Consider the following 144,179-nt stretch of genomic DNA (forward strand, 5'->3'; position numbering starts at 1 on the left):
AATGTAAATCGCCGCGGGAATGGCACTTGGAGAGCTCAGTTTTCCGAAGTTTCCTTCCGCATGAATTCGAAATTCGACCTTTGATAAATGGGCCTGTAGGTGTTTTATTGCATGTAGGTTTAGAAGTGTTTTTAATGCTTTCAATGCATGGTAGTGCTGAAAGTGTATTTCTAGAAGTTTGAAACTGTTAAAGGACCAGTAACATAAAAATTCATTTCTACTTTTCTACTGAAAAAAACAAACACCAAAACACTTTTAACTTTAAATTTGCAAAGTCTTTATATAGTGAATAAAGTACCCCCTCTTGTAAAATATAAGGATATTATAAGTTACCGAGGAGTTTCACCATATAAAAGTACAAGGCCGAAGGCCGAGTGTTTTTATACAGGTCATGGAACTCCGAGGTAACTTTTAATATCCTCATATTTTGCAACTGGGGGTACTTTATTTATTATAATACACAAGTTTCAGTGAGTCATGTGACAGTAATGACATCAGAACTCACCGTTTATAACTGATGACATCAGAACTCACCATTTATAAGGATATAATTTACAAGATATTTATGGCTTTTGTGTATTATATAGTGAATAAAGTACCCCCTCTTGTAAAATATAAGGATATTATAAGTTACCGAGGAGTTTCATGACCATATAAAAACACGAGGCCGAAGGCCGAGTGTTTTTATACAGTTCATGGAACTCCGAGGTAACTTCTAATATCCTCATATTTTACAACTGGGGGTACTTTATAAATTATAATACACAAATTTTAGTGAGTCATGTGACAGAAATTACATCACTACTCACCGTTTATAACTGATGACATCAGAACTCACCGTTTATAAGGATATCATTTACAAGATATTCACGGCTTTTGTGTATTATAAAGAAATAACATTGATTCTCCTCTTGTGCTACTCTTCATATACGGGCGACGATCCATCCTGCGGCGCTCAATTTCTCCTCCCTGGCTATCTCCTTTAGAAGGCAGGGAGGAGAAATTGAGTGCCGCACAATGGATCATCGCCCTGTCGCCGTTTCTGAAGAGGAGCGCAAGCGGAGAATCGGTAAGTTATTTCTTAATAAAGACTTTGCAAATTTAAAGTTAAAAGTGTCTTGGTGTTTTTTTTCTGTTATGTAGAAACTAATTTTTTTATGTTACTGGTCCTTTAAGGGGGAGGGGGGCAGGGTGGAGAAATGAGTGTCTTGTACATACATTGTGCACAACTGCTAAGGTTAAAAGGCTTGCATACAATACCGTAGGTAAATCATTCGACATTCCACAGTTTAATTTTTACATTAAAGCTAGCATTGATTAAAACAGTCTCTAGCCGACAAAATGCTTAGTAAGGAGAAAGTGGGAAATCGATGCTGAAATGTAACTTAACATTTTAGTCCATAAAAAAAAAACAAAACAGCCCCCACAAAACTGTGCGATACAAAACAAAATGATATATACCATTCCTTCCTAATATATGAGACTGAAAATACAAATTCCAGCATTTATCCCGTTAAAAAAAAAAAAGTACCTATATTTTAACATGCCCTGATAGTTCAAACAACAAACCGAGGTTCATTAAAGGGATCTTGTCATGGGTTCAAAACGCATCAGTTAATAGTGCTGCTCCAGCAGAATTCTGCACTGAAATCCATTTCTCAAAAGAGCAAACAGATTTTTTTATATTCAATTTTGAAATCTGACATGGGGCTAGACATATTGTCAATTTCCCAGCTGCCCCAAGTCATGTGTCTTTAGGATGGAACTTCTTTCTGGCAGACTGTTATTTCTCCTACTTAATGTAACTGAATCAGTCTCAGTGGGACTTGGCTTTTACTATTGAGTGTTGTTCTTAGATCTACCAGGCAGCTGTTATCTTGTGTTAGGGAGCTGTTATCTGGTTACCTTCCCATTGTTCTTTTGTTAGGCTGGGGGGGGAGGTAGGTGTTGATATTACTCCAACTTGCAGTACAGCAGTAAAGAGTGACTGAAGTTTATCAGGGCACAGGTCGCATGACTGGGGGCAGCTGGGAAATTGACAACATGTCTAGCCCCATTTCAGATTTCAAAATGAAATATAAAAAAATCTGTTTGCTGTTTTGAGAAATAGATTTCGGTGCAGAATTCTCCTGGAGCAGCACTATTAACTGGTGCGTTTTGAGAAAAAACAATTTCCCATGACAGTATCCCTTGTAAGTCGTGTTCCCTTTCATACCCATAATTCAGAAAAGGGTAAGAGTTCACAAAAAAAAAAAAAGCAGTGCTGTCTTCCAAAACCCAACATTCTAAATATATCATACCTAAGTGGATGAACAAAGGCAGTTCGCTATCAAAAATGTATGGAATTTCTCCAATTATAAATCTTGCATGTCTTCGTCCATTTGAACATTCTGAAGCTTGGCTAGATCCTTTTTGTCTGTGTCAAGTTCTTCGCAGCCACTGCTGACCATATTGCTGACCACATACTTTGATTTTGTGTCTAACAACATGACACTCCCGCTTATTGTGCTGTTGTGAGATATGAGCGAGTAATTCTCTTTTGTGTCATTCAGAGGCTGCAGAACCAGGTTGTGATGGCTACTGAAATCCTGATGGACTTGAGAAGCAGGGAGGCCGCTATTACTGCTGGTTGAAAGAACTGGCAAGCCAAGGGTTGGTTGTGCAGAAGAGACAGACAGGAGGTCTTGGGTGGAAATGTAGTGACAATTCTGTAACGGTGTAAAGTTAGTGTTACTAGTGGCAGTCACACTAGTTGTGGTAGTTGCAGGTGCTGAAATGGATTGGTTTACCGAATGAGAAGCAAGATGTGCAGAAGTAGTTATCAAGGTAGATGGAGGAAGTGAAAAATGTTGTGCATGACCTCCATTTACCAACGATGCTGCAACAGACTGTAGAGTGTCATCTGAAGGCATGCTAATGTTCACTTGTGCTGCGCTTTGATTGACGGGCATTAACGGAGAAAAAACAAGGCTTCGTTCCAGTCCATCCTGTTTTATAGAATGCGGAACTGTGTATACGACGGTGCTGTGCGGAAGTGAGCTGAGAAATACTTTCCCTTGGTCTCCACTTGAAGCGGTATCAGTTGGAAACGCTCCCCCGTCAGATGCACCAGGAGTGACCGAAAGATTACCTGAAAATAAACATAAAGATGAGAAAAAATGAATGGATAAACAGAAAATGATACAGCTATTACAGGGATCGTATATACTCAAGTATAAGCCGAGTTTTTCAGCATCCAAAATGTGCTGAAAAAGTCTACCTCGGCTTATACTCGGGTCAGCGGGCAGTAGCCGAGATTGCAGTGACTTTTAATCATTCCTATACCAACAGTTCACTTGGGGAGAGACTGCAATATCCCACAATGCCCTCTGTTGGTTTTATGAAAGAATAACAGTGCGCCCCCTGTTGGTTATATCAAAGAATAACAGTGACTGCAATATCACACAGCGCCATCTGTTGGTTGTATCAAAGAATAACAGTGACTGCAATATCACACAGCGCCATCTGTTGGTTATATCAAAGAATAACAGTAACTGCAATATCACACAGCGCCATCTGTTGGTTGTATCAAAGAATAACAGTGACTGCAATATCACACAGCGCCATCTGTTGGTTGTATCAAAGAATAACAGTGACTGCAATATCACACAGCGCCATCTGTTGGTTGAATAAAGGATTAACAGTGATGGCAATATCACACAGCGCCATCTGTTGGTTATACGAAAGATCAGTGATGGTTTTATGACACACAGCACTCTCTGCACAATTCTCTGTCACCATCAACTTTGCAAAGAAGTCCGGTCGATCGCTGGGGGAGTCTCTTTGGCGGAAGGTGCGCTGCTGGGAGACAGGGCTGTAGTTGTGTCTAGGCTTATACTAGAGTCAATACGTTTTCCCAGTTTTCGTAGGTAAAATTAGGTACCTCGGCTTATACTCGGATCGGCTTATACTCGAGTATATACGGTAAGCAACAACATATATATAGGGGGTATATTTATCAGAGTGAAGTTAGAAATCACCAAAGCCCTTTAGAGTGAAATTCCACCACTCTCCATTCATTTCTATGGGATTTTGAAAAGCGTATTTATCAAAGGATGAACTTTCACTTTCACCCATTGATAAATACTCTTTTAAAAATCCCATAGAAATGAATGGAGAGTGGCGGAATTTCACTCTAAAGGGCTGTGGAGATCTCTAACTTCACTCTTTGATAAATATACCCCATAGTCTCAGATACTTAAAAAGGTACAATAGAAATAACTAGGGAAATTACATTTTCAAAAAACTTGCTACTCAGCTGCTGCAATCTATACAGGCCTGTCAAAAAAGGGCCAAAAATGCTGGAATATAGCCCCCAACTCCAAAGGGCACCCAAATCAAAACTTCAAAAATATATCCCCAGTCAATACTCTCAAAGTTAAAAAGTCACTCTTTATTTTTCATAAATATTAAAAAGTAGGCATACAGACCAATTGATGCTCCGCCTTACGCGTTTCGCACCCACAGGCACTTATTCATAGGCATGAAAAATTACATTTTCACCCCTGTGTAAAGTGTCAGATTCCTCAAACAGAATCACAATATTTTTTATCTAACCCATTTCACCACAACTCTGAATCAGCTTACAATATTCAGAATATATACACTGACCTAGTGCAATAACACACAAACTCTCTCTCTCAAAAAAAAAAATATATATATACTTATTACATAGAAGGTCCGCACTCTCAGGACTTATAAAAATCATTATATTTATTATAAATGACTAACGTTTCGGCTAGGTCCCTAGCCTTTTCCCTTTGCCTAATTTTGTAGGCAATTATAAGTAATATTCAGTGTTGCTTTTACATAGTGCTAAAAATTAATATCTTTAAAAATAGCCCCTTTATTGGAGCTCCCTATAGATGTTCACTGGCTCCTGTTTCAAATGAGAGGTGGGCGTGTCTTAACTGTCCCTGTCAGAAGCACAGTAGGAGGGGACAGCCAATCACAGCCCTGCAGTCACACAAGCACAGACAGGCTTCAGTTCCCTGTCAGATCCTGCTAGCTGCTGATTGGTTCCTGTTCTAGAGTGCAGTAAGCTGAGAGCTGCCGGCCCCTGCACAACCTGGGAATTCATGAAGCAGGAAGTGGAAGAAAAGGCAGGGATTATAAGTGTTTTTCAATAAAATAGCCTAAAAACACTACTTTTTTTAAGCACAATTCTTCTATATCTAAATGAGTATAATGCACTGGTACGTTCTTATTTTTTTTTTTTTTTTTACACAAAATGTCTCCTTTAAGCTAACGTAAACAGCCTGTATTTACCTTTTAAACAGGCATCTCTGGAAAATGACATTTTCACCCCTATCTGAGCTGCTGTGCCTTCCAGTTTCGTAGAAATGATCCCATTATTTCTGCCCTTCCCTCTGACTATTGCTCTGATTTAGCATTGAATATGAAGCTTGACTAGACAAATAAATATGGCCGAATTCTCTACTCCATGCAATGGAGTAAAATTGCAGACCTAGTCATTTGGACACAACTAGTCAAACGAAATTCACACATTGTTTGTAATGAAACCCATTACAGTTTTATTTCCTCTCCTATTGCTGAATTTGCTACTGATCAAATTTATAATTGCTCACACAGCTACTATATAAAAGCTACAGGGTGCAGAACTCCTTGGGATAAAAATGGGTCAGGGAACAGTATTAAAAACAGATCCTACCCTCCCCCTCGCAAAATGAGGTATGTAAAGTACCATTATATTAAAAGGTTTGTTCACCTTTAATTTAACTTTTAGTATGATGAAGAGAATGATATTCTGAGACAATTTGCAATTGGTTTTCATTTTTTTATTATTTGTGGTTTTTGACTCATTTAGCTTTTTATTCAGCTGCTCTCCAGGTTGCAATATCAGCAGTCTGGTTGCTAGGGTCCATATTACCCTAATGAAAAACCAGGCAGTAAGTTTTGACCTGGGCAGACCTTCAAATTACCGGGCTGGGCTGTCCGTGTCAAAACCGGACAGGTGTCAACCCTAATTTGAAGCCTTACAGATACAGAGCATTTGTTTTTAGATGGGTTCACTGACCCCCATTTGAAAGCTGGGAAGATATAGAAGAAGGCGGCAAATAATTCAAAAACTATATAAAAAAATAAAGACCAGTTGAAAAGTTGCTTAGAATTGGCCATTCTATAACCTACTAAAAGTTAACTTAAAGGTGAACCACCCCTTTAATTTTCTGAACATTGTACTCCAGACTGTTTATTGCCTTTTACCAATGACAACAAAGAATTCGTAACTTTTCAGCTCCTGCAAAGCGACACTTTTCAGCATACAGGTGTGCAGGTTTACAGACTTCAGGTTGTTCCATTTTACAGTAGAATTAAAAATACTACATGCGATTAAATGCTACACGTGTCCCCAACTCTATAATTGTCATATATAAAGTACATCGCAAAGAAATCTGCATTCAGTTGCCAAATATTCACTTTAGGAGGAGATTATTATTATATAAAGTGTAATGTATAAAATAGAAATGCAGTGGTTCTAAATCATTCCATTCCTTTTGTATAGTGACTACAGTGGGAAAGAGTTTGTTCTGTATATAAATAATGATAGCAAATAAAATTGCCAAGCATGGATTCGCAGCGAATTTCTGCGTTTCACCGCCCACAAATAAATTTGCAAAACATCAGACAAAAATTCACTTTGCAAAAAATTCGCTGCCAACAAAAAAAAAATTTCTAATATTTTGGAGAAGCGAAACGGGACAGATTCGTCCATCACTATATATAAACCATTCGTCGTGTTTCTGTAGCCTGTGGAATCTAATAACTGTGTTCAGAATAATAGCAGTCCGACATCACTAACCTGATCAATCACTATTTTTGGTAGAAATGCTATTTCTACATGGCAAATAATTCACTAGTAAATGTAGTAGAGTAATCGAAAACCAACAGACCCAACAGTCATGACCTGCTGCTGATTCTGTGTCATTGAATCATTAAATAATAGCAGTGTTCAAATGAATAATAGCTTGTGTGGAATTTAATTAGTGAGGTCACACATTCTGTGCAAAAAAAAGGTGTCAATTACGGCTTTTATGGAGTAAAAAACTGAGTAAAATGGTTCGTTCCAGACATTGTTCAGAAGGACGGTGTATTTTAATTAAAAAGTTGATTGGAGAGGGGAAACATATAAAGAAGTGCAGAAAATGATAGGCAGCTCAGCTAAAATGATCTCAAATGCATGAAAATGGCAAGCAAAGCCTGAAAGACATAGAACAAAAAACTACCATTCGACTACCATTGGATAGAAGAATAGCAAAAATGGCAAAGATGATCAGCTCCAGGAAGATCAAAGAAGGTGTAAAGTTACCCGTGATACTGTTACAATTAGAAGACGCCTATGTGAAGCCAAACTATCAGCAAAAAGACCCAAATTTTGAAAAAAAGAAGTGCTTTAGAGCTTACAATTTAGCAAAGAACACATTGACTGGCCTAAAGAGAAATGGAGCAACATTTTGTGGACTGATGAAAGCAAGATTGTTCTTTTTGGGTCTAGGGGCTACAGACAGTTTGTCAGACGACCCCCCAAACACTGAATTCAAGCCACAGTACAGTGTAAAGGCAGTGAAGCCGGGGGCACAAGCATCATGATATGGGGAGGTTTCTTAGGGCATCAACCCTTACCCCAAGTCTACTACAAAATCATGTAAACATTAAATAAACCAAATAGTCTGGTTTTGCTTCCAATAAGCATCATTATTATTATTAAAAAGTATATGTTATGAACATGTATTTGCAGAGCGCCAACATATTTCGTAGTGATGTAGTTATATCTTAGTTTGGATTAAGAACAAGGCGCTGTTTTATAACAGAGAAAAGGAAATCGTTTATAAAAATATGGATTATTTGGATAAAATGGAGTCTATGGGAGATGGCCCTTCCATAATTTTTTAAGGTTTGGGTTGAATTCTCCTAAATAAGCCCCTTTGTAGCAAGTAAAATCTGTTGCTCTAGTTCTAAAAAACATGAAGGGATCCTTAGCCTAGGCAATGAATATGAATTTTATTTATTTATTTTTAAACAATTACATGCATACATCATTTTTTGATGTACCAAATCTTTCTAACCTTCCCCCTACACACACACAAATGGCAAATAAATATTTTCCGTATATAAAATGTATTCAGATTCTGATATAGTTCAGAGATGGTGCTGCTCCATGTTAAAGCTGAAATATTCACAGATTTTTTTTTATTGGTCAAAATCTAAAAAAAAACCCCACTCGTTTCAGAGGCTGCTACAACTGGATTTGGAACCCTCACCCATGCGCTGAGCTGTTCTGACATTGTTAAAGTACAGTATATAGTACAGCACATGTGCAAAGTCTAAAGATTCCATTGTTCTCATCAACAGACGTAACACCAGTATGATCTCAACCCCTAAATAAACAAGATTAATTTTTTCCTACTTAACTCTGTACTGCAATATTGTATTTTCTCCTACCATTCGCGTTAGACTAGGCCCACAAGTGATGTTAGCAGAATCCAACTTATATACTGATGCAATAGATATTTCTCCCTAAAGGCCAACTTATTTTACATCTTACCTGCATCTTATTGTAGATATTTGATCGTATATAAATTATGGTGCGTCACACTCTCTCACACACACAGAGACGTCATTTAATGTTGCATTTCATTCCTTTCTGTCCGGAAGTCAATCTTTTTCTTGCTTTAAAGCACCCTGTACACTGAAACATATAGCCCTGGGTCCCTCGGCCCTCTCCATTTCCAGTGCAGTAATGATATACCAGTCAACCTAGCTGGAGATGACTTTGTGCTCCTATGCATGTGACTACTGCGACTAAAGGTGGTCATACACGTAGAGACACGCTCGGCAAACAAGCCGATCTCTCCCTGATATGCCCACATTGAGATGGGCAATATCGGGCTGATCCGATTGTGGTCCCTAGGGCCCAATGATCGGATCATAATGCTGCCAATATGGGCAATCAGATCGCGGGACCGCATCTACAGATGCAATCCGGTGGGATTTTTAACCCTGCCCAATAGACATCTGGCCGACTTTCGGCCAGATATCAATCGGGGAAGCCCGTCAGAGAGCCCCACACACACACGGAAAAAATAAGCTGCCAACTGGTTCTGTCAGCAACTGTTATTGGCCCGTGTATGGCCACCTTAACAAAGTGTCTGCCCACTAGGGACAGTGCAGAAGCCCACTAGAAAATGTATGGCTTCACTTTACCCCCAAAATCAATATTAAAGCAACAGATTTAGTTTATATCAAATTAAGCAGCATATTAAAGAATTTTACCAAACTGGAGTATATATTTAAAGGAGAAAAACACCCTGGGCGCAAAAACCCTCCCCCCTCCCCTGTGTTGCTCCCCCTCCCTCCCCCCCCTGGCCTACCTGTCCCGCTGGGCAAATGCCCCTAACTTGTTACTTACCCTTCTGCGCAGGTCCAGTCCACGGAGTTCACAGACACCATCTTCTTCCACGCGATCTTCTTCCTGCTTTGACTGGCGTTTTTGGCGCAGGCGCAGTAGGAGCATTTCGCCGGTACGTATCTACTGCACATGCACCAAAAGTCACGAAGTTTTCCAATTTCACTTTGTGACTTTTGGCGCATGCGCAGTAGATCGTACCGGCGAAATGCTCCTACTGCGCATGCGCCGGTCAAAGCAAGAAGGCGTCTGAACTCCGTAGACTGGACCTGCGCAGAGGGGTAAGTAACAAGTTAGGGGCATTAGGCCAGGGGGGAGGAGGGAGGGGGAGCAACACAGGGGAGGGTTTTTGCGCCCAGGGGGTTTCCTTCTCTTTTAAGTAAATATTGCCCTTTTACATCTCTTGCCTTGAACCACCACTTCGTGATGGTCTGTGTGCTGCCTCAGAGATCACCTGACCAGAAATACTGCAGCTCTAACTGTAACAGGATGAAGTGTGGAAGCAAAATACAGAACTCTGTCTGTTAATTGGCTCATGTGATCTAACATGTATGGTTTGTTTGTGTGCACCGTGAATCCTACGATCCCAGGGGGGCGGCCCCTATTCTTTAAAATGGCAGTTTTCTATTTAGGATTTTCACACTATAGATTCCTCGCTAGCAGCGCCGGCCATTCAACGGAAGGAATACCACTGTTTAATATCATTCGGCTTTATTATTACACACAGTGCGGAGTTACAATTTCAGTGGGTGTGCTTTGCACAGCACACCCACTGAAATTGTAACTCCGCACTGTGTGTAATAATAAAGCCGAATGATATTAAACAGTGGTATTCCTTCCGTTGAATGGCCGGCGCTGCTAGCGAGGAATCTATAGTGTGAAGATTGGAGTATCTGTGGCTAATACCCGAGGTCTCGCGATAGCTGCGACCAGGAAGGGAGCGCTGAACGCCGAGGTGAGCTCCGCCATAACCGCTTCTTTAATCGTTTTATTCTATTTAGGATTACCCAATGGCACATACTACTTAAAAAGTATATTATTATGAAAATGGTTTATTTACATGAAGCAGGGTTTTACATATGAGCTGTTTTATGCAATATCTTTTTATAGAGACCTACATTGTTCGGGGGTATAGTTTTCCTTTAACCTATCTAATGAATTCAGTTGCAAACTTTTCTATAATACTGCAACAGAATAGCACCAAAACAGAAAATATAGAAAATATACGATGCACTTTCAAGCTCTTTTTCAAAATGGATTAACAAAGACAGAAAAGAAAAAACTATTAGCACAGCCTACCTCACATAGAACTGGGAAATGTTTCAGTAAGAACATTTTGGAGTTGCTGCTACTCATCCCTTCATACTGTATGGATCAAAACATTTTTTTCTACACACTTAGCTAGTCTTCATGCATTACTACTTTTATGTTCAAGCTGTAGTGGAAGCCTACAATCTCCTGTTGCTGGTTTAGTGCAAATGGAGGAGCATACGGTACATATGGTTGCCGTTAAAGTGCATTAATGGAGGTGATTTCATTTTTTCCCCCACTACATAGCAAAATATATGCTCAACTTGCCTTTAATTCTGTATATTTGCTTTGTTGGTAACAGCATTAAAAAAAAATGCTAGACGGATAATGTTTAATAATGCATATGTCCAACTCTATTAATAGTACTGGGCATAATGGCTGTACACTGTAAAAATGACATTTGCAAATTATGCTATGAAATACCTTATGACTAAACTTTATGCACATGTCCAGGTAAATGCTGCAAAATTAAACTATGGTTTTAGCATTGGGGCAGCCTGCATTTACAAGCATATCTTGTAATTTCAATATCATGTTAAATGTTCTATCAGTATCTGGCATATAGTGAAATGTTATACGGTGAAACCTCGATTTTAAAGGAGAATCCAACCCTAAACTTAAAAAAACCCTACCCCACTACCCTACATGTACCCCCTCCCCCCAGCCTAAGTGTTACCCCGGGCAAATGCCACTAACTTTTTACTTACCCCTCGGTGCAGATTTAGGCATCGGAGTTCACGGGTGCCATCTTCAGCCGCTTCGGTAGTTTTGTAATGAGACCGGGTCTTCTGCAATTTTCGTGTGTTTCGGTGCATGCGCAGTCGCCGATCTCATTCAGAAGAGAAGAAGATGGCGCCCGTGAACTCCGATGCTTCAATCTGCACAGATGGGTAAAGAAAACATTAGGGGCATTTGCCCGGGTAACACTTAGTATGGGGGAAGGAGGGTCTATGTAGGGGTTTTTTAAGTTTAGGGTTAAATTCACCTTTAAGTACCCTGATTTTAAGTCTTCCCGCATTTTACATTTTTTATTTGTGGTCCCACCAATTTATAATGCATTTAAATGGGTGCATTTCCCTAATATTAAGTAATGTTTTCCAGGATTTTACATCAAAATTTTGTCCTGATGTTCCCAAAAACTGCTTTTTTCCCCTCTATGAATGTTATTATTTGTGAAATAGAGGTTTAAAATACTAACCAGATGTATATTTTGCTATGGCTCTGCCTGCAAATGGTCAATTCCAATTAGTCCCAGTCCTGCACATGCCCCCATAGTGTAACATTACCACTGCAACGTTTAACCCTCGAAGTAAATATTGTATCTCAAATTAAAACTGAGTCCTGTGCTTATATTTTTTCAGTACTTGAAGAGAGTTATTTTAACACATTTCCTTGATTTTACAAAATTTTTTACTGGTGGCCTGAAAAACGTAAAAAATGGGGGTTCAAGTGTACTTTCTTACATTTTCTGCTATGGCTCTGCCTACCCGGGATGCAGCCAATAAAACTGAACACATGCTGACAGACAAGATTTACACATCACCATTCAGGAAAAAAAAGAATGAACAGCAAACTACACTAATGAAAGTTATCCGTTTTAAGTGGTTACCTTGTGAAACAGCAACAGAAGGCAGCTGGAGTGTGGAAAATCCAATACTTCCATTGATCAGTTGACCATTTGCTCCTGAATTCGGGATCTGAACGATGCCATATGGGTTTATTTGGATGGGGGTTGTGAAAGTGACTACAGTTCCTCCATCTTGAGAACTTACAGGCTGAAGAGTCTCAGTTTTGACTTCTGTAGCAGGTATTAATCCGGGGAAGGATTGTGCTAAATTTGCACTGTAACTTGTGTTGGAATCTGTCAGGCCACTCTGAGGAACTTTGAAGTCCTTTACTTCTTCTGTGGAAGCCACCAAGACATCTCCATTTGTTGCCCCATTGCTCACAACTGTTGAGGCCAATTTAGGTGTATTCAAGGTCAAAGTCTGTGAATTTGCTACATTTAAACCATTAAGGAATACTCCATTAGGTCCCTGGATAAATGAGCTGCCATTTAAGAAGACAGATGAAGTATTTGTAGGTACCAAGCTACCATTTAACAACACACCAGAAGAACTTAAGGATATTTTATTTCCAATGTGCTGCATGTATACGGCATCAGCAGGACCTAAAGGATTTAAGTTGGAAACACCATCTGAGGAGTTGGAAAGAGGATGAGGAGACATGTCATCTTGGCCTTTGCTCGATTCATCTTCAGTGCTGTGGTTTCCATCCGATTCACTAGAGATAAAAAAAAGATATTAAACAAATTAAAAATAAAGTGTTTAATCCATGCCAGAAAACATGTTTTCAAAGTCAAAAGAAATGTGTATTATACAAGAGCCATGAATATCCTGTAAATTATATCCTTATAAATGGTGCTTAGGAATGTTATCAGATCTAATTAGATCAAGTAAAGTCATTTCTGTCACATAACTCCCTGAAGCTTGTGTATTATAATAAAGTATCCCCTGTTGAAAAATGACGATGAGATTAGAAGTCACCTTGGACTTCCAAGACCTGTTCCATATGGACATAGATTGGAGGTGTAGATTTTTTTTACATAGACACTATGTAAAAATTATTTTCACTATTTTTTGCCTCAATTTTATAAACCTCCAGTTCAGTCAAGCACATTATGAATAAACTTGTATTTCCCCGGGTCATACATAGAGTATGCCGCAAAAAACAGCCTTCAGTACAAAAATGGACACGGGATTTATCAGCCAACAGAATAATAAATACCATTAAGGGCAGACACACACATGGAGATTTGGGGAGATTAGTCGCCCGGCGACAAGTCACCTCTTCTTCGGGCGACTAATCTCCCCAAACTGCCTTCCCGCCGGCCAGAATCTAAATTGCCAGCGGGATGGCACTCGGAGCAATTCATTTTATGAAGTTGCCCGAAGTTTCCTCGTGCTGCAACTTCAGAAAACGAATCGCTCAGAGTGCAATCCTGCCGGCGATTTCGATTCTAGCCGGTAGGAAGGGGAGATTTGTTGCCTGAAGAAGAGGCGTATTTGTCGCCGGGCGACTGAATCTCCCCGAATCTCCACGTGTGTCTCTGCCTTAAAGGTGGCCATAGATGTAGAGATCTGCTCATTTCACGATATCGCCAAAGAAGCGGATCTCTCCCAGATATGCCCACGTTGAAGTTGGAGGTATTGGGCTGATCCAATCGTGGGCCCTAGGGCTGAATGATCGGATCAGAATGGATACGATACGGGTGGTGGGATCACGGGACCGCATAGATGCACAGATGCGGCCATAATACGACAGGCTTTTTTTAACCCGCCGGATAAAGATCTGGCTGACTTTCGGCCTTAAATCAATCGACAAAGGCTTTTGTGTAACGGCTACAAAGTTAACTATTTAGCAAATTCTGGCTTAATTTGGAACTTCCTGAACTGACAAGCTTACAATTCACAGGAAGATTTGGAAAAGGATGGAATGTCCCAAAGGTGTGAATGTGAAGGGGGAGGCAGTCTATGCAGTAGGGGGAGGGTGTGTGTAGACTGGGAAGAAGTTGCAAGAAAAACTGAAGAATTTTACCTGTCATTCTACCCATTCATCAAAGCCGCCCACCCATCCCCACTCCAGTAGTCTTGAAAACAGTAAACATCCAGATCACAATCTGCCCATTAAGCCCCATTCAGATGTATGTGAAAAGCTTAGAATGTTGCATAAAGCAACATTTTAATCAGAGCCTAGCATTATGATGGGACAGTTATTCACATGGACTTTCTTTCTATGGAATAATTTCTCAAAAGTCTCACGCCCACCACATTTAATACCCATGAATATTTCAAAAGGTAATATTGCCCAATCCTTCCCAGACATAAGCACACCACCATCTTTATATATGTGCAAGAAAATGTATGACTCGGCAGAAGCACACAAAGCAACATTCATACAGATGTAAAATATTTCTGATTTCAAACGTAATTTAATATTATGGCTGTAAATATCTGCCTGCCAGGATTTTAGATTATTATATAGGGGTTTTAACAATTTTATAATATTCAAATAAGGAGTGTGTTAAATTGAATATTTTAAGAATTAATGTGGGAGTCTCAACATAATATTTTCGCAATATCCTGACTGCTCACTAAAAGGAACCAAAGTTAAATGAGCTTTTGTTGTCTAAGATCAAACTTATCTATGCAAATCCATTACTAGGACAAAGTAAACATCCTCGCCTTATTTTTTCAGATGTTGGGACTGTACGTTTGCTCAGTAAATACCGGTTCAGCAAAATCGCACCTTTCAAGAAAAGAAAAAATGCCGGAGGGCTAGCTCCCTTAATAAATGCTGCAATGAGAGGGGGAAAAAATGCAGAAAGAAATGGAGAAAGGGTTGGGCCTAAGTTCAAAGAGGTCACCTCCATCTGGCACGTCAAACTGTCCAGGGACTAAACATGTGAAAAGATAACAAGCTCTAGCTATTTAGCAAACAACAAAAAATAAGAAGTAAAAGTGAACTGAGCATTGTGACCCTAAAGGTGGCCATAGACGTAACAATTGCAATCTTTCTTGGAAAAGATGTTTCCAAGAAAGATTGTTCGTTTCAATACACACGTTTAGAGCTGAAACGTCAGATATACAGTTAAGGTGGCCATAGACGCACAGATTCTATCGTACAAAACAAATTTTCTTACGATATTCAGTGTGTGTACGGTGGGAAAAGAGCCGACCGATATTGGCAGAAGACTTGGATATCGGTCGGCTTGTCGATTGGGCTGGACGTAAAATTTTGATTGGGTGCCTTTGAAGGGACCCAAACATCGGCCATTGTTAGTGCAGATACAGGTAGAATTCTATTGTTTCTCACTGTATATCTGCTGATTCAGCTCTACACGTGTGTATTAAAACGATTGATCTTTCTTGGAAACATCTTTTCCAAGTAAGAACGTAATTGTTACGTCTATGGCCACCTTTAGAAACAATAGAATTCTACCTGTATCTGACCATTCAGCACTAACAATTGCCGATGTTTGGGTCTCTTCAAAATTCTCCGTCCAGCCCAACCAACTGATATCCAAGTCTTCTGCCAATATTGGTCGGCACTTTTCCAACTATACACGCACCAAATATCGTACGAAAATTTGTTTCGTACAATATTATCTGTGCATCTATGGCCACCTCAAACCTCACGGAGCTTTAAATAAAGGAGGTGTGTGTTTGGGCAGAAAAGGTATCCATTACACAAACACGGACTTTACCGTTTCATTGTGATTTACCCTTATCATACACAAGTTAACAGCTTTCCATACATCAGAGCCAAACATAGCATTTTCTTGCCCTGCAAGTTGTAGCACATTCCAACACAGAGTAAATTGTAGGAAAAACTGCCTGTAACCGAAATCAGCAAAATAAATAGAAGGTTGGGGTGGGGGGGGGGGGGGTCTCTCTAAAGTGTCAGTTTCAGACTGGACTTTTTTTTCCCAAAGAAAAATAAACTGTCCCAGTAAGACTGGCAATTCAGACTAACAAAGTCACATCTGTTCTTGCACTCAAGGATCGAGAGAAACTGCAATCATCCCCTCCCCTCTGGCTACAAATGGGGCACCACTACAAATGAAGCCCAACTCTCCTCACCTTTTACAAGAAGAATTCCTAGTTTCACTGGAGGCAGCTCCAGGATCATAAACATAAAAAAATAAACCCCCAAATAAAGTAGCAAAGCTAAATATTTAAGTATCAGTGATTAAGAACAAGCTAAAAAATAAAGAAAATCAAAGGCGCCCTGGATTCTCCGTAATGGAGTTGCACGACTTCAAGCCGAGGAGGAATGGGTCATGCAAAGCCGATCGGAAAGCACAGGCAACACAGGAGTCATCTTCTATCTAGGATTTCAATGAAATCTGACCCGAAACCAATTCAGAATCAGATTTCAAAACACTAACTGCCATGTGCCATGCTCCTCCGGTGCAGTAAATTGGCCAATCATTTACTCTGTCAAAATTAAGAAAAGAACCAAAAAGTGAATGTATTTTTCTAAAATCAGTCCCAAAGAGTCTGCGCTCTCAAATATATTTTCACCTCTGCAAGGATATATACATATTTTTAAAGAAATGTACTTTACGCTGGCCAAATGCTTAGGAATATTACATGATATATGTAAGCAACTCATAGTTTTAATGCAATAAGCCATTTTGCACATCTCATATATAAAGATACAGGCTGTGGGCCTTCAGCTGCTCTTGAACCACAATTTTCCTAGCAATCTTGGGGACTTCTGAGGGTTATAGTTCTACAGTCAGGGACTGTGAGAATAAGAGTGGGGCATGGAATACTGTTACACGGGATGTAATAGATCATTTACACAAAGGAGAAAGGAAATGTAGAAATGTAGAACAATTCGTTAGTGGGCGCTGCTGTTACTAGTCTGCCCATGTTATGTCCTGGGCAACAATCTGAAGTAGAGGGTAATTCAGGTATGTGCAGCTTGTGTTGAACTACAACTCAAATTGCACTTCCCGACTTATAGTGAAATACATGGAACAAATGGTACATTCTTTCCATTAAAGGGATAGTCCACCTTCAAGTTAACTTTTAGTATGTTATAGAATGGAAAATTCTAAGCAACGTTTCAATTGGTCATCATTATTTATAGTTTATGAAGTATTAGCCATCTTCTTCTAACTCTTTGCAGCATTCAAATTTCCAAACAAATGCTCTGTAAGGCTACAAATCTCACAGAGCTTTTGTTTTTGTTTTTTTTGCTACTTTTTATTATACATCTTTCTATTCAGGCCCTCTCCTATTCATATCCCAGTCTCTTATTCAGATCAGTGAATGGTTGCTATGGTAATTTGTACCTTAGCAACCAGATTGCTGAAACTGCAAACTGGAGAGCTGCTGAATAAAAAGCAAAATAACGTAAAAACGGCAAATAATAAAAAATGGAGACCAATTGCAAATTGTCTCAGAATATCCCTCTCTACATCTAGATTCTAACAGAACAACCCCTTTAAGGGCCAGGACAAATGTAGTGGCTCTAGGCAGCTGTGGATCCTGGGGCAGTGCAGCCAGGAAAGTTTTCCTGAGAGAGAGATATAGATATAGAAAGGAAAGTGAGAGAGAAAGAAAGGAGAGAGAGAGAAAGTAAAGAAAGAAAATTAAAGAGAGAAAAGGAGAGAGAGAGAGAAAAAAGGAGAGAGAGGGGGGAGAAAGATAGAGAAGAAAGAAAATTAAAAAGAGAAAATGTGAGAGAGAGAGAGAGAGAGAGAGAGAAGGAAAGAGGGGGGAAAGGAAAGAGAAGAAAGAAAGAAGAACATTAAAAAGAGAAAATGTGAGAGAGAGAGAGAGGGAAAGGAAAGAAGAAAGAAAATGTGAGAGAGAGAGAGAGATAGAGAGAGAGAGAAGGGAAAGAGAGAGAGAAGGAAAGAGAGTGAGAGAGGGAAAGGAAAGAAAAAAGAAAGAAGAACATTAAAGTGAGAGAGAGAGAGAGAGAGAGAGAGAGAGAGAGAGAGAGAGAGAGAGAGAGAGAGATGGAAAGGAAAGAGAAGAAAGAAAATGTGAGAGAGAGAGAGAGAGAGAGAGAGAGAAGGAAAGAGAGTGAGAGAGGGAAAGGAAAGAGAAAAAAGAAAAATAGAGACCATTAAAAAGAGAGAATATGTGAGAGAGAGAGAGAGGAGGAAATTAAAAAGAGAGAGAAAAAGTCAGAGTCAGAGAGAGAGAAGGAAAGAGAGGGAAAGAGGGGGGGAAGGAAAGAGAAGAAAGAAGTTAATTAAAAAGAGAAAATGTGAGAGAGAGAGGGGAAAGAGAGAGAGAAGGAAAGAGTGAGAGAGGGAAAGGAAAGAGAAAAAAGAAAGAAAGATAGAGGAGACAATTAAAAAGAGAGAAAATGTGAGTGAGAGAGAGAGGAGGAAATTAAAAAGAGAGAAAAAGTCAGAGTCAGAGAGAGAAGGAAAGAGAGAGGGTGCGCGCCATGTTGCTGCTCCCGGGAGGAGCTTCGGTTCCTCTGGTCTCACCTCTTGGACTGAGCCTCGGAAGGGTTGCGGTCGCGCTGGCGTCTGTTCTTGAACCAGTTGCTGACCTGAGTGAGGGACAGGCCGGTGACCTTGGCGAGGTTCCTCTTGGCGGCGGGGGACGGGTAGCGGTTGTGCTTGTAAAGCTCTTTCAGCGCGTTGCGGGACTTCTCCTTAAAGCAGTAGACGGTCTCCTCTCCGTCCCAGATAGTGCGGGGCAGGGGGAACTTCCTTCTCAGCCGGTATTTGTCCACCGCCCCCAGCGCTCTCCCCCGGGCCTTCTCCGCCTCGATATATCGCGCCTTGTACCAGAGCTCCTGCAGCGCGGCGTGGTGGGACGGCTGGAAGTTGTGGCTCTCCAGCAGCAGGAAGAGCTCGGAGAACATTCCCTGGTGGAAAGCGACCAGCGCCCGGGCTCTCAGGATACTCTCGTTGCCACGTAGCAGCTCGCTGTGCGGGAGAGAACACAGGAAGCGGGCGAGTCTGTCCAGGTCCCCACCTTGCTGCAGAGCCTCACACACGCACGCGACGTGCTCCGGGGAGAATGACAGGGTATACGGGGCGCCGGGTAAAAGTTCGCTCTTGATCTCGGTCTCCACTTGGCCCACATGCTCCATAGAGAAAGACTGTAACGCGCTCAGCTCCGCCGCCACCTCATTCTCGCCGCTCTCCAGGGCATTTTCCTGCTTGATCTCGATCGCGTTCCCTATCCCGTTGGAAGTAGGGGAAGACATTTTTTGCTCCCCCCTTTTCTTAAAAGATGAAGTCCTCCCCTTCTCCGTGGGACGATCAGGTTTCCAGCGGCCGCGCAGAAATCATAGTAAATACAGGGGGGTGATTGTTGTTGTTTTCTCTTACCCCCCCTCAAACTGTAAACGGATAGTCTCGTCCCAACGTGATTCCTCCACAACTGCAAACTCCGGCAGGAACGTCCTGGGCCGCAGCTGCGAACACCATTGGCCGGTGCAGGGACAGGGGAGGAGTCTTTGCATTGGTTAGACTGGCCGTCCCCGTGGAGACCGTCAATCAATGTCCCCCTCCGGCAGCGAACGGACGTTAATGCAGTTACACCTGGACACTTGCAAAGCCTGGGTTGCCAGGTTGGCGGGTTTGTAGCCAAATTAATTGGGCTACTAATGTAAAATCAAGGCGGGGTTTTGAAAGTACAAACTAGCCAAGGTACAGATTTGGCCTACTTTTTGGGCCTTTAGCTGATTTGTACTTTGGAAACCAGCTAAAGTTTTTTTTCTTGCCCTGATGTGCCTGTGTCTCCCAGTGCATGTTGGGTAATGTCGTTTTTGTTTAAAGGGATAGGCATGGGAAAACATGGTTTTTTTTGTTTGTTTTTTCAAAACGCATCAGTTAATAGTGCTGCTCCAGCAGAATTCTGCACTGAAATCCATTTTTCAAAAGAGCAAACATATTTTTTTATATTCAATTTTGAAATCTGACATGGGGCTAGACATTTTGTCAGTTTCCCAGCTGCCCCAAGTCATGTGACTCTGATAAACTTCAGTCAGGGGCGATCCTGGCCCCTCCATAGCCTGAGGCAGCAGCAGTTGCTGCCGTCCCCCTTCCCCGTGTGCTTACCAGAGAGGGCCAGTACTCTAGCGCAGAGAGCCTAAAACCGGAAATTTGCCTCTTAAAGTACCAGGGGCAGCATTGTGGCGCTGCTGCCTGAGGCGACGGCCTCAACTCATCTCACTAGCGAAGCGCCCCTGACTTCAGTGACTCTTTACTGCTGTACTGCAAGTTGGAGTGATATCACCCCCTCCCTTTTCCCCCCCAGCAGCCAAACAAAAGAACAATGGGAAGGTAACCAGATAACAGCTCCCTAACACAAGATAACAACTGCCTGGTAGATCTAAGAACAACACTCAATAGTAAAAGCCAAGTCCCACTGAGACTGATTCAGTTACATTAAAGGGATCCTGTCATCGGAAAATATGTTTTTTTCAAAATGAATCAGTTAATAGAGCTACTCCAGCAGAATTCTGCACTGAAATCCATTTCTCAAAAGAGCAAACAGATTTTTTTATATTCAATTTTGAAATCTGACATGGGGCTAGACATTTTGTCAATTTCCCAGCTGCCCCCAGTCATGTGATTTGTGCCTGCACTTTAGGAGAGAAATGCTTTCTGGCAGGCTGATGTTTTTCCTTCTCAAATGTAACTGAATGTGTCTCAGTGGGACATGGGTTTTTACTATTGAGTGTTGTTCTTAGATCTACCAGGCAGCTGTTATCTTGTGTTAGGGAGCTGTTATCTGGTTACCTTCCCATTGTTCTTTTGTTTGGCTGCTGGGGTGAAAAAGGGAGGGGGGTGATATCACTAACTTGCAGTACAGCAGTAAAGAGTGATTGAAGTTCACATGATTTTGGGCAGCTGGGAAATTGACAATATGTCTAGCCTATGTTATATTTCAAAATTGAATATAAAAAAATCTGTTTGCTCTTTTGAGAAATGGATTTCAGTGCAGAATTCTGCTGGAGCAGCACTATTAACGGATTCATTTTGAATTTTTTTTTTCCCATGACAGTATCCCTTTAAGTAGGAGAAATAACAGTCTGCCAGAAAGTAGTTCCATCCTAAAGTGCAGGCACAAGTCACATGACTGGGGCAGCTGGGAAACTGACAATATGTCCAGCCCCATGTCAGATTTCAAAATTGAATATAAAAAAATCTGTTTGCTCTTTTGAGAAATGGATTTCAGTGCAGAATTCTACTGGAGCAGCACTATTAACTGATGTGTTATGGAAAAAACATATTTTCCCATGACAGTATCCAGGGTCAGACCGGGGAGCTTGGGGCCCACTGGGGCTACTGGCCTCCCCTGCTGCTCCAGGCTCCGCCTGCTGTTCCAACGCGCCGCATTTCTGAGTATGCGCACAGCGCTGGGTATGTGGGTGCGCACGCACGCTGTGCCGGGTTTGTGTGCACACGTTGGCTCGTGTTTTTTTTTTTTACTTGCCGCCATTAAGAAACAGATCTGGGCCGGCGAGGCCCACAAGAGCCCTGGCCAGTTACATCAAAAAACATTGTGTGCGCGCACGCGTGGCACCGACGGTGCAGCGGGGGGGGGCTGTTATAGCAACCAATCTGCCGCTGGCCCCCAACATAACCAGAGGCAGGATCGGCCCAGATGCGCACCCTGGTTTTCTTATTGCCGCGAGTGGTGCTGACTTGTGGTAACGCACGCTGACGCGCATGTGCACATGCGGTGGTCGGGTTTCCAGACACGAGGCCCTGAGGCAGCAGCCCCCAGGGTCCGGAGGGGGAGCCCTGAGGCACAAGCCCCGGTGGGCCCGGGGCCCTCCAGTTCAACCCTGACCAGAGGTTGTCCTTTTATTACAAATATATATATATATATATATATATATGTTGAAATTGCTCATTATTTAGGGCCTCATGGGGCCCCTATACCTCCTTGGCCCCCTGCAGCCACAGGGTCTGCTTCCTCTGTAGTTACGCCCCTGACTTACAGTTTGTGATCTGTAGGTTTCATATACACACTCTTCTACTGTACAGCACTGAGGAAATGTTGGCACATCATAAATACTTGGTTACAACAATACTAGCCAGTGTCTGCTTGGGGGTTCAGGGGCCCACTAGGGTTCTACATCAGGGGCCCTGCACAGCTCCCAGCCACAGATTCCCTTCCCCCATGTGCACCACATACCTCCTTGTAGCTGAGATTGGTGCCGGGGGAGATCAGGAGCCCAGAGGTCTGGGTTGATGGGCCCACCAGGTTTTTTCCCAGTGACCCACCAGCCCAGTTTTGCCCTGATACTAGCAATTCTACTACCAGTATTCCTGTTAGCCATGTTGTGCTGTGTGATGCACCACTTTTTCTGGCAATAAATACCAGCCTTCCAATATATTTGCTTTTCTTCTCTATTAATGACACAGGGAACATTAGTTCAAGCCAGGCTGGTAAAATACAGTATACAAAATTCGAGGGTTGTGGAAGCACTCTGAAGGCTAAATGAAAGTATATTTCAGTATAATGGAAGTGCTACTTACAATACACTTCCTTGGTCCCCTGTCTCATAAGTAATACAGTATAAAAGCAAGTGCATGTGTTTACAAAACAGGGGTTTTTAGTTACAAAATTATGATCATAAAGTTGAAAATACACCATTCCACGTCAAGGAAGTGCATTGTAAGGGGATCGATGTCTTTTTCAAGAAATTAGAAAATACAAAGTTATTAATTATCAATTGGTATAGCACAGTGTTCAATATGAGTTGCCCCAATAATGCTTGTTTGAAAATACTTTCTGCCGATAGTTATGAGAGTAAGTTTAATAATAGATACAAACATTAGAGGATATTGGAGCAAACTGAAAAGCAGCCAACATTAAAATATTAGTGGACTTGTTTTTATGTCTGTAGATAGATAAATACATTTGTGTTTTAGATAAAATAAAGTTGTTTTCAAGAGCTCTCTTTTCTAGTTCTATAGAAACACGACTATGGCTTATTGATCACTCTTGCAGCTGTTATGAACATGTGACTTCATTAATTAGGGAAGTTCTCACTTCCACCCCAGCAACTGTTGACTTTCAAACTGTACTTCCGCACCAAATGCATCAGTGTCTGAAGTGACACTTGTATCAGGGAGGCCTAAACGACGCTTTAAACCCCTTTAGAGGCAACATTTCCTTCAAACGCCTCTGTTGTTTATTTATAGAATACTATTTTAAGGGGTTGTTTATTTTTAAAGAATTCTAGCAAAATAGCCCTTATAAATCATCCAACTAGTCACAAAGCTGGTGACTAGAAAAGCCATTCCTAAAGTTTTGTTCTTTTATTGTCTGGACATGGCAAAGCTGGGCTCATTGCCTAATGGTAAACACTAGAAGAGGGAGGCTGAGTTTAGTACCAGCTAAATGGGAAACTTGGCAAAACTCCTAGGGGGCCGATTCATCAAGCTCGAGTGAAGGATTCGAAGTAAAAAAACTTCGAATTTCGAAGTAAAAAAACTTCGAATTTCGAAGTAAAAAAACTTCGAATTTCGAAGTAAAAAAACTTCGAATTTCGAAGTAAAAAAACGTCGAATTTCGAAGTAAAAAAACTTCGAATTTCGAAGTGTTTTTTGGGCTACTTCGACCATCGAATGGGCTACTTCGACTACGACTTCGACTTCGAATCGAAGGATTCAAACTAAAAATCGTTCGACTATTCGACCATTCGATAGTCGAAGTACTGCCTCTTTAAAAAAAACTTCGACCCCCTACTTCGGCAGCTAAAAGCTACCGAAGTCAATGTTAGCCTATGGGGAAGGTCCCCATAGGCTTGCCTAAGTTTTTTTGATCGAAGGATATTCCTTCGATCGTTGGATTAAAATCCTTCGAATCGTTCGATTCGAAGGATTTAATCGTTCGATCGAAGGAATAATCCTTCGATCGTTCGATCAAATTTTCTGCGCTAAATCCTTCGACTTCGATATTCGAAGTCGAAGGATTTTAGTTCCTAGTCGAATATCGAGGGTTAATTAACCCTCGATATTCGACTCTTGATGAATCGGCCCCTTAGACTTCATAACCCTGTATATTTATAGGGAGGTGCCCATATAGGAAAAAAAAAAAAAATATATATATATATATATATATATACACAGAATTAATGTAGCACAGAATATATGCACTTTATGTTTTACTTCGTTTTTTTTAATGAAAATAAATTAAATATTTATAGTAAAACTCTGTATAGACATGTTTAAAATAAGATTATGGGTCAGATTTGCTAAAGGGCGAAGTGACGCCATTCAGGCACTTCGCCGACTTACTAACGGGCGCAGGCGTAACTTGGCTAGTGAAAGAGACAGGCGCTATCGATCATTCACACTCTTTCGCCAGGCAAATTTTCGCTCTGGCGAATGGATGTAACTCCACAATTTCAGTAAGATGCGGATTTTACTGAACGTTATCTCTTTCGCCAGACTTGCCTTCACCACCTCAGACCAGGCGAAGTGCAATGGACTGCATAGGACTTCCTAAATTTCCTAAAGTTTTTTCCCAAAAAACGCTGGCACCTTTTCCTTTTTTTTTAAAAGTGATAGCCTGCAAACATAAACATTAACTATACAGTGGGCTCATGTGTAGGGCAATATAACAACTCTATTGTCTTTATTAAGGTTCCCTGGACTTGTGTAATGTAATGTATTTGCTGCAACATATACGTCCATCTAACTTTATCATTTCCCACAGTATGCAAATTAGGCAACGCCTTTTTCAACAGCGTTCGACACCCTGGATGCAACTTCGCATTTTAGTGAATTAATGTTGTCCTAGCGAATTTACACCTGGTGAAGTGTTGCGATGGCACCAAAGCCGTTGCTAGCGAATTTTCGCCGGTTAGGGAATTTGTCTCTCTTTGCTTTCAGCTAAGTTTGAATACAGGGTAACATGTATAGAGAAAGCTGACAATGCAAAAAAAATAAAAACCGTGGGCCCCGAATTCTGACCTTAGCAAAGGAAAAAAAAAAAAAGCATTTACAATTCTTATGAGCACACTGCAAATGATACTCAACAGTGGAAGCACCATGGTGATGTTCTTCTTTCTTTATGTGGGTGCACTCAGCAGTAACGTGAAAGGCCAAACTTAAAGCAAACAGCCAGCTTTTTGACTCTGCTGTGCATGTGCTGGCCTGGTGCCACTGAACAATAAAGAAGTGGATGATCAATCTGTGGTGATCCTACCGAAGTGCCACAGGCCAGTGCAGTTTTCAGCAAACAGGAGCACCAGCTTGGGGTATCAGGTAAGTGATTATAATCACTCGGGTGCCGAAGAGTCAGTCCGACTAATTAGTCAAACACATCCACCGTGGTTGCCATGTTCTGGTTAAGTCACTAAGTGGGGCTGCAAAAACAATAGTTAACACCACTGGTCAGAAGAAACTTGGTAATTAATTCATGTTTAACCAGCATTGTTTTAAAAAGGCTGTTCACCTTTGACTTAATTTTTTTTATAGTTTTAGAATTGCTTGTATTTTTCATCTGTCTCTTTCCAGCTGTTAGAAGGGGGTCACTGACCCTGGCAGACATAAACTATTGCTCTTCCTTTTGCAGCCTCTCTCCTATGTATCTTTCAGTCTCTCATTTACACCACAGAATTAAATGGACCCTAGCAACCAGATACAAAATGAAAATCAATTGCAAAGTGTCTAGAGTACATACCTCCCAACTGTCCCTTTTTCGGAGGGACAGTCCCTCTTTTGACAGCTCAACCCGCTGTCCCTCATTTGTACTGGAAAGTCCCTCTTTTCTCTACACTGAACAGCCAGAAAAAGAAACAAAGTTTCTCATTTAATTGGCTTTTAGCAGAGAGCCCAGAACAGCTAACAGGTGCAAATAAGATACTTTGTAACAATTTTGAGACACAAAAACACAGTTAAGATAAGGAGAAATATTTTCAAACTTTCATAACCTGCCAAATTTTGTAAAACAAACATGGTAATTAGGGGGTGTGGCCACAGAAAGGGGTGTGGTCAAACAATTGCTGCGCTACGTGTGGAAAAAGAATTTTTGTCCCTCTTTTTACTTCCAAAATGTTGGGAGGTATGCAGAGTATGAATATAAATGTCATACTAAAATAATTAATTCAAAAACTAAAAAGAATAAAACATGAAGACCAGTTGGACAGTTGCTAAGAACTCTCTCTGAAAGATAAGTTAAAGGGATTCTGTCATGATTTTTATGGTGTAGTTTTTATTTCTAAATTACACTGTTTACAATGCACATTATTCACTCCATGTAAAATTTCATTCCTGAACCAGCAAGTGTATTTTTTTTAATTTACAATATTGGTGTGTAGCCAGCCATCTCAGGTCATTTTGCCTGGTCATGTGCTTTCAGAGCCAGCACTTTAGGATGGAACTGCTTTGTGACAGGCTGTTGTTTCAACTCAATGTAACTGAATGTGTCTCAGTGGGACATGGGTTTTTACTATTGAGTGTTGTTCTTAGATCTACCAGGCAGCTGTTATCTTGTGTTAGGGAGCTGCTATCTGGTTACCTTCCCATTGTTCTTTTGTTAGGCTATTGCGGGGGGGGAAAGGGAGGGGGTGATATCACTCCAACTTTCAGTACAGCAATAAAAAGTGACGGTTTATCAGAGCACAAGTCATATGACTGGGGGCACCAGGGAAACTGACAATATGTCTATCCCCATGTCAGGTTTCAAAATTAAATATAAAAAAATCTGTTTGCTCTTTTGAGAAATGGATTTCAGTGCAGAATTCTGCTGGAGCAGCACTATTAATTGGTGCATTTTGGAAAAAATAAATATATTTTTTTCCCATGACAGTATCCCTTTAACAGTAAACTACCCCTTTAAAGTAGAAGTTCTGGTTTTCATTGAATTGTTTGCTGTCAGCTCTGCTGTGTTTATCTGTCTTTTATCTGTTGTGTAAACAAAGCCTTGCCCGGTCTGTTATGTTATATGGAGCCTTTAATTACGCGTATTTACCTCCTCCAAAGCCCCAAAAAAGATGCAGTATTTTTTGAAAGGGCAGACTTATGGCATTACTATGGCATTACGGAGCCCATATACAGATATAGATGCTAAATTGCACAATTGCAGGTGCCAGTAGCCATCAATAAGAAATTAGTTTTGAACTGTCTACAAGTTAGAAATTCAGAGTAAAGTCTGATTAGTTGCTATTGGTACCATCATTTGTTCAATTTAGTACCTATATTATATTTTAAATCAGACCCTATGTTTAAATGGTTTTTGGGTATTATGTCCTAGTTTGAAACGGTGCTCTTCTTCTTGGGATCTATACTACTGTTCAGTTCGGGGCAGGACAATGCAACACTGGTACAAATAAAAAAACATGAATTAGTCATTATAGTAGTTACAATTTTTACTGACTCATTCATAGTACTTATGCTCCCTCATATGTCTCAGTACAGGTATGGGATCTGTTATACAGAATGCTCAGGGCCTGGGGTTTTCTGGATAACGAATCTTTCCGTAATTTGGATCTTCATACCTTAAGTCTACTAGAAAATCATATAAAAATTAAATAAACCAATAGGCTGGTTTTGTTTCCAATAAGGAATAGTTTGGATCAAGTACAAGGTACTGTTTTATTATTTTAAAATGTGGATTATTTGGATAAAATTGAGTCTATGGGAGAAGGCCATTCCATAATTCACAGCTTTCTGGATAACAGGTTTCTGGATAACGGATCCCACACCTGTACTTGTTACAAACCTCAGTGCTGAACTGAAATCTAAGGACTGAAAGTCTTACTCATGTTAGTTTACATTCTACAGTACAAAGCAGGACTGACTGGCTATAGCAAAAGAAAAAAATAATCCACTGATATTTGTTCATCTTTTCTGTTTGAACAGCAGTCTAAACAAACACTTTTTCAGCTACAGTTCAGGAACTGGGAAGTAAAAACAGGAGTCCAGTTTAGATAAATAGTAGCACTATACACATTTATATAACTGTTTGGCTACATCTTACATATATATGTCGATGATTTGATATTGGAGGGCTATGTGATCATGCCCATTTGGGTCTTCTGTAATTACTATTATACATTACATACAGTATACTCTATCTTTACATTGCTACAATTGTAGTTCCATGTTTTAAAGGGATAATGTCATGATTTTTATGGTGACGTTTTTATGTCTAAATTACATTGTTTACACTGCAAATAATTCACACTACCATATAACATTTTATTCCTGAACAAGTGTATTTTTTAGTTGTAATATTTGTATACAGGCAGCCATCTCCGGTCATTTTGCCTGATCCTGTGCTTTCAGAAGCCAGGCTTTTGTTTCTCCATCTCTATATAACTGAAGGAGACGCAGTGGGACCTGGATTTTTACTATGAATGCTATTCTCATATGTACCAAGGAACTGTTATCTTGTGTCAGGGAGCTGCTATCTGGTTACTTCCCATTGTTCTGTTCAGTGGCAGAACTACCGGGGGAGCAGGGGGTGCGAGCGGGCCAGGGCCCGCACCCCCTCAGGGCCCCCCGGCAGTCCGTTCGCCATTGAAAACTCGGCCAAATGCGGCCGTACGGAGGGGGGCGGGGCCCGGCTGCGCGTCACGCACCAGGGCCCGCCCCCCTCAACGAACGCTACTAGTTCTGTTGCTAGGCTCCTTGGGAGAAAGGAAGGGGTGATATCAATCTAACTTGCAGTGCAGCAGTAAAGACTGACTGAAGTTTTTCAGAGCACAATACATTTATAAACAATAAATAAGGGATTTATTTTAAGATCTTTATGTTGGTGTTTTGGGGGTCTTGAAGATGTTTAAAAGGGTGTACTAACATTCCTATAATATATAGGAACCTGTCAATATTTCTAAAAATGAAGAACTGTAGTGTTTATTTTTTCTTTTCTGTAAACAGTACTAATGAAGGATTGCAACTACCTTAGGTAAGCAAAAGTGACAAAACCAGATCTCCTTGCTTAGCCAACTATCCTGATTGAAGTATAGGAAGATGTAGGTATCAACAGGATGGGGAGGCTTAGAGGCAGTTTAAAAAAGAAAAGATAAGAGTATTGCCCTTTATTACTAGTATTAGTGGTATGTTCTTATCAAGATTGGAAAGAATCAGTACTACTATAACAAATGGGAGTTTTTGCTTACATTTTTTTTCAGTGGGACCTGGATTTTTTACTATTGAGTGCTATTCTCATATGTACCAAGGAACTGTTATCTTGTGTCAGGGAGCTGCTATCTGGTTACCTTCCCATTGTTCTGTTGCTAGGCTCCTTGGGAGAAAGGAAGGGGTGATATCACTCTAACTTGCAGTGCAGCAGTAAAGACTGACTAAAGTTTTTCAGAGCACAAGTCACATGATTGGGGGTACCTAGGAAACAGACAATATGCCTATCCCCAAGTCAGATTTCAAAATGAAATATTAAAAAGTATGCTCCTTTGAAAAACTGATTGCAGTGCAAATTTCTGCTGGACCAGCACTTTTAACTGGTATTTTGAAAAAAAAAAAAACATATTGTCCCATGACAGAATCCCTTTAAAGTAGGTTTTAATATATGCCTACTTTGCATATCTACCGTACGCTTCTGCAGCTCTTCTTCCTTTCCTTTCTCTTTCATTGACTAACTTGATTCTTATTTTTCTATATTTGTTTTCATTCTTCTTACTTTGTGCTGATATCCTTTTCCAAAGTTTTCCTCTCATGTTCCTTCCTACCCCTTTATAATATTTTTTATTGAATAAGTAATGTAAATTAAAAAATGTGTTACCCCTTTAAAAAACTTCAGTGCTTCCAGAGCCAATGGCCAAAGCTGCCCTTGAACCATTTGAAAGGAATACTAAACTTAGTCCCTGGCACTCTTTCTTGGTAGCAAATAAATTTTATGTCATCTGCAGATGAATAGTTAAAACCAAAAACATAAGTGACATCATCACAACTGGGTAGGGGTGAAAAAAAAAAAAGATAGTAAAACTTGCTTATATTGTGCAATAAACAATAACATTGGGCTTCCATACATCCCAGTTTTCACCCCCTTTTCAACTCAGCATCCTGATATACCAATAGTTTTCAACAGTTTTCCAACTTAGTTTTACTCAGTTTACAATAGTTTACTTTACATTTATAAATAATAAATAAGGGATTTATTTTAAGATCTCTATGTTGGTGTTTTGGGGGTCTTGAAGATGTTTAAAAGGATACTGATATTCCTATAATATATAGGAACCTGTCAATATTTCTAAAAATGAAGAAATGCAGTGTTTCTTTTTTCTTTTCTTTAAACAGTACTAATGAAGGATTGCAACTACCTTAGGTAAATAAAAGTGACAAAACCAGATCTCCTTGCTTAGCCAACTATCCTGATTGAAGTATAGGAAGATGTAGGTATCGACAGGATGGGGAGGCTTAGAGGCAGTTTAAAAGAGTAAAAATAAGAGTAATGCCCTTTATTACTAGTATTAGTGATACAGTATGTTCTAATCTAGATTGGAAAGAATCAGTACTACTATAACAAATGGGAGTTTTTGCTTACATTTTTAGGAGTCATATATATTTTCCATTTCTGATTTTCCTCTACCGCACTTTTTATTTGTTTACTTCAAAATGATAACTACTGGGTTGATACTTGCTCATTTTGTTTTATACAGTGAAAGTGAAGAGTTGCTAGTTTCATTATATTTAAAGGGTTGTTCACATAAAATTAACTTTTAGTAAGATGTAGAGATGTAGAGAGTGATATTCTGAGACAATTTGCAATTGATTTTAATTTTGTATTATTTGTGTTTTTTTGAGTTACTTTTTATCAGAAGTTTGCAGTTTCAGAAATCTGGTTGCTAGGGTCCAATTTGCAGCCTTACCGAGAATTTGTTTTTAGATGTCAGTGACCCTCATTTGAAAGCTGGAAAGATTCAGAAGAAAAAGGCAAATAAATAAAAAACTATAAACATTAAAGAGTGAAGACCAATTGAAAAGTTTCTTAGACTTGCCATTATATAACATGCTAAACGTTTACTTAAAGGTGAACCACTTCTTTAAAAGAGTTAATCAAATATCTTGGGGAGGGAAAGAGAAATATTTAAAAGAATACAGCCAGCAAAAAACATTAATGCACGATAATGTACCATTGGATAATAGGTCAGTCTGAAATATGTTCACTGTTAACACTTCCATAGAGTTGTAATACAACATTATTAAAACTTAATAATTTTTGTGCAAACATGTATATTGAATTATTAATTTATAGCAAGGAAAAAGGGCCAGTTTTGGTATAATTATGTCTGTCAGCTGCAAGACTAATGCCAGCTGGTACCAAGTCTAATGACCCAAAGTGACAAATCATGCAGACCAGCAAATCTCTACATGCAACCTGAGAACTGTATTAGAACTGGAGTGCTAAATCATTATTCTAACTTAAATCATTATTCTAACTTAAATTTAACTTTGGCCCTGTGTTGGTCTTTGTATGTTTCAATCATGTCTGGACTAAGATTTAAAATCAGCTCTGGCATTTCAGATTTATAAAGGCCCACACATGGTCAGTACACTGCACTGGTCTGTAGCAGTTTATAGTAGCCCATTTCCAGATTGCCAAGATCTGTTCTCAATAGATAGATATGCAAACTGAATTATGTATTTAATTTTGCCTTCTGTGGAGCATAATGGAACATCTAAAAACCCCTATGTGGAGTGGCTCAACCATAAGGGACCTGCAAATGTAAAGCAAGGAGGCTCTATAAAAACCAGTTCTCGCATGTGTCCTGCAATTCCCATTTTCTCCAGCACAACATTTACACAGATCACTGCTGCACTAAAGGTTACACGGGTGAGGCCCATGGGTGTGGGTGTATGGGCGGGAGATGTCAATAAAACCTTAAACCAAACTCTGAGGGTGATAATGATCCAGGCATGGATTTATTTAAGCCTAAATTCTTCTTCACACTTCACACCTCTTCACATGAAATGGGCTTGATTTACATCTCTGGTGGCAGCTCTTGGAATCACTTGGAACTAGCAATGCATGGGTCAGCTAGAAACCGGCGGGTTTATGCCAAGATCAGTTGCTCACAGAAGTGGAATGTGGGCTGCCAACAACCCATGCCCTTATGGCTCACGCTCATATATACTTGCACTTGTCTTGTTCCGTCCCCTTAGACCAGTGATCCCCAACCAGTGGCTTTTGAGCAACATGTTGTTGCCTCAAAGCAGGTGCTTATTTTTTTAATTCCTGGCTTGTAGGCAAGTTTTGGTTGCATAAAAACCAGGTGTACTACCAAAATGGGCCTCCTGTAGGCTGCCAGTCCATATAAGGGCTACCAAATGGCCAATCACAGCCCTTGTTTGACACCGCCCGGAGCATTGTTGTATCTATTGTATGTTGCTCACAAGTAACAAAGGTTGGGGACCCCTGCTTTAGACCATGTCAGAGTGTGGACAAGTTGCTATATAAATTGGTGTAGAGCAGGGTTCCCCAACTTTTTTTTTTCCCGTGGGCTACATTAAAAAATAAAAAGAGTTGGGGAGCAACACAAGCATGCAAAAAGTTGTTGGGGTGCCAAATGAGGGCTGTGATTGGCTATTTGGTAGCCTCCTATGTGGACTGGCAGCCTACAGGAGACTCTATTTGGCAGTGCATCTGGTTTTTATGCAACCAAAACTTGCCTCCAAGCCTGGAATCCAAAAATAAGCCCCTGCTTTGAGGCCACTGGAAGCAACATCCAAGGGATTGGGGAGCAACATGTTACTCGAGAGCTACTGGTTGGGAATCACTGGTGTAGAGGGCTTTGTGTTGGGTTAGTAGGGGTTGGGTCTGGCACAGGTAGGGTTGCCACCTTTTCTGGAAAAAAATACTGGCCTTGCTATATATTTATCTTTTTCCCCTATTAATAACATTGGGTTCAACCATCATTTTTACCTGCCAGGTGGCAACCCTAGGCACAGGTCAAATATTCTTTACCCTCACGTCACTACTAAGTATACCTTTGCCCACCCCATGTGTGAATTTTATTAACAAAGAGAAGAGTTAACTCTTAAAATATTAAAATACCCAGGCTCTCCAGACACTCAAGGAGTATTTACCTAAATTTTTAAAAGAAGAAAGAAAGAAAGAAAGAGGTTTATTTCTTTGTTCTTTCACCCCATGTGTGAGGCAATAACATGATATAATATAAGTTCATAGTTTCCTAGCAGTTGAGACATCCGTCCAGCATTAAATTCAGCTCTTGCCTCAATGAAATACTAACTGTACAGTGCATGCACACTCCCCAGAGCTTACAACTCACTGTGTATAAACTAAACAATATCCGCGACAATAAGGAAAGCAGCAAGAACACAAAACTTATCATGAGAAAAAAAATAACTAGCTTTATATCCTTTTTCTTGCCACATGGCCATGAATGTCAGAGCACGGCAGCACTTGCGCTGTTTATAAACTTCGAGGAAAGCGGAACTATAGTGAAGCGTATCAGGTTCCTACCCAGGACAATAACACAGGCGGACACTGGACGTAGGCGGTCTGGATGAAATTGTTCTGTGCAGGCAGGTGAGCAGAATGGAAGACCAATGTTGCCCGAGGTGTAAAACTACAAAGTACAGGAACCCTTCTCTGAAATTGATGGTGAATGTGTGCGGACATACGCTGTAAGTCTCTAACGGTTCCTCGTTTCACTCCAGCCTGTTTTTTTCACATTAGTATTTGTTCCCATGTCTATATAGAGGAAACTTTATAGGGGGACACCTCTAACCCATGGTTCTCCAGCTGTTTCTGTGTTAAAGGGGAAGGAAACCTAGTCGGCGCAAACCCCCCACCCCCCTCCCGTTTGTTGCCCACCCTCCCTCCTCCCCCCTCCCCCTGGCCTACCCGTCCCGCTGGGCAAATGCCCCTAACTTGTTACTTACCCTTCTGCTCAGGTCCAGTCCAGGGAGTTCACAGACGACATCTTCTTCCACGCGATCTTCTTCCTGCTGTGAACGGCGCATGCGCAGTAGGATCATTTCGTCGGTACGATCTACTGTGCATGCGCGTGTCTTTTGGCGCATGCGCAGTAGATCCGTACCGGCGAAATGATCCTACTGCGCATGCGCCAAAACCCCGTTCACAGCAAGAAGAAGATCGTTTGGAAGAAGATGTCGTCTGTGAACTCCGTGGACTGGACCTGCGCAGAAGGGTAAGTAACAAGTTAGGGGCATTTGCCCAGCGGGACGGGTAGGCCAGGGGGGGGAGGGAGGGTGGGCAACAAACGGGAGGGGGGGTGGGAGGTTTCCTGATTGTTTCCTTCCCCTTTAATGGTTAGATGACATTAGCTCTGGAAATGGGGTTTGCTTTTATATTTGTCAGCTTAAAGGGGTTGTTCACCTTTGAGTTAATGTTTGGTATGATACAGAGAGTGATATTCTGAGACAACTTGTAATTGGTTTTCATTTTTTATTATTTGTGGTTTTCTAGTTATTTAGCTTTTTATTCAGCAGCTCTCCAGTTTGCAATGATAGAAATCTGGTTGCTAGGAGACAAATTCCCCCTAGCAACCATACACTGATTTGAATAAGAGACTGGAATATGAATAGGAGAGGCCTGAATAGAAAGATCAGTAATAAAAACTAGAAATAACAATACATTTGTAGCCTTATAGAACATTTGTTTTTTAGATGGGGTCAGTGACTAGTGATGGGCGAATTTTTCCACTTTCGCTTTGCTGAAAATGTTGACATGGAAACGCAAACTTTGACGTCAATTTTGACGCCAGCATTAAAGTCAATGGGTGTCAGAATAATGTCGATGTGCAACGGTTTTGACGCGAGAGACATTTCTGACGCGCCTGCCGAATTTATTCGCCCATCGATCAGTGACCCCCATTTAAAAGCTGGAAAGAATGAGACGAAGGCAAATTAATTTTAATGAAGACTAATTAAAAAGGTGCTTAGTACTGGCAATACTATAAGATACTGAAAGTAAACTTAAAGCATTCATAGCCCTTTTAAACATCTCAGCTGTCAATCAAATATTGTCTGCCCCTCCTCTATGCCATGGGCATTGAGGCGGGGCAGGCAATTACTTTCACTTTCCATTCAGCACTTCCTACATGTCACTGCTCTCCCCACATTCCCCCGTTCTCTTTAACATTTAATTGTGTAGCCAGTGCATGGGGATGGACATCAGGTCCCCCATTCTGGTGCACAAACAAGATTCTGAGATGATACAAGGCTTTCCTTAAAAACAGTGTCCACAAAATGGCTGCTGCCTGCTTGCTATCATTTTGAATTCCCAGACTGAAGGAAACAAGATTCAAATAATTTATATAGTGTAATTAAAGTTAATTTTACTTGACTAATGTGAAAAAATAGAATTTTGAATAATTTCTTTGGGTGACGGGTCCCCTTTAAAGGTGAAACATCCACTAGGATACAAGTCGGATACTGTGCTCCGTCTGTGTACATTCGTTTTTAAAGGTGGTGTAAACTGGAATGAAAATGTTATTTTCAGTTTATGTCGTTTGCATACTTAGGGCAGAGATACACGCTCAGATTCGGGGAGATTAGTCGCTTAGCGACAAACCTCCTCTCCTTCAGGGTGACTGATGTCCCCGAACTGCCTCCCGCCAGCTAGAATGTAAATCGCCGATGGGATGGCAATCAATGTGCTTAGTTTTCCGTAGTTGCCCGAAGTTGCCTCAAGAGGAAACTTTGTGGCGACTTCGGAAAACTAATCGCCTGGCGACTAAATCTCCCCGAATCTGAGCTTGTGTCTCTGCCCTTACAGTGGTTTTTAATAGTATTTGTTCTCTGAAACAATGTTACAGAAAGCCAAGACAAATACAAGAGTCCTCTGCACTCAACCCATTATCAATATATTTAATATATGGACAAACAATCCCTGTTTTGTTTAAAGGGTAAGGCATTTTTCAGTAGCAGTAGCACAAAATGTCTCTGTCTTAAATATATTGATAATGGGTTGAATGCAGAGGACTCTTGTATTTGTCTATATGTATTTTGTGGTCACAGCCAAGAGCTGTGATGAAAGCAGGCAAGTCTGACTTCTGTTAAATTGTTTCAAGACACAGAACCAGCAGCATAGAAAAAGAAAACACTATTTTCAATATTTATCACATAAAATCACTAAATATTTGTAATCACTTCATATTGAAAATTTGCTGAAAATTACATTTACTTAAATTTTTTTTGGGTTAATGGACCACTCTGTAAATGTGAATGTTCCTTACAGGAGAGTGCAAAGACAAAACCTTATTACAAACCAAAAGTCCAACAGCTCTTAAAGCTTTCATGCATGGCAGAGTAGCTGAGGAGGTATGTTGTAGGTTTTAGGACATGGTTCACCCCACTCCTTGCCCTGAATGTGTGAGTCACACTTTAGGGGGTTATTTACTAAAACCAGAAAATGTTTCACTATTTGCTTAGAACCACTTTGACCAAACTTCTGTGCACATTTTTACTGTATTTATCAATCAATTAACTCGTAAAAAATCCGAATTGTAAATTTTTTTAGGATTATCTCTTGGAATCCACAAATTCTTTGGATTATTGTACAAAACCCAGTGCAGACCATGATATTGTCCAATTGCAGGACAGGACATCTGCCATTGACTTCTACATGACATAGGCAGGTTTGAGATGGAGTACTTTTGTATTCAAACTTTTAGCAGCATCGGGGTTTAATAAATCATGAAAAATTCAAGTTTCTTTTTTCCTCTGAAAAAATGGTGTTTTCCCCTTTAAAACTCTGACCAGAAAAAATCTTCTGCCAGATATTATTTGACTTGTGCTCTTTTGATAATTTATGACAATCCCTAAGCTTAACCTCCCAACAGACACCCAGACCACACTGAGCATGTGCAGGGTCTTGGTCTTGCAAAGATGTATGACAAAGTTAGAAGATGACAGCCCCCTGTGGCCAGCTTTGAAAACATAAATAATTTTTTGATTAGGTTTCTGGTGCAGTAAGTCCATGTTTATGTTTAGTATACAAAATACACCATTTCTAGCATTATTCTATTTTAGACTTTAGTAATACAATATTCACAAAATGGCATCTACCTTTTTGCTGTGATTGTGAATTCCATAACTTAAAAATAAAGACGATTTAAATAATTTTTCTACTGCAAGTGAAGTTTATTTTGTTTAACTACATGATAAAATGGGATTTGACATTTTTTCTTAAAGGAACAGAAACACCAAAAAATTCAAATGTTTTAAAGTAATGAAAATATAATGTACTGTTTCCATGCACTAGTAAAATTGGTGTGTTTGTTTCAGAAACACAATTATAGTTTATATAAACAAGCTGCTGTGTAGCCATGGAGGCAGCAGTTCAAGGATCAGGTTACAAAGCAGATAACAGATGCATTCTGCAGAACACGATTGTATCTGTTATCTGCTAAGTAGCCTGTGCCTTTTCTCCTTTAAATGGCTGCCTCCCATGGCTACAAAACAGCCTAATCATATAAAATATAGTAGTCTTTCTAAAACAAATGCATAACTTTTAGCATGCTTTAAAACGCTTTAATTTTTTGTGGTTACTGTTTGTTTAACAAAGAGTATGGGGTGTATTAGACTGGAGGAAAACGGTAGGTAAATCAAAGTGAAGAAGAAACAAAGGGACCTAAATTGGTTTTCTGTTGCCTTTAATTTGACATTCTTTAGCTTGAGTGTCCTGTAGGATTTTCATTTTTTTTCTGTTTGTGTTATGCCCTTTATAAGTGACTAGTGTGCTATTTTTAAAGTGTCTATTACATTTTTTTTCTCACTAGGACACCTGTGTGTATTCTCCACTGAATAAGTCACATGCAGCTTGGAGCCAAAAGTTGTTCCTGTACCAGCAAATTCAGCATCTCTGGTGTTCCTCTGTCTGTGCTTTCTCAGTAGTCTGCAGGTTCAGCTGCTGTGCCCTTGGGTCGTTGGACTCCTCAAAGCATAACAGCTGAAACAGCAGACTATTCAGCAGCACAGAAGAAAGGCTTTCGAGAGATAGCTGGTGTTGCTGAAAGATGCCAAATCTGATTTGTGAGGTTATTTTAGCAGCATGGAAATGTTTGCGCCAAATCTTGGTTTCTTTAGCACTTTGGATTTGTCACATAATTGTCCTTTTGAGTTGTGATTTTTGTAGAAAGAAACAAACTGAGGAAACCCATGTCTAAATATTCTCATTGTTAATTGCATTTGGCCAGATTTTGATTTAGAAAAGTAATTAAGTATGTGTCATTTTGTATTCTTTGGAAATGGCTGTTCTGTGTTTGCTTATGGATACAAAAGCCATTGCGTAGATCTCTTGTCCAGTCTTACTGGAAAACGCTTAATCAGGTTGAGCAAAATATAAGGAGATATTTTTTTTTTTAAAGAAATATATCTTGGTTTATAATTATCAGTTGGAGTATGATAAATATTTAAAGGGGACCTCATTGTTAATTGCATTTGGCCAGATTTTGATTTAGAAAAGTAATTAAATATGTGTCATTTTGTATTCTTTGGAAATGGCTGTTCTGTGTTTGCATATGGATACAAAAGCCATTGCGTGGATCTCCTTGTCCAGTCTTACTGGAAAACGCTTAATCAGGTTGAACAAAATATAAGGAGACTTTTTTTTTTAAAACAAATATATCTTGGTTTATAATTATCAGTTGGAGTATGATAAATATTTAAAGGGGACCTGTCACCCAAAAAAAATATTCAAAATCTTATTTTATCACATTAGTCAAGCAAAATGAACTTTAATTACACTATATAAATTATTTAAATCTTGCTTCCTTCAGTCTGGGAATTCATAATTATAGCAAGCAGGCAGGAGCCATTTTGTGGACACTGTTATTAAGACAAGCCTTGTATCATCTCAGAATCTTGTTTGTGCACCAGAATGGGGGACCTGATGTCCATCCCCATGTCCTGGCTACACAATTAAATGGTAAAGAGAACGGGGGAATGTGTGTAGAGCAGTGACATCTAGGAAGTGCTGAATGGAAAGTGAAAGTAATTGTCTGCCCCGCCTCTATGCCAAAGGCATAGAGGAGGGGCAGTAGAGTCCTACGCGGAACCAATTTGTTAAACACAATCCGCACCAGGACCCACATACTCACCTGCTTGGACCCGCTACCCGACCCAACCCGCAAGTACCTTATCCGCAACCCATCCGTAACCCTCTGACGATCAAGAAACAGGAAGTTCTGTCATTGTAAACTGGAAGTGACATCATTTGAAGTAGGAGTGATCGGAAAAAAAGGAGTAAAACTCGCTATTGAGAAAACCCGCAAACCTGGAGAACCCCCGACCCACGTCTATACTTGCTCTACCTGCAACCCGCAGGGTTTTTGATGGTAACCTGCAGATACCTGCGGTTACCCAACCCGCTGCAGGACTCTAAGGGGCAGACAATATTTGATTGACAGCTGAGATTTTTAAATGAATTTACAACAGCTATGAATGCTTTAATAAAAAATAGAAATTGGATTTCATGTTTAATTTGAAAAGGACTTTTATTACACAGATTTTTCTGTACGGGTGACAGGTCCACTTTGATAGAACAAATGATTGACTATATTTATCAAGTGGTACTTTTAAAAGTCTGGAGTGGTGCATAGTGTAACTAAAGGAAGCATTAATAAAAGTTTGCAGGGCAGCGAGGTATGTGGTACAGATATAAATAGTTGCAACCTTAACCACATGACTTAATGTCTATTTTGAAAAGGTTGTTGGATTCAGATGACCTAGACAAAATGGAAAATTATTTTACTGGTGTAATTTTACTCCGAAGTACTAACCCATGTTCACCAGTCAGCAATTTTTTTAATGATTGCACTGCAGTAATGACTTTAATAAGCTTTTGATTGATCTTATGGGTTTATTATGTTTACACCTCTTATGAACTTCTGCAATGAAACCTTTAGGGTGAAGACACATGGAGCTACTAGTAGCAGCTACTTGTTGTGGCTACATAATGCCAAAAAAAGATACCCTGCCATAGACAATACTGAGAATTGCCTCTGCTAAAAGACACGTAGGGGGTTATTTACCAAAGTCTAAATTTATCACAATATTTTCTACTATAAACTCCGATCAAATCCGCTCGGGTTTTTTATTCTTATTTATTATTACATTTTCCCGGGAAAAAATCTGACTTTGATGATTTTTTTTTTTGGGGATTTTTCCATCTGATTTTCACGATTTTCCCTGAATTTTCACCCGAAAACTTTGGGTAATTGCACAAAACCCAGCACACATCAAAAAATCATTGGGACTTTTCCCATTGACTTATATGCATCCTCGACAGGTCTGAGATGCCGGATTTTCAATTCGACCATCGAATTGAAATCCTTCGAATTTTAATATCGAAGTCGAAGGATTTAGCGCTAAAATAAGCATTCGATCGATCAAATAAAAAATCGTTTGATCTAACGATTAAATTGTTCGAATCTAACGTTTCGAACGATTTTCAGCGATCGATCGAAGGATTTTTATTCTATGCCAAAAACGTAGAAAATGCTTGTAGAAGGTCCCCATAGGCTTATAATGCAATTCGATAGGTTTAACTTGGCGAAGTATTGAATTTGAAGTATTTTTAAAGAGACAGTACTTAGACTATCGAATGGTCGAATAGTTGAACAATTTTTTGTTCGAATCAAAGTCCAATTCGATGGTCGAAGTAGCCTATTCAATGGTCGAAGTATCCAAAAATTTACTTTGAAATTCGAACTTTTTGAAATTCGAATATTCACCTGAGGCTTAGTAAATCTGCCCCTTATAGGCAGATTTATCAAAGGTCGAATTTATGTGAATTTTTTTTACTCTGATAAATTGGAATATACTCACAACTCGAACTGGAGTTTATTTAAAGGAGAAGGAAAGTTACGGAGGCATTTTATTGCCAATAGATTAGCTGCATTAGTGCAAGCTAGAATGCTATATTTATTCTGTAGAATGCTTTACCATACCTGAGTAAAAAGCTCTAGAAACTCTCTGTTTGTTTAGGATAGGAGCTGCAGTATTAACATGTTGTGACATCACTTCCTGCCTGAGTCACTCCCTGCTCTGGGCTCAGATTACAGTAGAGAAGGGAGGGGGGGGGGAAGAGGAACAAACTGAGCATGCTCTTGCCCAGGGCAATGAGGTTTAAGCTGAAGGCAGGAAGTCTGATACAGAAGCCCATGAGTACACAATAGAAGGAAAGAAATGCAGTGTTTCTTTTGACAGGGGACCCAGAGCAGCACCACTTTGGGGGTTTACTGGTATATTTAGATGGACCTTTCTGATAAGGCTTACTTAGTTTTAACCTTTCCTTCTCCTTTAAGAAAAAATTTGAATGTCTAATATTCGATCGAATAGTCCCAACCTGAAAATTCTAATTGAATTCGAATCGAGTTTCCACTCCAAAAAAAAACCCCTCAAGTGTCAGGAAGGCAATTGACATGTTCTAATGGTTCAACGGACCTCTGTAAGTGAACTCGCAGGTTTTAGGTGGCGAATATTCAAATTAGAACGGTTTCCATGGTCTCACATTCTAATTCACATGTGTGAATTTTGACACCAAAAAAAATTTGATAATTGGAATTTAATATTCGACCCTTAATAAATCTGCCCCTTAAACTTAAGTTAATTTCAGGTAGTTCACCAGAAATAAAGACTTTTTCCAATCACTTTCTATTTTCTATTCGTTGCTAATATTCCACAGATGCTGCTGAGAAATGTATGAACTAATGTAGCAAATTGTTTTAGTTCAGAATCGGCCCCTGCATTACTGAAATGCCAGACGGAAACGCCAGAGACAGGAACATTAAAGGGATACTGTAATGGGAAAAAACATTTTTTTCAAAATGAATCTGTTAATAGTGCTGCTCCAGCAGAATTCTGCACTGAAATCCATTTGTCAAAAGAGCAAACAGATTTTTTTATATTCAATTTTGAAATCTGACATGGGGCTAGACATATTGTCAATTTCCCAGCTACCCCCAGTCATGTGACTTGTGCTCTGATAAACTTCACTCTTTACTGCTGTACTGCAAGTTGGAGTGATATCACCCCCTCCCTTTTCCCCCAGCAGCCAAACAAAAGAACAATGGGAAGGTAACCAGATAGCAGCTCCCTAACACAAGATAACAGCTGCCTGGTAGATCTAAGAACAACACTCAATAGTAAAAACCCATGTCCCACTGAGACACATTCAGTTACATTGAGAAGGAAAAACAGCAGCCTGCCAGAAAGCATTTCTCTCCTAAAGTGCAGGCACAAGTCACACGACCAGGGGCAGCTGGGAAACTGACAATATGTCTAGCCCCATGTCAGATTTCAAAATTGAATATAAAAAAATCTGGTTGCTCTTTTGAGAAATGGATTTTAGTGCAGAATTCTGCTGGAGTAGCACTATTAACTAATGCGTTTTGAAAAAAACATGTCTTCCGATGACAGGATCCCTTTAAAATTTAAACTTACATTTTGGAAAAATGGTAAGAGATAAAAAATGGAAAGCAATTGAAAAAAGTTGTTATTTCTGGTGAACAATCTGAAAACCACTCAGTTTTAAAAAGTGATTGAAAGGCAAACAACCCTTTAATTACATGTTTGTTACTTTGTAATACTATTGGAAGCAACTTTTCTGTACTATGATTTAAATGATTTAAATGATTTGGCACTGGCATTAACCGTATCCTTCTATCCTTTCCAGATGTGAAAGTTGTGTAGAGTTGTTGTTTGTAAGAGGGTCAGGTTCATGCCAGGAATGCAATACTCCACTTAGAAAAAATAACTTTAAAGTTCAGCTCTTCGAAGATCCAACCATAGACAAAGAAGTGGAGATAAGGAAGAAAATTCTGAAAATGTGAGTTTCGCTTCTCATTCACTATTTATTAAAACTGCCTATTCTTCACCCAGGAATACATTTTAGAACCAAAGAAAGAAGAGTACAATTCTGTCATCCAGGCTTTTACAAATTAAAAAGTCAACGTGTATGATCTCAGATGCTGTTATTTTGTCAAACCTATAAGCCAGAATCCTTCATAAGCTGTAAGCTCCTGAGGACAAAATAATAAATAATGGGGGTCATTGATAAACTTTGCACAAGGCAGATAGATTGGCAAAGTGAATATATTTGCCCTGTGCATGGTTATATTTATAAAGCTGAATAAGTGTGGTGCAAACAGAATTGTGAATTTTTTTTCACAATGCGAATGTCTATAAGAGCTTTTTAAATATGTCAAAAATTGCAATTGTTTATATCTGTACATTCTGCGACTGAATTACCCCACAACTTTGGTGGCGGAGAAAATATTCGCAAAACAGTTTTGCAAAGTGCGAATTTAAGTTACTGTCAACGCTATTTTTGCACACAACAACCTTGCACATTGGGTACGCTCGTGCAAACTCCCGTCTCATTTGCGAAAATTAATTCACAATGTTCATTCGCAAAAAAACGGAAAGACGGGCAGAGCAGTGCAATATATTAGCGTTCAGGAAAAAACATGGGCAATACAATCATTTGCGAAAAAATTGACCTTATAAATGACCCCCAATGAGTTTTGATACCTTTGAACTAAATAATATATATGAATGATTCTGATTCATATAAATGCAACTGCTACTAATCTCAATGGGGGTTTACAGCTTGTCTGCAATACCTGGAAGCATCTATCTATCTATCTATCTATCTATCTGTCTGTCTTTCTTGCTCTCACTATTTCTATCTATCTATCTATCTGTCTGTCTGTCTGTCTGTCTGTCTGTCTGTCTGTCTGTCTGTCTGTCTGTCTGTCTGTCTGTCTGTCTGTCTGTCTGTCTGTCTGTCTGTCTGTCTGTCTCTGTCTGTCTGTCTGTCTGTCTGTCTGTCTGTCTGTCTGTCTGTCTGTCTGTCTGTCTGTCTGTCTGTCTGTCTGTCTGTCTATCTATCTGTCTTTCTTGCTCTCACTATTTCTATCTATCTATCTATCTATCTATCTATCTATCTATCTATCTATCTATCTATCTATCTATCTATCTATCTATCTATCTATCTATCTATCTATATATCTCTCTCTCTCTCAAAAACTTTTGAATCCACCCTCTCTTCCCATACACAGTTTTTATTTGTATTTCCATGCTTCTAATTGATTACTTTGTTGGTAGGTACAATAAACGTGAAGAAGACTTTCAATGTCTAAGAGAATACAATGATTTTTTTTAGAAGAAGTTGAAGAAATAGGTATGTTATGTGACTTGCTGCAGTTTTTCATAGGATTAGCAAAGACAAAACTACTGTGACAGTTGCCTACACTCTCATAATCTGCATTGACATGCTCAGTTTTGTTTGTCTCTAAATTTGTCTCTAATATATTCATTACCTATAATAGAACAGCAGGTGCTAAAATAAACACACAATCAAATGATTAAAATGCCAAACGCAAGCCTGCATGTACTTGCTTTTTTAATATTCAGCAATATTGCACTGTTCTATTTGTTTTGCAGTTTTTGACAAGTGTGTGTGTGTGCACGCCACCTTTGTTTAAAGGGATACGGTCATGGGAAAAAAAATTTTTTTCAAAATGAATCAGTTAATAGTGCTGCTCCAGCAGAATTCTGCACTGGAATCCATTTCTCAAAAGAGCAAACAGATTTTTTTATATTTAATTTTGAAATCTGACATGGGGCTAGACATATTGTCAGTTTCCCAGCTGCCCCAAGTCATGTGACTTGTGCACTTTAGCACTTTCCTTGCCTGAAAAGGAAGCTTTGTTCGACTTCGGAGATCAAAGCACCGCGAGTGCATTGCCGCAGGCAATTTTTCATTTTAGCAGGGGGAGGCAAGGTGAAGGCAGTTTATAAACTCTCCTTTTTTGCATAAAATACGAACCCTGAGTGTGCCAGTCTTTACCTTTTGCTTTACATATTTGTCACTTGGCACCCAGGTCACATACTCTGTTTGTGGAGTGACCCATATAGCTATATACCCCATTTTAAGTTTTTCAGGGAACCAGGAAAAATTATGTAAAATCTGGGAAAACGTAAAATCAGGGAAATGTTTTAAAGTAAATTTTTCTTCAAGTACTGAAAGGATATACAGTATTTACTGTGTTAATAACAAGAGTAAAACATTGCAGCGTTAATGTTACACTATGGGGGCATGTGCCTCTCTGTCAGTCACATACACAACCTAAAGCAATACGTGATTGGTGCAGGGCTGTATAAGGGCAGGGACAGGCAGAACCATGGCAAAATATACATCTGGTTAGTATTTTATACCTCTTTATTTCACAAATAATTGCATTCATAGAGGAAAAACAACAGTTTTTGGGAAAATCAGGACAACATTTTGATGTAAAATCCGGGAAAACTTTACTTAAAATCAGGGAAATGCACCTGTTGAAATGCATCATAAATTGGTGGGACCACAAATAAAAAATGTAAAATGCGGGAAAACTTAAAATCAGGGTACTTAAAATTGAGGTTTCACTGTATATTATATTTTTTTTCGAGCTTGAACAATAATAAACCTGAGAGTAGCATGTTCATAAAGGAATTTCTGAACCCTTCCCTTACATCCAACTATTGTTTCTCTGTTCTAACAACAATGCACTTCGCTATTATCAGCTAATGTTTTTTTTTATATTTCTCCTGCAGTGTTTAATTTGACCAACAATGTAGATCTTGACAATAGCAGAAGAAAAATAGATATGTATCAAAAAGAAAACAAAGACACAATCCAAAAAAACAAGATAAAAATGGTTTGTATAATACCTTCTTTGTTTTCACTAAGAGCCGTCATTTTTGTGTGTGTGTTTTGGTGGCATTTATCTAGTGACATCATTCTTTATGTTGGTTTTATTAAAAACTAGGGTGTGTGAGTTTGTCTGTGAAGCAAAATAACAATGTCAACACATGTTACGTTATTTATTTGTTAGGGTGGTGGCAGACAGGGAGATTAGTCGCCCACCAACAAATTTTCACTACTTTGGGCAACTACCCGAAATGCCTTCCTGCCGGCAAGAATACGAATAGCATGCGAATAGCTTCGGTTTTTCTGAAGTTGCCTCACGAGGAAACATCAGACGACTTTGGAAATCTGAAGCGATTTTTATGCCATCCAGCAGGCGATTCATATTCTTGACGACGGGCAGGCCCGGATTTGCGGCAAGGCCGCATAGGCCTAGGTCGGCAAAAAATAGGGGCGGCATGCCGCCCAGCCGCATTATGGGGACGTTCGCGTCCCCGTTCAACTACACCAGCTGCGCCGGCATTTTTTCGCCGGCGCGCTGGGAAGGCGGGCGCTAGGACCGCGCGGCAGCCTGGTCGGACCGCGTGGCCTAGGGGCGGCTGGAAATGAAATCCGGCGCTGACGACGGGAAGGCATTTTGGGGAGATTAGTCGCCTAAGTAGTGAAGATTTGTCGCTGGGCAACTGCTTTCCCTGTCTGGCGCCACCCTAAAGGATGCAACTTGTCAATGAAAGTTACTATGTCAAGTAGCAGAGTAGCCTCAGAAATGTGTTGTCAATTATATATACGTGTGTGTGTGTGTGTGTGTGTATATACATATACAGTTTTTTCTGAATTCCTAATTCCAGTGCATCATGGAATACTAAAGAAATATGTTTACAGAGCTGAAAGTAGTGAGCAACTTGTCAACAAGCTGAACATTATGAACACAATGAACAAAATGGTATGCATTTTATAGATAATTGCTATGCAAGATATCCCAGTACATATGCTGGGTCTGTGTAAGGAAATCTGTTTTACCTGGGATTGGGGGTGCTGTAAGTCGGCCGCGGGGACGCCCGCCACGCCGGCCGCGGGGACGCCCGCCTCGTGGTTCCACCATCTTGCCTCCTTAGGACGCGCGCGCCCGCGTCTCGTTTCCTTTATTGACGCGGATGCGCGCGCGTCGATCCTGACGCGTGTGCGCCGATTTTGGCGCGAAAACCTTTGCGTCCAAACAAGGTATAAATAGGCCACTTCCACTCCCAGCAAACTGCCCGTGATAGAACTTGTTTCTGGTGCTCTGTTCTGAAGCCTTGTGCTATTTTGTCTGGTTGAATCTGATTATCCGTGTTTGACCCAGCCTGTACCTTGACCATCCCGAATTCTGTATCCTGACCAGTGCCTGATATCCGACTACTCTTCTGCTTGTACCCTTCCTGCTTGATACCCGGTTTTGACCCTTGCCTGCCTGACGACCCTTGCTTTCTGCCTGCCACGACCCAGCCTGTCTGACGATCCTTCTGCCTTATCCTTGTCTGTTACCGTGATCTTCGGTCCCAAAGACTCTAGCTACCAGCCGTGCCCCATTGCCTGCCAGAACACTTGCTTGAACCTCTCGTAAGACCAGGTGGCACCCGATTAGGCTGAGGGCTCCTCCCGAAGCTCAAAGGTGGTCATTAACAGGAAGTTAATTTTACAGAGAAGAGGACCTTTTGTCAACCGCACAATCTCCTCCAGCGCAGGTGACAAAACGTCCCAAGTTCCCGTTCCACTGGTATTAAAGTCAATTGCCAGTGGTAAAATTCATGTATCGTAGCCCGAAGTTGCCTCGTGAGATTAAGTGTGGTTATGGCACAAGGGGTGTTTTGCACAATTTCTTTTTTGCGTATGGTGATTAAATACCAGCAACTACTCCTTTATAGTCCAACCTTATAGTTACTCTGAACCTCTTAGTTAGTGTTATGTTATGTTTGAAAATGCTTACTGTCACATAATTGAGCAATAATGCAATTATGGTGGCAGGGTCAGAGTGATAACAAGCCTGTTGAGGGGTATTTGTATTCATTTTGGTACTCTTGAGAAAGATAGTGCTTATGAAACACAACGTCCCATATGTCATCGCCCTTAGGTTAACTTATGTTTTGTGAAAATTAACATTTGGTTCCCAATTTGTAGTGTGAAACCTCAATTTTACATCCTCTAATTTCAAGTTTACAGCGTTTATTGTGATCCCACCAATATATAATGCATAGCGAATTGCCCTGATTTTACATTTTCACAGATTTTACATTATGTCCGGTCCCTTGAATAACATAAAATCCACCTCTGCTCTCCCTCTCCCAAGCTGAAATGGAAAATGTTTTTTGGTGGTTAAAATCAGTGGTACCCAGCAACCTGAAAGCTATTTTATTGCAGGCTAGATTTATAATTTCTCAATTTGGAGATGTTTGCAGCCTTCCTGACATTCGAGTTTTTTTCAGAGAAACTGAGTGATCGAATCGATTTCAGTTTTCAGGTTGTTTAAATTCGTCCTAGTTTAAACAATTCAATTTTATTAATTTTCCTATGACGAATTTGAATTCATTCGAATTTAAGGGGGGTTTTAAAAAACTCACATGAATTTGAACTTCGACCTTTGATTAATGTGCCTCTACATGTAAGTACACCTGTACTTTGACTTTCATTTAGACAAGGGAGCAAGAAGAACTGGAGGAAGCTATAGAATTGGAGAAACATGAAAATGAGCAGAGGAGGCTTCTTCTCCAGAAAGAAGAGCAACTGCAGCAAGTGATGAAAAGAAAGAACAAGCAAGAGTTCCTCGACCAGCTGGTATTTCTTTGAATCAATATAAATGAATACGTCTGTTTCAGATGGTAAAATTATACCTCAAGGAATATACTCTTTGACCAGTTAGTTGGATCATGGCCAGATCTTTTTTTAAAGAAATATTAGTGCTTTGGGAAAGTCAGGAATGTGAGACTGGTGAACTCCTGTTTTTCTGAAGACCTCTCTGAACTTGTTTGCTGGTTTAGTATACTGGACATACTAGTTGTAATATTGGTGTGTAGGTGCATCTCAGGTCATTTTTCCTGGTCATGTGCTTTCTGAAAAAGCCAGCACTTTAGGATGGAACTGCTTTCTGGCAGGCTGTTGTTTCTCCTGTCCAATGTAACTGAATGTGTCTCAGTGAGACCTGGATTGTACATTGAGTGCTGTTCTAAGATCTACCAGGGAGCTGTTATCTTGTGTTAGGGAGCTGCTATTTGGTTACCTTCCCATTGTTCTGTTGTTAGGCTTTTGGGAGGGGAAAAGGGTAATATCACTCCAATTTGCAGTAAAGAGTGACTGAAATTTTCTCAGTGCACAAGTCACATGATTGGGGGCAGCTGGGAAATTGACAATATGTCTAGCCCCATGTTAGATTTCAAATTTAATATAAAAAAAAATCTGTTTTCTCTTTTGAGTAGGGAAGCACCGAATCCAGGATTTGGTGCGGGATTCGGCCAGGATTCTGCCTTTTTCAGCAGAATTCGGATTTGTCCGAATCCTTCTGCCCGGCTGAACCGAATCCTAATTTGCATATGGAAATTAGGGTTGGGGAGGGAAATTTGTGTGACTTTTTGTCACAAAACAAGGAAGTAAAAAATGTTTTCCCCTTCCCACCTCTAATTTAGGATTCAGATTCGGTTCGCTATTCGGCCAAATCTTTGAGAAGGGTTCTGCCGAAATAGTGTATTCGGTGCATTTCAGTGCAGACTGACTTCCTCTTTATGTGTGTCAGTGTTGGGCTAGCCCACTGGCATACTGGAGAAAAACCCCTTTCTTGTATACCCAAGCCTGTCCTGCCAACAGCGAGCTGATTCAAGTCTGAGTTGGGTAGATTAGGGCTTGGGGTATGTATGAAGGCTGATAGTGGTCCCCAGGTACCCAGTCTGCTACGTGTATTATAAGGAGTGATTATTAAAATACAACCCTGGATGTTTCTTGGATGTACACTCATTTAGCCCTTATTGTTAGTTCAGTGGGCAGCAGTGTTTCAAACTTATTGGACAAAAATCTGAAATCAGGATACCAATACTAAAACGGATACACCTAATGCAGGATTCGGTTCGGAATTCGCCCTTTTTCAGCAGGATCTGGATTCGGCCGAACCAAATCCGAAGCCTAATTTGCATTTGCAAATTAGGGGCAGGGAGGGAATTTGCTTGACTTTTTGTCACAAAACAAGGAAGTAAAAAATGTTTTCTCCTTCCCACCCCTAATTTGCATAAGCAAATTAAGATTCAGATTCGGTTCGGTATTCAACCGGATCTTTCGCAAAGTATTCGGGGTTCAGCCGAATCAAAAATAGTGGACTCGGTGCATCCCTAACAACAAAAGTGCAAGTTTAAGGGTAGGACTCCACAAGCGATTTGCGTGCGATCCGACATGCTGTAACAAAATTTCCGGCGGCAAATTGCATGCAACAGAAATAAGGTAAGTAATGGAAATGTCGGATGAAGTCGCAACGTTGAGCCGACACGACTGTCAGATGCTGCACGCTGCGTTTGCATCCGACAGTCGCGTCGCGTTGGATCAACCTGCGACACCATCCGACAAAGCATTCACTTACCTTATTTCCGTCGCATGCGATTTGCCGCCGGCATTTTGTTGCAGCGCGTCGGATCGCGCGAAAATCGCCTGTGGAGTCCTACCCTAAAAGCAGTGCAGTTACCCATTGCAATCAATCGGTGATTAGCTCAAGTCGGTCTTGGACTAAATAAAACTAATTTTGATTGGTTTGCTCTGGGTACTTGTGCTGCTGAGTGAGAAGAATACTAGTAATAGTGAGGTACTTGCAAAATGAGAATATGAATACTGATTTAAAGACCCAAATGACAAACACGTAAAAGACAGCTGCACGATCACTGCAGCTTGAAGATCCCATGTAGTGTAGGTATGCGAGGAGAGAATGTTCAGAATCTAAGATGTAACTGATAGAACATCAGAATGTTGAACCGCATTATTAGTGCCTAAGCTAGTTTTGGATGACAGGAAAGTACCATTTTCCTTTATGTTTCTATATTAATTAATCATGAAGTTTCAATAAATAGCACGGAAATTAACCTATGTGACATTGCTCTCCCAGAATTTGTGAATATGTGTAGGTCAGTCCCAGTTTGGGTTTGCTTTCAGGTAGATGTAACATAGTAACTTAGTAACATAGTAAGTTAGGTTGAAAAAAGACACTTCCATCAAGTTCAACCATAAGTCTGTATATGACCTGCATAACTGCCAGTTGATCCTGAGGAAGGCAAAAAACCCCATTTGAAGCCTCTCCAATTTGCCTCAGAGGGGGAAAAATTCCTTCCTGACTCCAAAATGGCAATGGGACCAGTCCCTGGATCAACTTGTACTATGAGCTATCTCCCATATCCCTGTATTCCCTCACTTGCTAAACACCATCCAGCCCCTTCTTATACCTATCTAATGTATCAGCCTGTACCACTGATTCAGGGAGACAATTCCACATCTTCACAATATTTAGGTGGAACCCCTTTTCTTCTAATCGGAATGGGTGACCTTGTGTCAGCTGGAAAGACCTACTGGTAAATAAAGCATTTGAGAGATTATTATATGATCCCCTTATATATTTATACATAGTTATCATATCACCCCTTAAGCGCCTCTTCTCCAGTGTGAACATCCCCAATTTGGCCAGTCTTTCCTCATAGCTAAGATTTTCCATCCCTCTTACCAGCTTAGTTGCCCTTCTCTAAATTCAATAATGTCCTGGAGACCAAAACTGTATGGTATATTCTAAATGGGGCCTTACCAGTGATCCGCACTAGCCTTTGAATATTATTACTGAAGGTAAATAATTAGGGACCACCAACTTAAGTCTGTTCAATGAACTGTATGGTTTCTATTTAACTCACCCTTTACCCTGTTTAATTAATTTAATTGCCTCTTTTCCAGCGTGAACAATCCACAATAGAAAATTGTGGAAGGGAAAACTGTTGCTCATATCTGTACTTTGTACTTTTAATAAATATGAATTTTGTAAGCTTTATTACCTTTAAGTAGATGTCTGAAATCACCTTTTTAAACTTGTTTCTACAGTAAGTAGACATATAGCTATAATAGGAAGAATATATGCATTTTCTTCTGCATGAAAACTGCATTTTCTTCAAACATTTAAACCTAGAATGATAGAATTTGATGACGAAAACACCCAGTCGCTGTCCGTAAGATAATGCAATACATTTTTATTTTTAGGCTGTAAAAGGGCTTTTTTCAGCTTGAATGGCTGCCCCCATAGCTGCACTGCAGCTTGTTTATATAAACAATAGTCGTCTTTCCAAAGCAAACACATAACCTTTACCAGTGCAGAGCAACAGTACATTATATTTGAATTAATTGGCCTCCCCCTCCAGAGACTGTCACCTCTCCAGTCCATAATGAACACTACTGCGAGGCTCATACACCTCAGCAACTGCTCCTCCTCTGCCTCGCCATTCTGTCAATCCCTGCACTGGCTTCCGTTACCTTTCAGAATCAAATTCAAATTAATGACACTGACTTTCAAAGCACTTCATAACTCTGCCCCACCCTACATCTCTGAACTCATCTCTATATACTCACCCAACCGCTTACTACACTCCTCTACTGACCTGCTACTCAACTCTTCTCTCATTACCTCCTCACATGCTCGCATTCAAGACTTTGCAAGGGCTGCACCCCTCCTCTGGAACTCTCTCCCACGGTCTGTCCAACTTTCTCCCAACCTTTCTGCTTTCAAGAAATCTTTTAAAACGCACTTCTTTCGAGAAGCCTACCCTCACTCTGCATAACTACCAGACGCAACACCACATACAGTACCACATTTCTCACCCACTTAATTCGATCTTGCCCACTCCCACACCTTGTGTATTACTCCCTTCCCTTTAGAGTGTAAGCCTATGCATAGGGTCTTCCTCACCTTTTTGTACCTGTATTGATTGTGATGTATGTAACTCCATATGTTCTATGTATATAATTCATGTGATTTAGTTGTATAATCACAATTACTTTTCAGTGCTACGCAATATGTTGGCGCTATATAAATACATGTTAATAATAATAATAATTAATTTCCTGTTTTGGTGTTACTGTTCCTTTAAGTAGTCCAAAAAGAGTCCAAAATCCTTAATCGATTGTCCTGAAACGTCCAAGGTGAAATATCCAACTAGAGTTCAAGTAAACTTGAACATATCACACAAGGTAGACAGAATAATAAGTGCACTAGTGTGACTGAAAAATATAAAATAAGTATATCTTCGACATGCTAATAGTTATGATGGCCAGCACTGTAAGGAAGTTGAACACCGCCAATACATTCTCTCTTTTGATTATTTCATGTATTATTCTGCTATACAGTGCTGTGTACACAAGTAGCACTTTATAATTAAAAATATGCATACATGTTACTATTGGCTCATACCATGGCTTAGCAGCTTCACTCCTGGATTGAATAGATAATAAGGGGGTCCTGACATGCACAGAGCCTCTATCAGAAATTGGGTCCTTTAGTCAGAAGTAGGATCAACAGTCCATGCTCCCTAGTGCCAGGAGGTAACATGGTGATTTGAATCCTCAGACTGGGGGACTGATAAACAACCCCTTTCATATTACAGGTGAAATTAGGCATGGTCCCATGGTTTACATCAAAACTAATAATTTACTATGTTCTTCCAATTTACTATGTTCTTCTAAAGGTTAATAATCTGCTTCTTATGTTAAAGGAGAAGGAAAGGTTAAAACTGAGTAAGCTTTATCAGAAAGGTCTATATAAATACACCAGTAAACCCTCAAAGTAATGCTGCTCTGAGTCCTCTGTCAAAAGAAACATCACATTTCTTTCCTTCTATTGTGTACTCATGGGCTTATGTATCAACTTCCTGTTTTCAGCTTAAACCTCCAGGGCTTGGGCTTGAACATGCTCAGTTTGCTCCCTATCCCCTCCTTTCTCCACCCTCCCTCCTCCCCTCCTTGCTGTAATCTGATCTCAGAGCTATGAGTGAGCAGGGAGAGACTCAGGCAGTAAGTGATGTCACACCAAGCTAATATGGCAGCTGCTATCCTAAACAAACATTTTTTGATATTTAATTCTAAAATCTGGCATGGGCTAGACATATTGTAATTTTCCCAGCTGCCCCCAGGCATGTGACTTGTGCTCTGATAAACTTCAGTCACTCTTTACTACTGTACTGCAAGTTGGAGTGATATCGCCCCCCCTTCCTTCCCCCCCCAGCAGCTTAACAACAGAACAATGGGAAGGTAACCAGATAACCGCTCCCTAACACAACATAACATGTACCCAGCTCCCTCGTAGATCTAAGAACAACACTCAATAGTAAAATCCAGGTCCCACTGCGACACACTCAGTTACATTGAGTAGGAGAAACAACAGCCTGCCAGAAAGCAGTTCCATCCTAAAGTGCTGGCTCTTTCTGAAAGCACATGACCAGGCAAAATGACCTGAGATGCACCTACACACCAATATTACAACTAAAAAAAAAATACACTTGTTGAGTTAGGAATGTCATTTTACATGGTAGAGTAAATTGTTTGCAGCGTAAACAGTGTAATTTAGAAATAAAAATGACATCATAAAAATCATGACAGAATCCCTTTAAGTAACAACTGAGTTACGGTGTGCACTTGTTGAGAAGACATAATGGATTTATAGAAGTAACCGATAATTTAATTTTGTTCTAATGTGCTCTCCATTCATTCCACAATTACTCAGTCCAACAGGCTCCAGTGTTGCGTATAAAAGGCCTTTGCGCATAGCTGAATTCAAACAAATCGGGTCCTGTGAACTTGATTCCTCTACTGCTGCTCTTGAAACTTACACCTATATACCTGCTAGGGATTCTTTATATATCCCTTACAGCTCCATGCATAAAATGACATGAGTTTGATTTATATACACTTCTTAAATTCCTTAGTGTAGATACGCTACATTAGGGAAATAGAATGAACCACTATGAGGAGTATGGAATGATATCGGTGTTAATATAAAATTAGATGCATTTCAGTTCAGCATCTGTGTGTTTTATGGATATTTATCAAGTATAAGTGCCTCTATTACAGGCATTTTAGAATTTGGGCAGACTACAGGCACAGCATTATATAAGTGCTTGGATGTGGCAAAAATGTTCAAGTTGGCCCATTGTGGCTTCTCAGAACAATGTGCTTAACCCCATAATGCCAGTAAATCTGTAGGGGGCATGCAGCTTTAAGTGAGTCTGACTTTGGGACTGCTAAACTGCCTCTTTGTTGTTGGTGATACACCCATATGCAAGAATCATATTTAAACGGGAACTATCCCGAAAAATATAATATTAGCTTCAGCATATTAAAATAAGAAACTTTCTAAATATAATCAATTAAAAATTCTGTACCGTTTCTGAAATAATCAAGTTTATATTCACTATTCCTCTCTCAGCCTCTGTTTCTCTTCATTCTCTCTTCATGCAGCAGTTGGGTGTCAGATATTCATTGACCGTTAGATATATATATATCAATATATCTTATAGCGGGGCTCCTTTTGCCTAGATTTTGTTAGATTTTGTTTGTACTGGAATCAGTTATTTGAGTGAGCTCTAATACATCTGCTAGGAAAGGAGCCCCCCTATAAGATATATTGGATCATTCATCTGACACCCAACTGCTGCATGAAGACAGAATGAAGAGAAACAGAATAGGAATAGTGAATATATTTCAGAAACAATGGAGAATTTTCTTACTTCAGTATGAAGAAGCTTATATTACATTTTCATTTTTGCGATGGTTCCCCTTTAATTTAAATGCATACAGTCACTGAGCACAAAATAATGTTTCTTCAAATATAGTCATAGACCCAACCAGCAGTGGAAATGCCAGGGAACCTTGTAATCGTTTTAATGATATAAACTATGGTAAAATATATTGTTAAATAGGAAATTGATGTGCTCCATGCTTTCTGGCCTAATGCCACCCCCGTTACCACTTGCCATTGTTGTGTTCTGTTTGAGTTGACGGTGGCCATCGCTATTGTATAAAGTATGCTCTCTGCAATAGAAAAGCTGTATTATATTCCTTTAAATTACTGGGGGGTTTATTCTTGCATACACTACTGTAGCCTAACTACTAGAGGCCTGTGTTAATATCTGTAGGGCATCCTAAAACAGCAATCCATTGTTGTTCCCTTGTGTTGCTGCAGTGGATGCAAGTTTGCTTATAGAATCCATAGAAACTAATGGTAAAGAAGTGCCAGCATGGGGATTTCTTCGGACTATATGCAATGTAACAGCAATGCTGTAGTGTGTAGTTGCCCTTTAAAACCCTAAGCTAGCCTGGGGCACAGCTCATAATCTGTACATGGATATACTGTAACTAATACTGAGCACAAATCAAAAAGCCAGTTGTAGTGGCCCTTTAATATAGGTATTGTTTATGTTCTTTGGTTCAAAATCCTCTCTTAATTGTTTTGGATAGAATTACTATGAAAATTGTAATGGATGCTCTGCTCATTTTGGAAGGCTTAGCAGTGCTTACCACCCCATCCTTTATTAAATGTTGATCCATGGTTAGTGAGAGAGTGCAGACATTGGGGTTTTTTTTTTTTCATGTCTGTCCCTTTTGAATTTTTTTGGAAAAGATGGTATCTCCTATGCATAATGTCTGATTTAACCGCCTAAAGGTTTTCATATAATTAAAAGGTTTTTAATACCTTCATATATTCTGATGCAAATGATTGAATCTCCTATGTTTTATGGGTGTGGAGCCGCCTCACTAGTTTATCTTGTGACTAATGAACATAATAGGACATCAAAAGGGGACGATTTGAGACAATTTTTGTAGCTCAAAAACTGCAAGAAATTTGCCCAATGTGCTATAGGCTTCAATTATTTATCTGTTATTTGTTGTTCAGGATAATTCTTTTCATACATCTGTTCGGCATGCTTTAAATTGAACTTGGGTGCAAGAAGATGATCCTGCGTCACAAAGTTAGGATCATTCTGCAGGCCTATGGACACCAATCAGTTGAGGACCACATCAATGTGCCAATTTGGTCCTTATCTGATGGGATTTTCAAATTTGCCAAATAGATACCTTCCAAATCATTACTCTGGAGGGGCTTTTATATTTATGGCAACCTTTGTTATGTGATTCAAATGTAATAAGCCTAATTTTGCAGCATCTAGCACATTTCATGGATACAGTAGCCATCCCTAATGCCCCTGTCACATAGGTGGGTTGAACACTTCTCCCCTAAACAAAAAACCCACTATTATACTGTTTTATCTGTGAAAAGTGCCCTGTCTGGTGCACATGGAGCAGACCTCAAGAGAACATTTTTGTGTGGAGTTCCAATTGTTGCTACTCGTTTTGACTGGTGCTGTTTTGTGGCATTGTGTGCCAAGAGTCTCACTTAATTATTATTAGCTTTCCATTTTTTCAATCTAGTTTTTATTTCAGTTATAACTACAAAAGCTGTAAAAACTTAAAGGGATCCTGTCATCGGAAAACATGTTTTTTTTCAAAACGCATCAGTTAATAGTGCTACTCCAGCAGAATTCTGCACTGAAATCCATTTCTCAAAAGAGCAAACAGATTTTTTTATATTCAATTTTGAAATCTGACATGGGGCTAGACATTTTGTCAATTTCCCAGCTGCCCCTGGTCATGTGACTTGTGCCTGCACTTTAGGAGAGAAATGCTTTGTGGCAGGCTGCTGTTTTTCCTTCTCAATGTAACTGAATGTGTCTCAGTGGGACATGGGTTTTTACTATTGAGTGTTGTTCTTAGATCTACCAGGCAGCTGTTATCTTGTGTTAGGGAGCTGCTATCTGGTTACCTTCCCATTGTTCTTTTGTTTGGCTGCTGGGGGGAAAAAGGGAGGGGGTGATATCACTCCAACTTGCAGTACAGCAGTAAAGAGTGATTGAAGTTTATCAGAGCACAAGTCACATGACTTGGGCAGCTGGGAAATTGACAATATGTCTAGCCCCATGTCAGATTTCAAAATTGAATATAAAAAAATCTGTTTGCTCTTTTGAGAAATGGATTTCAGTGCAGAATTCTGCCGGAGCAGCACTATTAACTGATTCATTTTGAATTTTTTTTTTTTTCCCATGACAGTATCCCTTTAATAGAGAATAGGAGATGACCTTATGTAACATTTTAATTATACTTTTTAAAGTGCACTGATCCATTGGAAAAGAATCAATATAATTTGGTTAGGTATTAGCTACTGGTTTGCACTAGGCAAGAATAAATCTGTAGTGTGATGTTCCTGATTCGCAGGCAACTCTGATTTTTCTGTAATGATCAGCTTAGTACACCATGCTGCAAGCATGAGACTATCATCATCATCATCAGTGATGCCATGGGAATGCCCTCTTGGAGTGTCCCGAGGGCTCCTGGATGATGGAAGGAAACATGATATCATAAATGTCATCAAAAGAATAGACCCAGCAGCTGGTCACCCATTTATCATCTTTCATGGGCAATTAAAATATGCCAGTGTTGTTATCTGATATGTAGCATCCTCAGATCAGGCTCTCTAATTGGATCACATTCACTTATAAGTATGTTAGTGTTCATTAAATCAAATAGTTACAGTCACAACTGGTAGAGCGAATATTCAATTTCAGTACTAGTCATAAAGTTGCCAGTGTGAACCAGCCAAGTAATTGTGATTTTCTTAAATATAACATTTAGCATTCTTTTATAGAAATATAGACATAGGTCATACTTAATTCAATTTGCATTCTTAAATATAACAAAATGAAACACCCTCAGCAGGGCAAGTAAGGGTGATTTGATAGACTAGAAATAAGCTTAAATATGTAGTATAATTACAGTGTTTGTTTTGTATTCATATTATTGCCAGTTTATGGTAATGATGTCTGGACTGCCCTGCAGCCACCTCTCTTCTAAGATCTTGTAGAGAGACATGCTAGCAACCATGCCAATAAACTTAGCTATGGTTTTATTTTGCAGCCTCATAGCAATTGAATGTTACATTGTAACTTAAAGGGCACCAATCATGACCAAAATCATTTACTAAGTAATTACACTATGTGAAAGTTCAAGAAATCTGATTTTTAAAACAGAATTGTTTGTATAATGTAAATGATCAGCTCACTATTCCTTCTGCAAGATCTCCCCTATCTCCCCTGCAGTTCTAGCTGAGGCAGCCATCTTGGATTTCACTGGCTCCTCCTACCTATATCTTCCCAGCCAACTGTAGCTCTGAAATCTCGCACATGCTCAGTTGAAATTCCTTGCTTGCTTATCAACCCTTCTAAGCTATTTTCAAATCAGCCAAACCTGTGTGTTAGCTGCTGTTCAGTAGTGCTGCCCCCTGCTGGAAGTTACTGTGTGCCCTTCATTTGCATAATAACATCACCAGCAGGGGACAAGATAGGGAAATCTCCTGATACTTCTAGTGGAGGAGTTTACTTAAACAAGGCATTCTGGGTAGAATACTCAAAGCAGAGTTACAATCTGAGCATGCTCCTGAAATTTGCATATTAGAGTCTCTGCTATAGTCACAGTATGGCCTCCCTCAGTGAAAGAACCCATTTGACAAAGTAAGGGATTTTTTTAAAACCTGCAGTTTTTTCAAAAATCTATATATGTAGTTTGATTAAACGTGTTTAGCTTGTACTGGTCAGATTGTTAATATGTGTTTGATTTTGGCTGTGATAGGTGCCCTTTAAAGGGGACCTGTCACCCAAAACAATTGTTCAAAATCCTATTTTATCACATTAGTCAAGCAAAAGGAACTTTAATTACACTGTATAAATTATTTAAATCTTAGTTCCTTCAGTCTGGGAACTCATAATTATAGCAAGCAGGCAGGAGCCATTTTGTGGACACTGTTAATAAGACAAGTCTTGTATCATCTCAGAATCTTGTTTGTGCACCAGAATGGGGGACCTGATGTCCATCCCCGTGCCCTGGCTACACAATTAAAGGAGAAGGAAACCCTTTTGCAAAAAATGGATACCAGTTAAAATGTTCCTACATAGAATCCTTACCTACATTTATATCCCATTTAAATGAGGCACATTCATTTGATGGTGTTACCTGTCCTTTTAAGAGTTGTATATTCCCAGTTGTTTTATTTTTAGAGGTGATGCTTAAAATGTTGCAATACTGTATTTTTATATTGTACTGTATTGTAATACTGTAGAATATTATGTTAGAATTACACTATCCTAAACAAGTCTTTGGAAGACCAGACAAAAGTAATTTGGTTAAATATTTTATTTTTGTATTGTTATTATACATCTACATTTTTATTTTACATTTTGTTTCTTTCAATAATGCAGGAAACCTCTCACCTTCCTGCCTCGATTCTCCTGGCACAACACAAAGGCAGATCAGTTCAATTAGAAATGCAGGCGGAAAAGCTGAAATCCTTTAAAACTGATACATTTTCCACTGGAATCAAAAAAGTAAGTCTGACTAAAATTGTTCATAGTGTAGATACCTGTAAAGTTTATAACAATGTATTTGTGATAACTTTGTGTATGGCAGAACCATCACTTTCTTCTACAAAGAGTTCCCATCCCTATGTTTATCAGATATCTGCTGATTTGTTCTTAGCAGGGAACTGGTAATTTCCACATTACATTACATTACAAGCAATCTAGAATTGTCATTGTAAGCCTGGAGACACATAGGGCCGAACCTGCAGCCTAAAACCACAGTGGTCTCCTTTCTTTAGACTATATTTGTACTTTTAACCCACCACTTCAAATATATAAATATTGCTATACCTGTGTAACTCATCAGGGGTTGGGATAGATAAAAAAGTTAAAGGGATTCTATCTTGATTTTTATGATTTAGTTTTTATTCCTAAATTACACTGTTTACACTTATAAACAATATAACATTTCATTCCTGAACCACCAAGTGTATTTAGTTATAATATTGGTGTGTAGGTGCATCTCAGGTCATTTTGCCTGGTCATGTGATTTCAGGAAGAGCCAGCACTTTAGGATGGAACTGCTTTTTGGTTGTTTCTCCTACTCAAAGTAACTGAATGTGTGTCAGTGGGACCTGGATTTTACTATTGAGTGCTGTTCTTAGATCTACCAGGGAGCTGTTATCTGGTTACCTTCCCACTGTTCAGTTGTTAGGCTGCTGGGGGGAAATGGAGGGGGGGTGATATCACTCCAACTTGCAGTAAAGAGTGACTGAAATTTATCAAAGCACACGTCACATGACTGGGGGCAGCTGGGAAACTGATAATATGTCTAGCCCCGTGTCAGATTTTAAAATTGAATATAAGAAAATCTGTATGGTCTTTTGAAAAATGGATTTCAGTTCAGAATTCTGCTGGAGCAGCACTATTAACTGATGTGTTTTGGAAAAAAAAACATGTTTTCCCATGACAGTATCCCTTTTCAGCTTCAGCTTGTCAATAGCAGCAATGATCCAGGACTTCAAACTTGTCACAGGGGGTCACCATCTTGGAAAGTGTCTGTGACACTCACATGCTCAGTGGGCTCTGATTGGCTGTTGAGAAGCTAAGCTTAGGGCTCGTCACTAATTATCCAGCAGAAAATTAGCTTCCCTGCCTGTAATATAAGCTGATGCTACAGGGCTGATTATTAAATTCTGATGCTAATTGCACTGGTCTCTGTGCTATCATGTAGTAATTATCTGTATTAATTACTAATCAGCCTTATATTGTGACATTTCTATTCTATGTGTACTGTATATTGTGAGTGGCTCCCTAAGCTCAGTAAGTGACAGCAGCACAGAGCATGTGCAGTGAATCAGCAGAAAAGAAGATGGGGAGCTACTGGGGCATCTTTGGAGACACAGATCTTTACTGCTAAAGGGCTTTGGTTGCCTGGGGCTGGTACAGAAGCCCAAAACATAATGTACAACAATTCTAGCTACTTCTTTAGTTTAACTTTCCTTGTACTTTAAGTACCAGTCAATATTTCCTGTTTCATAAGTTTTAAAGACCCAGGCATAGGTCACTGATATACAGTAGGTGTATCCTTGTAGTATTTGTTTAAAGCTTTTGTGAATACTATAATAGACCCTTTTGAAGTATGTGCTGCGCATATGTTAGCATTAGTCATTGCTTTAGAAAGTATTCATTATCTTCCATCATAGAGAGATTAATGATTAACTGTCTGAAGACTATTAATGATTAATTGTGTACACAGAAGGACCTGCAACTGCTTCTGGGAATATAGTTCATTAAAAGATTACTTGAACTCCATGACCCACTACAGGAAATAATAATAAAAAAAAAAAGTTATTTAAATATAAATAAAAGAAGTGTTGATCCTAGTAAACATGTAAATCAAAGAAAAGGTCTGTAGCACTCCGCATCTGTGTTTTTTTAACTGCTAAAAAGTGTCCAATGGCAGCAGTCTAGTGTGTCATTTGCTTAAAGAGTATTTAACTCTTAGGGGCAGATTTATTAAGGGTCAAATTGAAAATTCTAATTCTAATTTTCTAATTTTTTTTATGGCCAAAACTGTCCAATTCGACTAGGGAATTAATTTTCAAGATTTATCAAAGTCTGGCCCTTTAAGAATTCCAATTCGACTATTCGCCACCTTAAACCTGCCTGATTCCTGTATAAGTCAATGGGAGAGGTCCATTGACCAATTTGAAGATGTTTGGAGCCTTCATGACATTCGTTTTTTTCATAGCAACAATGATCCTGGACTGCAAACTTGTCACAGGGGGTCACCATCTTGGAAAGTGTCTGTGACACTCACATGCTCAGTGGGCTCTGATTGGCTGTTGAGAAGCTAAGCTTAGGGCTCGTCACTAATTATCCAGCAGAAAATGAGCTTCCCTGGCTGTAATATAAGCTGATGCTACAGGTTTGCTGATTATTAAATTCTGATGCTAATTGCACTGGTTTCTGTGCTGCCATGTAGTAATTATCTGTATTAATTACTAATCAGCCTTATATTGTGACATTTCTATTCTATGTGTACTGTATATTGTGAGTGGGTCCCTAAGCTCAGTAAGAGACAGCAGCACAGAGCATGTGCAGTGAATCAGCAGAAAAGAAGATGGGGAGCTACTGGGGCATCTTTGGAAACACAGATCTTTACTGCTAAAGTGTTGTGGTTGCCTTGGGCTGGTACAGAAGCCCAAAACATAATGTATACGGTTGCTACCTTTTCTGGAAAAAAATACCGGCCTTCCTATAAATCTATCTTTTTTTCCCTATTAATAACATTGGGATCAACCATCATTTTTATTGGCCAGGCCGTTAAAATACCGGCCAGATGGCAACCCTATGTACAGAGCCCAAAATCTGGTATTCCCGACTTCTACACAAGTTAGTCCCATTGCATGCTGGGTATTGTAGTCTTACATTAAACTTGGAATTTTGCAAATTACATTACCCAACATGCATTGGGAGAGTCAGGCTTGGCACATTTGGACAAGAAAAAACTTTGGCTGGTTTCCAAAGTAGAAACTAGCCAAAGGTCCAAAAAGTAGCCAAAAATCCTTTAAGTCAAGTCCAAACTGACACCAAATTGATTGTTCTCTCTATTCTTTGCTGGTTGATGCTAAAATTAACATTTGTTTATTCAAATGTTACTATATCCCTATTAATATAGATATCTAAGGTGGCACCTTATTCGACAGAATGTGTACAGTTGATGGGTGTATATACAGTATCTAATATAAAGATTACGTGCAAATATTGACCAATACAGGAGGTAAATGAGGCCCTGCTCAATAGAACTTGCTCCTTATAATGTGTTTCACCTCTCCACTCAAAATATAAACTTTTTAGTTGATTTTGAAATCCATATTTGTTATTATTAAACATAGAAGTATATTGCCCCAATTTTTTCAATTGGATAGGCTTATAGGGGGATACTAATGCAACTACTGTTCTGTGATATCTTTGCACAGGTGATTGTTTCTGCGTATACTTTGCCTGTATAATTTGATATTCATTCTTTCCAATTGGGCATGTTGCCATTGACAACAAGTCATGTGCCCTTTGGACATCAGGTTATAGGGCAGGATTCCACCGCGATTTGCTGCATTGTGCAAAAACGCAGGCGTCACATCGGATGCAACGGAAATAAGGTAAGTAATTCTATTGTCGGATCGTGTTGCAGCGTTGATGCGACACAACTGTCAGATGCAGACGTGCTGCGTCTGCATCTGACAGCCGTGTCGCGCCGCATCAACAATGCGCAGTGGATGGCGTCGGAATCGTCGGTGGAGTCCTGCCCATAGTCCCTGAAAAACAGAGCTTTATATAAGGTTGGAACTGCCAGCTAAGTCAGTTCCATCATCAGAAACTATAAAAACAAGGCAAGAAGGGAATAATTCTAAATTAAATTCTTCATATGTAGAGAAATAACAAGACAACGTAAAATTGAAGGCATGTAAATTTTAACTTAAAACTGTATTTTACAGAAAATGTGTTTTCTTCCTGTGCTTTTAAATGTTCTTATCAATTGTGAAATACATTAATGTAGTTGCAGAAGAGAAACGGACCCTTGTTTTCTCAAAGTAGCTGTTCAAGTAGACCAACGCTTCATCTTAACTTGTTGAGTGTTTGAAGTGTGAGCCAGAAAAAACAGATTTAAAATCAGTCTGTCATCAGATTTCTTGCAGCGCTTGCCAGACCACTGACTTATGACTGACCAGCCTGATTTATTCCCGTCATTTTGTAACTAATTAAAATGTTTGTGAAACACTTGGCCCTTCTGGAAACCCTGATGTTATGAATGTGAAAGTCATAAACGGTGAGAGCTAGGAGCATATAAAGAACAAATGTAAAACCAAATGGGATATTCAAATGTAAAGATAAAATGAAATCTTGTTGATGGACCTTATTTGTGTGATGAGACCATCGCATGTCATACGTCTGCCCATTCCAGTTAATAAAAGGTTCTTTTTAGAAAGTTACAAGGGGCCTGTAATCCCATGAATTTGGTGGAGGTAATGTCTCAGTGGGTATTCATTTCCTGCAAAAGTGTAGAAAAATATTGTGGGTGGGCTAAACGGCTTGTTTATATCCAGCACTTCTGATTCAAATATTGGCAGGGATTATGTACAGAATTGGTGAGCGAGTGCTTTCTGTAGGTTAATCCCTTTTTACGATTACCCAGTGGTTTTCTGTTTGTTCTCAATGGGAAAATATTACGTGGAATGAGGCTTTAAACTAAAGTGTGCTAGCAATCAATTGATTACAGTTAGGCCTATAAATATTTGGACAGAGACAACTTTTTTTCTAATTTTGGTTCTGTACATGACCACAATGAATTTTAAATAAAACAACTCAGGTGCAGTTGAACTGCAGACTTTCAGCTTTAATTCAGTGGGTTGAACAAAAAGATTGCATAAAAATGCGAGGAATTAAAACCTTTTTTTAACACAATCAAGTATTTGGACAGTTGACTCAAAGGCTATTTCATGGGCAGGTGGGGGCAATTCCTTCATTATGTCATTATCAATGAAGCAGATAAAAGCCCTGGAGTTGATTTGAAGGGGGGGGGGTGCTTGTATGTGGAACAGACAACATGCGGTCAAAGGAGCTCTCCATGCAGGTGAAACAAGCCATCCTTAAGCTGCAAAAACAGAAAAAACCCATCTGAGAAATTGCTACAATATTAGAAGTGGCAAAATCTACAGTTTGGTAAATCCTGAGAAAGAAAGAGAAATCACTGGTGAACTCAGCAACGCAAAAAGACCTGGACGTCCACGGAAGACAAAAGTGGTGGATGATCTCAGAATCATTTCCATGGTGAAGAGAAACCCCTTCACAACAGCCAAACAAGTGAACAACAGTCTCCAGGAGGTAGAGTCTCCATATCCAGGTCTACCATAAAGAGAAGACTGCATGAAAGTAAATACAGAGGGTGCACTGCAAGGTACAAGTCACTCATAAGCATCAAGAATAGAAAGGCTACATTGGACTTTGCTAAAAAAACATCTAAAAAAGCCAGCACAGTTCTGGAAAAACATTCTTTGGACAGATGAAACCAAGATCAAACTCTACCAGAATGATGGCAAGAAAAAAGTATGGAGAAGGAGTGGAACAGCTCATGATCCAAAGCATAGCATGTGATGTATAAAACATTTGGGGGGCAGTGTGATGGCTTGGGCGTGCGTGGCTGCCAGTGACACTGGGACACTAGTGTTTATCCATCATGTGACACAGGACAGAAGCACAAGAATGAATTGTGAGCTCTTCAGAGACACTGTCTGCTCAAATCCAGCTAAATGCAGTCACATTGATTGGGAGGCGTTTCATAATGACCCAAAACATACAGCCAAAGCAAACCAGGAGTTTATTAAAGCAAAGAAGTGGAATATTGTTGAATAACCAAGTCAGTCACCTGATCTGAACCCAATTGAGCTGCATTTTCACTTGTTTAAGACTAAGCTTGGGGCAGAAGACCCACAAACAAACAGCAAGTGAAAGCGGCTGCAGTAAAGGCCTGGCAGAGCATTAAAAAGGGGGAAACCCAGAATCTGGTGATGTCCATGAGTTCAAGACTTCAGGCTGTCATTGCCAGCAAAGGGTTTTCAACCAAGTATTGTAATTGAACATTTTATTTTCAGTTTTTTAATTTGTCCAATTACTTGTGAGCCCCTGAAATGAAGTGATTGTGTTAAAAAAGGTTTTAATTCCTCACATTTTTATGCAATCTTTTTGTTCAACCCACTGAATTAAAGCTTGAAAGTCTGCAGTTCAACTGCATCTGAGTTGTTTCATTTAAAATTCCTTGTGGTAATGTACAGAACCAAAATTGGAAAAAAGTTGTCTCTGTCCAAATATTTATGGGCCTTACTGTATATTCAATTTGCCTTGTGATAGTTTGTTGCTTTCTTGTCGAAGGAAGTGAAGATGGAGATGCAGAACATGAGTAAAGGCCACCGTACATGGGCCAATAAAAGATGCCGACAGACCTAGTTGGCAGCTTATTTGTAGTCAACCTGTACACCGTGGGACAAATACAAAAGGGCAAATTTTTGCCTGCGAAGGCTTTGCCACACATCGCGCCAGATGCCAATTCGCTACCACTACGCTAATTCACTTAAATGGGAAGTTGTGCCTTAAATAACGACAAAAAAGACATGAACCCACCCTAAATTAAATGTGGCATGCCTCTCAAATGGTAAAAAAAAAAAGTTTAACAAACATGTTTTAATAGCTACAATTTTTAAAGACAGTCCTGCTTTAAAATATGAAAAAATGCCACCTTTTTACGTTATATGACTTTTCGGTATACAGGATATGATTTCACTGACATAAGATTGAGGAGGATGTAGCTTCATCTTATCAGTTCATCAGGTCTAAGCTGGTGAAGGAAACTCTGGCGAAAGAGGTAACGTTCTGTAAAATTCCCACTTTAGTGAATTTGCAGAGATACGATCGTTCGCGAAATCCGCCTATTGAAAGGGCACGAAACTGTGATACCAGCAGTCTCTTTCGCTAGCAAATTGTCCTCTACGATGTCCCCTTGGATGGAATCTCTGGCGAAATTTTGCTAGCGACGGCCACTTTGCCCTTTAGTAAATCTGCCCCTATGTGTAGTTGAAATACGGTAACAGTTAAACTACTGAATTAAAATGTTTATTAGAATGTACTGTAATTAACAGAATTCACAGAATGTTACAGTTGTGGAGTAATATGAACTGGTAGAAAAGTCCAGGAGGTTCTCATTAGCAAGAGCGTGCAGTCTTTTAGCTGTCTAATGCGTTCCTTTGAATATGGGGAAATAGTACTTTAGGTTTCAGTATGACTATAGTATAGTTTGTGTAAGTTTATTTATATGGGGTCACTGGAAACGTAGCACTTTTTATTTAATTACAGGGTAAAATAGTTGCAGAAAAGGGAAAAGAAGCACGAGCAGTAGTAAGATACTGTAAGAAGGAGATACCTGCCTAAAAGAGTTATAATTTTAATTTAGTATATTGAGCAGTAGACAGACAGGTGGTATTAATATAAATTATATGAATGAAAACACAGGCAGCAGCAGAGTACAGATATGGGAGACCTTATCCAAAAAGCTCTGAATTATGGTAAAGCATCTCCCATTCCATGTTTTAGCAAATAATTCCAATTTTTATAATTATTTGCTTTTTCTCCATATTAATACTTGATGGTAACTAAATTGTACAAATCCATATTGATGGTAAAGCAATCCTATAAAACTAATAGAAGGCACTGCTTTATTATGACAGTGGAAAAGGAAATCACTTTCAAAAATTATTTGTACGAGAGTTGGCCTTCCTGTAATTCAGAGCTTTCTGGATAACAGATCCCATGCCTGTTATGTTTCAATCATTTTAATGTATGTTTTGTAAGGCGTTGCTCACCTTTAATTACATTTATCAGTAAAGCAGTGTTAGGCCTCTCTCCTTCAGCCAAAGCAGCATTTCCCACAGTGCTTTGCATGTTCTGTGATTAACAGACCTGCAAAATGGCTAGTAACAGAAGTATGCAAGCTATAGGATACAAATGAGGATTTGCTGCCTGGAGACATTTTATTTATAGATGCTGGACAGACAGATATAAGGATTCTGTCATGATTTTTATGGTGTAGTTTTTATTTCTAATTTACACTTTACACTGCAATTAATTCACTCTACCATGTAAAATTTCATTCCTGAACCAGCAAGTGTATTTATTTTAATTTATAATATTGGTGTGTAGGTGCATCTGAGGGACGCAGCCTCCCTTCTTCAGGATAGAAGGGAGGCTGCGTCCCCCCGAAACGTTGATTATTGATTGTTGGTGGCATTAATAAAAGGGGCACAATCCCCGACTGCAATATTGGTGTGTGCGGACCGTTTTTCGAAATTACAAAGCAGTAAGGAGACCTGGCAAGGTCAACGGAAGACCAGCACCACTACGCAGAATAAGTGGAAGGAGGTGTGCGGTAATATAAAATTTCATTGTAGGTGCATCTGAGGTCATTTTGCCTGGTCATGTGCTTTCAAAAAGAGTCAGCACTTTAGGATGGAACTGCTTTCTGGCAGGCTGTTGTTTCTCCTACTCAATGTAACTGAAGGAGTCACAGTGGGACCTGGATTTTTAGGCTATGGACACAGGCTATTGTCAGCCTGTGTTCGGTCACGTGTAGTGGAGCTGAAGCCGAGGTCAGTGTGTGATCGCACACACACTTACTATTGACTGATGTTCTTATATCTACCAGGGAGCTGCTATCTGGTTACCTTCCCATTGTTCTGGACAAAAGAGTCGCCATAAGAAAAAACAGCCATTGACTTCAAAGCATTTCGCCATATTGCAAAATTTTTCAGCATAACTGGACAGATTCACTCATCACTATTGCTAATTCTAAACAACGTTACAATTGGTCTTCATTGTTTATTTTTAATAGTTTTTTTTTAACTATTTGCCTTCTTCGTATCATTCTTCCCAGCTTTGAAATGGGGGTTCCTGACCCCATCTAAACATCAAATGCTCTGCAAAGCTACACATTTATTGTGATTGCTACTTTCGATTACTCCTTTTTCTATTCAAGTAATACAAATCAATGTATGGGCGCTAGGGTAATGTGAGTTGATATCACTCCAACTTGCAGCGCAGCAGTGAGAGTGACTGAAGTTTATCAGAGCAAGAGTCACATGGCTGGGGGCACCTGGGAAACTGACATTATTTCTAGCCGCATGTCAGATTTCAAAATTAAATATAAAAAAATCCATTTGCTCTTTAGCATTTTGAAAAAAAAACATATTTTTCCATTATCCAGTGTCCCTTTAAATGTAACCTGTTGGTGTTGCCAGTTCTTTATAAGTTAAAGGGATACTGTCATGGGAAAAAAAATTTTTTCAAAATGAATCAGTTAATAGTGCTGTTCCAGCAGAATTCTGCGCTGAAATCCATTTCTCAAAAGAGCAAACAGATTTTTTTATATTTAATTTTAAAATCTGACATAGGGCTAGACATTTTGTTAATTTCCCAGCTGCCCCAAGTCATGTGACGTGTGCCTGCACTTCAGGAGAGAAATGCTTTCGGGCAGGCTGCTGTTTTTCCTTCTCAATGTAACTGAATGTGTCTCAGTGAGACATGGGTTTTTACTATTGAGTGTTGTTCTTAGATCTACCAGGCAGCTGTTATCTTGTGTTAGGGAGCTGTTATCTGGTTACCTTCCCATTGTTCTTTTGTTTCGCTGCTGGGGGGGAAAGGGAGGGGGTGATATCACTCTAACTTGCAGTACAGCAGTAAAGAGTGATTGAAGTTTATCAGAGCACAAGTCACATGACTTGGGGCAGCTGGGAAATTGACAATATGTCTAGCCCCATGTCGGATTTCAAAATTGAATATAAAAAAATCTGTTTGCTCTTTTGAGAAATGGATTTCAGTGCAGAATTTTGCTGGAGCAGCACTATTAACTGATTCATTTTGAAAAAAAATTTTTTTTCCCATGACAGTATCCCTTTAACTACTGAAGGACATATGTTGCCATAGTGATGTGTGGGATTTAAAGTGCAACCAAGGTAATTTGGATTGCCTTATATATTGATTTTCATTTTTTTTTTATGTAAGACACTAATTACTTGCTATGTCTCCAAATCTCTAAATTATTATCTGTATACCTTGTGACTGTGCTCAGCTATGCCTTTGCTTTTAAGCAGTGCGGATTTACTTTAAAGTAAGGTCGTTTGGTGGATTCCTTCCTGTAGAAATACCCAGAAAGGATTTGCGAGCCAAAAAAGACAGGTGATAAAGCTGTGAGTCACTTAGCTCTATTTTTCCCTGCTGTGTGTAAAGCACACCCTGGTGTTCTAAAGACTCTTAGTTGCCTTAGCCGCCTCTCATTATCATGTTTGCTTCTCATACGTTGCTTTACAACCGAAAATTCATCTCCGGGAAAATCAAACATTATGTAATAATAGGGCACTTAAAGTAATCATTTCAAGTACCTCCTTCATTCATCCAGTAGAATAGAATCATGAAGTAATGGATAAAACTTGTTTATTTAAAAGCTTTTTGCATATTTTGAAAGCAAGATTATATTTAGCCACATGCTCAGCGTGGTTTGGTTGCGCAACAGAAGTCCCTCCATTCCCCTTCCACAATAAATCTCCACTGTCTATTCAGCTAATATGGCTCTGTGCCGAAAAGAACAGGTTCAACTTGTCTGGGAGGATTTACACCATGGTAAACTGCACAGCTGCTCCGGCAGAGGTCATAGCAGAGGGCAGAGAGCTACTGGAGCTTTCTACTGGGGCAATAGCAGAGAGACATATTGAGTCTGTAAATGCAGTATATTACAGACTATCTGACCTAGCTCATAGACGGGTTACATGCAACACTTCTGCCACCCTGTGAGATCTCAATTTGTTCTCTAAAGCACACACACTCAACTTAAGAGACCGAGAAACGAGAACAAAAAAAATCCTCCAAGTTAAAGTGGTGGGTCACCTTTAAGTTCACTTTTAGTATATTACACAATTGCTAATTAGTGATGAGCGAATTTATTCGCCATGGAAAAATTAGCAAGAGAAAAAAGCCCATTGAAATACATTAGGACAAAAAAAGTTGCCATAAGAAAAAACCCCCATTGATATACATAAGAACAAAAAAGTCGCCATAAGAAAACGCCCATTGACTTTAAGGTTCAGGGCACACAGGGCAGATTCAGGGAGATTAGTCGCCCCGTGACAAAACTCTTCTTCAGGGGGGACTAATCTCCCCGAACTTCCTGAGTGCCATCCCGCCAGCGATTTACATTTTAGCCGGCAGGAAGGCAGGGGAGACCGTTCGGGGAGATTAGTTGCCCCAAAGAAGAGAAGATTGTCGCCGGGCGACTAATCTCCCTAAACCTGCCTGTGTGCCCTGACCCTAATGCATAACGACAAGAAAGTCGCTATAAGAAAAAAACACCCATTGACTATAATGCATTTGGCGCTAGAAAAATTGTTGCTCACGTAAAAACACCCAATGCGTTTCACTATTGCTAATTCTAAACAACGTTACAATTGGTCTTCATTGTTTATTTTAAATAGTTTTGTCTTTTTTTTTAATTATTTGCCTTCTTTTTTCCAGCTTTGAAATGGGGGGTCCCTGACCCCATCTAAACATCCAATGCTCTGCAAAGCTACACATTTATTGTGATTGCTACTTTTAATTACTCCTCTTTCCATTCAAGTCTCTAATACATATCAATGTATGGGCGCTAGGGTAATGTGGACCCTGACAACTAGATTGTTGAAATTGCAAACTGAGAGCTGCAAAGTAGGGCAAACATATTTTTTAATATATAATTTTTAAATCTGACATAGTGTTAGGGTAAGGCCACACTGGGTGTTTTGGGGAGATTTGGTCGCCTGGAGACTAATTGCCTCGTCTTTGCGGCGACCAATCTCCCCAATCGCCTTCCCTCACTCTGCGCCAGCTAAAATAAAAAAACCGCCGGCGCCTATCACACGCGGCGATTAGTTTTCCGAAGTCGCCCGAAACTTCCAGGCGACCAAATCTCCCCAAAACGACCAGTGTGGTCATACCTTTAGACATATTATCAGTTTCCCAGTCTTGTCACTTGTACTTTGATGTACTTCAGTCACTCTTTACTGCTGCACTGCAAGTTGGAGTGATATCAACCCCCCCTTTCTCCCCTAAAAGAACAATGGGAAGGTAACCAGATAACAGCTACCGGACACAAGATAACCTCTACCTGGTAGATTTGAGAATAGCACTCAGTAAAAATCCAGGTCCCACTGCGACTCTTCCAGTTACATTGAGTAGGAGAAACAGCAGCAGGAATAACATTTTATATGTTAGAGTGAATTATTTGCAGTATAAACAGTGTAATTTAGAAATAAAAATGACACCAAAAAATCAACAATATCCCTTTAAAATGATCATACAAAGAAGTAGATCCCTTAAGCAGCCAATACACTATAAGGGTGGTGACGCACGCTAAAATTCCGGGGAGATTAGTCGCCGAGCGACAAATCTCCTCTTCTTTGGGCGACTAATCTCCCTGAAAAACCTTCCCGCTGGCTAGAATGTAAATCGCCGGCGTGATGGCACTTGGAGCACTTTGTTTTCCGAAGTCGCCCGAAGTTGGAATGCTGAGCCCTCAGGCTAAATGTTTAAAAAAAAAAAAAAAACAGGATTGTTTTGCTGTCAACCTAGATTTTTATTTTAATAAAAACTATAACACTATAAAAATAATGACAGAATCATTAAAAAGACAAAACAGGATTCTTTTACTACCATTAAAAAGACAAAACAAAAAAAAAATTGTTTTACTGTCAAAAAAATAATTTATATATATATATATATATATATATATATATATATATATATATATACATACATACATACATACACACTTCTTTATATGTAATATGCCTGTTTTCTTTTAACATACATTTATATTTAATTTTGGAAGTTCAAATAGTGTGTATACATTTGCTGCATAAACCATCTGAATGAGTTCATAGGAAGGGGGCTGGATATATTATCCCTTTAAGCAAAAACACATAATCTTTAGCACAAACAGGAAAATTAGTCACTTTGAAATATATAAAAAAAACTAGGGAATAGCTGCTGTAACCCATGTGCCGAAATGAATTTGGGGATTAATTAGAAACCCCTGGAATGTTCAGCAGCAAATGTGTATGATTGGCAAACACACGTGTTAGAACAACTGTTGAAGGGGTTGTGCTCAGTTACTTCCAAAAGGGCTTATGAGTTCAGTTCTGTGTAATTCTTTTCTGAGTTGGAACTAATCACCTGCCCGCAGAATGGCCCTGCTTCATAACATCAGGACATTTTTTAAAATATAGATGTTAATTTTTGGCAAGCATTCGACTTTCCCATAACTTTAATAGTGGTTAAAGCACAACATCTAGCTCATTAAAGGGGCAGTGTTTATTTTACCTTTGTATTTATTTTAATCTCTCTAAATAAAATATTTGTGGTTGTTCTCTTAGGGAGAGTTGTATTGTGCTGACATTGAATGGGAAATGCATTGCCTTTGCCAGGCTATCTGCCATGTATCAAAAAATATTAGGTGGATTATCGTTCTACTAACAAAACCTGCTCAATAAATCCTGTGTCTTTTTTTAAGACATATGATCACTCCATAAATACACACTTTATTTTTATTTTACTTCATGTCTGGATTGTATTGTTATTAACAAGTATTTATCATATTATACCATTTAGGATTTGGTTGTATGCTTACTTTGCCTCATCCCATTCTTAAAACAGCCATAGCAGTTTATTAAAGGAGAATTCAACCCTTTAATTGAAAAAAAAAAACCCCGTACCCCCCACCCCACATAGACTCCCCCAGCCTTACTGCCCCCCGGGGAAATTCCCCATACTCTATTGCGGATTGCGACAACTGCACATGCGCTGAAACTCACGAAAATATCCGAAGCACCAGAAGAAGACACGAAGACCCGAAAGATGGCTGCCTGGAACTCTGATGCCTGAATCTGTGCCAAGGGGTAAGTATAAAGTATGGGGCATTTCCCTGGTGGGGCAGTTAGCTTGGGGGTAGGGGGTCTACATGAGGTGGGGGGTATGTTTTTTTTATTAAAGGGTTGAATTCTCTTTTAAAAGTCAAAGAGCTATTTAAATATAAGGTTAATTGATATTGCTAGGTCTTGGCAATGGATCTATTCTGGCATGTGTATCTGAAATCCAATGTTCTCTTTTTGTGTGCAGTTTTTAAAACTGTTTTCTCAGGTCAGAATTTATACAAAATGTTGTGTTTTCACTCAAAATTCTTTGTGCGCACCACAATTTATTGTGTGCATTGGCCTCAAAAGTTGTGTACGAGCGCAAACCTTAGAGGGAACTTTACTGAAATCCCCGCCACAAAGCAAGACAAAGACACACAAAGACAGGGGAAAAAAATGTTAAAACTAGGGAGGCACCGAATCCAAGATGCCTTTTTCAGCAGGATTCGGTTTCGGCCGAATCCTTCTGCATGGCTGAATCGAATCCTAATTTGCATATGCAAATTAGGGGTGGGGAGGGAAATCCCGTGACTTTTTGTCACAAAACAAGGAAGTAAAAAATGTTTTCGCGTGTAACCTTTTCGAAGTCTCCCATAGTTTCCTCGTGAGGCAACATCGAGCAACTTTGGAAAACTAAGCGTTCCGAGATCCCGCCGGCGAGTTACATTCTAGCTGACGGGAGGCAGTTCGGGGAGATTAGGTACTCCGAAGAAGAGGAGATTTGTCGACAAATCTTATAGCTCACTTATAGCTCTGAGCTCAGATTACAGCAGAGAAGGGAGGGGGGAGGAGCAAACTGAGCATGCTCAAGCCCTAGCCCTGGAGGTTTAATCTGAAAACAGGAAGTCTGATACAGAAGCCCATGAGTACACAATAGAAGGAAAGAAATGTGGTGTTTCTTTTGACAGAGGACTCAGAGCAGCATTACTTTGAGGATTTACTGGTATATTTAGGTGGACCTTTCTGATAAGGCTTAGTTAGTTTTAACCTTTCCTTCTTCTTTAAACAAACTATGCTCACCATGCCAAAAGATTCATTAACTTTTTTCAACTGTGTTGAGTATAAACTACTGCATTCTATATACACATTTTCAGGGGGAGATCAGGCACCGATATTTGCTTTGTAGTCCTAAAAATGTAATTACTTATCATTTTTAGCACTCAAATTTATATGACTCCCATAATGATTTAACACCATCATTAGCAATGGATTGTCTTGCTGTAAGGCAGTGATCCCCAACCAGTAGCTCGTGAGTTACATGTTGCTCCCCAACCCCTTGGATGTTGCTCCCAGTGGCTTCAAAGCAGGAGCTTATTTTTGAATTCCTGGTTTGGGGCAAGTTATGTGTAACGACCACGTTGTCAGGAACCTTGTTCGGTGACTGTATCTTGCAGATGCAGGGGAGGTAAGAGAGGGTTGGACAAAACCAGGTGTACTACCAAACAGAGTCTCCTGTAGCTGCCAGTCGACATAGGGGCTACGAATAGGCAATCACAGCCCTTATTTGGCACCTCCCAGGAACATTTTCCATGCTTGTGTTGCTCCCCAACTCTTTATACAATTGAATGTGGCTCACGGGTGAAAAAGGTTGGGGACCCCTGCTGTAAGGAGTACTGGATATATTAAAAAATGTGTTGTGCTGAACACATTTAAAGTTGCCAAACTGCTGCTAGCTATTAGAACGGAGCTTAAGGGCTCTTACACACGGCCGCTCCGACCTGCGCTCCCCTGCGTTCCGTTTTTTGGCGTTCAGCCGCAGGGGAGCGCAGGAATAGACGCAAGTCATTATTTGAAATGGGGCTGTATTCACTCAGGCGCGTGTAGGCGCCGAACGCAGGTTCAGACGCAACATGCTGCATTTTTCCTGCGTTCGGCGCCTACACGCGCCTGAGTGAGTACAGCCCCATTTCAAATAATGACTTGCGTCTATTCCTACGCTCCCCTGCGGCTGAACGCCAAAAAATGGAACGCAGGGGAGCGCAGGTCGGAACGGCCGTGTGTGAGAGCCCTTAGAAAAACAGGTAAACCTAATTACAACACAAATCTCCATACGCTGCACTGACTTTCCCTTGATAAGGCTCGTTTCATTTTGAAATATTTTGTGCTCAGATTTCTTGGCTGTAGTTCTCATTTTATTTAAATGCCGAATAAGAAGGAAGTTGTTGCATCGCCATTCACTGCTGGCCAAGAGAAAGTCAACCCAACAGCAGCCTGCTAAGTAACCGGTATATTATATGTGCAGATTTTAAACAGTGACATTTTGTCTGTGTATGTGTCTACAGAGCATTTGCCTAACAAATGATGAGCTCTAGCAAGATGCATCTATATTCTGACAATTAGCTCCCCAACCCTATCTATGCAAATAAAATCCCTGTCACATACTGAGCCTGCTCTTTTCATTTGAAAGATTTAGGGGGTTATTTGTCAAAGTCCACCCAAAACCACCAATTTTTCATAGAAAAAAAAAAAACTTTGAAAAAAAAAAAAAAAGTTTGAATTAAAAAAGTAGACTCAGACCTGCCGAGTTTATGTAGAAGTCAATGGCAGATATCCCGAATAAATACTGATTTGCGCTGGGCTTCCGAAAAAGTTGCGGTATTCGGGTGTCACATCTGAAAAAGTTGTGGATTCTGATTTTTTTAAGATGTTATCAAGACTTTTCCAGACGCAAGAATTTTTCGGCAAAATTTAATAACAAATGCGGGGGGAAAAGTCAGTGCGGATTTGGTGGTAGTGACTTTGCAAAAATAGTGAGATAAATTCGGATTTTGATAAATAACCCCCTTAGTTTCTCCAAGTGCTCTAATTTTAACTTCCTCTGCTCTATAATATGTAGTTGATATCCTTACATGTTTATTATGTGCTGTACATGCTTTTTGGAGTAGTTCAACTTACTTTTAGCAGCCGATTCACAAAGGGTCGAATATCGAGGGTTAATTAACCCTCGATATTCGACTAGGAACTAAAATCCTTCGACTTCGAATATCGAAGTCGAAGGATTTAGCGCAGATAGTACGATCGAACGATCGAAAGATTATTCCTTCGATCGAACGATAAAATCCTTCGAATCGAACGATTCGAAGGATTTAAATCCAACGATCGAAGGAATATCCTTCGATCAAAAAAAGTTAGGCAAGCCTATGGGGATAGCCTATAGCCTATATTGACTTCGGTAGCCTTTAGATGGCGAACTAGGGGGTCGAAGTTTTTTTTAAAGAGACAGTACTTCTACTATTGAATAGTCGAACGATTTTTACTTCGAATCCTTCGATTCAAAGTCGTAGTCGAAGGTCGAAGTAGCCCAAAAAAAACTTTGAAATTCGAAGTTTTTTAACTTCGAATCCTTCACTCGAAGTTAGTGAATCGGCCCCTAAGTATTTTATAGAATGTCCTGTTTATAGCAACTGTTCAATTAATCTTCATTCATAGATTTTTTTATATAGTATTTCCTTCTTTTCCTTCCTACTCAAAAGTGTGGTGGTCCCTGACCCTGGCAGCTAACAATCTATTGCTCTTTGAAGCTATAGTTTTATTATATTTTTTTCAATTACTTTCCCTCCCTCTCCTATACATATTCCAGTCTTTCATTCAAACCACTGCTTAGTTTTAAGGCTAAATTGGGCTGCTGAAATTCCACATTGTAGAGCCAATGAACAAAAAGCTAAATCATTAAAAAAATGAAAATCAGATGCAAATTGTCCCATAATATCACTGTCTGCATCATACTAAACGTTAATAGAAAGGTAAACCATGCCTTTATAAATTAAAATTAAACCCAGTGTTTGCTTTGCATTCTCCATTAGACTTACATGCCTTCCGACTGTAGAGGTGTTAACCATATTTCTCAACTGGTAATTTTGCTAGCGCTTTTAAAAATGTGAACGTAAGGTATGTGTTTTTTTTCTTTTTAGTAACAGTGGTTCAGTGTAATCTGTTCTATGGCTTTGGTACAAGATTCCAACCGCAGACTCTTTAGCACTCTCTAAGGGCTTATACTCGGAGGTGGCTGAACGCGGTTCATGGAATCTCGATTTGTGCTAGTGAGGAGAATAACAGGAAGAACGAGGCTAGGAGAAACTGAGCAGAAAGAATTCGGGGCTTTCACCCATACTCATTCCCTGGCTCTTATTCAATGTGCTGCGATAGGATCTTGACTCGGCAGCCTGAACTCAAGGAAGGAGAGGCCTGTCTCCTGGCAAGTTGATCAGGGGATTTACATTGATTGTGCTTACATGCTTGGAACCTGTGGAGCTTGTTTGATACAGAATTGCCCATCCAGCCATATAATCTTAACTTGCTAATACATGTACCCGGTACATCATCACTGTTCAAATGAGTATTGCGGCTCTGCTGTGCTTCTACTGAATCCAAACAATACACATACACACAGCTATCTTGTATACACAAGGGAATGAATACTTAGCACTAGTAGTGTGTCTTGCCCCACTCACGTTTTTACTTTATTTTTTCTCTAAAGATAAACACATTGTTTTCAGATCCATATTAAAAGCCTATTAAAGGGCAATTACAGCCTGCCATAAAGAAAGGCTAATTCAATTCCTATTATTCTTATTCAATTCATATTATTCTTATGAAGCAGGTGGGCTTTGCCAGTAAAACCTGGGGTTCCTTCTCCTTTAAGGTAGAAGTGCTTGTTGGCAAATGCACCTGATTTTGCCATATTTTAAGAAAATATGATTCCTTTTTTATTTTATTGCACATACTTGCATAGCCTTAAAATTAAAGGAGAAGGAAAGTCCTATTTACTTGGGAGTACCAAAAGTTAGGCACCCCTAAAGGTGGCCATACACGGGCCGATAAAAGCTGCAGACAGACCGTATCGGCAGCTTATTGGCCCGTGTATAGGGCCCCCCGACGGGCTTCACCGATCGAGATCTGGCCGAAAGTCGGCCAGATCTCGAACGGATGGGACAAAAAATCCCATCGGATCGCGGCCGCATCTATTCGTTGATGCGATCCGACCGCCCGTAAGGCATCATTAGGATCCAATCGTTGGGCCCTAGGGCCCACGATCGGATCTGCCCGATATTGCCCACCTCAAGGTGGGCATATCGGAGGGGGATCCGCTCGTTTGGCAACATCGCCAAACGAGCGGATCTCTCCATGTATGGCCACCCCGGGTCGGTGCTATCAGCAGAAACTGCACTGTATCTTTTTTGTTGAAAGTATTGTAAATTATTATGCAGGCTGAGAGGGGTTCCCAAACTTTTCATATGACTGTACAATCACTTGTTGTGCCTTACTTTTCGCACCTCCAAATAAATACAGCCTTTCCTTCTCCTTTAAGGCTCATTCAGTGCATGATATTTAACTACATTGACAAAGCCATGCAAAATCTGCTGCTCTATTCTCTTACAATAAGAAAAATATCCATTTGAGGCAAATTATTTATTTAAAGGGTAATTGGTTCTCATCTGTACAGTAAATGACTTTATGCATTGTTAGTAAGAGAGCAAGAGATAATCGGTTGCCTTTCCCAGTTCCATCATAATTGGTTTTAATAGATTGTAACACCCCACTCTTATTGCAGGGGATCACAGTTACCCATCACTGGTACAGGCATGGGTTGCTAGTTAATACTTTTTAAGAACGCTGTCATTTGTGTAAACTAGGTACATGGTACATGTACAGTAAACGCATGAAATACTGAGGGATAAAAACCATGCCACAAATGAGTGTAAAATGTTTCACTTCCCCTTGCTAATGTGGAAAATACTTTCAGACAAACCGAACCTCTGTTCTAGACCTGGTTTCTCTGGCATAAATGAATCTGGATGGATGTTTCTCTGTAACTCATTTCCTTTGCTGCATGAAGATTTCAGGTTTAGACTCAAAATCAAATAGAGATTTATTGGTCTATTTGCCTCTAGGAATGTCCAATTTTTATTTTATTATTGCTCCGTTCATCAATAAATTAAAGCTTAAGAAGGTACCTACCCTAAATTAACATACTATGTTAATGACTGATTTTAATTCACAGGAATCAAACTTCAGTTCAGATATATTGGCATAGAAATAAATGGACTCTGGCCTAGGGATGATTGGGTTTGCATTCCTGGAAGCTGTTCTAAGCTCCTTGTGGTTTTGGCTAAGTCATTCACGCTTCCCGTGGTTTAAGAACTTAGGATGTAGCCTCTGCACAGTAGAGATCAATTCAGAGCACCATATAACTAGTAGCCCTTATTTAGAATAAAGATGACGATAAATAGCAGATAATATGGGTTTCTCTGAGGGCCACCAGCATGGGAGACAATTTACTAGTCTTCCTTCTTGCCTCCATGATGTAAATTGAGAGTTAGAGTAGAGCAGTATAAAGGAGAAATAAAAAAAACTATACATACGTTGTGGCAGTAACATGCTGAGTATGTTTAAAGAGGATCAAAATGCCAAATAATAAACTGTAAATTGCAAAAGAGGGTGCACACCCTTAAAAATATATAATGCAAGGTGCTAATCCATAGGGAGACTCCCCATATGGGTCTCCAAATCTCGCATATAGAAAATCAGGAAAGGATTGACACTCAATTTAAAGAAATTAAATAATATATTTATTACAAAAGAAAAAAATAAAAATATACAAAAATTACAGAAATAAAAAGTGAGCCCAACACGTTTCGACCATATTGGTCTTCCTCAGGGGCACAAATAGTAAAAAAAACACAAACAAACAAAATGCAAACAAACAATTGCTATTTGTGCCCCTGAGGAAGACCAATATGCTTAAAGTAAGTTTATGTCCACTTCAAATATACTTTAAAATAGAACTAAAGCCTAACTAAAGAAGTAGGTAGAAATGTTGTACATTAAGTTTTGGGCTTCTGTACCAGCCCAAGGCAACCACAGCCCTTTAGCAGTAAAGATCTGTGTCTCCAAAGATGCCCCAGTAGCTCCCTATCTTCTTTTCTGCTGATTCACTGCACATGCTCTGTGCTGCTGTCACTTACTGAGCTTAGGGACCCACTCACAATATACAGTACACATAGAATAGAAATGTCACAATATAAGGCTGATTAATAATTAATACAGATAATTACTACATGGCAGCAGAGAAACCAGTGCAATTAGCATCAGAATTTAATAATGAGCAAACCTGTAGCATCAGCTTATGTTACAGGGGAAGCTCATTTTCTGCTGGATAATTAGTGACGAGCCCTAAGCTTAGCTTCTCAACAGCCAATCAGAGCCCACTGAGCATGTGAGTGTCACAGACACTTTCCAAGATGGTGACCCCCTGTGACAAGTTTGAAGTCCTGGATCATTGCTGCTATTGACAAGCTGAAACTTTAGCCTCGTGCAATAAGTTTACTATATAAAGTAGGACATTTTTATGCACATTCGTCTTAGATCTTCAGAATGTATCTGTTATTTACTGTGTATCCTGTGCTTGAATGGCTTGATTGGCTGCCCCCATGGCTACACAGCAGCTTGTTTATATAAACTATAGTAGTACTTATCTGTTATCTACTGTGTATCCTGTGCTTGAATGGCTGCCCCCATGGCTACACAGCAGCTTGTTTATATAACCTATAGTACAGGTTCTGAAGCAAATACACCAGTTTTACCAGTGCAGCACAACAGTACATTATAGTTTCATTACTTTAAAATACTTCATTTTTTGGTGTTGCCGTTCCTTTAATGTGAACTACCCCATTAGTAGTCTAGTTTGGAGATGTATTTTCATTGCTTTCATCTTTATATGTCATTCACTGAAACTATATAAACAAATTGCAACCAAAATGTCTCTCGAAATGTGTTTCCAAGAACTATAGCTTAATAAGCATATTCTGTGTTCTTATAGGGTCACCACATTGCTTCTATGCCAGTTACGAAGATTGAGGAGGCTTTATATCAATACCAGCCTATTCACATTGAAACTTGTGGTCCACAAGTTCCACAAATAGAAATGCTGGGAAGGCAAGGGTAAGTCATTTCACTGTATGTCTTGGATGCATCTGTGCATAATGAATATTCAGTACAAAGAGTCTGTTAAACAATAATACAGGTATAGGATCCCTTATCCGGAAACCCGATATCCAGAATGCTCCGAATTACGGAATGCCTGTCTCCCATAGAATGAGCAAGGTGAAACCTGCTAGTAATACCCATGCTGTGCCGGTGTTCTGTGTCTCCCATAGACTCCATTTTATCCAAATAATCCAAGTTTTTAAAAATGTTTTCCTTTTTCTCTGTAATAATAAAACAGTAGCTTGTACTTAATCCCAACTAAGATATAATTAACCCTTATTGGAAGCAAAACCAGCCTATTGGCTTTATTTAATGTTTAAATTAATTTCTAGTAGACTTAAGGCATGAAGACCCAAATTAGGGAAAGATCCGTTATCCGGAAAACTCCAGGTCCCGAGGATTCTGGATAACAGGTCCCATACCTGTACTGTCATTATTGGTCTTTCAATGAAACCAGATGTTTGTTAATTTAGGTAAACATCAACATTACTGGAAACAAACACATGGTGCTAATTTATAATTACATACCCTTCATAATAATTTACAATTGTTAGCACTTCAAATTGGATTCGAAAGATAACTAGAGATCTGCTTTAACATTTCCTAAAGGGGATGCAAACCCAACAATATCATTTTGCCTAATAAAAGGAATTGAACAGGTATCAGACCCATTATCCGGAAACCAGTGATCCACAAAGCTTTGAATTACGGAAAAGCTGTTTCCCATAGACTCCATTATAATCAAATAATCCAAATTTTTAAAATGTATTTTCCTTTTCTCTGTAATAATTAGGGATGCACCCAATCCAGCATTCGGTTCTGTATTCGGCCAGGATTCAGCCTTTTTCAGCAGGATACGGATTCGGCCGAATCCTTCTGCCAGGCTGAACCGAATTTGAATCCTAATTTGAATATGCAAATTAGGGGCGGGGAGGGAAATTGCGGTGACTTTTTGTCACAAAACAAGGAAGTAAAAAATGTTTCCCCTTCCCACCCCTAATTTGCATATGCAAATGCATATACAAATTAGGATTCGGTTCGGTATTAGGCCGAATCCAAAATAGTGGATTTGGTGCATCCCTAGTAATAATACACAGTACCTTGTACTTGATCTAAAAAATATATAATTGATCCTTATTGGAAGCAAAACCAGCCCATTGGGTTTATTTAATTTTCTTTACATGATTTTCTAGTACACTTAGGGGCAGATTTATCAAAGGTCGAGTTGAATTTTCGAATTGAAAAAATTTGAATTTTGAGCTATTTTTGTGAACTTCGACTAGGGAATAGTCCAAATTCAAATAGAATATCGAAATGAATCATGTACTGTCTCTTCAAAAATTCGACTTTGACCATTCGCCATCTAAAACCTGCCTATGGGGGACCTCCTAGAACCTACTTGGAGTCATTTAGTGTACTTTGAAAAATCTACATTTTTTTGGGGAAAAACTTAGACTCAAATACGATCGAATGCACTATTCCTTAGGTTCGAACTATTCTAATTCAGCCAAATACGGACCTATTCAATTGAAAACGGACTTATTCGACCCAAAAAAACTTCATTTCGGTTTGTCTTTTTGAATTCGAAATTCGACCCTTGATAAATCGGCCCCTTAAGGTATGAATATCCAAGGGGGTTGTGTGATTGGAACTAAACAGGTACAGATTGGTCAACAGAGTGGACTTTTGATCCCTTGTACCTAGCAAAAGTACATGCTCAGTGACCATATCTTGAAAAAGCATTCCACCAGATGTTTTGTTAGTAAGGTGCAAATGGTTAATTGCGGATTCTGGTAAGTACATATGGAGCGTGTAATTCAATTATCTGGCCTTGCTAACCAACAGAGGAAGTATCTATTGCTTTAAAAGTTAAAAAAAAAAAATCACATGTTATAAAGTGGCTCCCAAGAACTTTAACATACTCTCTCCATTGTATAATGATAAATGCACCTGACCAAAGGTCCTCATAGCCCTATTAGTCTTTCCTCAGACAAATCCACAAAGGAGCAGTCAACTGAAACCAGATACGCAACATGGCAAGTTCCCGTTTGTGTATAAAAAATGTCCCTCCACATACACCAGTACAAACGCACATTAGCAAAGCTGACTATCTCAGTAGAAATTCCTGTCTTCAATGAATGCAGAAAAAAGTGCCTTATGGCTGGAATCAACTAAATCTTCTGGTTGATTTATTAGAAGCCCTCATCAAGGCAGCAACTTAAGTCCAAAGAAGGCTCCATTGTTCTGACTTGGAAAAACACGGTGCTCCAGGATAAATTGTGAATGACTCACCAAATAGTAAATGTGGTCCGGGTGCTCCAGACCCCTAGCTTTAGGGAGCGGTACGGCAAAGGATATGTAGAAGAGACAGGGCCGACCGGCACTCCGACAGATCCACAGGACCAGAGAAAATCATTTAAAAAAAATGTTTTTATTTGTACAAAGTTTAAAAAATGTATATTTGCATCGCCATCCACCCTACACTTTTCACACCCACTCAGATGCTTAGTCGAAGTTGCCTCACGAGGAAACTTCAGGTGACTTCAGAAAATGAATCACTCCAAGTGCCATCCCTCGGGTGATTTAGATTCTAGCTGGCGGGAGGCAGCAAGGGCTGGAAAAGCTCGAAACGTCTCTTAGCTTGAGGCACGAATAAAGCAACAATTTTTTTGACCCTGCATTTGTACCCAAATTCTCAGGGTCATGCATTCCAATCATATTGTTGATTTTTCGTTGATGTTGGGTCACCAGAGATGAATAGGCCGTTCTTATTCTTATTGAAATGGCAAAATGATGTTACTGGAGTAGTTTGGAGAGAAATATGAGAACTGTGAACACTGACATTTTAATTGATTGCTAAAAGGACAGAATGGTATAATTTACTGTAACTAAGTTAGAAGGAACAAGCGTCAATCTAACAGAACTGTTACATATGGTAAAGATGGTAAATAGAGGTACTGACTCTGGAGACAAATGTTTCAGACTATGCAGCCCCCTTCCTCTGTGTATGGCTTTTTGAGGAACTGACTGATGCTCCTTTGCCTAGGAAACATATTCACAAAATCCATTTGTTCACAAACTTTGCGAGATCTCAAATTGGTCATAAAGGACATAAAACAAAAAAATATTGGTCGCTAATGTTAAAAAAGGTGTTTGCCATGTATTTTCCGCTAACGAGGTGGAATATGACTTTAAAAGAAGGCTGCTGCATTTTTTAAAGGAGCATTATTACCCAAAAATTAAAGTGATTTAAAGGAAGGCCAATATAATATGCTGTTGCCTGCAGTGGTAAAACTGGTGTGTTTGCTTCAGCAAACCCAACTATAGTTTATATAAACAAGCTGCTGTGTAGCCATGGGGGCAGCCATTCAAGCACAGGATACACAGTAGATAACAGATAAGTACTACTATAGTTTATATAAACAAGCTGCTGTGTAGCCATGGGCAGCCATTCAAGCACAGGATACACAGTAGATAAACAGATAAGTACTACTATAGTTTATATAAACAAGCTGCTGTGTAGCCATGGGGGCAGCCATTCAAGCACAGGATACACAGTAGATAACAGATAAGTACTACTATAGTTTATATAAACAAGCTGCTGTGTAGCCATGGGGGCAGCCATTCAAGCACAGGATACACAGTAGATAGCAGATAAGTACTACTATAGTTTATATAAACAAGCTGCTGTGTAGCCATGGGGGCAGCCATTCAAGCACAGGATACACAGTAGATAGCAGATAAGTACTACTATAGTTTATATAAACAAGCTGCTGTGTAGCCATGGGGGCAGCCATTCAATCACAGGGTACACAGTAGATAACAGATAAGTACTACTATAGTTTATATAAACAAGCTGCTGTGTAGCCATGGGGGCAGCCATTCAAGCACAGGATACACAGTAGATAACAGATATGTTCTGAAGAATCTCATCTGTTATCTTCTGTTTAACCTGTGCCTTTTTCAGCTTTGACCATGGCTACACAGCAGCTTGTTTATATAGACTGTTGTTGAGGTTCTGAAGCAAACAGATCTGTTGTACCAGAACAGCATAAGAGAACATTACATTTTGATTTCTAAATTTTTTGGTGTTACTGTTTCTTTAATGCATACTCCAGGGGTATCCATTCCAGGGACATTACACCTGCACTTGGGTTAAACTGGGTTATAACAGGTATCCTACAAACGTGCAGAATTGTAGCTTGTAAATTGTTCCTTTACTTGATAAATAAGCCCCTTATCATTGCAGTGTTAGTAGTTCCCTTCCTTTGCATCCAAGTGTATTAATCCAGGCCCGGACTGGCAATCTGTGGGTTCTGGCAAATGCCAGAGGGGCTGCTATAAGGTCCCATAGAAAGTCAGTATTTAGTGGTCTGGTGGGGACTGATTGGGTCTCTGTGTACCTGAAATACCAGGGCCTATTTTAATTCTCAGTCCGGACCTTAATTAATCCATTAAATTTAGGCAAGGACTTCTTGCCTCCTGCCTTGGTTTGTATTATTCTTAATATTGGTATCAATCCTGGGTAGTGATGGGCAAATGTGACCCTTTGGCTTCGCTGAAAAGCAACGAAACCGTGAAAAATGCATTGAAGTCTAAGGGCGACAAATTGTTTTTATATATTTTTTTCTGCCCAACTATTATTTTCACCCAGTGGAGACGTCTTGTGGCGAAAATATTCACTCATTACTACTACTGGCATTCACAGTGCTGGGAATTCTTGGAGCTTTTGCAATTATTACCATTCATATCAATTGGGTTTCACATTCAGTTGAAATGAAATTTCTGCATTTCTTGCATCTGTTGAAAGAAAGTGTTTCTGCCCAGGGCTGCGTCAAGGTACCAGTGGGCCCAGGGCAAATCTTATTTATGTGCCTTCAAAGCTGCCTTAAAGGAATTGTTCAGTGTAAAAATAAAACTGGGTAAATAGACAGGCTGTGCAAAATAAAAAATATTTCTAATATAGTTAGTTAGGCAAAAATGTAATGTATAAAGGCTGGAGTGACTGGATGTCTAACATAACAGAACACTACTTCCTGCTTTTTAGCTCTCTTGGTTTCCACTGATTGGTTACCATGCAGTAACCAATCAGTGACTTGAGGGGGGGGCATCTGGATGACATCTGTTGCTTTTGAATCTGAGCTCAATGCTGACGATCAATTGCAAACTTACTGAACAGTTATGTCCCATTTGGTCCCCCTTCAAGTCGCTGACTAGAGTTAGAGAGCTGAAAAGCAGGAAGTAGTGTTCTGTTATGTTAGACATCCAGTTACTCCAGCCTTTATAGCCATTTTGCACAGACTGTTTATCCATTTTTTATTTATACACTGAACTGTTCCTTTAAGAAATTTGTGCCAGTGCTATGCTGAAGCAGTTTATAAGGCAGCCAATATTAAAGTAGCCAAGAGATCTCCTCATTTTGAGCTTGTTGCTGGAAAGAAAGCAAGAAATTAATTAAAATGAGGGGTGTGCTGACGGGCCCAGGGCAAAACGCCCCTGTTTCTGCCCAAACCCCTTATAAGATCAATGCTGATTATTGAATTCTGTTGCATATTTTTACAGATGCACTGTAAAACTCAATCACAACTCTTTTGTTTCCAAAGAACAGAAAAAATGCGATGAAGAACAGCCTGCAAAAAATTCTCAGAGCTACTAAAAAAAGGCAAAAAAAATGAAAGCAAACACTTTATCATTAACCATACATAAATTATTGCACAGTTTAAATCGCTGCACCCACAAGTTGAAGTTTACCGCCTCTGCTGCTTTCATTAGACAGCATGCAAATTTAAAGGTGGATTGCTTAAAGGAAAACTATACCCCCCAAACAATGTAGGTCTCTGTTAAAAGAAACTGAGTAAAACAGCTCATGTGTAAAACCCTGCTTCATGTAAATGAGCCATTATCATAATAATATACTTTTCTAGTAGTATGTGCCATTGGGTAATCATAAATAGAAAATTGCCATTTTAAAAAATAAGGGCCGCCCCCTGAGATCGTACGATTCACTGTGCACACATACAAATCACATGTAAGGTCACATGAGCCAATTAACAGACAGAGTTGTGCCTTTTGCTTCCTCACTTCTTCCTGTTACAGTTAGAGCTGTAGTATTTCTGGTCAGGTGATCTCTGAGGCAGCACAGATAGAGTCACGAAATGGTGGTTCAAGGCAAGAGATGTAAAAGGGCAATATTTACTTAAATATATATTCCAGTTTGGTAAGATTCTTTAATATGTCATTCAATTTGATATAAACTATCTGTTGCTTAAGTATTCATTTTGGGGTATAGTTTTCCTTTAAGAAGAGAAGAGCCAGCTTCCGCTCCACCCACCTTGGGCATAGCGTGGGCTCTGTAATAGCAAGGAGTCCCAAGAGCCCCATAAATGCAGAAAATATGGAAAATGTTGAAAGCAACCAAGAGGAAGTCTGCTTGCATGGTGTAGTTACTTATATTAAAACTTGGCGGCTGCTATAGCACACTACTAAATTAACCTCAAAAGCTGCCCATGACGGCAAAATGTCCATAGTAATTGTTTTTGTTGGCATTTTGCTTCAATATTAACTCATCCATCTAACGTGAGCGTCTGTGCTTGGAATGCTGGTCTGGCAGTGTTTTTTTACTTTTTTTGTATGCAATCATGGAAAAAATATGTTTCTGCTCGGAGCAGTTGTCAAACAAGTTTCTTTCATCGACAATCAGACGCAAGGCAGCTGAATGGAGCTGTTTAGTCTGGAAGGAATACCCAGGAGATTAGAGTCACTGTAGGAAATGTAATTATACAGAGTAGTCTTTTTGTAGGGCGGGCTTTAAAATTGTAAATCCCAATGTTTATCCTTACGAAAATGAATAATATTGCACACAGGCTTAAGTTAAAAAACAAGCAGCAAAACTACATTTAATCAGTAGAGTGATTTCATGCACCTGTATTGTAGATCACTTAGGGGCCGATTCACTAAGCTCGAGTGAAGGATTCGAATGAAAAAAATTCGAATTTCGAAGTATTTTTTTGGTACTTCGACCATCGAATTGGTTAAATTCGTTCGAATTCGAACGAAATCGAACGAATCGAACGAAAAATCGTTCGACTATTCGACCATTCGATAGTCGAAGTACTTCCCCTTTAAAAAAAACTTCGACCCTCTACTTCGGCAGGTAAAACCTACCGAAGTCAATGTTAGCCTATGGGGAAGGTCCCCATAGGCTTGCCTGTGATTTTTTGATCGAAGGATTTTCCTTCGATCGTTGGATTAAAATCCTTCGAATCGTTCGATTCGAAGGATTTAATCGTTCGATCGATCGATCGCAGGATTAGCGCTAAATCCTTCGACTTCGATATTCGAAGTCGAAGGATTTCAATTCGAGGGTCGAATTTCGAAGTATTTTTAACTTCGAAATTCGACCCTTAATGAATCTGCCCCTTAAACTGTAGCACAGGCATGGATTTCATTTAGGTAGCCAGGCGAGAAACAGTGCTGCCAAACCTGAGCTGGGGGGAATAGTTGCATTCTGAATACTGTGCATTCTACAGTTTTCCCATAAACACTCAATGCTGTCACAATAGTTTCTCAAGTTTTTTCTACTTTAGCTATACAATGTGTAAACCACGTTAAAGTGGTTTATTTTTTTTGTAAATGAATTCTTAGTATTGTTACATAGACCTGAATCACAGCAAACCTTCTGTCGTTCATACGCTAACCATGTTAAAATCCTATTTGACCAAATTCCACTTTTTTATTATAAAAATTATTTGATGTGTTTGATGTGTTGAGTTGATTAGTTTGCCAAGGGAGGAAGTATAGAAAGAATAATAAGGGTCCCAAGACAGCACCTTGAGGGGCCCCAACAGGAGAAGATAGGAAGATGATCCTCCATTATAAGAGACACTGAAGGGATGATTTGTGAGGTAAGAAGAGAACGAGGAAAAGGTTGTGTCACAAAGACCAAGAGAAAGGAGGGATTGAAACATCCATTTGATTTTTTACTGGCCACAAATAGATTTAAAATTATGTGTACATATATAAACCTCTAATAAACATGGGCCATGGGTTTCCATTTTCTACAATTTCATGTACTATAGTATGTCTAAGCAAGATCGATGTTTACATAAGTGGATCTAAGGGCAAGGAAAGATACACCATCACATTTACACCCTTGACAAGTGTTATTATTGTGTATTTCAAAACAGATACTTTGTCAGTTTTACTACTGACACAGCTAAGGACTTCCAGGGCTATTTCAGTCTACATATCATGGGGCCTTCATTAGGTTAACATGGATATTTGCTTCCCATAGCAGGAGAAGGAGGTACTGTGACCCTAAACAACTACATTTAAATTTCAGTTGTATACAATGTCCATTTAGGATAATGAATAAAGCAAGCATAATGACAGTTCATATTAATATGTTAATGGACATATTTACCTCTCTCTCTCGCTTTCCCATACATGATACATGACAGTATTTGTAGATGTACAAACACAATGTCCACCTTATGATTATTTCCAGTAAACTGCGTAAAATAAAGCCCCTTTATATATTTTGAGTTTTAACAGCTAGGCAGCATCAGGGCATTTATCAGGGCATTTTCATATTTTATAGCAGCAGAAATAATATCTGTTTGTGCCGAGGCTCGTTTCTTTCTTGATACTTGGACTTTTAAAGGGGACCTGTTGCCAAGACATAAAAAAATGTATAATAAAAGTCCTTTTCAAATTAAACCTAAAACCCCTTTTTTATTAAAACATCTATTTATACCTGTTATAAAGTTATTAACGGTGTTGTTCACCTTCCAAACACTTTTTTCAGTTCAGTTGTTTTCAATATAATAAATACTTTTTTCAATTACTTTCCGCTATTTGTTTTTTACTGTTTTTCCAAAATCTAAGTATAAAGTTGAATGTTGGTGTCTCTGGTGTTTGAGTCTGGCAGCTCAGTAATTCAGGTGAAGACTCTAAACTTACAATTTTACAACATTTAGTTGATCCATTTCTCAGCAGCATCTCTGGAGTATCAGCAACTATTGTATCAATTCTAACAGCTGCCTGTAATGAAACCCAGAGATTCTGCTCAGCAGGAACAAAGATAAGAAATGTATCAACTAAATGTATCAATTTAGAACAGTTTACAGGGTCAGCGACCCCCCCCCTCCCAGAGCTGCTTTAGAAGGTGAATAAAGACACTTTACACTTCAATATTAGAAAAACAGTGACACATAGAAAATAAAAAGTAATTGGAAAAAGTTGATATTTCTGGTGATCTATCAGAAAATCTAGTTGTTTGAAGGTGAACAACCCCTTTAAATATCTTCTGTTAATCGTATATTACTTACCCCAACTCTATGCGTCAAGCATACCGGCGGGGCAGGTAATTACTTTTACTTTCTATTCTGCACTTGCTAGATGTCACTGTACACCTCACATTTCCACTCCCTCCTTATTGTCTATAAATATATAGCCAGTGCTTGGGCATCGGGTCCCCCAAGATTTCAGCATGATACTAAGCTTGTTTTTATTGATACCAGTGTTAACAAAATGGCTTTTGCCTGCTTGCTTTGATTGTGAATTCCTAAACTGAAGGAAAGGAGGATTATAAATTACATTTATTTATATACTTGATAATCACAATCGAAAATAATTTGTAATGTTCTCATAAGGTGGCAGGTCCCCTTTAAACTTTCTATGTGGAAACCGTGATATGCTTAGTTGTAATATTGAACTTATTTGCTTGTCTAAGGTTTCCTTGATTCTGTGCCATTTTTATATATTTTCTCGTGGTTGTTTGGCCATGTTTCTGGGGGTAATAATATTAGAAGCAAACTTTTGTTATAAATAGCTTTTTTCCCCATTTAGGGGTAGAGAGTACTGAAATAAACCACATATCATTGTGGTCATGGGGAATGTGGCCTTGAACTTCTGCATTGCTCTCCACCATGTCTTCCTGTAATGTAATGTGTTCTCCCTATGGGGCAAATTCACTAAGCGCCGAACGCTAGCGTCAATTCGCTAGCATTGGGCATTTTCAGTACTTCGCAAATTCACTAACGAACGCCGTCAGTGGCGTAACTAGTTGTTACTGGGCCCCATAGCAAATTCAATTTAGGGCCCCAAAATATTTATAAGTTGGCCTATTTTACCAAGATATATTAAAATTGCTAATTAATTAGGGTCTCACTGGGCCCCCTACACTCCTGGGCCCCCCTGCAACCACAGGGTCTGCTTCCTCTATAGTTACGCCCCTGAACGCCGGCGTAGTTTCGCTAGTGTTACTTCGCACCCTTACGCCTGGCGAATTTTTGCTACGAACGTAACTACGCAAATTCACTAACGCGCGCAGTGTACTGAACGCTACCTTTTACGCTAGACTTCCTTCCCCACCTCAGACCAGGTGAAGCGCAATAGAGTAGATAGGGATTGTTTCCAAAAAAGTTCAAATTTTTTCTAAGTCCCAAAAAACGCTGGCGTGTTTTCTATATTATGGGTGATAGGCTGAAAAAGATCGAAAAAATTTTTGGGGCTCTCCTCCTTCCCCCCTACATTTCCTAACTCATGGCAACTTAACTATACAGTGGGCACATGTGTAGGGCAAAAAAATAAATTTTATTTGATGTTTTGAAGGTTTCCCAGGCTTGTGTAGTGATTCTACGTATTCCTCCATTGAAATTTGAATTTGGCGCCGTATGCAAATTAACCTTCGCTAGCGTAACTTCGCTTCACTTAGCAAATCAACGCTAGCGCAACTTCGCAACCTTACGCTACCCCTTTGCGGAACTTCGGATTTTAGTGAATTTGCGGAGCGCTGGCAAACTACGCCTGGCAAAGTGCGGCGAAGTTGCGCCTGGTGCAACTACGAATCTTAGTGAATTTGCCCCATAAGTGCAGGAATTAAATTAAATAAAGATTCATGTATACATATATGTATAGTACAGCACTGCAGAATATGTTGTTATAAATACATACTACTACTATTACTACTAATTATGTCAATGTTGTAGAGACCACACCAATACATAGGAGGGCATAAAAAATATACCCTTGCCATCATTCTCTTATAAAATATTCATATTTGAACTCCAGTAAGGGATGTGTATTTGGACTAGTCTTTCCCACTTTTGAAACTACCCCTGTGGGATTATTAATGGTCACCAAATGGAATTTCACATGAAAGCAATAACTTAAGAAATAATAAAAAGTAATCCATTGCACTTTCTATATGCAGAAGATATTTGTAAGAACACACAGTATCATATTATTCAGCACTTTATGAAATCTTTAACAAATTGTGTCTTTAACTAGAATAGCCAAAGCTTTGGGGAGTAACTGCCAAATAATTACTATTATTGTACATCGTAACTTAGGAGATATGGTTGAAAAGAGACATGGGCACCTATTTCAAACTTTTTAAGTGAAACCTGCCTAATTGTTAGCTGATCCAAAGGAAGGAGGAAAAACAGAAATAATCTTTGGTTCCCCTTTGAGGGGAAAAGATCCTTCCTGGCTCCAAGAGGGCAATAAGGGCAGTCCCTGGATCAACTTTACTCCGATTTAATTAAATAATATAGGCCTTTTTATAAATTGCAAACACTCAGACTTCATCTTTCATTCTGTTCGTAGAAAAATGATGGTGTAGTGAGCACTTTTGGCAGCGTAGCAAACCATAATATAGTGCAATTAATTTAATAAGCACTTTTGTATGGTGATTTTAAGGTGAGGCAGTTTCCCATACAAAGGAATAACAAGACTGGTGTGCTTGGCTAGCTAACAAAGGGAGCTTATATCTGAGGGGCAATGTGGTGGATTCACAATTATAGGATTTATATATAATGTGTCATGTTCCATGTAATAGAAAGGAAACATGTAAAATTCTAGGCAGGAGGATCCAAATGCTTAAAAATGGCTGTTTTGGGGAATTTGAAATTCACAGGCCTTTGATTGTTCATGGCAGTAACGGAACGCTGGTAGACTTCGAGGAGGTGTGGGCTTGGCTGCATGCACTCTGAATCCTCCTGCACTCTGATCTTTCCTCCAATGGTCCCAAGTCTTTGCTGGTGGTGTTTCCTTGAAGTTGTAGTTTACAGCATCCAATAAACAATATGTCTAAAATGTGAAAATTAATAAAACCAGTAGCTGATTTTCTGAGAATACCACTATCTATATCATAATACAATGTATTTTTAAAGTGACACTTTTTAAAACATGATTTCCTGATATTATCATCCAAATCTGAATCCCAGTCATGGAAAACACCCATCACTTCCCACCTGTTACCTTACCATCTGCTCACTTCTGGATTCAAGACGACAGGTTTTCCATTTGTTAAACTTATGTATGTATATATATATATACACACACACACACACATAACACACCAATTTTGTGAAAACCATTTTACCAAAAAGAGAGAGAGAGAGAAAATTAAAACTGCCTTTCTTCTGAATTGAGAAAGCCAGTTGGATGACTGGTGGAATGTCTTCAAGAAAGACACAGCAAGTGATTTGGCTTATTTCTACAGATATACCATGACCTGGATGAATGAGAATCTTTACAACCAAAATTGCCCTACACTTTGCAGCATTGCCAGCTTTAGTAAAGGGAAACTGTCAATACATTGTGTGAATTCGTAGTTTATCCACAAGCGGAGGTATTAATGCAGAAACTACTGATGGAAAACACTTATTAAGAGAGTACAACTTTCTCCCTACAAAATATATATTAAATATAACACTTTTAACCAAACCACTGCAAGCTGATGGCAACATTTTGACCTTACCTCAGCCCTCTATAAAGCCAAAACGTTGTCATCCTTTACATACTCTGAGCCAATAAAACCTTGTTCAGCTTGGAACACTCCAGTTTCCGCTAGCTTAATTGCACTTTACAGAACTTTAGCAGGATAACTGACCCAGCCAGAACATTTGATACACTATTTGTAGTTCTCTAAAAGCTGAATGGCTGCAGACTGGCCATATCTGGTAAATGATTCAGATGGAGCTCATTTACAAAGACATATTGCATACACGTAACCATTTCCAATGACTGTTGGTCGCAAGAAAGATCGCTCATTTTCACTACAAACATTAGGGGGCACATTTACTATGGGTCGAATATCGAGGGTTAATTACGGTAACCCTCGATATACGACCATCGAAGTTAAATCCTTTGACAACGAAGTCGAAGGATTTACCGCAATTCGTTTGATCGAACAATTGAAGGAAAAATCGTTTGATCGAACAATTAAATCCTTCGAATTAAATGATTCGAAGGATTTTAATTCATCGATTAAACTATTTTCCTTAGATCAGAAATTGCTAGGAAACATTGGTGCTCGGTAGGTTTTAGGTGGCGAAGTAGGTGGTCGAAGTTTTTTTTAAAGAGACAGTACTTCGACTATCGAATGGTCGAATAGTCGAACGATTTTTAGATCGAATCATTCGATTTGAAGGTCGAAGTAGCCAATATGATGGTCGAAATAGCCAAAAAAATCCTTTGAAATTCATAGGTTTTTTTCGTTCTAATCCTTCACTCGAGCTAAGTAAATGTGCCCCTTAGAGCTGAATCATCAGATATGCAGGTAGAAACAAGGGAATTCTACCTCTGTCTGGTGATTCAGCAGTAACCCTCAACGATGTTCGGGCACCTTCAAAGGCACCAAATAAAAATTTTCCATCTTTTGCAGATGTTGGTCACCTCATCTCCCACCATACACCCACCAAATATAAGAAGAAACTTTGTTTCATGCTATAGTATCTGTGCATGTATGGCCACCTTGAGGGTGCCATTTACTAAGCACTTGTGGCTAACCCAGTAAAAGTATAAGGTGGACTCTGCATCTTGTTCCAGTCTGCACATACGGAACAAGGTGATAAGTGCAGGCACTCAAACCTCATTTGACCTCAGGCACTTCTTCTTGTGCCTAAGTTATCATACATAACAAGTAAGGGTCTTTCAGGTGGATGTTCATTAGTCAGACATATACTGGCCCATCTATGGAGTAAGTTGAGCTGTGGGTGCAAAATGAGCAAAATCAATGGCGATGAGCCCATCTATATTCAGAGTAGAAAGAGTTGGTCTGGAATTTAGCAAAGTTTTTAGCTGCATATGTTACTCTTTTAATATGATCTATGATTTTGTATTTATTCAGGTTCTGTTTATTATTTTCTGCCATGGTCTACCATGCTGGCATGCAAGATGAATGTGCAAAGCAAATTAAGAGGGGCCACCAGGCAGCGTATCTTGGCATTGGAACGTAACTAAATTCCAGACATTCTAGTACAAATATGGTTGATTGTATACTACATATGGTCGTCATTCAATCCTCCTTATTTCTTGCCAAAATATAGTTCTTTTGGGACAAGAATCTAATGTATTATTGACTACTGTGATCTTCTCTTTGTTTATACATACCATACTTACTTGGCATAGACTAAAGGCAGTAGCACAAATGACATTTTGATCCCTGTAGTGGCTACTGACATATCTGCTATGTGTCAAAGTGTTCTTTCTATTGTCACCAATATGAAGTGCTGTTTATCTTTCAGGAAAGCCAGTTATCATAGGCAAACAATCTGCAAGTCCTGTTGAAACTAGTGAGAAGTAACCTGCTAAAGAAGCAGCTTTTTGATCTTTGCTACAAAAACCAATACTAAAAACACCCCATAAGCAGTTGGCATAGTGTTACAACTATTCATAGGGGTATATTTATCAAAGAGTGAAGTTAGAGATCGTCACAGTTCACTAGAGTGAAATTTTGCCACTCTCCATTTCTATGGGATTTTGAAAGGCGTATTTATCAAAGGATGAACTTTCACCAATTGATAAATACTCTTTACAAATCCCATAGAAATGAATGGAGAGTTGCAGAAATTTCACTCTAGAGGACTGTGGTGATCTCTAACTTCACTCTTTGATAAATATACACCACAGACTGTGAGCAGAAATAACTGAACTACTATGCACCCACATTTTAGTATTAGTACATTACACTTTTACACATTTACTGTTTTAAGTGGTACATGTTTTCCTATGTCTGCATTACATTTGTAATTGTTTTATGTATTTTATGTTTTATGTAATTTATGTCCTTTGGCTCAGCCTTACCTTTCCACAAATATTTTAGATTATATAAAGCTATTATTGTTTTGACTGATCAGATTCAATATACAATTATGAATAACAGTTTAGATTTGTGTTGTCCGTTTAGCCAGCTTACTATCAAGCAGTAATATTTACAGTATTGTGGCAAGAAGAACCTGTAACGGAAAACTGAAGTGTATTCTGCCCACACAGGGGACTGTTGAGGACTAGATTGCAAGCTTTATATATTAAAAAAAATCCCATCTTCTGCTGTTCATAACCGGCCCTTCAACATTCTGCGTGGCCCTCTGTGCTTGGGAAGGGTTAGGTTTTAGACAAAGCAGGTATAGGATCTATTATCTGGTTGCCTGAAATCATTTAAACATTTTATAAACACAATAGAATTGGTTTGCCACCTATATGGGTTTATTCAGCTTAGTTACCATCAAGTACAAGGTACTATTTTATGACTACAGAGAAAAAGGAAATCATTTTTATAAATTAGTTATTTACTTATAATGGAGTCTATAGGGTATGATATTTTGATCCCAACCAGTAGCTCGTAAAAAATATGTTGATCTCCTTGGATGTTGCTCGCAGTGGCCTCAAAGCAGGTGCTTATTTTTTAATTCCAGGCTTGGAGGCAAGTTTTGGTGCATAAAAACCAGGTGTACTGCCAAACAGAACCACAATCTAAGTTGACAATCCACATAGGGGCTACCGAATGGCCAATAACAGCACTTATTTGGCACCCCAAAAACATTTTTCATGCTAGCATTGCTCCCCAACTTCTTTTACTTCTGAATGTTGCTCACAAGTTCAAAAGGTTTGGGATCTCTGGATTAGATGGAGCAAAAACAATCTACCTAATATCTCTTCCTTTAAAAAAAATGCACCTGTTTTTTTAACCAGACATTTACTTCATCTTCAATATATGTATATAATGTCCCATTGGTCTCATTAGCTGTCCATAAATAGCGCAGTACTTGGTCAGCTCATTTTTGCCCTTTACATCATTGGTTGTGCTGCTTGAGGAGCTTAGAGTAATGATTTATTGGACTATTCAAAGCAGCATTCCCGTATACATCTATTTTCATATCCCTCTGCTTACGTGAGCCTTTTGCCAGCTGGTTGTGATGAAGCCGGTGAATCAACAATATGCAACAAGGAATTAGTAGGAAGAGTTACAGTAAAACCAAAAACCAGATTCACTTTTTAGAGACGCCAGGTGTGAAGTATCTGGCTTGTTATTAAAATAATTTTTTTTTTTTCATATGTTTTTAAGAATCTCTTTTCTATATTTAATAAGGATTTTTACACCATCTGCAGCAAGATGTTCTTGCAGGTCTTTGGAGGTGATCTTTGGCTTGTCTGTAACCATTCTCACAATCCTCCGCATATTCCGCTCCTGTATTTTTCTTGGCCTGTCAGACCTGGGTTTTACAGCAACTGTGCCTGTGGCCTTCCATTTCCTGATTACATTCCTTACAGTTGAAACTGACAGTTTAACCTCTGAGATAGCTTTTTGTAGCCTTCCCCTAAACCATGATACTGAACAATCTTTGTTTTCTGATCTTTTATTTTGAGGATCCCATGCTGTCTGTCTTCAGAGGAGAGTCAAACAGAAGCACAAGTTGCAATTGGCCACCTTAAATACCTGATTGGACACACCTGCCTATGAAGTTCAAGGCTTAACGAGCCAATCCAACCAATTTGGTGTTGCCAGTAATCAGTATTGAGCAGTTACATGCATTCACATTAGCATAATTACAAGGGTTCCCAGTTGGTTTTTCACATTTGATTTAATTTCATACAACTGAATACTGCTTTAGTAAAACTCTATGTTCAGAAAACACCCCAGTACTCAGATGTTCCTGGGAAATGAAAGACATAACACTGTTATCTTTTTCATTCATCCAGGTCATGGTATATCTAATATAAGTAGTTCTAAAACAACTGGACTTGAAATCGACTAACATTTGCATTGCCATGACAAAGAGGAGAGAAGGATAATGTTTGTATAAATTTGTGCTATGAGTGTTTATAAGTAGAGAATACATGGTGTGAACTTTAAAATATGCTAGTGCACGCCTGCCCATGGGGCCATGATTGTTAGTCTAAAAGTAAAAAAATCAGATCAGCCTGGTTTAACCCGCCACTTCAGTGGGCAAATCTGCAAAGATGTGATCATTTGGAGACTGATCGAATAAGCAAATCAAGTTATAATAAAAATAATGTCTGGCAAACTGTAAGTTGTCATTTACATCACCCCAGGGTGCAAGTGCTAGAGTGCCCCTCACCAGTATGACACTGACTAATGCAGTTGGCGCTGTATTTTAGGGGTGGGTGGCAGGTCTCTGCAATTCTGAACAATACAGATAAGACAGAAGCAGTTTGTAAATTGCATAAACATGTCTGATTGTGGCTCTTTAGGGCAGAAATACACAATGTGACTAATCTCCTCTTCTTGGAGTCGACTAATCTCCCCTGAATGCCTCCCCGCCAGCTAGAATGGAAATCTCCTGACGGGATGTTACTTTGAGCGCTTAGTTTTCCAAAGTCACTCGAAGTTTCCTCGGGAGGCGACTTTGGAAAACAAAGCGTTCCGAGTGCTATCCCGCCGGTGATTTACATTCTAGCCGGCAGGGAGGCAGTTCTGGGTGATTAGTCGCCCCGAAGAAGAGGAGTCGCTTGGCAACTAATCTCCCCAAATTGCAGCGTGTCTCTGCCTTTTTACTTTGCTCACTGTGTTGTTTTTGGAAATGACCCCTGTAGTCTTTATAGTAACGTCCCATGTTCTCAGCTGCAAAAACGAGGAACATAACCTGTTTTGATGAATGTCTATAGACTGCAAGCAAAGGATGCTTTGTAAATCCCTGTTCCCAGATTGCATTTGAATGCCCTGAAAATAGATAGGTCTTGTACAAAAATGTTAGCACTGAGGATAATAATACACGGTTAATGCTCATATTTCATCCTTGTTATTGTGGCTGGTTATTGCTCGACATCATCTAACTGCAGGAAAGGCGCATAGCCGGAATTCTAAACTTCTTTATTTGAAATATAAATATATTTTCTTTGAGGGGGTATTTTACTCTGAACCTTCTGGAAGCCGAAGAACAAATGTATCTGATCACTTGTTTTTTATTCTATTTCCTATGTCACTCGGGCTTGTTGACATTCTAGGTAATTTTGTCCTAACGGTAATTTGCAGCTTGCTGAAAGACCTTTTCCAAACTGAGGGAAAACAGACCCCAGTGAGTGATCTATCTTGGGGTCAAGTACACGTGAAGCTTGATTTAGTCATGAACTAAATGAAGCTACAGCTCTGCAGTCCTCTCTGTGTTATCCACTCGTGCAGAGCCAGCACTTTTTTAGCAGCAGAGACTGCAGTGTCCTTGTGGTGCCACATAGCACCCATGGAACGGGAAAATGCTTACTTGCAGTGGCCCCAAAAGATTCAGCTAGAGACAATTGATTCATTACTTCAAAGTGCAAGATTGGGGGGTAAGAATGGCCCAGCAGAATGTGCTTAGGGGCAAATGCACTAACCTCCGAAAAATCGGCAGCGACGGCTTTGGTCACAGCACAGCACTTCCGCAGGTGTAGATTCAACAGGACAACGCTAATTCACTAAAATCCGATGTTGCGTCCAGAGCACCGAACACTGACGAAGTTGCGCTAGCGTTGCTACACTAAAGGGAAGCGAAGTTGCGATAGCGTTGCCAAATTTGCATACGGCGGGAACTTAAAGTTGAATGGACGTATATGGTGCAGCAAATACATTATAATACACAAGCCCGGGAAACCTTAATAAAATAAAATTAAGTTGTTATATTGCCCTACACATGAGCCCAGTGTATAGTTTATGTGCCATATGTTAGGAAATGTAGGGGGGAAGCCAGTTACCCCAAAAAAATTTACAGTTTTGCAGCCTATCACCCTGAAAAAGGAAAAGACGCCAGCGTTTTTTGAGGAAGTCCTATCTACTCTATTGCACTTCATCTAGTCTGAGGTGGTGAAGGCAAGTCTGGCGCAAGAGGTAACGTTCAGTAAAATCTGTATCTTGGTGAATTTGCGTAGTTACGTCCATTCATCAGAGCGCAAATTCATAAGGGAGTGAAGTACCGCCAGAGTCTATCTCCTTCGCTAGCGAAGTTACGCTGGCGACCATTAGTAAATTGGCGAAGTTCCGAAATGACATCACAATGGTGAAATTTCGCCAGCATTAGTCACTTCGCCCTTTAGTAAATTTGCCCCTTAGTGTTGTCTGAGTGAGAGTGGTGAGAGCAGTGACAGCTGTCTGATGGAGAGAAGGGGGAGATATGACAAATTGAGGGCCAGGTTTCCTGATTGTTAGGGAATGCCTTTAAACACTCCTTGTGCAGACGCCTTACTAACGGAAGGATTTCACTGCTAAAGGAATGCTTCCTGCAAATGATATCACCGTTTCTAGAAATAATCATTAACCTTTCATTACTTAAATGGAAAGCTAATGAATTCCGGAATCATTTGGGGAAGAGGAAAAAGCCCTTTAGAAATGAATCTCGGTGAGACAGTCTGCATTGCTTTCTTGCTCTTAGCTGAGATAACTTAATAAATTGCATCTTCTGCATGAGCCACGACTATTTGTTACAGAGCATAATAAAAGTAAGGCCCAAAAATATTTCTAGGTTAGTCTACTCTGCCAAGATATATTGACATTGCTCTTTAATTAGGGCCTTCTGCACTCCTGGACCCCTTTACAGCTGCAGCATCTGCCTTCTCTGCAGTTATGGCCCTGTACAATGCTGGGCTGAGGACGTATTTATTATTCTGCCTGTTTCATGCTGTTGCATGGCAGAATTGCAGCTGATACAAAATCATTTTAGAAGGTGCTACTGATGTGGGAGTTTCTGCACAACAACAGGAGAAATCTAAATATGTTAGTGACAAAGTGATAAGTTTGTGCAAATACTGATGCTGTCCAAGGATAGTAACGCAACTCTCTCTCAAATGCCTTCAAATAGCGCTTCTACAAAAATTCATATATCTTTGTTACCATAGTATTGGTATTAGTATGGAATGTTTTTGGAATCCCTGCACTACAAATGCTTTACTCCCATGTGTCTGACAATTATTTAGGTCCTGGATTTGTATGCACAGGCAGCCATCTTTCACTGTAAGTATAGCCCTGGTAATTGCAATGTATACCATTATATGGGGTGAAAGAAATGAGGGACAGAAGAATTAGCCTCTTATTGCTCATTTAACAGAACTTGTGCCTCCCCCAACCCCCTCCCAGGGATGTTGCCCTCTACATTAAGGGTTATTCAGGGCCGCCATTAGAAATCACGGGGCCCTATACAACAAAATTATCGGGGGCCCTGCCCACCCCAGCCCCACCCCAGATCCCGCCCACTCCACACAACAGTTAAAAGACCACACAGACATTAGTGCTAAAAAAGTAACCCCCCCACACACACAAGTTGTGTAACGCTATTAATGGTCAGGGCCCCCTTTTAACTGTGGTGCCAGGGCCCCCTTAAAAGTTTACCAGACTACCATTATATTTATTTCTGTTTTTAATGAGAATTTCTGACCAGTACCTAATTTGTATAGTTAGGATTCTTGAAAGGCTTTAAATACTTATTGTATTCTTTTTTTTATGTTATGTAAATAGTTTATGGACCCAGACATTGGTGTGGTCAGAGATTGTGGTTTGTCTGTAGAAAAGCAAAATGTTTACATAAAGTTGGCATTTGTAGAAAACATAAACCATTGCTTGTTTTCTGTAATTTCATTTTGGTAAAGGGAACTTCTTTGATCATTTGTTAGATAACAGATCGTGGTTAACCGCTTGCCCCAGGCAACTGAGGCCCTTGGTCGGGTAATGAATTCAGCTTGTTGGCGTAGGCAGCGGAGTTAAAGGCATGATTCAGAACTTCACACTCTCAATACTAATCAGCAAAAACATGCTTTCTAAAAGGCACTGATTTAAAGCAGTTGTAATAGGCAACTGTAATCAAATAAGGCCAACTTTAGCCGTCAGAGGAGTGGTTGTCTTAAACTTTAAGAAGACTCAGTGAATCACTAAAAATGTAATTTCAATGGCAGTCGGATAATGTCTGCAGCTTTTGGTTCATAAGCTGGAATCAATTTGCTGATGTATATCTGAGATATATAATACATGTAAGCTACATAATGTACTTAAGAGCTCAGTGTTTATGTGGTGGTCCAGTTGGTAATGAGCACCAGGGGCTTAAGGCAGAAAGAAAGGACCCCTATATACAATAAATAGGTATATCCTTCTAAACAGCACCACATGTCACCGCTCACTGAAACTTGTGTATTATAAGCAATAATATCTACTTTATCTACAGTAACAAACGGGATGACTCCTCCACTATCTCTTTTTTCCAATTCTAATCTTAATTTATTACAAGTGTGAATGTGATACAATTCTTGAATCAGTTGTTAAATTGTATATCCTGCCAATCAACTGATAAGGTTGCTACAACTTGTGTTTCTCAATAATTTTTACTTCTGCTATTGTGGAACTTATGCACAGAATTAACTGGTAATTGGTACAATTTATTTATTCAAATTTTTTAGTTAATTAAATCCCCTAGGGGTTATCATGGTGGTCAATTAATTAGCACTAAGCACAGAGGTTTGTCTCTATCTTAATGACCTTGTATTATAACAGGCCATAGGAGAACCAATTTAATCACATAGTGAATAACTTTAAAATTGATCTTATCAATTGAATTCATTGGTGTTTTTTTTTTATAAAGTATCACTATTAATTAAAATTGATGTATTAGAATGTTTAATGAATTGCAGTCTAATTAATTTGACCGTATAATTTAATTTAGCACATAGCACCTTGGTGATCTTCATATAGATAAGCACAGGCACTTTAGAGGTTTTTAATTAATTATTGGCAGCAGTGTAATTCTAGAACACAAAGACATACAGGGTTTTACTTTTCTTTTCTCTTTTTAAATTAATATGATATCCATGAGTGATCAATAGGGATGCACCAAAACCAGGATTCGGTTCGATATTTGGCCAGGATTCTGCCTTTTTCAGCAGGCTTCAGCCAAATCCTTGGGCCTGGCCAAACCAAATCCAAATCCTAATTTGCATATGCAAATTAGGGGTGGGGAGGGCAATCACGTGACTTTTCGTCACAAATCAAGGAAGTAAAATATTTTTTTTCCTACTTTCCCTCCCCTTATTTGCACATGCAAATTAGGATTTGGATTGGAATCTTTCACAAAGGATTCGGCCGAATCCCAAATATAGGATTCGGTACATCCCTAGTGATCAGGGAAGGAACAGCACCATCTTAGGATTCGGTTCGGTATTTGGCCAGGATTCTGCCTTTATCAGCAGGCTTTAGCCGAACCCTTGTGCCTGGCCAAACTGAATCCAAATCCTAATTTGCATAAGCAAATTAGGGGCGGGAGTGCAATCTTGTGACTTTTCGTCACAAAACAAGGAAGTGAAATATTTTTGTTGTATATTTTATTGTATATGGGATTTCCTCATTTCACTTGCACCGACGTTTATAGTATTTTAAATAATTCTTGTGAATAACTGTCTTATAATAAGTAGTAAAAATAGATGTTTACAGCTGTTTTTGAAGTGCACAATGAAGCAAGTGGAAAATGATAGGCTTATATTTGATCCCAAATCTGAACAAGCCTCCTATAGTTCATAAGAAGGTTACGGATACATGAGCACAGGGGCCTAACAGTCACCGAGCTATAATTAAGGAAATATCCAAGACCATAAATAAACATTCAACTTCTAATTTGACCCTAATTTATTATTTTCATTGCCTTCAAGCTTGGGCCCACACATGAACTGAATTGATTGGGGGGGAGCCCTGCTGTTTGGGAACCACTGAATTAAGCCTTTATTACTAAGTGCTTTTTCATATTATATATAAGTAGACTGCAGTGATAATTACAGCACAAGTAAGTGATCCGTGTATAGCTAACAAGGCAAAGTTCAGCTCAGGACACTGGCAATTTCTATAAAGCAGAGACTTACACAAACAGTCGCTTCTGAGATGAGGTTTAGGACAATAAAAATCATAGTTTCATGTGGTCTCCATTTGCAGTTTCTCTAAAATAGCTAAATAGCTCTCACTAACAGGCTGAATTGATGCTTAGGGAGGGGAGTTTTTTTTACTCAAAGCACTTTTATTATTTTTCTGCCTGAAAGAACAGTCACTTAAAGGAAAACTGTACCTCCTAAACAATGTAGATCTCTATAAAAATATATTTCATAAAACAGCTGAAAAACCCTGCTTCATGTAAATAAACCATTTTCATAATAATATACTTTTCTAGTAGTATGTGCCATTGGGTAATCATAAATAGAAAATTTTCATTTTAAAAAAATAAGGGCCACCCCCTGGGATCCTACGATTCAAGGTGCACACAAACAAACCATACATGTTAGGTCACATGAACCAATAAACAGACAGAGTTGTGTCTTTTGCTTCCGCACTTCTTCCTGTTACAGTTAGAGCTGCAGTATTTCTGGTCAGGTGATCTCTTCCTGTTACAGTTAGAGCTGCAGTATTTCTGGTCAGCTGATCTCTTCTTGTTACTGTTAGAGCTGCAGTATTTCTGGTCAGGTGATCACTTCCTGTTACAGTTAGAGCTGCAGTATTTCTGGTCAGGTGATCTCTGAGGCAGCACACAGACCATCACAAAATGGCGGTTCAAGGCAAGAGATGTAAAAGGGCAATGTTTACTTAAATATGTATACCAGTTTGGTAAGATTCTTTAATATGTCACTTAATATGATATAAACTATCCGTTGCTTAAATATTCATTTTGGGGGTAAAGTTTTTCTTTAAGTAGGTCTTAAAGGGGCAAGTGACCATCTTAGTAAGATACACATAGTGACATTCTGAGACAGTTTGCTGCTATTGACAAGCTGAAACTTTAGGCTGATGCAATAAGTTCAGTATATAAAATATGGCATTTTTAGCCCTATTTATTTTTAGGGTTTAGTTCTCCTTTAATTATTGCTCCACCTGGCAGAGCTCTATTATGACATAATATATAGATTGGCATAAAAAATATATATAATAGATAATTTTCCAAGTTTAATGAAAAATAATTAGCAAATATTTTCCCTTTAATGCTCCCCAGTAGGTCTATTCTGAAAAAGCTTTGTTCTTGGAGTTACAGGCTGTAGTATTGATTGCAGGTCTGCCCTATAAAATAACCTTAGATTCCTATAGTGGGTCCTTCATTTCTTTTAGGCCCGGCTGCTGAGCGGAGGTAGGAGTGAAGGCTACATTAGGGGTACAATTAAGGTTTCATTTCAGAAGTGCAGAAAATTAAACCTGAAGCACATGTGAAGTAATTAAACCGCTGCGTCGTTAACACTTAATAATGTCAGTTTGGATGGAACTTTTCATGTGTTCCAGCATCAACACTGAATGAAACGTTCGAGGTGTTTTATTGGAGGCCTTTCATTTTTTCCTGCTGCCAGATATGCATCTGTTTTATTGTTTTTTTTTAACACAGAAAAAGTTCTGAGGTTTTTTTTGGTTTTGTAAAACTATTTTATTGGTTCAGGTTTTCTTAGATGCTTTAAGCCAAGATATAAGAAAACAAAGCTAAACTGGAGTCCAGCTCACCAAGAACAGCAACGTTCTGCATTGGTGCTCTCATGTTTTTATAAAGTATCCCTATATATTCATTAGAATCCATAGGCTGCATGTTATATTAAATGTAAGCAGTCCTAGGTTTGATTCCAGCCAGGGTACTATCAACAATTATTTTTCCTCCCTGTGTCTGTTTGGGTAATTCATGTTCCTTCTACTCTCCAAACACATACAGGTACATCTATTGGCTCATTGGTATGTGTGAGTGGGATAGTGACCTCAGATTGTATCAGTCCCTGCCCCCCCCCCTTCCAGTTATATGAAAACGTTTGGGAACCCCTCTTAATTCTTTGGAGTTTTGTTTATCATTGGCTGAGCTTTCAAAGTAGCAACTTCCTTTTAATATATAACATTCCTTATAGAAACAGTAGTATTTCAGCAGTGACTTAAAGTTTATTGGATTAACAGAAAATATACAATATGCATCATAACAAAATTAGACAGGTGCATAAATTTGGGCACCCCAACAGAGATATTACATTAATACTTAGTTGAGCTCCTTTTGCAAATGTAACAGCCTCTAGACGCCTCCTATAGCCTTTGATGCGTGTCTGGATTCTGGATGAATGTTTCGTCCAAACAAAATCTCTCCAGTTCAGTTAAATTTGATGGCTGCCGAGCATGGACAGTCTGCTTCAAATCATCCCATAGATTTTCCATGATATTCAAGTCTGGGGACTGTGACGGCCATTTCAGAATATTGTACTTCTCCCTCTGCATAAATGTCTTAATAGATTTCCAAGTGTGTTTATCTTGTTGGAATATCCAACCCCTGAGTAACTTCAACTTTGCGACTGATGCTTGAATATTATCCTGAAGTATTTGTTGATATTGGGTTGAATTCATCCGACCCTCGACTTCAACAAGGGCCCCAGTCCCTGAACCTCCACCAAATGTGACAGTCGGTAGCAGATGTTTTTCTTGGAATACAGTGTTCTTCTTCCGCCATGCAAAGTGCTTTTTGTTATAACCAAATAACTAAATGTTTGTCTCATCAGTCCAAAGCACTTTGTTCCAAAATGACTGTGACTTGTCTAAATGAGCTTTTGGATAAAACAAGCGACTCTTTTTGTGTTTGCGTCAGTGCAGAAAGGGCTTCTTTCTCATCCCCCTGCCATACACATGTTCTTTGTGCAAATTGCACTGAATTGTAGAACGATGTACAGATACACCATCTGCAGCAAGATGATCTTTGGAGGTGATCTTTGGGTTGTCTGTAACCATTCTCACAATCCTCCGCATATTCCGCTCCTGTATTTTTCTTGGCCTGTCAGACCTGGGTTTTACAGCAACTGTGCCTGTGGCCTTCCATTTCCTGATTCCATTCCTTACAGTTGAAACTGACAGTTTAAACCTCTGAGATAGCTTTTTGTAGCCTTCCCCTAAACCATGATACTGAACAATCTTTGTTTTCAGATCTTTTGAGAGTTACTTTGAGGATCCCATGCTGTCACTCTTCAGAGGAGAGTCAAACAGAAGCACAACTTGCAATTGGTCACCTTAAATACCTTTTCTCATGATTGGACACACCTGCCTATGAAGTTCAAGGCTTAACAAACTAATCCAACCAATTCGGTGTTGCCAGTAATCAGTATTGAGCATTCAAATTAGCAAAATTACCAAATTTTTGCACAGCCAGTTTTTCACATTTGATTTAATCTCATACAACTGAATACTGCTTCACTAAAAATCTTTGTTCAGAAAACACCCCAGTACTCAGATGTTCCTGGGAAATGAAAGACATACCACTGTTATCTTTTTTTTGTTGAAAGTAGAGTAAATTATTATGCAGGCTGAGAGGGGTTCCCAAACTTTTTCATATGACTGTATATTGGCACATTGGTATGCAGGGCCGCCATCAGGGGGGACAAGCGTACTGGGCCCGGGCATGAAGGGAGGCCCGGCAGCGCTGCATTTTTTGAAGATCCGGGCCCCCCTTACGAGGGCCCGAGCCGTACGTCCTCCCTCTGCGTTGCCGAATGCGGAAGTGCCGAAAAGCCGAAGCCGATGCGCCAAAAAGACTCGAAGTCACGAAAGGAGGTGAAGTTGAAGTACTGAAGCCATGAGTTCAATTCTACTGAACACCAGTTTGTGTATTTTTTTTGTTTTTAATCCCCTGGCCACCAATGTATTATTTTAATATTCTATAGGCCCCTGCCACCAATCTTTTTGTAAAACATTTTTTTTTGGGGCCCCAATTTTTTTTTAACTGGTAAGGGGAACCTTGCCACCAATTTTTTTTTTTTTTAAATTTTTTTGGGTGCCCCAATTTTTTTTGAACTTGTAAAGGGGGCCCCTGCCACTTTTTTTTTTTTTTCAAAAAACATTTTTTTTTTTTGGGGCCCCAATTTGTTTTTAAATTATAAGGTGGCCCCTGTCACCAATGTTTTTTTGTTAGATTTTTTTTTTACATTTTTTTTGTTGGGTCCCCAATTTTTTTTTTAATTATAAGGGGGCCCCTGCCACCAATGTTTTTTTTAAAAAAACATATTTTTTTTTGTTGTACGGGGCCCCGTGATTTCTAATGGCGGCCCTGTTGGTATGTGTCAATGGGATGGGGACCTTAGATTGGAAGGGGGGCGGGGACTGATATGAATGGCATATAACCTTGTAAATAATAATAATACTAAACAGCACTAAATTGAGTGTATCTAGGCATTATAGTAGACAAACTGGCAATGGGTTGAAAGGTTCCCCAACTAAATCCTGTGTCTTCCTGTTTTCCAGGTATCTAAACCAGGTGCGAGCTGCCTCCCCGCAGGATTTGGCTGGAGGCTACATTTCTTCTCTTGCCTGTCACAGGGCACTACAGGAGGCATTTAGTGGACTATTCTGGCTGCCACATTAGCCCACGTATCCCTGGAAGAAATGGAGACATTGGCATGGAATCACATGGGCAGAACTGGTAGAACTCCTGCCATCTGCACCAGCTGCTGAGCACTTACATAAAGGCAGCCGTGTTTAAGCAACAGAAATACTGGAGAGAGAATGTGTTTTGGAAACCTAAAGAAATGGAATCTATTTCTGCTCCTAAAGCACAACTGAAACAACAAGCCACGTCTGATGGAATAATCCCATTTAGATCACTGGCAGTTGCAACATTGTGTTCATGTTTAAATAAAAATCACTTTTATTAGTCTGCGGCTTTTTTCCCATTGTACATGACTTTGGTGAAGAAGTGTTTCTAATACATTCTGTTCTATTACTTGTGTGTAAATAAATGTTTCCTCTCTCTCTACTTAAATCACTGGAAGGGTAACAGTCTGCCTACGTCTCCCAGCATCCTCAGCAGGTTAGCAAGAATAGGAGGCACAATTTGGGTGCCCCTGCTTTCCATACAGATAGAGAGATGGAGATTTCCATTGCATCTACAAATGAACCAGCAGTTAACAAAGCATAAACTGCGTCTCTCCTTGGTGTTTTAGTGGTCAGCAGTCTGGATTCACTGCCATAAACAGAATAAATAGACCGCTTGTATCATGCAAAAGGTATACTTAGGTTTAGAATTTTCATAAATACAGCACTTTTAAGGGTTTGGGGTGTTGCCAGCTGCATCTTGGTGTGCCTCGTAGTTTGTATTGTTAGATTCTGGTTTTCAAGGCTTTTTCCCATGATGCACCATTTATTTGCATAAGTCAACAAGGCTTTAAAGGCTTTGGTTCCCAGAGTCAAACCCATGATAGGCAAACTCTTATGGGCATGGCAACCAATCAGGACTTTATTTTCTAGTAGTAGACTGCTCAAATGGAACTGCTGACTGGTTACTATGGACTAGAGATGCACCGAATCCAGGATTCGGTTCAGGATTCTGCCTTTTTCAGCCGGATTCGGCCGAATCCATCTGCCTGGCTGAACCGAATCCTAATTAGCATATGCAAATTAGGGGCAGGCAGGGAAATTGCATGACTTTTTGTCACAAAACAAGGAAGTAAAAAATGTTTTGATAATGACGGTGAATTGCCCTTAAAGCTGCAAGTTGCTTATCTTAAATAGTTACAATTTCTTCTTTGCTTATCTTAAATTTTTACAAAAAAATCCAAGTGCACCTGCCTGTATTCTGGGCTCTCTTCCCAAAGCCAATTAAATTTTAGAAACGTATCGTTTTCTGGCTGTTTAGTGCCGGAGATCAGAGAGAAAGATATTTCAGTCACAATCGGGGACAGTGGCGTAACTACCAGGAGAGCAGGGGGTGCAATTGGGCCAGGGCCCGGCCCCCTGGCAGTCACACACCCACTGCAGCGCCGCACGGAAGAGGGTGGGGGGCGGGGCCCGGCTGCACGGCCTGCAACAGGGCCCGTCTCCACCTAGTTCTGTCTCTGATCTTGGAATATGGGTTGAGCTGTCAAAGTTGGAACTGTCCCGTGAAAAATGGGACAGTTGGGAGGTATGTCCAAATGGATCAATCAAGCGTGTTGTGGAAATTTCCAAACTTTATTTAAAATTTGTTAAAATCACAAAAGGATAGCTGGGCAGGGAAAGAGCAAGGCTTTTATGTATTTCGTGACTAATATGAGTCACTTCATCAGAGGCTTCTGATCAATTAGCCATTCTATAACATACAAAGTTAACTTAAACGAGAAAGAAAGTCGTTTAGCACTTGGGGTGCCAAGATTGTATTGACTTACCTGAAACCCTGGGCCGGTGATCCTATCAGCAGAAAACTGCACTGGCCCGCGGTTATACCAGTGAGCACCACAGAGCGATCCTCTTCTTTCTTCAAATTTTCCGTGGGCAAATGCGTGCGCAGTAGAATTAAATAGTGACTTTTTTAGTTAAAGTTCGGCTTTTCACTCTAATGCGCATGTGCAGCTGCGAGAAGAAAGAAGAAACCAAAAGAGGATCGCTCTGTGGTGCTCACTGGTATAACCCCGGGCCGGTGCAGTTTTCTGCACCGGCCCAAGGTTTCAGGTAAGGGAGGAACTCACGGGCGACTTCGGCGCAATCCGTCGTGCTGTGCAAAAACGCAGGCATCAAGTCGAATGCGACAGAAATAAGGTAAGAGATGGAAATGTCGCAGCGTTCGTCTGGTGCAATACGACTGTCGGATGCAGACGCATCATGCAGCACAATCCAACGTTCCTGTTCCTGTCGCATCCGACTTGAAACCTGTGTTTTTGCGCAGCGCGCCAGATTGCGCTGAAATCACCCGTAGAGTTCCTCCCTAAGTAAATACATTCACTTGGGAGTGCCTAGTCATCTATGACCCCCAATTTCAACGTTGGAAAGAGAAGGCAATTAATTCATCTATAAAAAAACAAATAACAAAGACCATTTTTTTAATTGTTCTTGATTATTTATTTTTTATAGATGAATTAATTGCCTTCTTCTTCTTCTGACTCTTTTCAACTTTGGAATTGGGGGGTAACTAAAAAGTAAATAATTTTTCCAAGCCACCCAACTTTCCTAAGCATTCCAAACCGTTTTCGGGCATGAATAGAAACTTGATTTTTGTGATGACAGTGTACCTTTAAGTCTGTCAACTGAGACATTATGGGCAAAGAAGCTGTAACCCCTGGCAGTTTCCTGAGACTCTAAACATGTTCAAGGGTTGTAAACTATTTGACTATATTGCTCTTTTTCTTTTGAAGCATCTGCTGTCAGTATATGAACCTACTGAAAGGTGTTGAATTTTAAATTGACATGGTGGCCAAGGGTCAAGGAACAGCGGCTGTAGAAGAAGCATTTTTCAAGGTGTCAATTATCTATTCCTTTTGTTCAACAACCCAGGCATTGTTTTTCTTTCTTTCAACAGCATTCTTGATTGAACTTTGAATTGAAAAACTACAGGATAATACTAAATATTTAATTTGTTTTTAGAATTCTGCAAGACATTTTAAATGGGAAGTTTACCTTTACATTCGCTTCTACATTCTTTTCTACTTGGTGTTTATTTTGTTTTGTTTTTTAATTATTTGCCTCTAGCTTCCAAATGTGGGTCGCTGACCCCCGGAGTCCAAAGACTCTATTGCTTTATAAGAGTACAATTGTATTGGTATAGTTATTATTTTTATTCTATTTCCATTCAGTTCCTTTCCTATTCCATTATGACAATGTAGTCCAATTGCAAATTGCTTTAGAATATTGTTGTTTGCATCATGTTATAAAGACGAACTACCCATTTAAAGGAGAGGGAAAGGCTAAAACTAAGTAAGCTTTATCAGAAAGGTCTATATAAATATACCAGTAAACCCCCAAAGTAATGCTGCTCTGAGTCCTCTATCAAAAGAAACACCACATTTCTTTCCTTCTATTGTGTACTCATGGGCTTCTCTATCAGACTTCCTGTTTTCAGCTTAAAGGAAAACTATACCCCCAAAATGAACACTTAAGCAACAGATAGTTCATATAGTATTATGTGACATATTAAAGAATCTTACCAAACTGGAATATATATTTAAGTAAATATTGCCCTTTTACATCTCTTGCCTTGAGCCAACATTTCGTGATGATCTCTGTGTGCTGCCTCAGAGATCACCTGACCAGAAATACTGCAGCTCTAACTGTAACAGGAAGAAGTGAGGAAGCAAAAGACACAACTCTGTCTGTTAATTGGCTCATGTGACCTAACATGTATGGTTTGTTGGTATGTTTGTGTGCACTGTGAATCCTATGATCCCAGGGGACGGCCCTTATTTTTTAAAATGGCAATTTTCTATTTATGATTACCCAATGGCACATACTACTAGAAAAGTATATTATTATGAAAATGGTTTATTTACATGAAGCAGGGTTTTACACATGAGCTGTTTTATGCAATATCTTTTTATAGAGACCTACATTGTTTGGGGGGTATAGTTTTCCTTTAAACCTCCAGGGCTATGGCTTGAGCATGCTCAGTTTGCTTCTCTCTTCCTCTCCCCATCCCTGCTGTAATTTGATCCCGGAGCTATGAGTGAGCAGGGAGAGACTCAGGTAGGAAGGGATGTCACACCAAGCTGATATGGCAGCCAGTGTCGGACTGGGATACCAGGGGCCCACCCAAAAACCTTAGACCAGGGGCCCACCAAGAAAATTTAGACCAGGGGCCCACTGTCAGTAATATTATTCTTAATCTCCTAGCTAAACCTCTATTTATAATTTTACATACTATAATCTATTATTCCATCTATTTAGCCTCTTTGTTCTCATAGAAATAGGGAATTGCCTTGAAATAGACCAAATGTTTAGCAGCACAAGGGCCCCCTGACACCTTCACACATTTTTATACGGAAATTTTTAGTCTTATCTTATGTAGGGTAACATTAATTATTTTTATTATTTTTAAGTTTCCAATGAAACAGATCCTAAAGTGTGCAGATAACGCATGATATGGACACAGGCATTCCCTTCTGTGCCCATTACTTACATCAGTCAAGACCTTATTCTACATGTGCATTGTTTTGTGTCTTTACTCAGGAGCCTTTTCTATTTTCATTCCCCCCCCCCCGTGTTGATGTTTCCCCCTTTCTCTCAACACATGGTCTCCATCTGAAGTAGAGAATAGTAGCCTGAGGGTGAGATCCTGCAAATACATGGAGGTCAGCAGGATGCTCCGTCATCTCTGACTTCCAAGATGGCTTCTAGATAAGGTCGCCACCTGTTACATTTATTGTGAGGTTTTTTTTCAGAAATATGAAATTGCTATAGTTCATAAAGTCATATTTAAGGAAACCGGTCTTATTCTTCAGTAGTTTTTTTTTTTTTCCCCTGTGAAGTGTTTTGTGCTTGATGGTAACCTAAATCCATGGTGCATAAAACCATTGGAAACTAACCTTTTAAAAGTATTTATTAATTGTTTGAATGAATGTGCTTATTGTTTTGTATGTGTTACACCTTCAAAAATGTTAATACAATATACAGGTATGGGACCTGTTATCCAGAATCCTTGGGACCTGGGGTTTTTTACTTGAAAATCATTTAAACATTCAGGGGCAGATTTATCAAGAGTCGAATTTCGAAGTACAAAAAACGTTCGAAATTCGACCATTGAATTGAAAAACTTCGAAATCGAATTCGAAGTTTTTTCACAGAATTTGGCAATCCTACGATCGAATAAAAATAGTACGAGGGAACGATTAAATCTTTCGAATCGAACGATTTGAACGATTTTAGCGTACGATCGAAGGATTTTTATTCGATATGTAAAGACTTAGAAAATGGTCCCCATAGACTAACATAGCACTTTGTCACGTTTAATTTGGCGAAGTATTGAAGTCGAAGTTTCTTTAAAGAGACAGTACTTCGATTATCAATGGTCGAATATTCGAACGATTTTTACTTCGAATCAAAGTAAATTCGAAGTGGTAGTATCCTAATCGATGGTCCAAAAAAGTATGCAAAAAATTACTTAGAATTTAGAATTTTTTCACTTAGAAAATTCCCTTGAATTCACTTCGACCCTTGATAAATCTGCCCCTAAATAAACCCAATAGGCTGGTTTTGCTTCCAATAAGGATTAAATATATCTTAGTTTGGATCAAGTACAAGGTATTGCTTTATTATTACAGAGAAAAAGGAAATGCATTCTAAAACTTTAGATTATTTGTATAGAATGGAATCTATGGGAGACGGGCATCCTGTAATTTGGAGCTTTCTGGATAAAGGGTTTCCAGATAAGGCATACCATACTTGTACTCCATTAAACTAGCCATGCATTTCTATTTGAACTATAGCTGTATGATGATAACCAAGAAAAGGTGTAAATTCTATTCTAAATGCGTCATTAACCCAGGAATCCCTAGTGAACCATGCAGCAGAAAACAAGTGAGTAGCGATGGTCGAGTTTATTCGCCAGGCGCAAATTCGCGGCAAATTTCCATGTTTTGCTGCCAGAGAATAAATTCGCAAAACTGTGGCGAAAATTCACTGCATCCCAAAAATTGACGCCGGTCACGTTTCGTGAATTTTTCGCCGTTGACCTAATTTCGCAGGAAATTTGCGAATATTTGTGAAATGGAACAAATTCACCTATCGCTACAAGTGAGGGTTGAGTGTATTCGTGCACCAGCCGACTTGACTTCCCCCATAGACCCATCTGCTCTGTATTATAAAGTTTGGGTGGAGAGGGGAAAGGGAAGTTTCAGCCAGGGAGGATTAAATGTTACTGACCGTTTGTTTTGAAAGCTACTTCTTAATGACTGAAATATGGCTCGCACGCTGCTGCAATCATGGACGCCAAGTTTTAAAATTGACTTTATTTCAGCCCAGAAGTTATCCCTGTGGTGTGACCATGTGGACGTAAACTGCTGCGTTATCTCTGTTTTTACTGGATACTGCTAAGATTATATTGGAACTTCATGTGTTTACACTCTTAGGGGCAGATTTATCAAGGGTCGAATTTAGAAGACCATCTAATTAAAATACTTCGAATTCGAATATCAAATTCAACTTTTTTTTTCATCGAATTTGGCTATTGTGCGGTCGAAGTAAAATCAAACGATCGAACGATTAAATCCTTTGAATCGAACGATTTTATCGTCCCCATAGGCTAATATAGCACTTTGGCAGGTTTAATTTGGCGAAGAATTGAAGTCTTTTTAAAAAGGCAGTCGATTATCGAATTGGTCGAATATTCGAACGATTTATACTTCGAATCGAAGTCGAAGTAAATTGGAAGTCGTGGTATCCTATTCGATGGTCGAAATATCCAAAAAATTACTTTGAATGTCGAATTTTTTTACTTCGAAAATTCCCTCGAATTCACTTCGACCCTTGATAAATCTGCCCCTCAACCTCATGGACTCAAAGCCATATAAACACCTACTTTTCACATAAAAGCAATTGTTAATTCCATATTTGTTAAACTTTGTCTCATTTAGAAAAAAACATGAACTTGTCATTAAAGGAATACTGTCATGGGAAAAAAAAAAAAATTCAAAATGAATCAGTTAATAGTGCTGCTCCAGCAGAATTCTGCACTGAAATCCATTTCTCAAAAGAGCAAACAGATTTTTTTTATATTCAATTTTGAAATCTGACATGGGGCTAGACATATTGTCAATTTCCCAGCTGCCCCATGTCATGTGACTTGTGCCTGCACTTCAGGAGAGAAATGCTTTCTGGCAGGCTGCTGTTTTTCCTTCTCAATGTAACTGAATGTGTCTCAGTGGGACATGGGTTTTTACTATTGAGTGTTGTTGTTCTTAGATCTACCAGGCAGCTGTTATCTTGTGTTAGGGAGCTGCTATCTGGTTACCTTCCCATTGTTCTTTTGTTTGGCTGCTGGGGGGGAAAGCGAGGGGGTAATATTACTCCAACTTGCAGTACAGCAGTAAAGAGTGATTGAAGTTTATCAGAGCACAAGTCACATGACTTGGGGCAGCTGGGAAATTGACAAAATGTCTAGCCCCATGTCAGATTTCAAAATTGAATATAAAAAAAATCTGTTTGCTCTTTTGAGAAATGGATTTCAGTGCAGAATTCTGCAGGAGCAGCACTATTAACTGATTCATTTTGAAAAAATTTTTTTTTCCCATGACAGTATCCCTTCAACACTTTGATGTATTATTATATATATTATATATTACATTATCAGCTGCGCGTTATTTACTAGTTTTTATCTGCTTGCAAATGTCTAGGGACTCCCACTACTACAAAGAACGTCGCTTACAGATGTCCAGGTCCTATGATTCCCATCTGTCCATCGAGTGTCGTTATATATTGCTCTGTCTCCACCAACTTTATTGCCTTCACCATTTGCTACCAAAGGTTATTTCATGGTATCCAGTGACTACGTCAATAATTCCAAAATACTGTTTGTTTATATCGATTACAGTTTTTTTTTGTAAAGACTGTAAATTTAATTTGGCAAAGACTTGGATTCAACATCAGCGCTTGAGTCAAATATGGCGGATTGAACCTCTATAGCGGCGGCAAAAAAATGTGAGAAACTGCCGTGAAAATTAGCCGGTGAAAAATCTGCTACGTCGGAAAAATTTGGGTCGCACGTCAAAATAGTTGCACGCATAAATATTGTCGCGCCTCAAAATTATTCGGACGTCCATTGACTTTAATGCATTCGGCAAAAATAGGCGCATGTATAACAGTTGTCGCGGGTGGCGAAATTGATGCGCATCAAAATAATTTCGATGCCCATTGACTTCAATGTGTTTCGCTAATTTTTTGCCGTTTTGTGAATTTCGTGGGAAATTTTGGCCAAAGCGAAACAGAACAAATTCATCCATCACTAATCCTCTATTCTTCTTTTTATCCTTTATTTACATAGCAACAAAATTGTGCAGCACTTTAAAGACATTATTAGTGATGGGTGAATTTGCGAAACGGCACCAGCGTACGATTTTTTAGCACCAGCGTCCATTTTTTTGGCTAAAACGCGCCGGCGTCCATTTTTTTGACGCAGGCGAATTTTCACGCCCATTTTGCGAATTTATTCGCCGGCGGCCAAATAAATTCGCCCATCACTAGACATTATATTGGTCCCTGCTCCAAGCAGAGCTTACAATCTAAGGTTCCTCTCACATTCACACACTAGGGCCCAGGGTTGGACTCCAGAAACCCCCCCCCCCTATTAGTCCGGAGTTTGCGGCAGGAAGGAGCCAGCAAATCATAATGGGTGTGGATCTGGGCCGGCGGGGCCCATCAGGTTTTTTCCCGGTGTCCCAACGGCCCAGTCCAACAAGGGTTGCCACCTTTTCTAGAAAAAAATACCGGCCTTCCTATATAATTTATCTTTTTTGCCTATTAACATTGGGATCAACCATCATTTTTACCGGCCAGGTGGCAACCCTAAGTCCGACCCTGCTAGGGCCAAATTCAGGAGCCAGTTAACCTGCCAGTTTGTTTTTGGAGTGTGGCAAGAAACGCGGAGATATACAGGATCGTCATGCAGAGAATCGTTTACCCAATATTATAAAGAATAAGCGATTTAAAAGTCCCCGTGACCCTGTAAAGGCACAAGACTTCCAAGTCATTTTTATACAGGTCATGAAAGTTTGAGGTTACTTCTGATATGGTTCTATTTTACAGAGGTGAAATAACTTAACTTACAGCAGTTTACAAGGATATGGTTTCCAGGTTATTTGTGGTTTTTGTACATAAAATTTGTTTTATATGGAGTTTAAGAATGAAGTGCCTCATGAAGGGGCTCTGTACAAATTCTGTGTTTCAGGATTGCATGAGTTTTATTTCTTATTAATGACTCCTTTAACCCATTGCTCCCTCTCCTTTTAGTTGCTGTGCACACCAAGCTCTATCTGCTATTTACCATAGAAGCAAAGTCTCTGGAAGGTTTTATGTTGCCTGCACAGGCCAATCCCTTTAGGTATATGTGTGTCCACCTCGGTCTTACTCTGTCAGTATAGTGTTAATGAAAATGTTAGAGCTAACTCAAGGCTTAGGTTGGCTAATTCCAGAATTCGGGTATTTACAGTTCCATTGCACTTCTTGGCCTGTTTTTTTCCATGCATTTAGGACAGCCACTTTGTCTCGGTTTCAGATAACTAGACACAGGCAGAGAAACTTGATGCTTTCCTTGTAAATGCACTTGAGTCTCTGCTGAAAGACTGGTGGGGTTTAATGTCATTGAGCTGATGCAATCTGTTTCCTTTTGGGGGAAGGTATGTCCATCGAAGTGTGCAGCCACACCACCATCTGCTGGCCATTAAAGCTGTACAGCAGGGACTGATCCCATAAGCGTATCCATGCTGGAGATCAGCTCACATGCTTTCTGTAATCCAATCCTGGCTTACAAAAAGCAACTGCATAGCAAAATCAACATCCTTATTCTTTTCTTGAGCTACAGTCCATCTTTAGAAAATGTGTCTTGATTAAAGCTCCCCATAGACGCTATGATTCTTCTTGCCGAACGACCGATTTTAGAGAAGTCCCACCAATCCTTCGAAATTATCGTGCGGTTAGTGGGATTCGAACGATCGTACATCTTACGATTTTTCGGCCGACATCTGTCAGGAAATTGATCGGAAAGGTCAAAAAATCTTTGTCGGCCCCAGTGCAATGTATCTATGTTTGCAGGGAGCAGGCAGCTCCCCTTTGTTTTCCTGGCAAATTGGTCTTTTTATTTGATGGTAAATTCGTGCGATCGTTCTGAGAAGATCGTGGTCTCACGATCAGGATCTGATCTTTTAAAAATCTCAACATCTATGGCCAGCTTAAGTATCAGCAAATGAAAGAGCTACCCCATAAAATTTTCTAGACAATTTTTAGTCATCTAAGGGCAGAGACAGACGAGAAGATTCGGGGAGATTAGTTGCCCGGTGATAAATCGCCGGGCAACCAATCTCTCCAAATCGGCACTTCGTTTTCCGAAGTCGCCCAAAGTGCAACTTCGGAAAACGGAGCACTCCGAGTGCCACCCCGCCAGCGATTTAGATTCTGTCCAACGAGGAGGCAGGTCGGGGGATTAGTCGCCCGAAGAGGCGATTTGTCACCGGGCGACTAAATCTCTCCGAATCTTCTCGTCTGTCTCTGCCCTAAAGGTGGCCATATGTGTCCAAAGAGCATACAGCCAGACTATTGGAGGGTTGGCTTTGACACAGCACCAGATTGCCGTTGTCAGATCAAAGATTGGAACAGAATAATGTCGCCATTCACATGATGATTGGTCATTGTCATTGTTTTATATCATCCATATATGAGGTGGATCAACATTCACTAAAGCAGTTTCACTTGGTTTTGTTGGTTGTCTTCAATTTGATATTGGCAGTTATTATTCTTGTATTATATTTTAAACCCTCATCTTATATAAACTGATCCCACTATTAATGGGCAAATCCTAAGAGCTGTCCCTCAATTGCTTAGAATGCAAGTCAAACCAGTTCAATGGCATTTAAATATTATATTTCTATCTTTACTCACCTCCTGCTTTTTATCGTTCTCTCCCTTTCTAGCAAGGCTATTCAAATGCCCCCAAATGAATTTGAACTTTTTGACTCATTTTCACTAACATTAAGGGGCCGATTCACTAAGGGTCGAATATCGAGGGTTAATTAACCCTCGATATTCGACTAGGAATTAAAATCCTTCGACTTCGAATATGGAAGTCGAAGGATTTAGCGCAGATAGTTCGATCGAACGATCGAAGGATAATTCCTTCGATCCAACGATTAAATCCTTTGAATCGAACGATTTGAAGGATTTAAATCCAACGATCGAAGGAATATCCTTCGATCAAAAAAACTTAGGCAAGCCTATGGGGACCTTCCCCATAGGCTAACACTGACTTCGGTAGCTTTTAGATGGCGAACTAGGGGGTCGAAGTTTTTTTTAAAGAGACAGTACTTCGACTATCGAATGGTCGAATAGTCAAACGATTTTAACTTCGAATACTTCGATTCAAAGTCGTAGTCGAAGGTCGAAGTAGCCCATTCGATGGTCGAAGTAGCCCAAAAAAGACTTCGAAATTTGACGTTTTTTTACCTTCGAATCCTTCACTCGAAGTTAGTGAATCGGGCCCCTAAATCATTTCAGTTCCATGATTATGAGCAACATTGTTCCATCTGGGTTTTGTTTTCTACAGGTCTTTTAACATAAGGATTTACCCAATTCTGTGTGACACCATTTAAAATGTGATTCTAGCACGCGGCACTATTCGATGACAAAATAAGATGTATGGAAGAAACCTAGAAAAATTGCTGGGGGGCAATTTTCGATAAAAGTCCTTTTCTTCTTATTAGCCATCCCTTTAATCTTCTGTTGTCAATTAGAAAAATGGACATTTCAAATTATTATTTTTTCTTTGCGTGGAATGAAAAATGAAGCGATATTGAAAGAGGCAGTTTGTTAGATTTGTCATCGGTTGTGCAGCGCTGGAAACGTCAATATATTATTCCTATATGCATTCGCTGCATTTCTGCACAGTTGCTTCGTAATTTCGGATGCTGAATGAGAGAAATTTAAATTCAAATGTACATTATGACTTTTTATAGCAATGATGTTCTATGTTGCCTTCTATCTATTTACCTTCACAAGTTTTCCCAGGAAAGTTTTGGAGTATAGTCATTGATCAGCTGCCATTATAATCAGTGGTAATCACCCATGTGTATTTACCACTCACGCACTGTTGTCATATGAAAATGCTCCCACCTGGGTTTTGGGTGACAGTTGCAACCATGTGACTTATTATTATGGGAAGCCATAACTTCTCTTATATAGACTTTGTAAAGTGTTTTTGTCAATTTTCTCCCAGAAATAACAAATGAGTAGATGTAGGCCTGCATGGTAGCGTTCAAGAAAAAGAAAGTTATTGGGTGGAGATGCCCTTTAAAAATAAAAACTATTCCAGAGGACAATTTGCCATTATGTTTTGCTTTCTTTTCTTCTTTTTCCCAGTTGTCGGCATCTATTTCACTGATGCGCTTGTGTTACACCTTTGCCCCCATATCATACTTTTATGAAATTGAGGCCTTAATACAAAATTAGGCTAGAAAAGTATGAAGGCATCTGGGAGAAATTTCACCTACTGAGGTGTATTCATTTCTGATTAAAAGATTTCTATGTGTAAGGGCAGAGACACACGATGCGATTCGGGGAGATTAGTCGCCTGGCGACAAATCTCCTCTTATTTGGGGCGACTAATCTCCCCAAACTGCCTCCTCTGCCTTCCCGCCGGTTAGAATGAAAATTAAGGTGGGATGGCTCTCGGAGAGCTTCGTTTTCCTAAGTCGCCCGAAGTTTCCTCGTGAGGCAACTTCAGACTTCGGAAAACGAAGTGCTCCGAGTGCCATCCCGTCGTCATTTTAGATTCTAGCTGTCCGAAAACCCATTTAGGGAGATTAGTCGGGTGACTAATCTCCCCGAATTGCAACGTGTGTCTCTGCCCTAAAGCTCCCCATAGACGCGACGATTCTTCTTGCCGAACGACCGATTTTAGGGAAGTCCGACCAATCCTTCGAAATTATCGTGCGGTTAGTGGGATTCGAACGATCGTACATCTTACGATTTTTCGGCCGACATCTGTCAGGAAATTGATCGGCCAGGTCAAAAAATCTTTGTCGGTCCCAGTGCAATGTATCTATGTTTGCAGGGCCAAGCAGGCAGCTCCCCTTTGTTTTCCTGCCAAATTGGTCTTTTTAGTTGATGGTCAATTCGTACGATCGTTCTGAGAAAATCGTGGTCTCACGATCAGGATCTGATCTTTTAAAAATCTCAACATCTATGGCCAGCTTTATGCTTCCATTGTTCCACCTTCAGTTTAGATGAAATTGCTTATGTTTGCTGATTAATCTTATTTGTTTTAGATGTAGACCTTTTATTTTTTTTTAAAGTCTTTATTTTATTTTATTGACCCTAGCTTTTAAAGGTTTTTGTAAACCAAATTTTTTTAATTTGTTTTAAATTTAATGCATGCAATGTTTTTTTATATTTGTTGTCTTTTTTTTCTTTATTTAGGTTGCCTTCAATTTTGTTCATTGACCCTTTCTTTGCTGCACATAAACTCTTTTGCTCACAAGAAGATGATTATGTTGTGAAGGAATCGGCCACATCTTTCATCATCACCCGTGTGCTGCAAACATATATTATATAAAGGGAAACGTCTTTAAGCCAGAAGATAAACACACTGCTTCCTCCCATAGTGCATCTGTTTGTTTAGGTACGGCTAATTAATCCTGTAAGTAGTTGATGATCCTCCACCAAGTGCTGAAAGTCTGATTGTCATTTTAATTTAGTGTAAATACACTGAGTCTGGACATCCAACAAGTCTGGACTTTGAGCATGATTGGAACTACACAGCATTTCTTCCTTGTGTAAAATTACTTTCCTTTTGTGTTTTTCAAGAATTTCTCACTGAAATATCTGCATGGCTATCCTACTGGTTCCTACAAATAAAATGTTCTCCATAGTTATTTTCTCTGATAAACGCTGACGTTGATATTGCCTACAGGGGTTAGCACTACGGTCTCCTCTTCCAGTCTCTAGAGACACTGGATTTGAAACCCAGAATTTTTGTGTGTATGAAAACACTATACTCTAGTATTGTATTGTCAGAAGCACCAGTAGAGTAACATTGTATACCAAGACTTTTATGCCTCCATATTGTCTTGAGCCCTTTTCATCCTGCTTTTGGTTAAATGTGGACTCACCAACTCCTCCATCATTTATAAAAACCTGGGAGCAGGAATTAGGCAAACTTTAGACCCAAAAGGATGGGAGAAAATGTGGGAATGAACAAGTAAATATTCCTTTAATTTAGGTCAAGTTGAAAATTCTTACAAGGTCCTTACCCAATGGTACTTAACTCCCTCTCGTCTACATAAAATGTTCTCTTCCCAACCCTCGGCTTGTTTTAGGAATTGTGGTGGAGAAGGAACTATGGCCCATATATGGTGGCAATGCCCTTTAGTACGGAGATTTTGGTCAAGAGTCTTTGGAATAATTGATTCAGATTAATATTCATAAAGACCCATGGATAACAATTGGATACCCAATATTAATGATAATTCCAGAAAATTAATCACATTTATTTTTACAACAGCCAAAACAACTAATTGCTAAATTGTGGAAGACTCCACAACTTTCAATACCAAAATTAAAAGCACGGATAACTGCTATAATGATGGATGAAAAATTGACCTCCTTTCTATCAGGGCAAATTCATACAAATATGGCAACCTTGGGCACCAGTTTGGGTCTCAGTTTATCTTCTCTTTTGGCATAGGCTGGATAATCTTAGACAATTTTTATCTAATCGGTTGTAAGGATATGGAAAAACTGGGCGCCACAAAGATCCAACTACTTACTATTCACTGATGTTAGTTTCTTAGTAGATCAGGGCTTCACCAAAAAAAACTAACATAACTGTATTTGCATTACTAATTCTCCTTATATGTTAATCTTCTGCATTTGTTGTATTGTGTATAATGTGAAAAACTCTGAAAAGAGTGTATTACAGTTTCTGTAACAGAAATGACAACTCTAATAAAAAAAGAAATATATAAAAAAAAATGTGGACTCACCAGAGAAGAACATATGGTCTTAAAGTTATTGTACCTTTTGGTGCTGAGCAATGACTCAAACTTGTTCTCTCCTTCAGTCTGAGAGAAGGTGGCCAGAAGCAACCTCCAAATAACCTTTAAGGTCAGCTCTTTAGGGAGAGAAAAATACTTATATTGCAATATATACTATATATTTGCACCCATATTGAGTGATTGTGTTTTAATGCCTCATCAACTGATATGTTAACATCATAAATTCATTGAGTCTGTCATATCACATTTCAGATAGAAATGGGACAGGGAAGTCAAGACAAGAACATGCTCTTGTCCTTTGAACCTTTTTATATCTCAAATGCTACTATCTGTATTTGTTAAGGCTATCCCCATGTTCTCCCAGGGTCAGTCCTCCATGTTTTATGAACATTGTGTAGCAGACTGTTGTAGAAGGACCATAAGGATCAAAGAGACTATGTGATGACAGACTCATTATTGATCTTGAGATTTAGGAAACTCCCACGGGAGAATTGCCTGGGGGGCAGAAACCAAACAATGGCCAGGACTCAGCATAAATAAATAAGCTTTAGTTTAACGTTAACAGGACTGTACAATAGTCAAAAATAACTTTTATTAAACCCGCTCTGATTATTCTGTTATGGTTACATTTTCAGTTTAATAGAAATGATGACCTAATTTTACTATTTTTAAATTTTTTTTGCTGTATACCCTTAAAGAAGAATAAAATACCCCTTGTGACTTTTTACCTAATTTGCATATGCAAATTTAGCTACATGGAGAGAAATCGCCTGACTTTTTGTAAAAAATGATTTCCCCTTCCCACCATATGCATATGCAAATTAGGGTTCGAATTCGGTTCGGTATTGGGCCGAATCTTTCGCGAAGGATTCGGGGGTTTAACCGAATCCAAAAGAGTGGATTCGGTGCATCCCTAGTGATCACCAACTATAACACTGGGTGGTAGAAGCCAGCAGCAGTTTTTCCCAATGCACATGCTTCAGCGATCACCCCTAGTTATCCTTCAATCTGTGCATCCTGAAATATTTTGGAGTGAATAAGCATCTACCTTAATTCTCACACTTTGGTGCTGCCCAGGGTTGCCGGGTTTCTAGCCAAATTGGGCTACTAATGTAAAGCCTAGGCTGGTTTTGAAAGTACAAACTAGCCAAGGTACAGATTTAGGCCACTTTTTGGGCCTATGGCTGGTTTGTACTTTGGAAACCAGCCAAAGTTTTTTCTTGCCCAAATGTGCCAAGCCTAAGTCTCCCAGTGCATGTTGGGTAATGTAGTTTTTGTTTAACAATTTCCCAACTGCCAAGTTTATTGTAAGGCTACAATACCCAGGAGGCAATGGGAGTGACTTATGTAGAAGTCAGGAGTTACCAGATTTTGGGCTGTGTACCCCAGTCTTCCATCCCTCTTGAGCATTCTCACATTTTCCAGTGACTTTCCTCAATTTCAGACAATTTTGTGGCATCTGCTGGCCACCAAAATGTCTAGTGGTTGAGCTGTTTTACCAATATTTAATGCAATTGTATATGTATTATGGTCTTATGGGGCCCCTAAACCTCCTGGACCCCCCTCTGTAGTTATGCTCCTGGTGACGGGCAAACCTGTCCCATTTTGCTTCATGAGAAAATTAGCGAATTTTCACATATATTCATTTATTTTCTTGACTTTTTTTTCACTGTACATATTGTGCACGTTTGAAGTGCCTCTTGGCTGGTGTTGGGCTGGTTTTGTAACCGACTTTGGCTGCTTTTTAAAATTAGACCTGGCAACCCTGGTGCTGCCCCTCATCTGCTTGAGACCCCCTCCTGCACTTTAGGAGTCTTTGCTTTAGCTGGAAACACTTAAATATAAACATTCCTGTAATATTTTAGGTTTTATGGAATGTGGTTTTTATAGTAAAAGAGTGATCTGGCTGTGGCTAGCCTGCTTTAGACTATCTAAACTACCATTCACCATCCACTGGTATTTAAGTTTATGTTTAAGATTTCTAGTAACCTGATCTTATTTTTTTTACCAGACCTGCTGTTGGCTCTGAAATGAGGGAATTGAGGAGACTGGTAAATTTGTCTTGCCAAGCTCCAGGCAGCATCTGTATTGAGGAGGCCACTAAGAGCTGTGAGATTCTTCTAAGCTGAGATGTTCTTAGCAAGGCAGGGAATAGCTCTGACTTTATCATCTAGTGGCGTTTAATTGTGATGTAGTTGTACGACTCTCCTTATTTTTGTAATTTCTCATTTCCAGTAAAATAACATTCTCTTCTGTTTTCTCCAATTAATCTTCTTGCATGAAAACGTCGTTTTCATTTCTTTTCCAAAAACACTGTTTTTTTCTGCCTTCGTCACCGTCTAAACAAAGATGGGCTCTGTGTTAATGGAAGCCATAACTAGAAATTAAGCTCCAGCTGGAAATTAGTTTGATCGCTCTGAAAAATGTAAAATAATCCGAAGTGTTTAGTTTGACCATTCTCCCCATTCTTCACATTTGCCATTTACAAAGCAGATCTATGGAGGCTTCCAAGAAAACCATATTTTCAGCCACAAAAAAAATGAGAAACGTCCGATAACTTTTCTCACATCTTTCCTAACCAGAAGAACATCAGAGCAGCCTCTTTCTTTCTCCTGACAACTTCCTTGACTACTTGGTGGTCAGACTGTGGGAAACTGACCAGCAGGTGGCGCTGTTGTAACAAAATTCATTCATATTAACAGCACATGTATCCTTTAATATCTTGAAATTAAAAACAAATAAAAAATGAATGTACAGTGCAGAAGTGCTTAGAATACCCCCCTCAATCATTTTACATTCACTTACTTTAAAGGTTTACTTATCCTTTAAGAACAAAACATCATCTGTGCCATTGCTCTAAGAGGCAAATTTACTAAAGAGCGAAGTGGCTAACGCTAGCGACTTTTCGCCAGTGTTGCCACCTGCAGGGAAATCGCCAATTTACTAACAGGCACTCTGTTGTAAGGTCATTCACAGTCTATCGCCAGGTGACTTTTTGCTCTGACGAACAGACGTTACTCCTCAAATTCACTAAAATGTGGATTTTACTGAACGTTACCTCTTTCGCCAGACTTACCTTCGCCACCTCAGACCGGGAGAAGTGCTATAAAGCAGCTAGATCTTCCTCAATCTTCTGTCACTTACATTATATTCTGTAAACTGCGACTTTTCCTTTTTTTAAGCGGAATTGCCTGCAAAGGTCCTGACGTTTTTTTTGGCTGACAATTTTTTTGGGTAACTGGTTTTCTCCAGACATTTCATAACATATGGAACATTCATTTTACAGTGGGCTCATGTGTAGGGCATTATATTAACTCTCTTGTCTTTATTAAGGTTCCCTGGACTTGTGTAATAAAAACTGGTAACTTCAAGCATTTGCACCAACATTTATAATAAAGATGTCCATACTACTCTAAATTACTCGCCATATACAAATTGACCTAAACTCAAGAACACTAGAGAATTTTCGTTAGGCATAAACGAACACTAGCGCATGTTCACTATGAAATGCTCGCACTGCCGAAGTAACGCTAGTGAAAAGTCGCCAGCATTCAGCGACTGGGGAGAAACTTTGCATATTGAATTAGCGCATTCGTAGCGCGTTAGCCCCTGGCAAAGTGGTGCGATGTGTGCGAAGCAGTCACTGGCGACAATTCACCCTTTAGTAAATCTGCCAATATGTCTCTTGAGCTTAGCTGTTGCCAGAGTAATTTGAGCGACTCAAGTTCTGTTGTAGGGTTGCCACCTGGCCTGTAAAAATAATGTTTGTTGCCCATGTTATTATAAGAGATAAATATAGGAAAACGGTAGTACAGTATATTCTAAAAAGTGTTCCATGTCAGATGTTCCATTTCTTCATCATTTGCAAGAATGAGACTGTAACTGTTAAAGGAGAAGGAAAGCTCCAAGACAGTTTATTGCCAACAGATTAGCAACAATAGTGCAAGCTAGAACATTATATTTATTCTACAGAATGCTTTACCATACTTGAGTAAAGAGCTGTAGACACTGTCTCTGTTTGTTTACGATAGAAGCTGCCATATAAACTTGGTGTGACATCACTTCCTGCCTGAGTCTTTCCCTGCTCACTTATAGCTCTGGGCTCAGATTACAGCAGGGAGGGGAGGAGGGAGGGGGAGAGAAGCAAACTGAGCATGCTCAAGCCCTAGCCCTGGAGGTTTAAGCTGAAAACAGGAAGTCTGATACAGAAGCCCATGAGTACACAATAGAAGGAAAGAAATGTGGTGTTTCTTTTGACAGAGGACTCAGAGCAGCATTACTTTGTGGGTTTACTGGTGTATTTATATAGACCTTTCAGAAAAAGCTTACTTAATTTTAGCTTTTCCTTCTCCTTTAATGCAGTTTTCCTCTCTCTATTCATTAGCTGAAAAATATTCTACTAGTAAATCGGTGCTAATTGTACAATAATTACAGTCATTGTTTAATTCAATTAAAACTAATAAACACATTTCAAAAACGAGCATGTGCAGTTTTTTTTGCCAGCCAAACCGTATCCAGTTTTATGTTTTGTTTGTTAAAAGGGAACATTTCATATGTTTAGCCAATCCCAAACCTGAAAGTTGTACAAATATTTTGTGTGCAATTGCTGATCCTATTTTATCTCTTGTAGCAATGTCATCCTATTTGTTCATCATAAAATCGGAGCTGCCGGCTGCTATTGCAAGTTTTTTATCTGGTGACTTTGAAGAGTAAGTAGGTGCTATTTTATCAAATAGTTCACCTTTTTAAAAAGATTTCTTTTTTCTGTGTAATAATAAAACAGTAGCTTGCACTTGATCCCAACTCAGATATAATTAATCCTTATTGGAATCAAAAGAATCCCGTTGGGTTTATTTCATGTTTAAATAATTTCTAGTAGACGAAGGGGGTTATTTATCCGATTTTATCTCAACATTTTCTGCTACAAATTCCGATCAAATCAGCTCGGGTTTTTTACGCTTATTTATTATTACATTTTCCCGAAAATTTGCTTTGCAGGAAAAAATTTTTTTCCAGATTTTTCCCCCGAAAACTCAGAATTCTTATGTTTTTTGCCCAAATACTTCAGGATATTGCACAAAAAATCATTGGGACGTTTATGCGGTCCCACGATAGAATCAGCCCTATATCGCCCACCTCAATGTTGCGGAGGGATCCGCTCGCTTGATGACATCGCCAAACAAGCGGTCTATGGCCATGTTTATATGCAACCTCGACTGGTCTGAGATGCCAGATTTTCGGATTCTGACTTTTCCATTCTCCGGGTTTAATAAATCATGAAAAATGTGGGAATTTTTCAAAGTCTCATTTTATCAAAAAAAATCACAAATTTTTCATGATTTTTGCATTCGGAGTTTAGTAAATACCCCTTAAAGTATGGAGATCCAAATTACAGAGAGGCTACTTATCCAGAAATCCCCAGATCTTGAGCATTCTGGATAGCAGTTTCTGTACCTATAATATAAACTCTCAATGAATGGTCAATAATGAAGCAAATATAAGCAATTTACAAGGTTTGTATGGTTGAGCCACACCAAGGAAGCCACTGTAGCCACTGTCTGTAAATAAACTTGCTTTGCATTTTATCTCAGGTCTTGGTACTTGGATGACAGACTTCTGCTGATCATTACTTCTGTCTGCATTGTGCTTTCCTTGGCCCTTCTCCCCAAAATATCAGCTAAAGTAATGACTCTCTATAGTTGGGTGGTTGGGTGTGCATAGGGGTCGAAGCGAAAGGGGGGAGACATTCAATTTGGGTTATTTTAATTTTCAGCCAGGGGCCTGGCTTTTTAAGTTATTACCTGGGTTGCAGTAGTATGTTGTCTGTTACACTAAAATAAAATCTTTACAGGAGAACATTAAAGGGCAGCTTTTACTTATAGCATGCCATTAGTAGTAAGCCAGTTCTAATTCTCCCCTACAAAACGACAGGATCTGTGACAGGCACGGGGAACGCTGTTATTCCAAACCTTAAACTCCAGATACCACGTTCTGTAAAATAAAACATACCAGAAATGTAAACCCTTAACTCTGCATTAAGATCAGGTTCCATATAAATTGCTTTTTATTTTAATGTTATTTTACAGGCTTTCTTGGCTACGCGAGTCATTTTTCTTTATGGTGTACTTTGCCGTTGTGGTAAGTTCTTAAAATACTCTTTGGCTTAAATGGCCAAAATTAACTTATTTCTTTTTTTTTGAATGACTCAATGAAGTGCAGAATGTGTGTTTCCTTACTAAATGCATTTCCGCTCTACGTCTGCATTTTTTTTTTCTCTATTATAGGGGCAGAAACATGAGAAAGTATGACATCCAAAAAAAAGTTCTTGGGAGATCTCTGAGGAGGATTTAATGGAAAAGCTTAAACGTGTGTGTGTGTTTTTAACGGTAATAAAGAGTCTCTACTTGTAAATTTGGCACTGCCGCCTTCTCTTCAGACAAGTCAAACCTTGTGATAGAACCAGGTCTCTTGCGCGGACAAAGTGTGATTTTACTGGATGAAACTTGACCAGGCGCAGTGTCTGTCCACGCTTGGGCTTTTATAGGATTATAAACCAAAAATATCTCACTGCTTTTTGTGCCGCTTCATTTGGGGAACAGAAAGGACATTAAGGTAACAGTGGGGTGTGTAAGTCTCCTCCAATTATTTACTCTTCTTGACACCTATGGACTCTCCACACATACAGGTTTTACTGAATAATAAGGGGCAGTTTTACTAATTGGTGAAAATTCGCCAGCGTCCACTTCGCACCCAGCGCAACACTAAGGGGCCGATTCACTAACTTCGAGTGAAGGATTCGAAGTAAAAAAACGTCGAATTTCAAAGTGTTTTTTGGGCTACTTCGACTACGACTTCGAATCAAACTATTCGAACTAAAAATCGTTCGACCATTCGATAGTCGAAGTACTGTCTCTTTAAGAAAAAACTTCGACCCCCTAGTTCGCCATCTAATAGCTACCGAACTCAATGTTAGCCTATGGGGAAGGTCCCCATAGGCTTGGCTAACTTTTTTTGATCGAAGGATATTCCTTCGATCGTTGGATTAAAATCCTTCGAATCGTTCTATTCGAAGGATTTAATCGTTCGATCGAAGGAATAATCCTTCAATCGTTCGATCGCACTATTTGCACTAAAATCCTTCGACTTCGATATTCGAAGTCGAAGGATTTTAATTCCCAGTCGAATATCGAGGGTTAATTAACCCTCGATATTCGACCCTTTGTGAATCGGCCCCTTAATCATTACACTAGGGGGCCCATTCACTAAGTTCGAGTGAAGGAATAGAGGAAAAATAGTTCGAATTTCGAATGTTTTTTTTGGCTACTTCTACCATCGAATTGGCTACTTCAACCTTCGACTACGACCTTCAACTTCAAATCCTACGATTCGAACTAAAAATCGTTTGAATATTCGACCTTTCGATAATCGAAGCAATGTCTCTTTAAAAATTTCTTCGACCCCCTAGTTCACCACCTAAAACCCTACCGAGGCCAATGTTAGCCTATGGGGAAGGTCCCCATAGGCTTCCTAACAATTTTCTGATCGAAGGATATTCCTTTGATCGATGGATTAAAATCGTTCAATTCGAAGGATTTAATCGCTCGATTGAACGATTATTCCTTTCGATCGTTCGATCGAACGAATTGCGCAGAATCCTTCAACTTCGATATTTGAAGTCGAAGGGTTTTAATTCAGCGTTGAATATCGAGGGTTAATTAACCCTTGATACATCTGCCCCTAATTCACTAAAATGCGGAGTTTCATCCCGGGCGTCGAACGATGGTGACTTTTCGCTGGCGTTACTTCAGCAATGCGAGCATTTGATAGTCAAGATGCGCTAGCGCTCATTTCTGCCTAGGGTTCTTGCGCTCAGGTCAATTTGCATAGGGCAAGAAATTAAAATTTAAAGACATCTTAATGTTAAATGTTGGTGCAAATACTTACAAATTACACTTTATAAAAAACATGTCCAGGGAACCTTAATAAAGACAAGAGAGTTAATCTAATGCCCTACACATGAGGCCACTATAAAATGAATGTTCCATATGTTTGCAGGGAAAACCAGTTACCCAAAAAAAGTTTGCTAGGAAAAGTCGCCAGCGTTTTTTGGACTTTGATGCATTTTTTGGCTCACAGGAGATGATGTAAGTGACAGAAGATTGAGGAAGATCTGGCTACTTTAATGCACTTTGTCTGGTCTGAGGTGGTGAAGGCAACTCTGGCGAAAGAAGTAAAATCCGTACGTTAGTGAATTTGCGGAGTAATGTCCATTCACCAGAGCGAATTGTCGACTGGCAATAGAGTTCGAATGACCGCTAACGCCTGTCTCTCTCGCTAGCGAATGGGTGCCTGCGCCCATTAGTAAATTTGCGATGTCCCTGCATGCGGTAACGTTCGTGAATTGACACTATCGTTAGCCACTTCTCCCTTTGGTAAATCTGCCCCTAAGCACTTTTGCAGATACTTGATAGTGAAGATTAATGATGGGCGAATTTATTCGCCAGGCGCGAATTTGCGGCGAATTTGCGTGATTCGCCGTCAGCGAATAAATTCACGAAACGCCCGCGAAAATTCGTGGAAAAATTCGCCGTCGTCAAAAACGGGCGCCGGCGTCGAAAAAACGGGCGCCGGCGTCAAAAACAAAACGCCAGCGCCGTTTCGCAAATTTTTCGCAGAATTTCGCGTATCACTAGTGAAGATGCGCCAGCGTTCATTTGTGCCTAGCGAAACTTCACTTTATGGACGTCTTTATGTTAAATGTTGGTGCATATAATTACAATTACACTTTTTAAAACACATGTCCAGGAAACCTTAATAAAGACAATAGAGTTATTATAATGCCCTACACATGAGCCCACTGTAAAATTCATGTTCCATATGTTATGAAATGTCTGGGGAAAACTGGTTTCCAAAAAAAAGTTTGTTAGGACTTTTGCAGCCAATCAGGCTGAAAAAAGGAAAAAGCGCCAGCGTTGTTTTTGACTTTGATGCATTTTCGGCTCACAGGATATGATGTAAGATTGAGATAGATCTAGCTACTTTAATGCACTTCGTCTGGTCTGAGGTGGAGAAGGCAATTGTCGACTGGCGATAGAGTTCGAATGACCGCTAGTGCCTGTCTCTTTCGCTAGCGAATTGGTGCCTGCGCCCATTAGTAAGTTGGCGATGTCCCTGCATGCTAGCAAATTTACGCTATCGTTAGCCACTTAGCCCTTTGGTAAATCTGCCCCTAAGCATTTTGCAGATATTCCGCAGGAACTCTAATAAGCAGTTAAATTCGTAACCCTGTAAAGCTGACAATTTAGAACTGACCGTTTAGGATTGGGATTGAGGTAGGAGGTGTCCAAAGAAGATGATGATTTTGATGATGAATTTTCTCACAGTAATTACAGTAAAAGTTAGAGAGTTATTTGCTTGTGAGTGCTGCTGCCGTCTCACGCGACTTTCGTAAAATACAAAGGGGACAAATCGCTTTTACTGGCTCTTGTTTCAAGAGGAATAAATGCTATTGTGATAGTTCATAGCATAACCTAGCAAACCAAGCTAAACCAGAATTCCTCTTTTAAAGGCAAGATGTTTGCTTATTAAATAGATGACCAAAAAATAATGATTTCTGGTTGTTTGCTTTTGGATAATAGACTTGGGGAAAATGTTGTTGTTGTTGTTACATTAATTCCAAAGTGTTGCTTTTCCACTGACTCACGTGGGCTCAACAAAACAACCATTTTCAGAGGAGGTAGTTAAATCGCATTAAGTTTCCGTTTCAAGTAAAGTGAACTCAAACATTTTTATTTGGCAAAATTAGATCTTTGGCAATATGTGGTTAGTTACCGACCATTAGTGGCTACTAAAGCTTTGAGCCTTTTCCCTATCCACCATGTCTTTCCTGATATAATGTCTCAATTGTACCCTAACCTTTACTTTGTAAACTCTAATCTCTAGGCCAGTGATCCCCAACCAGTAGCTCGTGAGCAACATGTTGCTCTCCAACCCCTTGGATGTTGCTCTCGGTGTCCTCAAAGCAGGTGCTGATTTTTGAATTCCAGGCTTGGAAGCAATTTGTAGTTGCATAAAAACTAAGTATAGTGCCAAGTAGAGCCTCTTGTAGGCTGCAATTCCACATAGGGGCTACCAAATAGCCAAGCACAGTCCTTATTTGGCACCCCAAGGGACTTTTTCATGCTTGTGTTGCTCCCCAACTCTTTTTACATTTGAATGTGGCTCACGGGTAAAAAAGGTTGGGGACCCCTGCTCTAGGCCCTTCTAACCCCATTGTATTCTGTAATCCTTGTTTGTTATCCACCATTTATTCCCTGTTTGCTATAACTGCAGTAAAGCACTGCGTATTTTGACAGCGCTATATAAATAAATGATGATGATGATGATGATATAATCAAGTGTTATTTGTTTTAGGTTGTAATCAAAAAATGGAATATTCCTTGTCCTCTTCCTCCACTAAATCATTCTGGGACATTCCTACAGGTAACTGTTTATTTGTGTTTCCATATACTCCATGACAAAAACAAATCTGAGCGATTTATAATGGATATTTTTCCATCAATATAACTTTACATCTTTGCCATTCCTTCCCCTGCTGATTAGCCCCAAGCAAGTTATCTGTCCCTTCCAACCCAAACCTTGAGCTTCTCTGCTGAGAGACGGCTCATAAATCTGTCAAGTTCCTGTGGAACTCCGGCCTCTCCGTCTGACCTTTCCCTGACTCGTCTCCAGGGCAGCCATCAGGGGGGAGAGTTGTAGAGGGCCCCGAGGGTAAGGGGGGCCCAGCCACGCCACACTTACTTGATTAGCCGGGCCCCCCATCTTTCTGAGAGCTGCTGACTTCAGGAAGGCATGGACGTTTAAGGGGCCCTGGCCACCAATTTTTTTTTTCTCATGTGGGGTCCTAGCCACCAATATTTTTTAATGGGGGGGCCCTGGCCACTAATGTTTTTTTTTAATGGAGGGCCCTGACCACCAATATCTTTTAATTTTTTCTTAACATGTGGGAACCCTAGCAACCAATATTTTTTTTGTTTTTTTTTACTGTGTGGTGGGGGCGGACCTGTGGGGTGGGGAGGGCGGACCTGTAGGTGGGGCTTGCGGTGGGCGCAGCCCAGTGGGCCCAGGAAATTTTGTCGTATGGGGCCCTGGGATTTCTGATGGCGGTCCTGCTCGTCTCTCCCTGAATTAAACATTACTTTTATCCCTAGGGCCCCACAAATTATCATTTTATTAGAAGTATAGACACTTTATTCCAGTGATCCCCAACCAGTAGCTCGTGAGTAACATGTTGCTCTCCAACCCCTTGGATGTTGCTCCCAGTGGCCTCAAAGCAGGAGCTTATTTTTTAATTCCAGGCTTGGAGGCAAGTTTTGGTTGTATAAAAAACAGGTATACTGCCAAACAGAGCCTCAATGTAGGTTGACAATCCACATAGGGGCTACTAAATGCCCAATCACAGCACTTATTTGGCACCCCAAGAACATTTTTCATGCTAGTGTTGCTCCCCAACTCCTTTTACTTCTGAATGTTGCTCACGGGTTCAAAAGGTTGGGGATCCCTGCTTTATTCTGTTTATTACATGTGTGTTTTGGCCAAGTTTTCATTTCATTGCACCATTCCCTCTCTTTCGGCACCCAACATCTCTGAATGTTCTTTGATTTGTCCAAGAAGGTGAGTATTTCCTGCTATAAGAATTTAAAGTCACATTAATAAAAATAATCACTCTTGGTTTTACTACCAATCACCAGAGTGCTTGTTACAAATTCTATTTTGTTTTATTTTATCATAACCATATGTTACATTTATTTCCAGATATCCAAAAGGCATAGTTGTCTTCCTGATAGTATCTAACCATCCTTTTAGTGTTCTGAGGCTCTAAGTTCTGTATAGAGGACACTCTTTGCTCTTTACTGTTATTATAAATAATTAATTATAGTCATAAATAAATATCTAGCATTTTTATTAACATACTAATTAGAATAAACTTTTATTTTATTGTACTATATTTATGAAGCAACACTATCTTCATCAGCAGTTTACCGAGATTGTTTATCAGTCACATCAGTCCCTTCCCCAGTGGAGCTTATGGCTAATACACATACTATGGCCAGATTGGTCAATTGTTCCATAAAAGATTCCCTATGTACTGAAAAGACAATAAACTTGAACACTGTAAAATTCGCACACAACTGGATTATTTTATTAATCCCTTGTTGTTAAAAGTGTGGTACCTTTAAAGGGCACTTTTGGTGCCCAGGCTCCAACTAGACTAAGAAATAGTCTCTTGGTGGCTAGAAAATGTCCATTTGCTGTTTTATAATGCCAGCTGTTGTTAGAGTTACCCTTTGTGAACTTGGACTCCATAAACCTTCTTTTATATCCAGTTGCTCGAAGTCATATATATATATATATATATATATATATACAGTATACCCCCATTTTACATTTTTAGGGGACCAGAAAAATGTAAAATCAGGGAAATGTATTCTGCATATGTGGTCACACAAACCAACAATGTAAAATGAGGGAAAACTTTAAAATGTAAAATTGAGGTTTCACTGTGTATATATATATATATATATATATATATATATATATATATATATATATATATATATGTGGGAGACATATCAGCACCCTTGGAAAAATTAGATGAACGATGCCTGGGTGTGAGAGACCAATTATTATACTGAAAAATACCTTAATACGAAACCGCACTCACAGGACTTATATAAAAAAAAATACAATTTTAATTGTAAGCAAAAAAACAGTTTTTTGCTTACAATTAAAATTAGAATTTTTTGATATAGGCGCACCCGACCCAAACCTGCCCTCCCTCCACCCGCTCTCGCACCCGACTTCTGGGTTCCTTTTATAGACCCGCACTGCCCGCCCCATCGATGACGTCACAAAACGGAGGCGAGTGAGCAGGCGCACGGCTATAAAACTATAACTGGAAGCCGGAAGTGTAGGTGGCAGCCAGGAAGAGCCGGAAGAAAAGCTCGACCCAGACCCGCATGCCACCCGCAAATGGAGCACGCATTCGCCGTGGCAGAGGGGAGGGAGAGGAGAGTGACCTGCCGATCCGTGATTAACATTTGAAAGCTGCTGCAAAGAGGCAGAAGAAAAATAGTTTAAAAACAATAAAAATTAATTCTAAAAAAGTTTCTAAGAACAGGACATTTTATAAAATATTAAAAGTTTAGTTAAAGGTGAAGTACCCCTTTAAGCCCCAAGACATAATATGAATTTAGTTTGGCTTAAAAGTAATTTAATCAGCTCTATTATTTCTGGTTATTGGCAAAAATAAAACTAAATGAAGAATATTGTGCTGTATATTTGTTATATCAACTGGCTAGTGGATCTCTGCTCTGTCACATAAAGAACTCCATGACATTACACTGATGTTGATGTATTGATATAAAATCACAGAGCGGGGAGACCCTCTGATGTACTTCAAAAGCTTCCAGTATCCTGAGGATAATGGGCCTCAGGGGAGACTTGGATTTCACTAAGGTTGACCTGTCGGTAGGATTGTAAAATTTAGGGGACATTCAAAAATGTAATCCAAGTCTGCTTGTTCTTGTCAAGCTTGATTTAACCGTGGACTTTTACTGCAGTATTGGGTAACAAACACAACAGAGTGAAGTGGTTCTTCAGGATACAACTACCTGCACATAACAACTGGGTGACAGTGGCATTAAGATCCTAGCCTTAGTAACTTAGTGCTCCAGCAGAATTCTGCACTGAAATCTGTTTCTTAAAAGAGCAAACAGATTTTTTTATATTTAATTTTGAAATCTGAGTTTCTTAATTTCCCAGCTGCACCCAGTCATGTGACTTGTGCTCTGATAAACTTCAGTCACTGCTGTACTGCAATTTGGAGTGATATCACCCGCCAGCAGCCTAACAACAGAACAATGGGAAGGTAACCAGATAGCAGCTCCCTAACACAAGATAACAGCTGCCTGGTAGATTTAAGAACAGCACTCAATAGTAAAATCCAGGTCCCACTGAGACACATTGAGTTACATTGAGTAGGAGAAACAACAGCCTGCCAGAAAGCATTTCTCTCCTAAAGTGCAGGCTCTTTCTGAAAGCACATGACCAGGCAAAATGACCTGAGATGCACCTATACACCAATATTACAACTAAATACACTTGCTGGTTCAGGAATGACATTTTATGTTGTAGAGTGAATTTGCAGTGTAAACAGTGTAATTAAGAAAATTAAAAAAATAAAATATACATCCTAAAAATCATGACAGAATCCCTATAGCTGACAGAAGTTAGTCCCAAGAAATCTAACAAATTTCATGAGACTGAAGTAGAACAGTCAGGGTCGTGCCAGGCCAGTGGGGTGCCCCAAACAATCCAGCCAGCTGCGTCACCCCTTACCCTTGTTCGCATACAACTCACCGAACGCAGGTGGATAGAACATGCTGCGTCCCACCTGCGTTTGGGGCTTACATTCATCTGTGTGAGTACAGCCCCCTTTACAATAATTGAGTGCGTCTACTCCTGCGCCCGTGTGTAAGAGCCTGTGGTGTTTATACAAAGGGCCTGTAGGTGTCACTGTGCACATGAGTTGTGATGTGCATGCACTGTACTTTCTATACAGCTTGGGGTGTTAGAGTGAAGCTACTGTTGATGTGTAATGGCTGCATGAATCTGCTAATAAAGCACTGTTATACTGTACTCATCCTCGGCTACCAAAACACAATAGAGCCCTAACTATTATGCCCAACTTATACAGCAAGAGGCGTTAGTTCAGTTCTATAACAAAATTTGTAGTATTTATAGGCTATGATTAAGGGAGTTACTCTCGAAACGCGTCAGGTGATGGTGGTCAGTGACCTCCTTTTTATCTTACCAGAGTGCCGCCTTTTCATCCTTTGAGAAATTAATATTTCAGTGGGGACGCTGATGGCAGAGCACCCGGACCGTTACAACTAAAGAATGGAGCTACACAAATAAGAACACACAGGGGGTGAGTTTGGAGCGGCCTGTATTTTCTTTTTGTAAAGCCATGATAGACATTCATACTTATCAGTTACTGCTTTTACATATCCGACAAATAAATGTCATATTCTAATCTGCTTCAGGAGCAGCCAAGGAGCAGCTTCATAGTTTTATTGAGTATAATCTTTAATATGCAATTGAATAACGAGAATATTCTGAAATGAGCTGCTGCTCCTACGGAAACTGTATATGTACCTACTTTTCAGAGCTGGCAATCAGGAGATCTTTTGAACTGGTGCCCAAGTGAATGGCTGTTCTCACCAAGTGTAAATTGATTCCTTCCACAAGTACTAATTTCTGTTTGTTTTCTCTCTTTTTCCCAGGCCTGTTGGCTTGCTTGTTCTTGGTATTTGTGTTGGTGCCTGCAGTTTAACACTAATTACCATGAACTGGGCTTACAATGGATAGAAGAGAATCCTGCTGCAGTTTACATTTGAACAGAATGTGCAAGGATTTACAGCTCAGGGTATCCAGTTACAGGGGAAATTGGTTCACAAATAGACTTGTCTTCAGAGCACGCCACTCTGACGGCCCTTCAAGAAAGTAAAAACGTCAGCCGCTAAATTACACAAGGGGAAACCTGTTGTTTACAAAGCTGGACATGGTACATTAATTGCACATTAGGTGTAAATCAGCCAAAGCTTGTAGTGATCCGATCCAAGCAGATCAAAGGTCCACAAAGCCAAATATGTCAAATGACCAAAGGGATTATATTTCACCCATCGCATATATATACCTGAAAGAATTTATTGTGTATCACAAGCAAAATGAAAAAACAAATGAGGGGCATTTGTCTTACCGTATATACTCGAGTATAAGCCGAGTTTTTCAGCCCCCAAAATATGCTGAAAAACTCTACCTCGGCTTATACTCGGGTCAAGCGCAAAAACGGTCGCCGGCGTCTAAGAATAGTCGCCGGTGTCTAAGAATAGTCGCCGGTGCCTCAGAATAGTTGCCGGCGTCCAAGAATAGTCTCCAAGAATATTCACCGGCGTCCAAGAATGGTCGCCAGCATCCAAAAACGAGACGCCGGCACCTCCAGTGGGAGCAGAAACCCTCAATTTTTTGATTGAAACTTACCAGAAGCTGCTGCATTTCTCACCCTCGGCTTATACTCGAGTCAATAAGCTTTGGAGGTAAAATTAGGTACCTCGGCTTATGCTCGGGACAGCTTATACTCGAGTATATACGGTAATCCTGTGGAGTTTTGTAATTAACTTTTTTTATTTACAGTGTGCCTTAAGGGCAGAGACACACGCTCAGATTCAGGGAGATTAGTCGCCCAGCGACAAATCTCCTCTTCTTCAGGACGATTAATCTCCCTGAACTGTCTCCAACTAGAATGTAAATCGCCGGCGGGATGAGTGATTCGTTTTACAGGCGACTTCGGAAAACGAAGCTCTCCGAGTGCCATCCTGCTGCCGATTTAGATTATAGTCAGCGGGAGGCAGTTCGGGGAGATTAGTCGCCCAGAAGAAGAGGCGATTTAATGCCGGGTGACTGAATCTCCCAGAATCTGAGCGTGTGTCTCTGCCCTTATCTGTTTTTATCTACTTGTTTTGCATGGATTTAATCCACATACTTACTAAAGAAATACAAGGAGATGCCAAAAGAAAAAAAGCTGAGCACAATAACACGATGAATTCAGGACAGTACTGCATTTTCTTACTCAGCCATTTCAGCATCAAATGCTGTACATAGAAGGTGCTGCTGCTGACGGTTGCCTTCAAAAACAAAATTCAGCTCAGGAATCTAGCCAAAAATGCTAGGGGCGGGCAATGTCATTTGCACCCTCCATATAGCTTACAGGAGATGTAAAGATAAAAAAATAAAATCCCATTTTTACTTTCTTTAATGAAAAAGAAATCTATCTCCAATGTACTTTCATTAAAAAATGTGTACCGTTTTTATAAAAAAACCTGATTGTATACAGTGAAATTCTCCCTTCATTTAACTTGCTCTGACTGCTTTGAATAGGATGGTCCCTAACTGCTCTGTAGGGAAACAATCATACTTCCAAACAGCAGGGGGAGCCCCCCACCTTACTTCCTAGAACTCAAACAGCTTTGTTTATTTCCCTGTAGAGCAGCCGGCGACCGTGTAGAGATTTGTATCCACAGACCCAGTGCAGTCTGCATATTCTGATTATTATTATCAGCTTCTGGCAGATATTATTTGACTCGTGCTGTGAGAGGGTCTGAAAACAATGATAAGCAATAAAAAGCAGAATAACCATAAAACTGAACCATCTCAGCCCATGTGTTTTTAGACTGCCAGAGTCAATGACCCTGATAACCACATCGTTTTCTTACTTGCAGGCTGGAAATATTCAGATCAGGAATATTAATAATTAAAAATAATAAATAGCATAAATAATGGGGACTAACTTGGAAAGATGCTTAGAAAAAGTTGCTCTAGAACATATTGAACTTAAATTGAAAGGTTGACTTTCCATTTAGCCAAAGAATAATGGATTGTACTGTATAACAGTATCTATATAAAAGGGAACTTTGTATGGACTGATTTGTGGCGATGATGAAATGATTTGCACTAAAAATCATAGCTGTACAGTTGAATAACTTTATAATAATGTTGAATGCTAGAAGGAATAGTAAGAAAAAAAATCCAGGGTAAACCACAATTATTTGTCACTTTCTCTTCATCCATTTAGCATTATCCCAAGGGGTGGCCTTCAGTTCCTTAAATGGCAATTTTCTGTTTAGGATTAACCAATGGCACATGCTGCTAGAAGAGTAAATGTTTATGAAAATGACGGATTTAGATAAATCCGGGTTTTACATTTCAGCTGTTTTACGCAGTATGTTTTATAGAAACCTTCATTTTTGCGGTATTCTTTAAATTCCTCCAAATGCCATTTATATTATTGTCCCTGACTTCATGCTCCCTGTAATTTTAAATTTTTTTAAATATGACGTTGGTATACTCACTTTTTTTGTCTAATATCTATGGCCTCTTTCTTAAAACCGGGCAAAGGAATTTATAGGAGCATTTGAAGTCAACACTAGACTATTCTGGCGTTTCGACACGCAAGCGTTTGACATTGTTAATGCCTGTAATTCCTCTGTATTGAATTTAATGGCAATGTCTGAACCAGTGACAATAACCTGAACTGGAACCTGGAATAATTTGATTTTCTTTCTGCTGGTGATGAGTTGCCTGTTTGTCTGGATATGACACTAACCAACCATGGGCAGAATGTTCAGATATTGTGAAATTTGGCCAAACCTTTGAAAAGTGAAATTACACTGATCTCACCAATCAAACAACTGGATTGTATACAAAACCTGTCCTATTGTTAGTTGCCCAGTGACCCATTTACACAGACCAACCAGCATCACTGACCGACCAGTTTTTATGTTGGGGCCATTTAACTATGTTGTAATAACAGCGAAGTAGGAATGTCCAAAGCAACTTTTTGGGGTCTCTTGCCCTGTTTGATTAGTTAGGACATTGGTTTTCTTATTTTGAAATTTCCGACCTTTATTCTAATTCTTAATATATCTTGATGCAATGAGTCAGTGTATTTGGTTGGTACAACATACAAAAATTTTTAAATCTTTACTTTAATTGCCCATTTGTAAACTGGAAAGTATCCCTCCAAAAACACAGAAAATAATCTTTAGGGTAAGGCCAGACGAGGAGATTCGGGGAGATTTTGTCGCCTGGCGACTTATCACCACGTCTTTTGCGCGACTATCTCCCCGAACTGCCTCAGCGTCTTTTCCCCATAGGCTACAGCGCAAAATCATCTGCGCTAATGCACACGCGGCGATGCGTTTTCAATAGTCGCTCAAAGTTGCCTCAGTGAGGCAACTTTGGGCGACTATTGAAAACGCATCGCCGCGTGTGCATTAGCGCAGGTGACTTTTCATTCTAGCCTATGCGGAAAAGACGCTGAGGCAGTTTGGGGAGATAGTCGCGCAAAAGACGTGGTGATAAGTCGCCAGGCGACAAAATCTCCCCGAATCTCCTCGTCTGGCCTTACCCTTAAGGATTTTTTTTACTCGTCATCTAATTGCCAAAATAAAAAAGTTACAATAGTTATGTAGGTTGAGGAGTGAAATGT

The 144,179-nt window shown here is 39.5% G+C and overlaps 2 protein-coding genes across 2 annotated transcripts; one reads left to right on the plus strand and one right to left on the minus strand.

The window, feature by feature from the left end:
• Positions 1 to 2,067: 2,067 nt before the first annotated feature.
• On the minus strand, positions 2,068 to 19,979 carry six4.S (SIX homeobox 4 S homeolog). The gene is made up of 3 exons (XM_018232284.2): positions 18,795 to 19,979; positions 12,384 to 13,057; positions 2,068 to 3,130 (listed from the first exon to the last, which is right to left on the minus strand). The coding sequence occupies exons 1-3, from the start codon at positions 19,523 to 19,525 to the stop codon at positions 2,355 to 2,357; spliced, it is 2,181 nt and encodes a 726-aa protein (XP_018087773.1). The 5' UTR covers positions 19,526 to 19,979; the 3' UTR covers positions 2,068 to 2,354.
• A 13,508-nt stretch (positions 19,980 to 33,487) lies between these two features.
• On the plus strand, positions 33,488 to 110,344 carry mnat1.S (MNAT1, CDK activating kinase assembly factor S homeolog). Its single transcript, XM_018233681.2, is given in 9 exon segments — positions 33,488 to 33,899; positions 42,919 to 43,071; positions 44,352 to 44,400; positions 44,403 to 44,427; positions 45,843 to 45,946; positions 48,607 to 48,747; positions 60,270 to 60,395; positions 82,233 to 82,354; positions 109,875 to 110,344. Coding segments are annotated over 9 exon segments (930 nt in total). The 5' UTR covers positions 33,488 to 33,810; the 3' UTR covers positions 109,996 to 110,344.
• The last annotated feature ends 33,835 nt before the right edge of the window (positions 110,345 to 144,179 follow it).

This window comes from Xenopus laevis, chromosome 8S (genome assembly GCF_017654675.1).
Source record: "Xenopus laevis strain J_2021 chromosome 8S, Xenopus_laevis_v10.1, whole genome shotgun sequence".
NCBI classification, from domain to species: domain Eukaryota; kingdom Metazoa; phylum Chordata; class Amphibia; order Anura; family Pipidae; genus Xenopus; species Xenopus laevis.

Coding starts and splice junctions, on each gene's coding strand:
- six4.S (XM_018232284.2), bottom strand. CDS start 19,525: ATGTCTTCCCCTACTTCCAACGGGATAGGGAACGCGATCGAGATCAAG. Junction 13,058..18,794: donor TCCGAGGCTCAGTCCAAGAG/GTGAGACCAGAG, acceptor TTTTATCTCTAG/TGAATCGGATGGAAACCACA. Junction 3,131..12,383: donor TTCTGTTGCTGTTTCACAAG/GTAACCACTTAA, acceptor GTTTATTTTCAG/GTAATCTTTCGGTCACTCCT.